This window comes from Triticum urartu, chromosome 3 (genome assembly GCF_003073215.2).
Source record: "Triticum urartu cultivar G1812 chromosome 3, Tu2.1, whole genome shotgun sequence".
Taxonomy (NCBI): domain Eukaryota; kingdom Viridiplantae; phylum Streptophyta; class Magnoliopsida; order Poales; family Poaceae; genus Triticum; species Triticum urartu.
Window position 1 is genome coordinate 573,248,632 of NC_053024.1, and position 144,179 is coordinate 573,392,810.

Here is a 144,179-nt window from a genome sequence, read left to right on the forward strand (position 1 = left end):
TGCGATAGCTTCACAGGCATTCGCCTTCTTCACAGGCTCCGGGCCTTTTCCAAAACGCGATAGCTTCACAGGCATTCGCCTTCTTCACAGGCTCCGGGCCTTTTCCAAAACGCGATAGCTTCACAGGCATTCGCCTTGCTTCACAGGCTCTGGGCCTTTTCCAAAAGGGATAATCTTCACAGGCATTCGCCTTGCTTCACAGGCTCTGGGCCTTTTTAGGGGTAGAACCTCCGGAGGTGCTGGATGTTCCATGCATTCTGGACCGGCACTCCCTCCTGAGTCTCCAAGCACGCGGAGTCGGGCCTAGAAACATGAACAACCTTGAATGGGCCCTCCCACATGGGAGAGAGCTTGTGCAGTCCCTCCCTGGAGAGAACCCGCCTGAGCACGAGGTCTCCTACCTCAAGAGTCCTGGGGCGGATGTTGCGGCAGTGATATCGCCGCAGCGCTTGTTGGTACCTCGCCGCTCGCAGCGCGTCTTCTCGGCGATGTTCCTCCCCCAGCACGAGGTCCATCCCCCGCATGGCATCCTGCTGCGCCTCGTCGAACGCCAGGACCCGCGGGGAGCGACATCTGACCTCGTGAGGGAGGACCGCTTCCGCTCTGTAGACCAGGAAGAACGGGGTCTCTCCAGTCGGCTTGGTCGCGGTGGTGCGGATGGACCACAGCACGGACTGAAGCTCGTCGTACCAACCTCTGCCGCAGGCCTCCAGCTTCTTCTTGAATGTCTTGGTGTTGAGGCCCCTCAGGACCTCCGCGTTGGCTCGCTCAGCCTGGCCGTTGCTTCGGGGGTGCGCCACTGAAGCGTAGCATATCTGCGATCCAAGGTTAGCACAGTATGTTTTGAAGAGGTTACTGGTGAACTGCGAACCGTTGTCCATGATGATGCGATTCGGCACCCCGAACCGGCTCACGATGCCCTTGATGAACTTGACCGCGGAACCCACGGGAATGGTGCGGACAGCCTCTAACAGCCCACTTGGTGAACTTGTCCACGGCAACATAAAGGTAGCGGTAGCCCCCTGGTGCCCGAGGAAACGGGCCCAAGATGTCCAGCCCCCAGACTGCGAATGGCCACGAAAGGGGGATAGTCTGCGAGCCTCCTGCTGGCTGATGGATCTGCTTGGCGTGGAACTGGCAGGCTTCACAAGCTTTCACTAGTTCCACGGCGTCATTGAGCGCAGTGGGCCAATAAAACCCACTGCGGAACGCCTTGCCGACGAGGGTCCGTGATGATGAATGATGTCCGCAGTCTCCGCCGTGTATATCTTCCAGTAGTTCCTTCCCTTTCTCCCTAGAGATGCAGCGCAGGGATACATCGTTTGGTCGCTTCCGGTAAAGCTCTCCGTCTTTGATGCAGTATGCCGTGGCCTGGCGTGCTACTTGCTCCGCTTCCTAATCCTTCTCCGGCAGGGTCCCTTGCGTTAAGTAGCTCCGGAGCTCCGCGATCCAACATCCCTCCTGAGGTTCCATCGTCAGGAGCAGGCGTGCTCCTGAGGCCGGGCCACAGGTCGGAGCTCCTGAGGCAGGTGGCTGGGGGAGCTCCTCCCGGGGCTGAGCCGTGTTTGATAATGACGACAGGGCTGAGGGCTTGAAGAGCCGCTCCTCGAAAACGCCAGGCTCCTGAGGTAACCGCCTGGACGCACGTTTGGCGATGTCGTCGGCCTCCTAGTTGGTGCCACGGGGCACATGCTGCAACTCCAACCCCCAGAATTGCTTCTCCATCCTGTGGACTTCCGCAAGGTAGGCTTCCATGTGCTCATCCTTCGGCTCGTACACCTTGTTGGAGAAATTGACAAGGAGCTGCGAATCGCCCTTGATGGTGAGGCGTTTCACCCCCAGGGCAGCTGCGGCCTTCAAGCCCGCTATTAAACCTTCATACTCCGCTATGTTGTTGGAGACCTTTTCACCTTGCTGGAAACAGAGCTGCACAGCGTAATAGAGCTTGTCCTGAGTGGGCGATATAAGCACCGCCCCAGCCCCGGCGCCATTCCTGGAGAACGCCCCATCGAAGTGCATGACCGAGCCTTCCGGCACCTCGCTTCCCGGGGATAGGGGCCGATCCTCGTCAGCCTTGAGGCCTGGCGCCTCCGTCCATTCTGCCACAAAATCCGCCAACGCTGCTCCCTTGGTGACTCTGGTCGTGCTGAATTCGAGCTGAAATGCTTACAGTTCTATGTTCCACTCAGCGACCCTTCCAGCTGAATTGGGGCTCCTGAGCACTCTCTCCAGGGGGTATGACGAGACGACCTTGATGGGGTGACCATGAAAATAGTGCCGCAGCTTGCGCGAGGCCACCAGTAGCGCGAGGAGGAGTTTCTGAGGCATGGGGTACCGCGCCCTTGCATCCCGCAACACTGTGCTGACGAAGTACACCGGGTGCTCAACGAGGTGGAGTGCGTCAGTGCTGGTGGCTCCCTTCGGAGACCATGGTGCCTCTTGAGGCAATGAGGCCTCCTGAGACTGGCCATCCGGGAGAGGGGCCTCTTCCGCCTCCGGTGCGCCGCTCTGCGGCGGCTGATCCTCCTCAGCTATTGTGGCGGTTTCTGTGGGCCTTCCTCGTTCCAGTTCCGCCTTGTCCCGGGCCGCTGCCACGGTTTTGATTCGATGCTCCTCTCTGACTGCCACCAAGGCTGCGCTGGCGGAGTAGGGAGTGGCGGCGAGGTAAAGCACCAGGGGCTCTTGAGGGCGCGGAGCCACCATGATCGGTGGACTGGTCAGGTATCTCTTGAGATCCTGGAACGCCTTGTCGGCCTCTTCAGTCCACTCGAAGCGCCCCTTTTTCTTCATTAGCTGGAAGAAGGGTAGCGCTCGCTCCCCCAACTTGGAGATGAAGCTCCCTAGTGCGGTCACGCGCCCCGTGAGCTTCTGCATTTCTCTGAGGGTCTTTGGCGGGCTCATGTCTTCCACTGCCTTGACCTTCTCCGGGTTAGCCTCGATGCCTCGGTGGGACACGAGGAAACCCAAGAGCTTGCCCGAGGGGACTCTGAACACGCACTTCTCTGGGTTGAGCCGTAGGTTCACTGTGTTGAGGCTCGCAAAGGTTTCCTCCAGGTCTTGTATCAAGGTTCTGGCCTCCCGAGACTTTACCACAATGTCATCGACGTAAGCTTCAACATTCTTCCCGAGCTGCGGGCCCAAGGTGATGTGCATCAGCCGCTGAAAGGTCGCCCCTGTGTTACGCAGCCCGAATGGCATGCATGTGTAGCAGTACACCCCACACGGGGTTAGGAAGGCTGTCTTCTCGACGTCTTCGACCGCCATCTTGATCTGGTGATACCCAGAGAAGGCATCCAGGAAGCATAACAGGTCGCATTCCGCAGTGGAATCAATGATCTGGTCGATGCGGGGGAGCAGGAACGGATCTTGCGGGCACGCTTTGTTGTGGTTGGTGAAGTCGACACACATGCGTTCCTTCCCCCCCCCCTTCTTTGGCACAACGACAGGGTTGGCCAACCAATCTGGGTATCGGACCTCGCGAATGACCCAAGCGGCCTCTAATTTGCGGGTCTCTTGGACGATGAAGGCCTGCTTTTCTATGGACTGCCGCTTGGCCTTCTACTTCACGGGGCGCACGTTGGGGCACACATTGAGGTGATGTTTGATTACACTCCTAGGGATCCCTGCCAACTGGTCTGGCTCCCAAGCGAATACCTTCTTGTTTGCGCGCAGGAACCCGACCAAGGCCTCCTCCTTCTCGGGTTTGAGGTGGGCGCCTATGGTGAAAGTGGCGTTGGTGGACCCGTCCTCATCGACGGGTATCTGCTTGGTTTCTGCCTTGTCTTGGGTGAACAACTGTTTCTTCTTGGCGGGCGCAGCTCCCTTGGGCTCGGGGGCCTCCAAGTCGGCGGGCTGTGCCGACGCCGCTGTCTTGAAGACGAGCTTGAGCACCCGCAGAGCGTCCCCGGTGTCCCCGTGCACGGTGAGGACACCGCTACTCCCGGGCATCTTCATGAGGTTGTACGCCGGGTGCGTCGCGGCCATGAACTGGGCCAGCGCCGGGTAGCCGAGGATGGCGTTGTAGGGGAGGCTGATGGGGGCGATGTCGAAGTCGACCAGCTCAGTGCGGAAGTTGTCGTAAGTGCCGAAGGTTACTGAGAGCCGGATCTGTCCCAAGGAGCTGGACGATCCGCCCCCAATGCCTGAGAAGGGCCGGCTGGGTCGCAGCCGTTCCTAGGGTATGCAGAGGAGATTGAAGGCCTCAACCAAGAGCATGCTGAGGCCTGCGCCGCCATCAATGAGGGTTCTGGTGACGGCCACCTGGCAGATGGTGGGGGTGCACAGCATGGGGAGCGCACTCGAGCAGGCCGAGTTGGATGGGTGGTCCTCCGAGCTGAAGGTCAGGCTGGTCTCGGGCGCCGCCCGATCCAGGGGAGCCCCCTGCCGCGTGGAAGCGGCGCTGACCCGGCGGATGAACGCCTTGACGTGGTGACTTGTGGGCGGCGCCTGCGAGCCGCCCAGGAGGGCCGCGACGACCGGGGGTGTTGGTGTAGCGCGATGGGAGGGGAAGAGGTTGCGGGGCTCTTCCCGAGAGGCCACGTGGGCTGCCGGTGGGTGGAGCAGCCATGTGCGCGGGGCACCGGTGAGGGCCATAGGGAGCCAGTTGGCCGCAACCCTATCGTTACCTCCTGCTTCGAGGAGGGCCTCCTCGCTCGCCGGCGAGAAGGCCAGCGGATCTGTCGCGCCGCCGTAGCGCGGCGGCGTCGTTGGCTTGAGCTTGTCCGGCCACCATACCCGCCGCAGGGCTGGGGCCCGGGCTCGGAGCCCCCTGGCCCTCGTGCTGGCGCCGGCGGCCGGAGTGGGCGACGCGCGCCTCATCGCGGGGCAGGCCATGGCGGTGGCGGAAGAGAAAACTCCGGTGCACCCCCTACCTGGCACGCCAAATGTTGGATTTCGGGTTCCGACAGACCCTTGAGGTTCGAACACTGGGTGCGCATGGAGATTTAGCCTCCTACCTACCTGCACCCCTCCACCATGCTAGGATCTAAACTATGGAAGGAACAACACAAGAGACACAGGGTTTATACTGGTTCGGGCCACCGTTGTGGTGTAATACCCTACTCCAGTGTGTGGTGTGGTGGATTGCCTCTTGGGATGATGATGATGAACAATACAAGGAAGAACAGCCTCACGAGGGTCTGTTCTTGGCTAGGGCGACGAACTGCTGGGAGGAGTTCAGTCACCTTTCTCTCTCTCTCTCTCTCTCTCTGATCGAGACTCTCTCTAACGAACCTCTTCCTTCTAACCCTTGATTCCAACCAACCGACCCCTTTGCTCTGTGGGTGGCTGGTCCTATTTATAGAGGCCCTGGTCCTCTTCCCAAATATCGAGCGGGAAGGGAGCCAACAATGGCGGGCTAATTTGAAAGGGGACAACCGGTACCAGCTATCCTGACAAAAGTAGTCTTCGTCTGCGCAAAGCTCTAGTGATGACGCCGTCTTGGGCTCCACGGTGACCTCCATCTCGTAGTCCTCTTGGTCTTGGTCTCGTTGCACCGAAATGGCAACCTTTCCCTGATGCCTCGGTACTCCGCGACTGCGCTTTCCCCCTTTGCACCAAAGAGGAAAGGAGGACGCTGCGCGGGCTGGCACCCGCCTGGCGCCCTGAGTCGTCATGGCTTGCGTCACGGGCACCTCGTGAGGTACCCCGCCTTGATCTCTCCGCCTTCTCGTGAGCCAGCCTGATGAGGCCGTGCCTGAGGAGGCTCCGCATCGTCCGCCCCGCGAGGCTTGGCCCCTCGCGAGGGTCTTGGGTTTGTGTTGGTGAAGATGGGCCATGCTGGGCCCCCTTTTGAGCCACGCCGCAGGCCGCAGGGAGGCAAGTCTGGGGACCCCCGTTCCCAGAACACCGACACATGCCGCACTCCGACTGTATCTTGCGACGCGTCCACATGCCCCTTTTGAACGCCCTGGAATTGCACTGGAAGAAATGCTTCCTTAGGCCACTCAGTGTGATACCTGCAGTATTGTGGAATACAGGTTTTAGTGTACCTAGTTGGCATTTTCATAACATCTTTGGCATGTTGCAGTCACTTGTTTCACTTTTTATTAACTGTCAATTGTAATTGCTTCACCAGGTCTGCGTCTAAAAAGAAAAATAGAGATATAAACAAAGGAATATGTTTGTGCAAGTAGACGCCGATCGGTGTCTTACCTGGAAGTTTCTCAGGTTGGGTGTAGCATATGCCGTGCTCGCTGTCGATGGTTGGTATGAACAAATCGATGAGACACTGAATCTCGCGCTGTCAGCACTCACTTTGGCCACAAGGTGCTCGATCAGCTCCTGATCTATGGGATCGAACTTGACGCCAACCGGCAGCATCGGCCAATCCTTCTTCGACTTGTGTCGGTAATTCCAGTTATATGGTACTCAATGTATGATCAATCGACTATTTTAAGTGAATGATGAAAGATTTCGACAGATAAGTGGTACTCCAAATCTGAAGTCTAGAATACACGAACACGCCGCCGGGATTCTTGTGTCACCTCACACGTAGCGTGTTGTCATGTCAATTCAATGTGTGGACATGATGAATAATTTGACCGACGTATACTAGTACGGCTACTGTACTAGCTACTAGTCGTATTTAGTGTCACAATTTATACATAGCTTTATATATACGACTTTTGCACAGCATCTCCATCATCATTATCAGTACAGCCTACGCAGGTGAGTTAGGATGCACTTGATCCTAGGAAGGTATCTATCCTTCAAACCAGAGGAGTGCTTCAAACTAACAACAGTACATAATATCCAACAAAAGAGGGTCGTGCTACAGCAGTAGAATACATGGCTCAGTCTAGATATCAGCACGAATCAAGTTGTGCATATTTGCTGTTGGCATGAACCACATCGCCCCATGTCGGGTTTGCAAAAGCCATCCATCGCATGGGAGCTTGATGCCTTTCACACACTGAAGATTATCTGGCAACAAGCTGTGTCGACGAATCTCTGGATATGGTGATTCATGAAACCCATGGTATGATGTGTAAACACAGCCCCCCCTCGCGAATGGAAGTTGCATAGCACAGTAATCATCGTCGGTGATATGATCAATGATTGGTTGGATGATCGATAATTGAGCCCGAGGAACAAGGAGTGGTTGCCGAGGTTGTAAACCCACCTCCAGTTGAATACGCCTGGCCCAACGAAGCTGGGATCTTTCTCGAACACGAAGCAGCCATAGCCATCAATGTCACGAATGCCCCACGCATTGTACTGCATGTGGTTTGATGTAATGGTTTGGCCAATTTGGTATGTGCGAATGAGCATCAAATGACCGCCGTCAGCTGAACGAGCGATAAACCACCACCCATCGGCTGGTATGATTCCAGGTCTTGGAATCATGAAGGCCAGCGCATTTGCATCTGCTGCAACAATTCAAATTGGAGACCAAAAGGACAAAAATAAACAATCATGTTCAGAGTATGTGTGGAATTAAGATTATTATAACAGTGACACATATCATAGATAGAGAATTGCAATGCCGTGGTCATAATCATACCCCAAGTTAAAAAAATAAGCCAATAGCTTTCATATTCTAGCAATATGTCATGGTTCAAACATCATGTAACAATGAGAGGAAAACAGCTATGACAGCGCCTACTCATATTCTACCATAGCACTTACTACTACTGTTCTCATATCAACTCTAAGCAATAACATGTGTTGTTATAAAAATCTTGTAAACGAGAGTAACATATAGCAATCATGATGTTATGCTCATAATATGTATCCTAACAATCATTAGATGCCAATTGTTCTCATATCAACTCTAACAATAACATGTGTGGTCATAAAAATCTAGGAAATGAGAGGAACATATAGCAATGATGTGGTTATAGACATGCTATGCATTCTAAATTTGTAACAATTGAACAGGAAGTCGTATTCATAAGGTAAATATGAGATGAGATAGAACAATTACACGATGATAGGTTCCACTAGTATAGGCAGCCAATCTGTGCGTCGACCGCGTAAACGATGCCATCGTGCACTATAGCATCAGACAGAAATGTTGCCTCAACAGGATTGATGATGAGCCATAACCATGTATGGCGACCGGATTCCAGATAGACTAATCCCATGTTGAACAAGGCAATGAGCTTGCAATCCATTTAGTCTTCTGATGGTGTGGGCACTCCGCAGATTACAACTTTCTGCAAACAGAGGTCGAGCCAAAAGCTTGACGCGTCTCGTGCGTAGTAGGTAGGAGTGTCCGGGGGGCCGCGAGGCTCGATGGCGGCAGTATCCAACGATGGAAGGGTGATCTCTCGCTAGGTGTAGATATCCACGAGACGCCACGGACTACCGGTGTGGTGGATGAGGACGATCCAGTTGGCCTTCATGCCCGCCCAATAGTGGTCGCGCATGAAGGACAGGTGGACGGGTAGTGGTAGCATGTCGAGGGGCACCACGGCAACCTCCGTAGGATCGTCAAGTCGGTGTCTGGGCCACCTGCGAGGATCGGGTATCAGCAAGCAGGGTGTCTTGAAAAGAGTCGGCCAGTTGCAGACGAGTAGACGGTACAAAGACACCGAGCATGCGACCAGACGGACGGTGCTGAGTAGGTCCATACGACTACAGATCTGCTCCAAGAGAACATCGGGGAGGGAATTCCAATCACGGCTTTGCGTGTCAGTTGGTTCTGCCATTGGGGTTTTCGGTGCCTGCGAGCTAGCGGGGAAATGGATTCGGGCGGGTGAGCGAAGAAGCTTCTCCTCGTGTGGTCGAGCAGTGAGCAGGGGGATATGGTACGCGTGAGCTACCAAGGAAGATGGCGCGGGTGGGCGAGCAGTGAGCGGAGGTAAATGGTGTGCGGCCGACGATGGGGAAGAGAGGAGGAAGAAGAAGAGAGGAGGAAGAAGAACATAGGAGGAAGAAGAGTGGAAGACGGGGAAGAAAGGCATTCAATCTCAATTCTACTAGTACTACTACCAGGATATACCATCCTTCGGAGTGTAAATAGTTACACCGATGACATGTGGGTCTACCACAACAGGGCCCATATGTCAGTTAATGGAGGACAGAGGTGCGTAGGCGTATTTGCGGAAGCGTGCTCTACTGGCAAACATGATGGCAATACTGGGTAAGGCTGATTTAGTAACACCAACACGCTGGTTTGGCTTATTAATTACGTGTCCCATCTACTGCAGCGTGTATTGCACTTCACTGCGAAGACTAGTTGAATAGTTCTCTCTGACCGAGATGGGGAATAATGGATCGCAAGGACTTCCTTTCTACAGTATCCCTATGCCTCTACGCTCACTTCACTCATTTTGCTCCGTACCTAGTCACTTGTTGAAATCTGTAAAAAGACAAATACTCTGTATTTGGGAACAGAGGGAGGCTTTTACTCCATACTATTTAGGAACAGAGGGAGTATCACCATATGGAGGGAATAGAGGAAGCTTGAAATATGAACATGTCAATGGGAGGGAGTAAGCCCCATGCATGCATGCATGCATGCAACATGCAACACTCACACGTACACATGGACGCACGCAACACTCACGCACCCATGCGGCACACAGCACACGATGCAACACACACGCTCACGCTCAAGTGCTCAACCTACTCCCTACGTCCGTGAAAGACTGTACATTTAGAGATTTACACATTGACCAGGGCATAATTAACGCCCAAAAGTAGCAGACTTATGTGTGCATGCGACCATTGAGATAAGAAGATTAAATGAAGGCTGTTGCATGCTGTAATTAAGGATAGACATGTAGCCTATACCTATATCACAAGTTTGTGCATTAGTCAATCAATATCGATTTAGATTAAAGGCTAAATGCATTGGAAGTGTAGATGTACATCATGTACTACACTCTTTGTTTTATAGCCGATGTATACTCTTTGCTGGAAGACCGAGGGAGGACACGTGCATGCACTCACATACACAGCCAGGGCGGTTCGCGCGCAAGGGTTGGACTCGTGTCGCGCCTGCGTAAAGCTTTGTTTAACTGATTTCTTTGCTCTGCCAACTAACGGGTGGGACCCAGAAACCAGGTGACAATTTAACCAGTCAACAAAGTGCCACGTCGACTATGTGGCCGGTCAGTAGGGCGCAATACGGTGCTCTATGATGACCTAGTGATCGTATAATCGCCGCAAAACTATATATAGTGACCGTAAAGAGCGTATTATTACATACGTTGACCGCCAGTGTATTTTTCTCGTTTCAAATTAAGCCATATTAATCGGAAAGGACGGAGTATGGACTACTACTACTAGTACTAGTACTGCTTTGATGTGTCCCATCAACTCGCCGAACGAGGAGAAGCTTGCTTACTACGCCTCTCCCTCGCCCACATGTGCGGTGGTTCGCAGGACGAGGAGAGGGTTTTGACTACATCGCCCTCTTCCTCTCCCTCGCCCTTTTCCTCGCCCTCGCGGTGGACGTGCAGCAGTTCAATTGAAAGGATCGAGAAGAGGTGTCTAGAGGGGGGGTGATTAGACACTAAGTGCCAAAAGTTGCAGTTTTTAATATTCTTAAGTTTAAGTGGAGTTTAAGCACAAGTTTAACAAATACAATACATATCAAGCAAGCATGTAATGAGTATATGAGCAGTGGAAAGTAAAGCATGCAACTTGCAAGAATGTAAAGAGAAGGGTTTGGAGTATTCAAACGCAATTGGAGACACGGATGTTTTTGTCGTGGTTCCGATAGGTGGTGCTATCGTACATCCACGTTGATGGAGATTTCAACCCACGGAGGGTAACGGTCGCGCGAGTCCACGGAGGGCTCCACCCACGAAGGGTCCACGAAGAAGCAACCTTGTCTATTCCATCACGGTCGTCGCCCACGAAGGACTTGCCTCACTAGCGGTAGATCTTCACGAAGTAGGCGATCTCCTTGCCCTTACAAACTCCTTGGTTCAACTCCACAATCTTGTCGGAGGCTCCCAAGTGACACCTAGCCAATCTAGGAGACACCACTCTCCAAGAAGTAACAAATGGTGTGTTGATGATGAACTCCTTGCTCTTGTGCTTCAAATGATAGTCTCCCCAACACTCAACTCCCTCTCACAGGATTTGGATTTGGTGGAAAGAATATTTGAGTGGAAAGCAACTTGGGGAAGGCTAGAGATCAAGATTCATATGGTTGGAATGGAATATCTTGACCTCAACACAAGTGTAGGTGGTTCTCTCTCAGAAAATGTGTATTGGAAGTGTAGGTATGTTCTGATGGCTCTCTCCACGAATGAAGAGTGGGTGGAGGGGTATATATAGCCTCCACACAAAATCTAACCGTTACACACAATTTGCCAAACTCGGTGGGACCGAATGGTTAAACTCGGTCGGACCGATTCAGCAAACCTAGTGACCATTAGGATTTTTGGTGGGACTGAGATGCAACTCGGTAGGACCGATATGGTTAGGGTTAGGGCATAACGTAATCTCGATGTGACCGAGATTACACAAACTCGGTGGGACCGATTTTGGTAATAAGCTAACAGAGAGTTGGTCAGGCAAACTCGGTGAGACCGATTACACAAACTCGGTGGGACCGATTTTGGTAATAAGCTAACCGAGAGTTTGCATTGTAATCTCGGTAGTACCGGTTTCTCAAACTTGGTGAGACCGATCTTGGTAATGGACATACACACAGAGATTACAATCCCATCTCGGTGAGACCGAGATCCCTATCGGTGAAACCAATTTGCTAGGATTTGTGGCAGTGGCTATGACATCTGAAACTCGGTCGCGCCGGATAGATAGAATCGGTGGGGCCGAGTTTGACTTTTGGTTTAGGTCATATGTGGATGTGAGAAGGTAGTTGAGGGTTTTGGAGCATATCACTAAGCACTTTGACCAAGCAAGCCATTAAGCAACACCTCATCCCCTCTTGATAGTATTGGCTTTTCCTATAGACTCAATGTGATCTTGGATCACTAAAATAGAAAATGTAGGAGTCTTGATCTTGAAGCTTGAGCCAATCCTTTGTCCTTAGCATCTTGAAGGGGTTCCACATCCTCTAGTCCATGCCACTCCATTATTGAACTTATCTGAAACATACTAGGTAAAAGTGTTAGTCCAACAAGAGATATGTTGACATTAATTACCAAAACCACCCAGGGAGCACTTGTGCTTTCATCAATCGGTGTCAGATTGCCAGAAGCATATTGTACTGTAGTATCATCATTGTTGGACCTTCCGAAGGGGCGAAGAGCCAAGTGCAAGGTTCACACGAGTACGAACTGTTGAACCTCCCGAAGAGGCAAAGAGCCAAGCACAAGGTTTTATAGGAGTTGTCGTCCTAGTAGGAGTGTACTACAACTATAGCGAACGATGCTACTGTATGATGCCGCCATGTCACGTATATCCAAAGTTGTGCCACATTTTTTTCTCAAAGAGCGTGTTGGAGCCCGTGCAACAACCACACAAGTTGCACGTACACATAACACATTTACTAGTAATAAATTCTAAAGGACAAATGCCAGTATGCCACACAAGTTCATCTCCAATTCATGTGATAAATTTCTGCACGACTAGTCTACATATATTCACAGCGCTACTGTTCACAATTACCGTACTCCACTTACACGTTATAGATGGGCTACATGTCCTCCTCCAGGTTCCAGTCCTAGGTGTTCTTCATGGATGGAACGATCCATAGCGGTGGGCAACGGGAATCATTATCGCAGCTTTCTAGTCCGGTTCCACACGATGGAGACTCATCCAAGCTGAAGCGGCATAAATCAGGGATAGTGTGTCCCAGCATGTCGTTCATCCGGCGGTGCGCACTGAAGACACAACCATGCTTCATGAACGGCAGGCCTTCCCTGTCGTGCATGGAAGGTGGCATCCGCTTCACAATGGGGTAGCTGTTCCCGATGAAAAGCGAGTACTCTCCAAGAGTGTTCCTCGGCACCCACGTAGCATCACGGGGGTCGAACTCGGCGCCGTTCATCTGGTACACGCGGCATCCCAGATCTGGACACATGGTGACGTACATAGTCAAGGTCCATGCATAATAATGTTGTGCTCAAATATTGCGGTCAGTAATACTATCCAGCAAATAGTACTACTCCGGTATAGAGGAAGTAAAATAACCGGCTTATTATATATAGCCACTCTTGGCTACATGGATGAGATAGTAAGACATGGAAAAACAAAAATGGTGGCAGCTAGTGGGTTCAAGTCTTCAAGGGCCTAGCTAGCTATACGTGTCCTCCAAGCCAAAAAGTACTCTTACTAGTACTACAAAGTATACTACTAGTACAACAATGAAAGAGAAGGCGAGAGGGTTAAAAAATGGAATACCTGGGTAGATGGTGACGGTCCGATCATGGTAGATTGTGTGACCATGTTGCACATCAGTGGTACCATGGCAATCCTTATGTCGAGCACCGCGATGAGATAGTAATCGTCGTAGTCATGTCGCTTTGTCGGCGGGTCCGCAATTGCTATCTTCTTCAATCTCATGTAGGCATCATCATACGTATTCAAACCCAGCCAGTCCGGAAGGCCATTCCCAATGGTGGAGAAGGGGTCTACCGGAATGGCGCACTGTTGTGGATGTTGTGCAAAATGATGGTGGTATCCGGTCGGAGGTATGCAAGCCAATCTTCATTGGCACCGACCCAGACCTATATATAAGACGGTGGGCAGCGGAGAAATTACGGGACGTGTCGGTGTACAAAAAGAGGCGTACACTTTTTGTACCCCTATAACTGTGCACGGGCAGTCTGAGCCACGGGCACCACCAGACTGAGCAAGGCAAGGGAGGTGAGCCAAGGTAAGGCCGAAGCTCAGGAGAAGCGGAACGATGCCAAGACCAAGACCACAAAGAGCAAAGGGGACGAAACGGACCCCCCCGGCAAGATCCTTGCTGGGAGGCGGTTTTAGCAAACCCGGCAAGACCCTTGACGTGGCAGCTCGCCCCACACCTATGGAGTGAGTCACCCTTGAGTCCACTGCCCCCATGGGGCAAGGATTCGGGAGACATCCCCGTGGTGGCATGCAGATCTTTGTGAAGAAATTCAAGATCAGATACACCATTTAGAAGATGATGATCCTTGGTGGGATCCCAGCCAAGGAGGAACACAAGGCCCCCGGCAAGATCCTTGCCGAGGATGACAGTAGGCGCCACGGCAAGACCCTTGCCAAGAACACCCGTAGGGCCACCATCAGGCCCACGCCAGTCAAACCTCCACCGTCGTTCGCATGCAGCTGCCGACCCAACCAGCTGGGCAGGCACCTGCGTGGCGGCATGCGGATCTTCGTGGAGACCCACCACTGCGCCACCTCAGCTGTCTGCCTGCCTACATGGCACCGCAGGCGCCGCTGGCCAAGGCGCATGTCGAAACAAGAGGGAGCGGCGACGGACGAGACAGGGCTCTCCCCCGTCCCCGATAAAGCAAGGACACCTGGGCAAGACGCATTAAATGCGCCTTGTCATGTAATGCGAGGGATAACCTCACATCATTGTACCCTTTCCACCTCCTGTGTGCCACTGTGGCAACCCCTTTCCTATAAAAGGAGGCCCGAGGCGACCAGGAGGAGGATTCGGCTTTTTGGAGCTCCTCACGCCCCATAGCTAGCTCAAGGACACAGATATACAATCCACCAAAGTAGGAGTAGGGTTTTACGCATCCCCGCGGCCCGAACCTGGATAAACGAACCGTGTGCTATCTCTTTGATCCGCTCTTCTCACGACCCCGCGCCCCGCAACCGTAGTAGGGATTCTTGTGATCCCATAGGTGTCGTTCCCACCGACATCTTTGGCGCGCCAGGTAGGGGGGTCAGTTGTGAGAATCGTCTTTAGCAGTTAGTTCGACGCTTCTTCATCGTCATGGCGTCCAAGAAGAAGACGACGGTGGCGGTTGGCCCGTCGGAAGCCAGACATCCCGTCCCGACGCGGGCGAGCAGCGGACCGGTTGCAGAAAGGACCCGGGGCGCCGTTCACGAACACCAACACCGTCCCAGCAGCCGGAGTTTGGGAGGCGGCGATGTTTGTGCGCCTGGTAACGGGCCGCACGCTGCCAAATCCAAAGACGGAGCCAGGCCCTCCGCGGGTGGCGCAGGGCCTTCCAAGATCGCTACCACCCCGCCCGAAGGCGATGCGAGGGCCTCCAAGACTCCCACGCCGGCGCCGACGGCCCGCTCCTCTCAAGCGGCGCGCGATGAACGGCGCAATCACGCCGAAGACCCCAGGCGTCACCGCGGGAAGAGCCCCGAGCGCCACTCCCGGGAGGTAGAAGACCTGCCCGCTCGCCGAGGCGCTGGTGAAGATGGCATGCGACCACTGGGTCGTGATAGAGCTCCTTCTGACATGGTCAGAAGTCGAAGCGCGTCGCGATCCGTGCAGGTTTCGCTGCCACCAACGCCAGCAGAAGCCCTGGCGCGCACGCAGTTGCTCCTCGATTTTCCTCCCACTACGGGGAAACTCGACGAATGGAGAGCCACTATCCGAAGCCTTGTTGCGGTGGCCAACAAAGACGAACCAAGTCCGGTGGAGCCCCCGGGTCGACGCTCCGACGGAGTCCCACGCACCAGTGGCAGGAAAGCCGGCGGCGCCGCGACCACGGTGCACTCGCCTCCTCCTCGCCCGGTACCGCGGACGCCAGCCCGTCGCGACGTTGTGGGTGACGAAATCTCCATAGCGTCGTCCGACCCGCGGACCCACTGTGACCAGCGCCAAGTTCTTCGGGAACGAGAACATGAAGACGCTCGAACCACTATCGAGCGCCGGCACGGAACGCGCCACCAGTCAGACAGGCGAGCAGGGCCTGCTGTGAACCACCCGGCACCGGAGAACCCTGGAGACCTACCTTACGAGGTAGGATGTCCGGCTTTTACCCGTGAGTTGCGGCAGTTCTAGTGGCCCACTCACCGCACCTTCAAACCTGACGTGGGCGAAAAGTACAGCTGCAAGACCCACCCGTCTGAGTTCCTCAGCATCTACACCATTGCGATGCAAGCTGCCGGAACTCGCGACGATAAGGTGCTTGCGAATTACTTTCCGTCGGCTCTTAAACCCAACGCCATGTCATGGTTGATGCACTTGCCGGTATAATCTATTTCCTCCTGGTCGGATTTGTGCCATGAGTTTGTGGGCGCCTTTACTGGAGGCCACCAAGCCCATGGCCAAGCGAGCGACCTGCACATCATTCCCCAGAAGGGAGGCGAGAGTCTCTGCAAGTATATACAGAGGTTCAGCCGGATACAGTACAATATCCCTAATGTTCACCCTGCCGCCATCATCAGCGCGTTCCATCAGAACGTGCGTAACCGCAAGATGCGTGAAGAGCTGGCAATGAACAAGGTGAAAGATGTAGCAGAACTCTATGTTCTTGCTGACAGATGTGCCCGGGCTGAAGAGGGAAGGAAGTACCCCGGCGAAGACGCCGGCGTGGAAACCGACTCCTCAGATGAAGATACTGCCGCCCCGGCGAAGAAGGACCGACGCCGCAACAGGAAGCGCAAAGGTAAAGCAGTGCTTGCCGTCGAGGGATCTGATGACACCGGCTCCACCAAGAAAACCAAGGCAGATGGCCCCGGCAAGGAAATTGCCGGATGTGTCGCCTGCCGGGCCTTGGCGGTTGCCGAGAAGCCAGGAAACTCCGACAAGTGATACTGCAAGATCCATCGCACCAAAGGCCATGCTCTCCAAGACTGCCGACAGGTTGAGCTCCTCGCTGAGAAGCAGAGGGCTAAATATGAGAGGCGGGACAAGGAGAAGGGCCAAGATGGTGCAAGGGGGTCCGGCGAGAAGCGTGACGGCCAGGCGGGCCGTCGCGGTAAAGATAAACAACAGGAGAGGCCTGCCCGGGGCCGTGACAAAAAGCCAGAAGACGACGATCACGAAGAGGACGACGAATCTGGTGACCAAGATTTCATAAAGCTACAGAGGCCATGTGCATCAATGGCGGCGCCTCGCTGCATACTTCTCACCGCCAGCTTAAACAGTGGGCGCGAGAGATTACATCGGCAGAGCCGTCGTTTGATGCCCAAAGGCCGCTGAAGTGGTCTAGCACACCTATCATTTTTGACACTGAGGATCACCCTGATCACACTACTGCGGTCGGGTGCTTGCCATTGTTGGTTTCACCAACAATACGCAACCTCAAGGTGACAAAGATGCTAGTCGATGGCGGGGCCGGTCTGAACTTGATCTCGCCTACCGTGATTGAGAAACTGCAGATTCCCGATGGAGACCTCGAAGAGACGGGCACGTTTCAGGGGGTCAACCCGGGAAGAAGCCAACCTAAGGGAAAGGTCACACTGCCCGTGACTTTTGGAAGCGATCTAAACTACATGACGGAGAGGATCATGTTTGATGTTGCCAAGATCCCCTTTCCCTACAACGGGATCCTCGGCCGCCCAACGCTGGCCAAGTTCATGGCGGCGTCACACTACGCCTACAACACCCTGAAGATGCCAGGACCTGTGACGATCATCACCATCCCCTCCGATAAGAAAGATGCACTGATTTGGGCTGATCAACTATACCAGCAAGCAGTTGCAGCAGCTGCCGCCACTAGGGCACTTGCTCCTGCCGCTGGGACCCCGGGAGGGAAGAAGAAGAAGAAGACCGGTGAGACCTCGGAAACCCACTCCGGCAAGTGCACCTCTTCGGAGTGTAGCGCTCCCGTCGAGGACGTGCCAGAGAGCTCCACCAGTGGAAACAAGAAGCCCAGGGCCATACCGCCGGGAACCAAGAAGGTTTCTGTCAATGAGGATGGCACGGGAGGGGCTTTCACCATAAGCTCCACCCTTGACGACAAATAGGAAGACGCGCTCGTCACCTTCCTGCGGGCGAATGTCGATGTGTTTGCATGGCAAGCTTCCGACATCCCCGGCGTTCCTAGGGAGGTGATTGAGCACCACCTTGCTGTCTGTCCTCATGCGCGGCCTATCAAGCAGAAGGTCAGAAAGCAAGCTTTGGAACGACAAGAGTTCATCACAGAGGAAATCCGGAAACTGGAAGCAGCGGGTTTGGTAAGAGGAGTGCTCCATCCAACGTGGTTGGCCAATCCGGTCGTAGTGCGCAAGGCTAATGGGAAGTGGAGGTTGTGTATTGATTACACAGATATCAATAAGGCTTGTCCTAAGGACCCCTTCCCGTTGCCGCGCATCGACCAGATTGTTGACTCCACAGCTGGGTGTGATCTGTTGTCATTCCTCGATGCCTACTCCGGCTACCACCAGATCTTCATGACAAGAGAAAGAAATCAAGACCCGGCAAGTACTTTCCCGCCGAGCTCCCCGGAGCCGCCGGCAAGGATGTCGCCGGGGACACTGAGCCCGCCACGGGACGACTAGCTCCGGCGAAGCGTCAAGCTCTTTCCATCGAGACAGCCGCTCCTATAGCGGAGGAAATGCCTTTAGTCCTTGCCGTCGAGCACCAGGCTCCAGCATGGGCACAACATACCATCTGATTCCTCCAAACAGGGGAACTTCCTGAAGAGCAGGAAGAAGCAGAAAAGGTAGCCTGTCGCTCTACCATGTACCAGTTCGTCGATGACGTCCTGTACAGAAAGAGGCCAAACGGTGTGAAATTAAAGTGTATCCCTCGGGAGGAAGGAGTGGAGCTGTTGACAGAGACACACGGAGGCATATGTGGATCCCACATCGGGTCAAGGGCCCTTGCCGGCAAGGCATTTCGGCAAGGTTTCTTCTGGCCCACCGCCCTCCAGGATGCGACGACACTAGTCACCAGGTGTGAAGCGTGTCAGTTCCATTCAAAGAAGCTTCATCAGCCAGCTCAAGCCCTTCAAACCATTCCTCTCTCCTGGCCCTTCTCGGTCTGGGGGCTCGACATACTAGGCCCTTTCCCCCGCGCTGTCGGGGGCTTTGAGTACTTGTACGTTGCAATCGACAAGTTCACAAAGTGGCCGGAGGAGGAGGCAGTGAGGAAGGTCACAGCTCAGTCAGCCCTCAAGTTCTTCAAGGGACTAGTGTGCCGTTTTGGTGTACCCAACAGGGTCATCACCGACAACGGCACACAGTTCACAAGCCGCACCTTCATGCAATATATCCAAGACCTCGGCAGCAAAGTCTGTTTCGCTTCTGTTGCTCACCCACGAAGCAATGGTCAAGCTGAGAGGGCAAACGCTGAAGTACTGCGAGGCTTAAGGACCAAGACCTTTGACAGGCTGCACAAGAGTGGAAGGCGCTGGATTGATGAGTTGCCGACGGTTCTTTGGTCGATCAGGACGACGCCAAATCGAGCCACCGGCCAGACACCCTTTGCCCTGGTATACGGGGCAGAAGCAGTTCTCCCCACTAAACTCATATACGGGTCACCTCGAGTGCTCTCTTATGATGAGCTTGAGCAAGAGCAACTGCGGAAAAATGATGCAATGCTCCTTGAGGAAGATCGTCTTCGGGCGGCCGTGAGAGCAGCACGCTACCAGCAAGCCTTGCGCCGCTACCATAGCCGCAAGGTTCATGCCCGAAGCCTTGAGGAAGGCGACCTTGTCCTTCGGCGCATTCAATCGGCCAAGAATTCCAACAAGTTGATGCCAAAGTGGGAAGGCCCTTATCGGGTAATACGAGTCACCAGGCCTGGCGCAGTCCGCCTGGAGACCGAAGATGCTGTTCCGGTGAGTAACTCCTAGAACATTGAGCATCTTCGCAAGTTTTACCCGTGAGGCGCGGCTTGCCGGCCCCCCCGGCAAGCCACCTTTTGTACAAGCATTGTCGATGATGCATGTAACCCTTTGTACAAAGCCAGGCGCAGACCCTGAGCATAAATAAATGAAGCGCTGGCACCCTAAGTTATAGAATGCATGCTAGGTCGAGTCTCGTCCTTGGTTAGGGTTGATAGTGCTTAGCGGCGACTAACCACTAGCTTAGAGGTCGAGTGTGCGTCTCTTTGCCGTTCTTTCGTCTTCTTTGGTTCGCAGGACTCACAGGTATCCTTGCCGGATCACTTGAGGACGAAAAAGAGAAGAGGGACAGACCGGCATCTAGACCCCGGCAAGCCAGTATTGCCGGGGGCTGCAAGAGCAAAGATTCACCCATGGCAAATCAGAGTTGCCGGGGGCTACAGCTTCAGATAAGTTCTTCATCCCTTATCATGCATTCCCTTATGGACTGAGGTATGTGAAACCTCGTTTTTTCCTAAAGCTACCGTGCTCCCCTAACTCTAGGCCCTAGGGCTCGTTCCTGGGGCCAGGTTTGGTCGTAGTCGCGGCAGCGAGAGGATGAAACAAGGAGCCTGAACCCACCTCATCCCTGCCTCCGCCAAAGGTGTGAGAAAGGTCGAGCGAAGTGGGGAGACGGCAAGGCCTGTTGCCGGGCAAGGAAATGTTTATCTTAAAGATATCAAGGATTTACTCCTTGTGGTGGGTTCTACCCACAAACAAATGACCCGGCAAGCATCCCTTTTTCATTAAAAACATTCCACTCAGGTACGGTCCATAGGGAAAGAAAAACATGAATGATGGGATTACAAGTTTTAAGTTCAGCTAAGGCCCGAAGGCTTACAAACTAAAAAGAGATAAGATGCCCGTAATCCCTTTCTTGCCCCTCTCCTCAGGAGGCAGGTCAAGGAGGCGAAAAGGGCAAAAGGGGCGCCTAGGAAAGCTATGGGTGGAAGAAGACACCAAGAGAACATCTCGGTGGCCGTCCGAAGGCTGGATGGTGATGGCAGCGCCGGAAGCAAAGCTCGAAGACGAGGCAGCAGGACGTCAGCACACGTCGAAGGCATCGGTGCCCGCATACTCTGATTTGACGGCCTTGCCGCCTGCCCTCTTCCTCTTGCGCAGCCTCCCAACGCCAGCCGCCCAAGGAGACACCCCGAGAAGTTCAGGGAGCCGGCGACACGGATGATGGGGTCGCCGGTGCTGCACGGAGCGGCGCCCGACACCTAATCGGACCCATCATCCTGCCGCCTACTACCCTCGTCGTCGCTGCCGCTGTCCTCCTCGTCACTCTCGCCCGAGGAGGAGTCTTCGCTATCAGAAGAGCTCTCCACGCAGCACCTTGCACGGGTCCCAAAGCACCCGAAGACCTTGACGGAGAGAAGGCCACCCTCCATCAGCTTGAAAGAATGCGGGACCAGGATTCCCTCTTTCCATGGCGGATGGAAGGGGGAGCAGAAGCTGAAGGAAGGAGGAGATGAAAGAATGCGGGACGCCATCCACCCCCTCCCGCTCTTTATAAAGGAACGGGGTGGGGGCTCGGCCGCCCCGCTCAGCCAATCAAGACGCGGAAGGCGTAGGGAACTGGGTCCGACCCGCCGCCCCAGCCCGCGGCGGCCCGGTTTCCCGCCTCCACCGTTCACCACCCTAAGCGCATGAGAGCCACGTGGCAGGCGTGCAGGACCGAGGCGACAGGTGAGGCGACCTCTCCCCACCCCGTGATCGTGGGGAGTGGACGCCTTGAAGACCACGCCTCGGCCCCGTTCAGTAAATGGGCCGCGCCTCCACGCCTCCCTCCGTTTATGGGGAAGATGCGAACCGCCCCCTTTACTACGACGTGGCGCATGCATGCAGAGCTCAGCCCCACGCATGCCGCCCACATCACACACGCGGGAAGCATGGGAAACTTACCGCGGTAAAAACCGCCCCGCCTGCCCGCGCACCGTTTTTGGGCCTAGCCCAACGACGCGATTGCGCTTACATGTGGCCCAGGCCCGGGGGCTCCTGTCGGTGTACAAAAACAGGGGTACACTTTTTGTACCCCTATAACTGTGCACGGGCAGTCTAAGCCACGGGCACCACCAAACTGAGCAAGGCAGGGGAGGTGAGCCAAGGTAAGGCCGAAGCTCAGGAGAAGCAGAACGATGCCAAGACCAAGACCACAAAGAGCAAAGGGGACGAAACGGACCCCCCGGCAAGATCCTTGCCGGGAGGCGGTTTTAGCAAACCCGGCAAGACCCTTGCTGTGGCAGCTCGCCCCACACCTATGGAGTGAGTCACCCTTGAGTCCACTGCCCCCATGGGGCAAGGATTCGGGAGACATCCCCGTGGTGGCATGCAGATCTTTGTGAAGACATTCAAGATCAGATACACACTTTAGAAGATGATGATCCTTGGCGGGATCCCAGCCAAGGAGGACCACAAGGCCCCCGGCAAGAGCCTTGCCGGGGATGACAGCAGGCGCCACGGCAAGACCCTTGCCGGGGCCCCGGCAAGGCCCTTGCCAAGAACACCCGTAGGGCCACCATCAGGCACACGCCAGTCAAACCTCCACCACCGTTCGCATGCAGCTGCCGACCCAACCAGCTGGGCAGGCACCTGCGTGGCGGCATGCGGATCTTCATGGAGACCCACCATTGCGCCACCTCAGCTGCCTGCCTGCCTACATGGCACCACGGGCGCCACTGGCCAGGACGCGTGTCGGCACGAGAGGGAGCGGCGATGGACGAGACAGGGCTCACCCCCGTCCCTGATAAAGCAAGGACACCTAGGCAAGACGCATTAAATGCGCCTTGTCATGTAATGTGAGGGATAACCTCACATCACTGTACCCTTTCCACCTCCTGTGTGCCACTGTGGCAACCCCTTTCCTATAAAATGAGGCCCGAGGCGACCAGGAGGAGGATTCGGCTTTTTGGAGCTCCTCACGCCCCATAGCTAGCTCAAGGACACAGATATACAATCCACCAAAGCAGGAGTAGTGTTTTACGCATCCCCGCGGCCCGAACCTAGATAAACAAACCATGTGCTATCTGTTTGATCCGCTCTGCACACGACCCCGCGCCCCGCAACCGTAATAGGGATTCTTGTGATCCCATAGGTGTCGTTCCCACCGACAGGATGGAAATGGAATAACTAAGTACTACATGATCAAACTCCATTACTGACCTGCTCATCGGACAAAATCCGACTACCTCTCAACATCGGCAACTCTAGCGGAGTCAACGTGCAACCATGGCCAGGGAGCGGTGGACTGTTTGAAGGATTGTCCCATAGAAGAACCTTCTCCTCAAGGACGCATGGAAGACCAACAAGCATGGCCTTTTCCCAAGCCTGTTTAAGCAGCGTCTTGAAAAAGTTGGTGCAGGAAGCACCAAGTCTTGCGGCGGTGAGGACATCGAAGCGGCGTGCGATTTCTCCCAGAGGATCGTCGTCCAATTTCTCCAAGCCCCGACGAGGAGGAGAACCGCCTGGCGAATCCATGGGAGCAGCGACGAACTGCCTTCTCTTCGGTGTGAGGGGAACTGGCGAGGAGGAGATAAGAGCGTAGTAACCGCAGGGCCTCGTCCCTTCCAACTGTAGATCGTCCATCAGCGAAGGGGTGAGGCTATTATTTACTACTAGTACTAGCATTATGGAATGTTATGGGATTGCGTTATACTGTAAATAATAGAACTCGTGTGAAATCCCTTCTTCGTCAAGAAAGGTGCCCACATTTGTGTTCTTGAACTCCGTTCCGTTGTCACTCCGAACCTTCTTGATCTTCACGTCAAACTGATTTTGGGCCTTCCTAGCGAAGTTTTTTAAGATCTTCTGGACCTGCGACTTGTCATTAAGAAAGAAAACCCACTTAAATCTTGAAAAATCATCAACTATAACTAGACCAAAAGAATTTCCACCGAGACTCTTGTAGGCGTTGGGACCAAAGAGATCCATATGAAGTAGCTCGAGTGGCCTCCTTGTGGTCATGATGTTCTTCACGGGATGCCTTCCTCCAACCTGTTTACCTGGTTGACAAGCACTGCAAAGTCTATCCTTATCGAATATGACATCGTTAACTCCAAGGATATGATTTCCTTTGATAAGCTTGTCAAGGTTTCTCATGCCAACGTGACCTAGTCGTCTGTGCCACAACCAACCTTTTGAGGATTTAGCAATAAAGCAAGTTTTAGGTTGTGCCTTTTTAGAGAAATTGACAATGTAAAGATCACCTCTACGTGTACCGGTAAAGACCATTTTATGATTGTCTCGACGAAACACTTGGCAATCTACCTCAGTAAATAGGACATTCAAACCGAAATCAGCAAGTCTAGATACTGAAAGTAAGTTGTAGCCGAGAGATTCAACGAGCATGACATTTTGAATGGAACTATCATGTGAGATGGCCACCTTACCAAGGCCAACCACTTTACCCTTTGAATTATCACCAAAGGTGACATATTTTTGAGGGCCGTCATTTTCAGCAAGCTCACGGAACATCTCTTCATCTCCGGTCATATGATCAGTACATCCACTATCAAGAACCCATTCCTTTCCTCCTGACACATATCCCCGAAGATTTGTCGTAAGACCAAAATGTCTCATTGCATCATCAAGATCGAAGTCACTATCATCATCATCATCATAGTATCCATGTTCACCATGATCTTGTGACTCATCATTTCCTAGAGAGGGTAACTCATTAGATAAATGATCATCAAAGTGGTCACCTTTATGAATTCTTATAGATTCGGATATAATGATTCCAACATCTCCTTTAGCACGCTTGAGATTGGTAAGCTCAAATAGACAATCACCAAAACTAGGATCACTAGAGTTCATCTTACTCAAGGCAATAGATTTATGGAGAATTTCATCCAAATTTTTTAAGGAATAATCGGGAAATCGTTCCTCAAGAAATTTCCATATAGTATAGGCACAATTAAGAGTAGGCAAACTAGCAATCAAATTTTTGGGCAATCCTCTAATGATGAGCTCAACAGTTCTAAGATTGCGAATTATGTCAATATCTTCATCTAGGGTAGGATGCAAAGGATCAATATGAGGTGCACAAGGGCTAGCAATATACTTGTTCAAATGATATTGGTTGAAAATTACAAGCATCTCATTTTTCAATTCATGAAAATACTCTCCATCAAGAATAGGCACTCTATGTCTAAGACTCCCTAAAGTAGACACATCCATCTTCCTCTAATGGTGATTAAACCAAGGCAATGGAGACCAAAGCTCTGATACCACTTGTAGGACCTTGAAGTAGATGTGTCTAGAGGGGGGTGATTAGACACTTAATGCTAAAGTTGCAATTTTTAAGCTTTTTCAGTTTAAGTGGAGTTTAGGCACAATTTCAACATTCACAATACATATCAAGCAAGCATGCAAAGAGTATATAGGCAGCGGAAAGTAAAGCATGCAACTTGCAAGAATGTAAAGGGAAGGGTTTGGAGAATTCAAACGCAATTGGAGACACGGATGTTTTTCTCGTGGTTCGGATAGGTGGTGCTATCCTACATCCACGTTGATGGAGACTTCAACCCACGAAGGGTAACGGTTGCGCGAGTCCACGGAGGTCTCCACCCACAAAGGGTCCACGAAGAAGCAACCTTGTCTATCCCACCATGGCCATCGCCCACGAAGGACTTGCCTCACTAGCGGTAGATCTTCACGAAGTAGGCGATCTCCTTGCCCTTACAAACTCCTTGGTTCAACTCCACAATCTTGTCGGAGGCTCCCAAGTGACACCTAGCCAATCTAGGAGACACCACTCTCCAAGAAGTAACAAATGGTGTGTTGATGATGAATTCCTTGCTCTTGTGCTTCAAATGATAGTCTCCCCAACACTCAACTCTCTCTCTCACAGGATTTGGATTTGGTGGAAAGAAGATTTGAGTGGAAAGCAACTTGGGGAAGGCTAGAGATCAAGATTCATATGGTAGGAATGGAATATCTTGGCCTTGACACATGAGTAGGTGGTTCTCTCTCAGAACATATGAGTTGGAAGTGTAGATGGGTTCTGATGGCTCTCTCCACAGATGAAGAGTGGGTGGAGGGGTATATATAGCCTCCACACAAAATCTAACCGTTACACACAATTTACCAATCTCGGTGGGACCGAATCACAAACTCGGTCAGACCGAAATAGTAAACCTAGTGACCGTTAGAGATTTTCGGTGGGACCGACTGGATCAACTCGGTGGGACCGATGTGCTAGGGTTAGGGTAAATCCAAAACTCAGTTTGACCGATTACTCAAACTCGGTGGGACCAATTTGGGTAATAAGTGAAACAGAGAGTTGACCAAGCAAACTCGGTGGGGCCGATTGCATATCTCGGTGGGACCGAAAGTATTGCAATAGGTAACAGAGAGTTTGCAAGCCCATCTCGGTGAGACCGAGATCCCATCGGTGAGACCGAATTGATTAGGGTTTTGGCAGTGGCTATGACATCTGAACTCGGTGGTGCCGAATAGAAGAAATCGGTGGGGTCGAGTTGGATTTTTGGTTTAGGTCATATGTGGAAGTGAGAAAGTGGTTGAGGGCTTTGGAGCATATCACTAAGCACTTTGAGCAAGCAAGCCATTAAGCAACACCTCATCCCTCCTTGATAGTATTGGCTTTTCCTATGGACTCAATGTGATCTTGGATCACTAAAAAGTAAAATGAAGAGTCTTGAGCTTTAAGCTTTAGCCAATCCTTTGTCCTTAGCATCTTGGAGAATTTCCCACAACCTTTAGTCCATGCCACTCCATTGTTTAACTTATCTGAAACATACTAGATAGAAATGTTAGTCCAACAAGAGATATGTTGTCATTAATTACCAAAACCACCTAGGGAGCACTTGTGCTTTCACACGGCCAAGCCTTTATCCAAATCGTTTCATTATCCCACCTCAGCGCGTTATGCGAGGCGGTTTCCTTGGCACGTCTTGTCAAAGTAGAGATCGTGTCCCCTCATTTCGGGATTCTCATCAATACGGGCGTGGGTAACCCAACCGCTTCTAGGACTCCTAGATCATAGGCAAGTCCAAACGGACACGGGGAGGACGCTTGATATCCACCCTCTTTATAAATGGGCAAAACTTTTACTTCCCCCCCCCCCCCCCCCCCACCCCCCCCCCCCCCCCAAGCTCAAATGCCCAAAGCTCAGGTCAGGTGCTCCGAACCTTCAGTCATGTCCGGATCCAGCCTTCAAGGGCCGATGGATGCCGTCCTCCGTCATGGAAGAAGACATCAAAAAGTTGAGGGAGGCCAGGTATCTAACCGCCGAAATATCGCATCGGCTGCCTCTCCAGGGGCAGGTCGTCCCCTCTCCCAAACCCAACGAGAGCGTTGTGTTCGTCCCCCACTTCCTCCGGGGTCTAGGTTTTGCACTGGATCCTTTCGTCAGGGGCTTGATGTTTTATTACGGGCTAGATTTCCATGATCTAGCTCCGGACTCCTTCCTGCATATCACGACTTTTGTTGTCGTATGCGAGGCCTTCCTCCGGGTTACCCCCCACTTTGGCTTATGGCTCAAGACCTTTGAAGTAAAGGCGACGGTGATCTAAGGGCAACATACAGAGTGTGGAGGCGCCTCAATACGCAAGATGACGGGAGCTCCGTGGCCCAAAGGTTCCATCCCAGAGGTGTCGGCATTGTGGCAACAGGAGTGGTTCTACATCATGACTCCTAGAAGTGCCAAGTGGGCGGCCGCCCTCGTTTTTCGCTCGGGCCCTCCACCACGACTGATGTCATGGATCAGCGGAGGACTGAGCTGGGGTCCAGCCAAGGATGTGCCTTTACTGCAAAGCCGTATTCGAGATCTCTTCAACGGAGATCTCAGTTTGGTCGCGGTAATACAAGTTATGCTTGTTCGTCAAGTCCAGCCTTGCAAACGTCGGCCCCTTCGCTTGTGGGAGTTCAATCCCGAGGGTCCGCGTGCCATTCAAAATTTTCTCGGCCTGACGCACGAGGATATGTATAAGTCATTCTTCAGACATCAAGTAGAGTGTCCGGAAATCACCGAGGACGTGGGCCTGAGCAGTAACCGTGCCGCCGAATAGGTAAAGAATCTTCTGGCCAAACATATTATCTTTCCTTCGTTACGAAGTTATTGAGGGTTTGCTTTTTCGACAAGGACTGGCTAACAAAGGCGAAGTTGATTCGGTGTTCGGCCCCCCTCCCTGAGGGTTTCGAGAATCCGGTATTGGAAAAGATGCTCCAGACCGCACCTTGCCCGGATCCCTTGAAGGAAGATACTGTGGAGGGTAATGCGGGCGGACGCGGGCCCCCAACGCTGCCTATTCTAACCGAGGGAGCTAGCGTCTCCACGAAGGAAGACGACCGGAAAAGGAAAAGGACTGCACCCGGGAATTCGGAAGCCGAAGCTTCCAAACGGGAGAAGAAATCTTCTACCGAGGGCCCTACCTTGGGGGCGGTGCTGCCGCACAAAGTCCGCGGGGGGATCAATTCTCCCGGGGGTCGTAAGTGACCCGAAAACTTTAATAGTACAGATATGCCATCTTTTTCTTCTGAGAAAATAATCACCGCATATATTTGTCCAGTTCGGGCCTTAGCCCCTCTCAAATGAGCTCGTCTTCGGGGGATCTTCTTCCAGAGATGATGGAGAGCGAGACGCCTCCTCCGGACTCCTCCGCTCCGGAAGCGGGCGACCCTGAAGTGTCGTCGCGGAGGGCCTCTCCGAGTGCGGAGAGGCCAGAAGGTGATCCAATTGATCCTTGAGGCTTCCAGTGTCCGGCTCTCGAAGAGGGTAGACAAAAGAGTTCGGCGCCGTCTAGTGTGCGATCGGACGTTCTGAGGGAGTTGGTGGGGCGAGCGGCCATCTCAGATGATCACCATGTGCTAATGAATATGGTGATGGAGAGGATATCGTCCGCCGAAAGCGGATTGCATGAAGCTTTTATGAGTCTACTGACAGGCTTTGAGGTACGTGAAAAGGAATGTGTAATAGTCCTGCACATGCTAGGTGTGCCCTGTGTAGATAGTAGCCCCTGAGACTCTGGTTGTCATCGGAAACGATGACGAATGGAGGATCATATTCCCAGGTAATAACCATACTGCCTTTATGTGCAGGAGATGGAAGCTCCGGTGGCCAGCCGGACTAGCCTGTTTAAAACGGCGGTTGGATGCGGCAGATGTTGACATCGAGCTTGTTAACAGAAGGCTTGACGAGGCGCAGGGTAAGTATCCTTGTCTGGTAAACGCCAAATATGAAGAGTATGATGCCAGTGTTTTTAACATGTTATGACTACAGATGGAGCTGCCACTATTGAAGCCTTGCGGGCGGAACTTGCCCGAGCCAAGGAACAAGCAAGATTGGGTAATGCGGCTGCTTTGAAGGCGGCCGAAGAGTTGCGAACCGAGAAGGACGCACATGGCGAGAGCCGGAAGAAGATGGCCAATATGGTCGTAGAATTAAAAGCCGCCGTAGACCGTTGCCTGGCTTTTGAAAAGGAAAACTAGACGAAGGCATCGGACCTTGAGAAGGCTGCTGTAACGGGAAAAGACCTCCGCTCTGCAATGAGGGCAAAGAAGGAGGAGCTGCGGGAAGCTGGGGATATTGTAGCCGGGAAGTCCTTTATGCTGCAGAGGAAGTACGGAGATCCACGGTATGCCCCTCTGGATCGGCTGTGGAGTTCGGAGGATGCGTATATGGATTTGGCGGCGAGCGCTGCCGATGCGGCCAAGTACTTCCAGAGTCAGATGGACCGTGAAGTAGACCAGCTGTTTTGGAAGCAATTCCTTTCTCCCGAGCGTCCGCTTTCGTTGACGGACCAATTAGCCGAATGGTCCGAACTAAATAGGTTCTCCGGACTCTCCATGAGGTCTATTGTGGATCAACTATGGCCCGGAAGGTCAAAACCGAGCAGCTATTTTAGCTTGGTGCAGCAGGTCCTCGATGTGGTGCCGCGCATAAATGCGATGAAGAGGTCGGCGTGCATAGAAGGCGCACGGATGGCCTTTTCCCGTGCTAAAGCATACTGGGCAGAGATGGATGCTACCACTGTTGCAGCGCAGGATTCGGGCATAGGTCGAAGGGCTGTTGAGCACTACTTTGAGGAAGTTCTTGAGGGTGCTCGTTTGATAGAGACCCAGTGCTCAAAAAATATTATGTTTGATTGACATGTAATCTCATTGTAAGCGAAATGCTTTGTAAATTTTTATGAGGCTACTTTTATACTTTTGCCTGAAAGTAATGTGATGCCTCCTGGGCGGCCGTTTATGTATACATGTGTATAACCTGAAAGATTGCAGTCGTCGGCTTCAACCCCCACGCATATAATGCGGAGGTGTTCGCAGAAACACGCGTTCACACTTAACCCAACGCCTTGGTCCTATTAAGGAGGTGATAGCGGAGCGAGCGAGGCAACCGAACTATAATGCTTTAACACTTTCACTTAGCCATAGGAGTTTGACAGTGGGGCTACTAGATAGCCCCTGGTGGCTCCGCACTCTCCCGATCCCGGGGTGCATATATGCCTGGTCGGAAAGCAGCCCTTCGTTAAGGCGGAGGAATTCTAACATTCCCATGGGTCATCGAGTGGTTGAACAGTCTCACGCTAGATCATGACAGTCAGTTTTCGGCTTTCTCTACTGAGGCGCTCGTCCGGATGAACCAGGGCACGATCGCAGTAGTTCTCCTGGTGCTACCTTAGCCGGTAAAGCGGAACGTAAGGCACCAAAACACAGGAGCCGGGCAAACCCAACATTTGACCAAAGACAATGATTCGGAGCTGATGCATATAGGGCCAAACTCGCGATGCCGAACACTCCCTAAGGTATTCGGTCTTTGTGGTATAAACCGGGCCTGAAGAATGGCCTTTGTAAGAAGCCCCTTGTGTCCAGGTACGTGCATTGTTCTGGCGTGGCCACATGCCAAGACGTCAGCATCCTTCTCAACGGTGGATATGTATCAACAAGAGACAGTAAAAAAGGTTTACGCAGGGTCTTAATATAAAAAGAATCCTTGGGTCGGGTCCCTGTTGCACGCCTGCGCCTGTGTCTCCGTTGTGCCGTATCCTGGACGGGTGTAGCACGATGATCATCTGTAAAAGAGAGGAATTTAGGTAAAAAGGTTGCCGTGCAAGAGGATAGTTTTCTAGAGAAACCATGTATAATTCAAGATAAGAAGAAATCGCCACTCGTCTGCGTGCGTTGAGCCCCTTGTACTTTTGAAAGATAGGGGTGTGACAGTTTATTTGATATGAGCAGCGGCGCCGGATTTGGTTAGTTGTGTCTGAGGTCTTGACGACCTATTGGATGCTTTTGCTGGTCCAGGCGCCTTTAGTGTGCGGCTGCCAAGGCAGCCTCACTCTCTTCGGTGCGCAGAGATCGCTTGATACTTCCGTGCATTGAAATGATGCCACGTGGACTGGGCATCTTGAGTGTTAGGGAGGCGTAGTGTGGTATTGCATTAAAGCGAGCGAAAGCTTCGCGTCCGAGTAGTGCTTGATAGCCACTTTTAAACGGAGCGATGTGAAAAGTTAAATTCTCACGACGGATGTTGTCGGGGGAGCCGAATATAACTTGTAGTAGGAGGGAGCCCATACAACGAGCCCCTGGGCCTGGCGTTACTCCTTTAAAGGTAGTATTGCTATGGCGAATTTGTGTTGGGTCTAACCCCATCCCGCGGATTGTATCCTAATATATTAGGTTTAGGCTACTGCCGCCATCCATCAGGACTCGTGTGAAGTGGTATCTGCCAATTACTGGGTCTAATACCAGTGCAACCCATCCTGCGTGCCGGATACTTGATGTGTAATCACGATGGTCAAAGGTGATCGGTTGAGACGACCAGTGGCGGGACTTCGCGGTGATGGGCACTTGGGTATATTTTTCAGGGAGTGCTGCATTGTTTTTTCTCTTGATCACGTGTAACATGTTTACTGTTTTGACGTCGGGTGGAAATTTCTTTTGTTCCCCCTTGTCTTGATTGGGAGGCTCATCCCCGTCTTCACTTGGTGTATCTTCCCCTTTGTGTATGGCGTTAAGCTTGCCGGACTGCTTGAAGACCCAACATTCTCTGTGGGTATGATTAGCAGGTTTGCTAGGGGTACTATGGATCTGACATACCTGGTCCAGAATTTTGTTGAGGCTGGACAGTTCATCTTTGGTGCCTTTGGAGGGCGGCTTTTGGTTTGGCCGAGGGACTTTGAATCCGGCATTTACTGTCGTGCCCTTCGTGTTGTCTTTTTTATTCCAGCATTTGTTATTGTTGTTGCGCCGCGATTTCCCATTTCCATCTCTAACTTCAGATGTACTGGGGTCGCTGGTGCTGCATCTGGCTAGCCAGTTGTCCTCACCCGCGCAGAAGCGGGTCATGAGGTTTGTTAATGCGGCCATCGTTCTTGGCTTATTTTGTCCAGGTGTCTGGCCAGCCATTTGTCGCGGACACTGTGCTTGAAAGCCACTAAGGCTTCGGCGTTCGGACAATCGACAATCTGGTTCTTTTTAGTAAGAAACCTATTCCAAAGCTTTCGGGCTGACTCTCCAGGCTGTTGAGTTATGTGACTCAGTTCGTCCGCATCCAGAGGTCGGACATAAGTCCCTTGAAAGTTTGCCCGAAAGGCGTCTTCGAGCTCTTCCCAACTTCCAATGGAGCTTTCAAGGAGGCCTTTGAGCCAGTGACGAGCTGGCCCTTTGAGTTTGAGAGGTAAGTACTTGATGGCATGGAGATCATCCCCTCGAGCCATATGTATATGAAGGATATAGTCCTCAATCCAGACCCCAGGGTCTGTTGTTCCGTCGTATGCCTCTATGTTTACGGGCTTGAATCCCTCTGGGAATTCGTGGTCCAGCACCTCATCGGTGAAACATAGGGGGTGTGCAGCACCCCTGTAGCTGGGTGTGCCGCGTTGTTCGGATGCTTGTTGTGTTGCATTGTATGCTGGGGCGCCCTTGCGTGGTGCATAGATCGATCTTGTTGCACTGTCCTTTGGGTGCGAGCCCTCGCATGGGTCGCGTGTTGTATTGTGAGCGGCGTTGAATGTCGTTCTGTGGTGGTAGAGGGGTCGTCTATCCGACGAGGTGGCTACTTTGATATTTGGTTGTGGGGGGCTCTGAGGCCTCCTCATCGAATTCGGGTAGCAGCTTCCACTTTGGGTAGCTCTTGGAGGGGCGATTGTCGCCGTACCTTGCTGCAGTGTTGAGTATTTTGCTCCATCTGAACTGGAGCGTGTTTTGCGCGGCCGTGAGCCTCCGCTTCTGCTTTTTGAGGCTCCTTGCGGTGGCGACGAGCCTTTTACGGGCATTCTGCTACTCCGAGTGCCTGTCCGGCGTTGTGTCGTCCGAACCATTATCATTGATAGGGTTTGTTTGTTCGGTTTGATTATCCGGATTGCTGTTGTCTAGCAGCGGTTCGCCCTGCTCCGGCGCTGGATCAGTGTGATCGCTATTTCTGTCGAGGCGGGATTTGGGGCGGTGCTTGTGTCGCCGCTTTGACTGCTTTTCGAGGGAACAATCCTTCGGTGCGTCCTTCCGTTCCTCGCCGTCATCTTTGGGTGCGTCCACCATGTATACGTCATATGACGAGGTGGCGTTCCAGGGCTCGATAGGCGCTGATTCTTCATCGTCTCCTTCATCGGCGTCCATACCATCAATGTCGACGGAGTTGAAGTCGAGCATGTCGGTTAAATCGTCGACAGTGGCTACCAAGTGGGTGGTGGGTGGGTTTTGAATTTCTTCATCATCCGAATCCCAACCTTGCTGACCGTAGTCTGGCCAGGGTTCTCCTGATAAAGAGAGAGACTTCAGTGATTTCAGGATATCGTCGAAAGGCGAGTGCTGAAAGACGTCCGTGGCCATGAACTCCATGATCGGCGCCCAATCGGATTCACTTGGCAGGGGCGCGAAGAGTTCGGAGTCCGGAGAAGAATCCGGCTCCATGGAGTCACGAGTCTTGCAGAGTACGGGGCTGGTGTTCGGCTCCACCGCCGTTGGGATCGCAGCCCCCGAGGTGGCATCCAATCGCCCATCCTCGATCGACGCGGCCGGCTCCGAACTAGGGGTCGGAGCCGATGTGCGTGCGGCCTCCAGGGCTCTGTTCGGCGGCAGAGCTAGATCATCCTCATCGTGACGGAGTGGCGTGCTCGGCAGTGGTTCGAATCCGTCGAAGATCAAGTCCCCGCGGATGTCGGCCGTGTAGTTTAAACTTCCGAATCTGACCTGACGGCCAGGGGCGTAGCTTTCGATCTGCTCTACATGGCCAAGTGAATCGGCCCGCAGTGCAAAGCCGCCAAAGATGAAGATCTGTCCGGGGAGGAAGGTCTCACCCTGGACCGCATCGCCATTGATGATCGTAGGAGCCATCGGGCCTGACGGCGATGGCACAGAGGAACTCTCAATGAAAGCACCAATGTCGGTGTCAAAACCGGCGGATCTCGGGTAGGGGGTCCCGAACTGTGCGTCTAGGCCGGATGGTAACAGGAGGCCGGGGACACGAAGTTTTACCCAGGTTCGGGCCCTCTCGGTGGAGGTAAAACCCTACGTCCTGCTTGATTAATATGTATGGTATGGGTATTACAAGAGTCGATCTACCACGAGATCAGAGAGGCTAAACCCTAGAAGCTAGCCTATGGTATGATTGTTTATGTGTATGTTGTCCTATGGACTAAAACCCTCTGGTTTATATAGACACCAGATAGGGTTAGGGTTACATAGAGTCGGTTACAATAGTAGGAGATCTGATCATCCGTATCGCCAAGCTTGCCTTCCACGCCAAGGAAAATCCCTTCCGAACACGGGACGGAGTCTTCAATCTTGTATTTTCATAGTCCAGGAGCCCGGCTGAAGGTATAGTTCGGCTATCCGAACACCCCCTAATCCAGGACTCCCTCAACCGCCATCATGGTCCACCGCACCAGATGTGCTTAACCGGCGCCCTCGTCCACCACGGCGTAGGCCCTTCACCGACTCCCTCGTCCACCCCTTCGCTGGCCCTTCATACAAGCCCTCGTCCGCCGCAACAGATCCGCCTCACCGAAAGCACTGTACAACGCGCCCGCCAAAGCCTTCGTCCACTGCACCGGACCCGGTCCACGGACGCCATATTCAACTCCACCGGACCTGCTTTATCGACATGGCAGCCTCATCAGGTTATTTCGATTTGTACTCCTTCGATTTTTCTCTTTATTGTGCAACTGTTCACTTACCACAGATGAGCTTTCTTGTATGTCGACAGGCGCCGCAACCGTAGCACCGGAGCTGCTTCAGCGACGGCGACAGCCGGCCCAAACTCAACCGCAAAACGAGCACCATCGACGATCCTTAGCTATCAAGTATGACAACGATACCCATACGCCGCCGAGAATCAGGTACTATTATCCAACGGCCGGCGCCTATGTTCACTTTCCTAGCATAAGCACCGCACCTTTGAATTTCTTCAGGGCATCATTCAGTTTTTCATGAGACGCGTTATTCTGCTTGCACCTGTAGGGCAATACTTCTGGCAGTGAACATGTTACAAGTGCTAAATTACATGCCAGTGCACATATAGTTAATATGCTTTAGTTTTGTTCTGATGCCACCTGTTGGTTCCATCAGACTGCTTAATGTTCTGTATGCTTAATTACACATCAGCAAACTAGCATGTGGTTCCGCTGCTTTTTGTTCATTTTACCCTACATTTTCTGATGCTAGCTATTACATCACTGCTCCGAGCCTCTGTTCATTACATGTTTGTGTGTTCTTGATCTTCCCAAGTTGCATGACTAATTTGATGCTTCTATTAATTATGGAGCTGCCAACCCCATCAAGCAAAATATTTGTTCTTTTGGGGCTGGCACCTCGAACAAGCATAAAAATAGAGGGAAGCAGATATATTGTCGTGTATGCACACACCCTTCTTTCATTAGTTTAGATGAACCATTGATGATCAATTCGGACCAATGCATGCGATTAAAATTAATTTTACCTAAACAGATGGTGCAGAATAAACTACAACAACTAGATTTGCAACCACAGGATGCTGACAATATCTTCAAAGAACATTGCAACAGCATCTAGGCTTCACAGCAATATATGGTAAGCCAGTGTGTTTTAGTACATATGAAATGTAATGCGAGTGGGCTGTTTTCTTGGCTTGTGCCCTCAACGTGTAATCCTACCGAATTACAAATAGTTCAGTTGTCTGCTTTGCTGTATTGCTTGATTCGAATGCTTATTTCTTGTTACGCTATACCTGAGTTGGCCAATATGTCAGCAGTGCATGATGTACTATTGTAAAGAAATGCATGCCTATTCCATTTGAGTCCTTAACTTTTCCTCTCAACTTCATAACAAGACTGTCTTCATAGTTTATATGAGGCCACATTGTTAAGTGCTTTCTCAGATTATTTCAACTGCTTAGATGCCTTGGCAACTTAAATATAGCGGTTGTACACTCCCTTTCAACTAGGGATGTCAACTGGGTCCCATTTAATCCCGATTAAAGTCCACTAGTGGTATGATAGTTCAAAAGAGTTTTTGTTTTTTGAGGAAAATGAACTAGGGAGGTAGCAAAAACTAACTAGATGGGACTGGCGGATGTTGTTTATTTGCCACTTACATCCCTAGTTTCATCTTACCATTTTAATTTCTTTTCGGCTGATGCTGCTTCGAACCATTTAAATATAGTTTGCCATGCTCGGCAATAATTCGTTCGTCGTTTACCATGTAAGCTTACTGCCTCGATCATACGATAACTATCTCTTACTGATGTCCAGTGGAAACCTTTCAGGATGCCGTTCACACTACGACACAATGTACAACCCCAGAATCTATTTGTGGAAGCAGTGTGCCATCCATGTTACCAGATGGTAGCAGTTCAGAGGCAAAACACATTTGATTCAAGCTCGTCCGAAAGACATGTGTCTCTTCCTCCATTTCCCCATTCATACACGGTGGGCGGCAAAACAAACTCTCCTCGTCCGAAATCGATGTAGGCTAATATTTTAAATAGGGGCAGATGTGTAACTTCCATCAGACGTGACACAACCGCCCTACCTGTCAGCCCCGTTCATACACTGTGGGCGCCAACCGTGGGCGGCAAAACACCCTCTCCTCGCCCGAAATAGTTACCGGCAAATATTTGTGAGATGCGAGATTAGCGTCCTATCCCTAACCGACACAATGTCCAAAATTTTAAACGGGGGATACGTTCGTAACTTTCCCCCATTTCAGAGAAGCGCGCCCCAAAGTTTGAGATCCCCCCTCCCCTCCATTTCCCCATTCATACACCATCGGCTGCACGACAACCTCCGCACTACGGCCAGCCTCCTCCGTCCGCCACCCCATCCTCCACCTTGCCGGAGCCCCTACCCCTACCCCATCGTCCACTGCAAGAGATGGGCGTCTCTCATCCACGGCGCTGGACCAGGATCCTTTCATCGCCTCCTCTCGCTTCATCGGCGCCGTCGTCCACCTTGCCGTTGCCGCTCCTACGACCGCCTCATCCACGGCTTCAGGATACATCCCCTGACCCGGTCGTCTGCCGTCTAAAGTCTTCTTCCCCGCCGCCGACAGCCATCGCACCCGCAGCACCCTCAACGTATTAGCATAGGCCTACACGGCGTCGCAAGAGAGGTGGTACTCTTCCATATGTGCTTAAGTTATTGATCTCACCCGGAAAATAGATCGTAATTTGTTTACTGTACTTTTCTTGTCCGTACCAAATCATAGTGGCTAGTTGAAAGCAAACATTGGTTGCGAAGTAGCTTTGTCCGGTTTGCACCTTCAGATCCGCCATGGCACGGGCACTATACTCGTAAAGCTTATGGTTTCCCCCCTTTATATTCACTACCATCATCGTAGGTGCTTCGTGTCGTGCTAGCACTGCTCCTCAAGACCTCAACCCAAAGCTTACATGTTGAAATACGAATCTGATATGATGCTCATATCACTAAAACAAAGAACGTTTAATTAGTCACCTAATGTTCCTATATTCGTTTCGAAAAGCATGTGCGCCACCCAGTGGTCCAGCTAGTTCCACTTTCCTGATTTTTCTCTTCATGCTTAGGTTTTTCCCCTTTTATCTACTCTACTATGATCTGCGTAGGTGCTTTCTATCGTACTAGCATTACTCCACCCTTGAAGCTAAACAACACAACACTCAGAATTCGAAAGCTTAGTTGTTCAAATATGATTGTGATATGATACTGATATTAGTTAACCGACACATTTAATTGGTTAGCTAAAGGTCCCACTTGAGTTTCCAAATGCATGTCACGACATATAGAGAGACAGCATAATTGCATTTCTTTGTCACTTGTTGACCGTACTTTCTTGTCCATACCAAATCTTAGTTGTTATTTCAAAGAAAGCACCGGTTGCTAACTACCCTTTGCGTGGTTTGCAGCTTCAGATCTGCCATCCCACTGCCATGGTCAACACTGTACTCATCATGCTTATGTTTTCCCCATTTTATGATGACCACAATCAGCCTACGTGGTTCGTGTTGTAATAGCACTGCTCCACCCATCGAGCTAAACAAGCTTAGTTGTACAAATTCATATCTGATATTATTGCTGATATTAGTAAAACTGAGAGATGTTTGATTGGTTAGCTAAATGTTCCTACTTTAGTTTCGAAATGCATGTGAGCCACATATGGAGAGACCGGAAAGAATAGTATTTCTCTGTGCGCTCTGGTTCATCATGGATGGCCAACCGACATTGTATTGAAAGACTTGTAATATCTTCAATCTGCTTGCTCTTCTTCTCTTGTTTAAGATGATACTCTTCTCTTGCGGTCGACTGGTCAGGTCGAGTTGTTCTTCCTTAGTATATTTTGAATCTGTTAGGTCAGGTCGACTTGTTCTTCTTTACTATATGTTGAAGCTATCATCTGCGAAGTGTCATCACTTCTGGAGCTCTCATATTTTGAGTAGTAGGCCACATTATATTAATGCACACAACGAATTATAGCATGCATGGCATCTTTTAAAAGAATTGCAGAGATAGCACAAAGGGGTTTACAGGGAGGCAATATTGGATTAGAATCACTTTTGTGTTACAAAGAAAATCTCACTTGTTTTTATGTTTTCATGCATGTCAGATATTGAACATTATCAAAATGAATATGAGAATGGGCGCATGAGAGGAATATTGCGGAACGATCCACTGGCTAACAAACTTGGCTTGGTGGAGGATGGCCTATCTTATTCACCCATCAAGGTGCTTGCTCTAACTTTGCAAAGTTGTATTGGTCGCACATATTTTGCATCTGATCTCTTGCATTACTTCTAATCTGTTACACCATCTTCTTAGTTTAAGCATCATATATGAGTATATGCCATACCTATCCATTTTCTGTACCTATTCCATGTGTCGTCACACTATGTTTTTCCAGTCAAATGTTGTTCTTTTGTAATAGATGTCCAAAAGGAAGAGGGTGAGTGTAGATCCTCAAGGAGTACAAACTAGGTATTTGGAAAAGGTAGTGATACCTGTTAAATCAGATAGATCAGCAGCCATAGAAAACACAGGCCCAACTGTACCACACTTTACCCCTACTCCAGTGGCCAAACCCCTATTAGAACTGGTGGGAGCCCGGCGTTAGGTATTGTCTATGATATCAATTCAAAATTTGAACTCCTAAATTTCTGCTTGTGCCTTACCTTCTCTCTTGTATGAAAACTAATTTCAGATGAATCTCCTTGCTCAAAGGATCATACGATCTCAAAACAATAATGGGCTCTGCATTGCTCTTGTCAGTACCTCTCTCCCTTTTGCCTTGTAACGTTGTACTTAATTAATTGCTATTTGATTATGTATCATCAGTCTGCACCTGAGCTTCATTATCCTCTGTTTCTTCCAATATTATTTGATCTATATTTACTCTTTGCAAAATGTAGAATAATGGCAACGCTTATAAAGAATTTTCTTTGGGGAATTTATTGAATTATCCTTCCATCAACATGGAGAAGGGCTTTGTCCAGGCTGTGTAAACATGTAATGTAAGTTCATCCTTCTCAAGCCTTCAAACTCTGTTCTAGTATAGATTTGGATAGGCATCATTTCCTCCACTGCTATATGCTTTGCTGTTTACGTCTGATTGGATGTTTGCAACAACTACCAGTTTCAAATTGTAGTTGTAAAAACATGTTCCTTATGCAGAACAGATCCATTTATTTGCTTATATAATTGTGAAACCTGTTACGTGTCTCCTTGTTTCTCTTTCAGACTCGTATCTCTTATGCCAGGAAGAACTTTAGGGAAGATAGTGAGCCAAACCACCTTGAGGACAGCGAGATGACCCCAAGGTCCTGTCTTGATGAAGATAGTGAGTTGAAGCTACTCACCAGCAGGTGTGAGACAACCTCTGTGCAGTCATTGCCTCAATCAATTCGACTTCTTCAGTCTCAACTTAAAGCGGAAAGGCTTGCTTCAGCTCAGCTCCGACTTGAAGTCAAAGATGCAATGAAGATACCAGAGGACTGCCGTGCGCACTATCATGCCTTAAATCTAGTGTTGATGCATCTATCGTTGACACAACTGAGGTATACTCAGCTTCTTCAGCTGTTTGGGAGGGCCGACCTGGCCAGGCCTAGTGCCTTCTGAAGTGCTCTCAGTTTTGTATATTCTTTTGTCAGCACGTTTATTTGCACTGGTGGCGAACTTTGATGCCCAATGGATGTAATATGTGTGATAGCCATGATAACCTAGCGTAAGTTGCTTGCTTATTTATTTCCTTGTTGTCTTGTTTATTTGTTTGCTTTTAGTCATTGCAGTTCTTTTTCCGCGGTTTGCTAGTGGCTGCAATAACCTATTTTTTAAAACTAGGCCACAATAACCATGGGATAATATTTACTGTAGTGACACTGGGCCTCCTACAAGCCGTAGAAACAGTGGGCCTTCTACGGGTCGTATCATCAATGGGCCCTATACGGGCAGTATGATCGATTGGCCAAACATGGTCCAATAACAGGCTGCATTATGGCCGTAAACGGGCTAGAGTTGGAATCGTCCGTTCATGAGCCGACCATAACGGGCCATCGTTAATAGGCCGTATTTGATGACACTATGAAAACGGCCCAACGTATTAACGGACCACAAACGGGCCGACTGTAACCACAGGCTGAATTTGGCCCACAAGCAAAAAATGACAGTAAAGGGTCATAAGTAAACGAATGCTGGAAATGAGCCCAAGAATAAATGGGGTCTGAGAAGGCCGAAAGATAACATGGGCTGGAAACGGCCCAACGGAATAACAGGTCGTTAATGGGTATAAAGTGATACACTGTTCATTACGGGCCAGTTTCACCATGGGCCGTTAATGGGTGTAAAGTGATACACTGTTCATTACGGGCCAGTTTCACCACGGGCCGTTAATAGGCCAAGAGTTACATAGGGCTTCATATGGACCGAAAGACGTCATGGACCATACATGGGCCAGAAGTGAAAACGGGCTGGAATCATATTGGGTGGCCCAGATGACGCTACTGGGCCTAATTCGGATAGGGCGTAACGGGCCTTGGGTTAGCGGGCTGTAAATGGGCTATATGTGAACAGGCCGTTAACAGGCTTTACATGGGCCAGCCCGCCACCTTTTGACCAAGTCAAACAGGCTGGCCTTTTCACAGGAATGGGCCTCTGTTGGGCCGTGCCACATGTCGACGTATCATAGGCGCCTTCTGTCCAATGAGTGGATGGCATTTGTCCCAACGATGAGCCGACACGTGTTTCCTCCAGCCAATGATGATTTTACACGTGGAAAATCCCCATTGGTCGGGGCTGTTAACGGGTTATCGGATCCAAAACCCGACCCGATAGCTTAACGGCGTTCCGTTACGGTGGATGCCACGTGTCGGTCACCCTTGACAAAAGCACTTCTGTGACAGGATTTATCGTCATGGAAGTGGACACTTCCGTGATGATAATTTTGGTAATGTCATGGAACACTTCTACGACAGCACAGGTATGAATATCTTGATTCTGTAATAAAATCGTCATGGATGTACATGCATGACAGAAAAGGCGACCTACTGTGACAAACACGTATCATCACGGAAGTGTATTTTTTGTAGTGCTCGGGTTCAAAACCCAGGAATAGAACACCTACTAACTAAATGGCATCACGGGATGCTTTCGAGAATGGCGGCCAGAATCATCACACTGGGAACAAAAGGCGTTGCTAGATTACTGGGTGATTTTCTAGGATGCCTAGGGTCAAATACTAGCTCCATCTTATATGTCGAGGCGGTAGAGTACCTCACCATACCGTTTAGTGTGCTTAATCTGGCCCAAAAGGACATCAGGAACGGGAGGAAGGAATTTGCAAATGCATCAGACTGTTTAGAAACCTGGGATGAGTTGGACAGCATAACGGCTGTAAATGCTCAGAAAAAGATTTGAGGCATTCACAAGGATTGTCATAGTCACTTAACATCATCATATCAAGGTTCTGGTTCAACTAACAACATACTAAAAGTAGTAGAAACTGAACTGAGGCCTAGAACCAACAATCTTAAGATTCTACGGATTAGTAACACGTGAACCTAATAGAGAGATGAGATCCTAGTCCTTAAGCCACGTAGGAAAGAAGAGGATGACTTAGATCAGAAGGGCATAAGGTAAAGGAGTAAAAAGAGCCTTACGTTCCCTTCCACAATCAATTCCCTTACATAACTAAAGAATTTCTAGACTCAACTTCGACCAGTTTGTCTTGGTAATCCTACACGCAGTTAGACTCTGATACCAAAGCAGTCAGGACCCCGATCCTAAGCCACATTGATCTAGCATGTAACACATCATATCACTTTGCGGCCTCACGCACGGTATCCCCACGAGTGCCACCTTACCTGGACCGGGACCATTTGCGCCTTTTGGCTCACGTATATGATAGTGTCGCTGGCATCAATATGACAGAGAACCTGGGCCGACATGACTAGTCATGAACCCAAAGTGGCACTAACTTACAAGGACATGCATACATGACCCAGCAACGAACGTGCCGGTCATCAGCGAGTGAATTTGGTATGTAGCAACTGGGCTAGCAGGACTCCGAGAATCCAGGCTATAGCAGGCTAACAGGACTCCGAAAGACACCGCGTGACATTTCCCCGAAGGGACAGACACAGGATCAAAGAAGGACACATGCCGGCCAGTCTAAGTGTTCCGAAGCAGTAGCAACTAGGCTAACAGGACTCCGCTAAACCGGGCTGTAGCAGACTACCATGGCTCAGTGGAAGCACTAGACTACATTTCCCCATAAGAGAGGCTACCAAGGATAGACAACTAGGTTGTCGGATCCCACACATACCAAGCATTTCAATCATACACACAATATGCTCGATGTGTGTAAATACAACATGGCATCACAACAAAACTCTACGACTCAAAGTATTTATTCATTAGGCTCCGAGGAGCCAGATATTACAAACATGGGTCTGATGACCCAGCATTCAAGTCATATAAGCAATAAGCACATGCAGAAGCTTAACTTATCTGAGTACAGACAACTACAAATGAAAAAGGCTGGGAAGCCTGGCTATCTACAAGACCCTGCCGAGGGCACAAGATCGTAGGTGAGGTAACAAGCTAAATGTTGAAGTTCACACGAAACTACTAGTGAGACTGAAGTCTCACTACAAAACATAAATTAAGCAAACGTGAGTACAAATGTACCCAGCAAGACTTACATCAGAGCTAACTATATATGCATCGGTATCAACAAAGGGGGTGGTGGAGTTTAACTGCAGCAAGCCAGCTTTAACTCGGTGACTATCCTAAACCATGACTGCAAGTAACTCTTTTGAGGTGGCGCACACGAGTCCACATATTCACCATATTAATACACCACTATGGATCCGCTCCCATCTCCCTACAAGAACGCCATCCATAGCACTCATGCTTATCTTGCGCATTTTAGAGTATCCACTTTCACTTGTCTATGAACTGTATAGGTAACCCAGAGGTCCTTTACCGCGAACGCGGCTATTCGAATAGATGATGTCAACCCTGCAGGGGTGTACTTCTTCACACACGCTCTCGCCACTTACCACCATGTACACGTCGTGTATCCCGGCAACCTTCAAGCGGAAGCCTGGCGAGGGAGTCGGCCACGACCTGACTAACCACACAAGTCTCTAGTCCATGTTTATCGCCTATTCGGGTTCCATCCGAAAGGAGATCCGGCCGGGGTGTCGCTCACGGCCCCAAACGATGTGTGCAGGGTTCCCGAGACACCAAATGGGTGACTCGGTACACCATGCCACGGTGTATCTACCGTATCATAGCCCACCCTTAGGGTCAGCGCTACGCACGGCCTCCAACACATATCCTATAAACACCAGAGACTAGTTGCAACTCCTGGACAGAGATCAAGGCGATTAATAAGTCGAGAGAGTCAAATAAGGATCCCAATGTGTGGTAGTAGCTATTCATGGATCACAAACACAGAACTCAGTTCCTGAGGACGGTTTCAATGAGACAACCTGCCATGTACTCCTACATGGCCTCTCACCGCTACCTTTACCAAATCATGTTCACACACTTAGCTCTCAACAGTAGGACATGTTCACAACTTTCCAATTCATTCACGATGAATCAGACCTGACTCAACTCTAAGCAGTAGCAGGCATGACAACAAACATGAATGAGTAGGCACATCAAGGCTCAAACAACTCCTACTCATGCTAGTGGTTTCATCTATATATTGTGGCAATGACAGGTCATGCAGAGGAAAGGGGTTCAACTACCGCATCATGTAATAGTTGAGTCGTTGTTGTCCTAATGCAGTAAAAGATAACAAGAGCGAGAGAGTGGGATTATATCAGAATGAACAACGGGGTTTTGCTTGCCTGGCACTTCCGAAGATGATATAGCTCTTCATCGGTGTCATTGATCACATCGTCGAAACCACGTCTATCGAGAGGGGACAACCACCGGCAAACAAGAGGGAACGCAATCTGTCGGGGATATACCCCGCGGCATAACCCGGCTGGACTTGGTGACTCACTAATGACATGCCTTGACTGGATGACTCACTAAGTGACCCGCCCGAGCCTGGCGACTCATGGGTGACCCGGCGAGCGGGTCAGCGGAACGACAAGACTTGGCGGCCCAGAAGGCGGTTCATGGAAGGCCGGCTCATGTTATGGTGGGCCGGTTTATGAGGAAAGCAGAAGGAATATTCTCCTACAAAGGAAGCAAGACTAGGACTCCACTTGTAATAGAGTAATCATAATCCAACTATGACTAGTCATGTAAACCGCCCCTTCAATATATATAAGGAGGGGCAGGGCTCCCCAAAGAAGGGATAAGAAACAATCTCTAGGGCTAGACACAAAGGGGGAGCCGGCTTACGCGCCTACTCTCTCATGAGTATAATGAGATCTAGCCACAAACAACATGTAGGGCTATTACCGGATGATGTTTCCCGAGGCCCAAAGCTGTCTAAATCCTTGTCTTTTGTTGCATCTGTCGATTCCGCTCAACCCCTCTCAAGCTACTACAAAGATGTGTTGGCCTCACGACTAAGTCCTCACACTAGGACATCTTCCATGACAATTCCACGACAGTTGGCACCCACCGTGGGGCTCGCGCACAGTGGTGTTGAGTTCTTGAAGGGATCTCTTTTAGGGATCAAGGAGTTCACATTTTTTTTCGGATGAAGCAAGAGTCGGCGTGAAGAGGATCTACGCCATGAACGAGCAGTCGAATCGGCATGTACGATATTGAGATTGTTTTAGGGTTGCATATTGTACGGCCGCCAAACGCAGCATGGTGATCCGCCGAGTCCGAGACAGACTTAGAGTATTCCGCTGTTCAATTGTTGTTCTCTACTACGAGAGTCAGTGTACGTGAAGCAGACTACATCCATGGTAGGCAACGTAAGCGGATTTGTTCAAGTCCCGAGGATTGTCTGATTGATGGAAGTCGCAGCTGGTGCACGCGATCTCTGCGTCAAATCCATCTTAAAGAAAAAAGAAAAAGTAATATGCCAGGCATCGCCACGTACTATTTTACGAATCCTTATTAAAGCAAAGTCCGTGCATAAGGAGGTGTTTTGTCAGTAAAACCCAGTGGTTGATACGTCTCCAACATATCTATAATTTTTTATTGCTCCATGCTATATTATCTACTGTTTTGGACATTATTGGGCTTTATTATCTACTTCTATATTATTTTTGGAACTAACCTACTAACCAGAGGCCCAGCCCAGAATTGCTATTTTTTGCCTATTTTAGGGTTTCGAAGAAAAGGAATATCAAATGGAGTCCAAACGGAATGAAACCTTCGGGAACGTGATTTTTGGAACGAACAAGATCCAGGAGACTTGGACCCTACGTCAAGCAACCAACAGGGAGGCCACGAGGTAGGGGGCGTGCCTACCCCCCCCCAGGCGCGCCCTCCACCCTCGTGGGCCCCCTGTTGCTCCACCGACGTACTTCTTCCTCCTATATATACCTACGTACCCCCAAACGATCAGATACGGATCCAAAACCCTAATTCCACCGCCGTAACTTTCTGTATCCATGAGATCCCATCTTGGGGCCTGTTCCGGAGCTCCGCCGGAGGAGGCATCGATCACGGAGGGCTTCTACGTCAACACCATAGCCTCTCCGATGAAGTGTGAGTAGTTTACCTCAGACCTACGGGTCCATAGTTATTATCTAGATGGCTTCTTCTCTCTTTTTGGATCTCAATACAAAGTTCTCCCCCTCTCTTGTGGAGATCTATTCGATGTAATCTTCTTTTTGCGGTGTGTTTGTTGAGACCAATGAATTGTGGGTTTATGATCAAGTTTATCTATGAACAATATTTGAATCTTCTCTGAATTCTTTTATGTATGATTGGTTATCTTTGCAAGTCTCTTCGAATTATCAGTTTGGTTTGGCCTACTAGATTGATCTTTCTTGCAATGGGAGAAGTGCTTAGCTTTCGGTTCAATCTTGCAGTGTCCTTTCCCAGTGACAGTAGGGGCAGCAAGGCACATATTGTATTGTTGCCATCAAGGATAACAAGATGGGTTTTATTTATCATATTGCATGAATTTATCCCTCTACATCATGTCATCTTGCTTAAGGCGTTACTCTGTTCTTATGAACTTAATACTCTAGATGCATGCTGGATAGCGGTCGATGTGTGGAGTAATAGTAGTAGATGCAGGCAGGAGTCGATCTACTTGTCTCGGGCATGATGCCTATATACATGATCATACCTACATATTCCCATAACTATGCTCAATTCTGTCAATTGCTCAACAGTAATTTGTTAACCCACCGTAAAATACCTATGCTCTTGAGAGAAGCCACTAGTGAAACCTATGGCCCCCGGGTCTATCTTCATCATATTAATCTTCCAATACTTAGTTATTTTCATTGCCTTTTATTTTACTTTGCATCTTTATCATAAAAATACCAAAAATATTATCTTATCATATCTATCAGATCTCACTCTCATAAGTGACCGTGTAGGGATTGACAACCCCTTATCGCGTTGGTTGCGAGGATTTATTTGTTTTGTGCAGGTGCGAGGGACTCGCGCATAGCCTCCTACTGGATTGATACCTTGGTTTTCAAAAACTGAGGGAAATACTTACGCTACTTTGCTGCATCACCATTTCCTCTTCAAGGGAAAACCAACGCAGTGCTCAAGAGGTAGCAAGAAGGATTTCTGGCTCCGTTGCCGGGGAGGTTCGTGCAAGTCAAGGTTTGACTCCCGACAATGAGCCATTTCTGGCGCCGTTGCCAGGGAGGTCTACGCAAAAGTCAAACATACCAAGTACCCATCACAAACCCTTATCTCCCGCATTACTTTATTTGCCATTTGCCTCTCGTTTTCCTCTCCCCCACTTCACCCTTGCCATTTTATTCGCTCTCTCTCTCTCTCTCACTATCATCCCTCTCTTTCCCGTTTGCCTCTTTTTGCCCGTTTCTTGTTTGCTTGTGTGTTGGATTGCTTGCTTGTCACGATGGCTCTTCCTCGATTCGGTGATCTTCACCTTAAAAGGTTAGAAGATATCGAAAGCAACGTTGGGAGTTTTATGGTCTTGCAATTTGAGCATAATAGTTTCTTTAGAAACGAGCTTTAGGAACAAAAAAGCTTTATGAGTTATATGAATAAATAGCTCGATGGTATGTCTAAGGAATTTGATGGTTTGAGATCCCAAATTGCTTGTCTTGAGAAGTTAATAGCTGAAGTTTCGGATAAGCAGGCTACCTTAGTTAATAAGATGGACGCTAAGCCGGAAGACCATGATAATAAAGATGAAGATCTAACAGTTATTGATGTGTCCATTAAATCTTTATTTTGCAATATGAATCTTGATAATGATGGGACTGAATATGATCCACCTTTACCTAGAAGGCGTTCCAAAAATTCGGAGTGTTTAGATCTTGATGCTAAATTTGATAAAAGTGGGATTGAAGAGATCAAAACTCTAGATGTTAATGAACCCACTATTTTGGATTTCAAGGAATTTAATTATGATAATTGCTCTTTGATAGATTGTATTTCCTTGTTGCAATCTGTGCTAAATTCTCCTCATGCTTATAGTCAAAATAAAGCTTATACCAAACATATCGTTGATGCTTTGATGCAATCTTATGAAGAAAAACTTGAGTTGGAAGTTTCTACCCCTAGAAAACTTTATGATGAGTGGGAACCTACTATTAAAATTAAAATTAAAGATCATGAATGCTATGCTTTGTGTGATTTGGGTGCTAGTGTTTCCACGATTCCAAAGACTTTGTGTGATTTGTTAGGTTTCCGTGATTTTGATGATTGCTCTCTAAACTTGCACCTTGTGGATTCCACTATTAAGAAACCTATGGGAAGAATTAATGATGTTCTTATTGTTGCAAATAGGAATTATGTGCCCGTAGATTTTATCGTTCTTGACATAGATTGCAATCCTTCATGTCCTATTATTCTTGGTAGACCTTTCCTTAGAACGATTGGTGCAATTATTGATATGAAGGAAGGAAATATTAGATTCCAGTTTCCGTTATGGAAAGGCATGGAACACTTTCCCAGAAAGAAAATTAAATTACCTTATGAATCTATTATGATAGCCACTTATGGATTGCCTACCAAAGATGGCAATACCTAGATCTATCCTTGTTTTTATGCCTAGCTAGAGGCATTAAACGATAGCACTTCTTGGGAGGCAACCCAATTTTATTTTTATTCCTTGCTTTTTGCTCCTGTTTAGTAATAAATAATTTATCTAGACTCTGTTTTGGTTGTGTTTTTTGTGTTTAATTAGTGTTTGTGCCAAGTAGAACCGTTGGGAAGACTTGGGGAAAGTCTTGTTAATCTTGCTGTAAAAAAACAGAAACTTTAGTGCTCACGAGAACTGCTGCCATTTTTATTTGGAAAGTGATATTTAGTTACCTATTTTTGCCGACGATTAATAGATAAATTACTCACGTCCAGCAATTTATTTTAGAATTTTGGGGGTTCCAGATCTTGCGCTAGCTACAGATTACTACAGACTGTTCTGTTTTTGACAGATTCTGTTTTTCATGTGTTCTTTACTTATTTTGATGAATCTATGGCTAGTAAAATAGTTTATAAACCATAGAAAAGTTGGAATACAGTAGGTTTAACACCAATATAAATAAATAATGAGTTCATTACAGTACCTTGAAGTGGTCTTTTTTTTCTTTCGCTAACGGAGCTCACGAGATTTTCTACTTTAAGTTTTGTGTTGTGAAGTTTCAAGTTTTGGGTAAAGATTTGATGGATTATGGAACAAGGAGTGGCAAGATCCTAAGCTTGGGTATGCCCATGGCACTCCCAAGATAATCTAAGGAAACCTAAGATCCAAAGCTTGGGGATGCCCCGGAAGGCATCCCCTCTTTCGTCTACTTCTATCAGTAACTTTACTTGGAGCTATATTTTTATTCACCACATGATATGTGTTTTGCTTGGAGCGTCTTGTATGATTTGAGTCTTTGCTTTTTAGTTTAACACAATCATATTTGCTGTACACACCTTTTGAGAGAAACACACATGATTCGGAAATTATTAGAATACTCTATCTGCTTCACTTATATCTTTTGAGTTATATAGTTTTGCTCTAGTACTTCACTTATATCTTTTAGAGCACGGTGGTGGATTTTTTTTATAGAAACTATTGATATCTCATGCTTCACTTAGATTATTTGGAGAGTCTTAAATAGCATGGTAATTTGCTTAAATAATCCTAATATGCTAGGTATACAAGATTAATAATAAAATTCTCTTATGAGTGTGTTGAATACTAAGAGAAGTTTGATGCTTGATGATTGTTTTGAGATATGGAGGTAGTGATATTAAAGTTGTGCTAGTTGAGTAGTTGTGAAATTGAGAAATACTTGTTTTGAAGTTTGCAAGTCCCGTAGCATGCATGTATGGTAAACGTTATGTAACAAATTTGAAACATGGGGTGTTCTTTGATTGTCCTCCTTATGAGTGGCGGTCGGGGACGAGCGATTGTCTTTTCCTACCAATCTATCGCCCTAGGAGCATGCGCGTAGTGCTTGGTTTTTGATGACTTGTAGATTTTTGCAATAAGTATGTGAGTTCTTTATGACTAATGTTGAGTCCATGTATTATACTCACTCTCACCCTTCCATCATTGCTAGCATCTTCGGCATCGTGCATTGCCCTTTCTCACATTGAGAGTTGGTGCAAACTTCACCGGTGCATCCAAACCCCGTGATATGATACGCTCTTTCACACATAAACCTCCTTATATCTTCCTCAAAACAGCCACCATACCTACCTATTATGGCATTTCCATAGCCATTCCGAGATATATTGCCATGCAACTTTCCACCATCCCGTTTATCATGACACGTTCATCATTGTCATATTGCTTTGCATGATCATGTAGTTGACATCGTATTTGTGGCAAAGCCACCATTCATAATTTTTCATACATGTCACACTTGATTCATTGCATATCCCGGTACACCGCCGGAGGCATTCATATAGGGTCATACCTTGTTCTAGTATCGAGTTGTAATCATTGAGTTGTAAATAAATAGAAGTGTGATGATCATCATTTAACAGAGCATTGTCCCCCAAAAAAAGAGAAAGGCCAAATAAAAAATGAAGGCCCAAAAAAAGGGACAATGCTACTATCCTTTTTCCACACTTGTGCTTCAAAGTAGCACCTTGATCTTCATGATAGAGAGTCTCTTGTTTTGTCACTTTCATATACTAGTGGGAATTTTTCATTATAGAACTTGGCTTGTATATTCCAACAATGGGCCTCCTCAAGTGCCCTAGGTCTTCGTGAGCAAGCAAGTTGGATGCACACCCACTAGTTTCTTTTGTTGAGCTTTCATACATTTATAGCTCAAGTGCATCCATTGCATGGCAATCCCTACTCCTTGCATTAACATCAATAGATGAGCATCTCCATAGCTCATTTATTAGCCTCATTGATGTGAGACTTTCTCCTTTTTGTCTTCTCCACATAACCCCCATCATTCTACTCTATTCCACCCATAGTGCTATATCCATGGCTCACGCTCATGTATTGCGTGAAGGTTTATAAAGTTTGAGATTACTAAAGTATGAAACAATTGCTTGGCTTCTCATCGGGGTTGTGCATGATGAGAACATTCTTGTGTGACGAAAATGGAGCATGACTAAACTATATGATTTTGTAGGGATGAACTTTCTTTGGCCATGTTATTTTGAGAAGACATAATTGCTTAGTTAGTATGCTTGAAGTATTATTATTTCTATGTCAATATTAAACTTTTATCTTGAATCTTTCGGATCTGAATATTCATGCCACAATTAAGAAGAATTACATTGAAATTATGCCTAGTAGCATTCCACATCAAAAATTCTGTTTTTATCATTTACCTACTCGAGGACGAGCAGGAATTAAGCTTGGGGATGCTTGATACATCTCCAACGTATCTATAATTTTTGATTGCTCCATGCTATATTATCTACTGTTTTGAACATTATTGGGCTTTATTATCCACTTTTATATTATTTTTGGGACTAACCTACTAACCGGAGGCCCAGCCCAGGATTGTTGTTTTTTTGCCTATTTTAGGGTTTCGAAGAAAAAGAATATCAAACGGAGTCCAACCGGAATGAAACCTTCGGGAATGTGATTTTTGGAATGAACAAGATCCAGGAGACTTGGACCCTACGTCAAGCAACCAACAGGGAGGCCATGAGGTAGGGGGCACGCCCCCCCCCCCCCCCCAGGCGCGCCCTCCACCCTCGTGGGCCCCCTGTTGCTCCACCGACGTACTTCTTCCTCCTATATATACCTACGTACCCCCAAACAATCAGATACGGAGCCAAAACCCTAATTCCACCGCCGTAACTTTCTATATCCACAAGATCCCATCTTGGGGCCTGTTCCGGAGCTCTGTCGGAGGGGGCATCGATCACGGAGGGCTTCTACATCAACACCATAGCCTCTTCGATGAAGTGTGAGTAGTTTACCTCTGACCTACGGGTCCATAGTTATTAGCTAGATGGCTTCTTCTCTCTTTTTGGATCTCAATACAAAGTTCTCCCCCTCTCTTGTGGATATCTATTCGATGTAATCTTCTTTTGCGGTGTGTTTGTTGAGACCGATGAATTGTGCGTTTATGATCAAGTTTATCTATGAACAATATTTGAATCTTCTCTAAATTATTTTATGTATGATTGGTTATCTTTGCAAGTCTCTTCGAATTATCAGTTTGGTTTGGCCTACTAGATTGATCTTTCTTGCAATGGGAGAAGTGCTTAGCCTTGGATTCAATATTGCGGTGTCCTTTCCCAGTGACAGTAGGGGCAGCAAGGCATGTATTGTATTGTTGCCATCGAGGATAACAAGATGGGGGTTTTATCATATTGCATGAATTTATCCCTCTACATCATGTCATCTTGCTTAAGGCGTTACTCTGTTCTTATGAACTTAAGGTCAGTTTGGATCGTGTCCTCACTAGTTTGCCTGGGCAAAACAGTTGCCTGGTAGTGGCCGGGAGATCTCAGCGGAATTGCCTGGCCAGGCTAGCCTGGGCCGATAGCGTTTGGATTCTATCCGGGCATGTAGTTGTGTCTGTAGGTTTTAAAAAGTATTAAAACAATGGGCCATGATACCTTTGTCTCCCGATTAGGCGTCAGGCAACTGCCAGGCGTGAGCATATGGACGCCTGGACCAGGCTGAGTACGCTGCCTGGGCTAACTACTTAATATTATATTATTTTATTTAACTGGGCCAGGCTAATCATGTTGTGGAAAGGGCTAGGCCAGGCAATAAATTTTTCCTTCGAGGACACCAACCAAACGGTTCCCAGGAAGGATCCAGGGACATGCCAGGCCAGGCATGTTGTGATGTGGACACGATCAAAACTGACCCTTAATACTCTAGATGCATGCTGGATAGCGGTCGATGTCTCAACAGTAATTTGTTCACCCACCGTAAAATACCTATGCTCTTGAGAGAAGCCACTAGTGAAACCTATGCCCCTGGGTCTATCTTCATCATATTAATCTTCCAATACTTAGTTATTTTCATTGCCTTTTATTTTACTTTGCATCTTTATCATAAAAATACCAAAAATATTATCTTATCATATCTATCAGATCTCACTCTCGTAAGTGACCGTGTAGGGATTGACAACCCCTTAGCACGTTGGTTGCGAGGATTTATTTGCTTTGTGCAGGTGCGAGGGAGTCGCGCGTAGCCTCCTACTGGATTGATACCTTCGTTCTCAAAAACTGAGGGAAGTACTTATGCTACTTTGCTGCATCACCCTTTCCTCTTCAAGGGAAAACCAACACAGTGCTCAAGAGGTAGCAGTGGTCAAAGTCAACTGACGTTGTTTACATCCGGCCGCAATTGATGCAAAAACAGATTACTGAACCAGTTATTATTGTACTAGTACGGGCTATACAAGGAACAGGGCGTTTTGGTGCTTTCTACTCGTTGCATGTTTGATTGGGAGTAGAGAAACTAGCAATAATGTGACAGGGCTGAAGCGTGGAAGGTTCACGCATTGAGCATATACAAGGATGAACAGGATACGGAGTTGAAAAGGACAAAAAGAAAAGACAAAGCAGCACGACCCGGAAAGGACGTGGAGGGAGGTTGGATTCGGACTCTGCCGCTTGCGGACTCGTCGGATCGCCCCGTCACCGCATTTCCGTTGATCGGCTATCGCCTCATCGACCTGTCACCCATAGCCAACGAGCTGCCGATCCTATGGTCGTCTGAGTCGCCACCCCTGCCGACCATGGCTCTGGCTCTGTCGAGCCGCCCGGATCCTTCTGCTGCAGATTTTTTCCTCGTCAGTGTCGACCCCGTGCAGACTAAACTGTGTCCGCAGCTCAATAGTAACCTGCGGCTGCTCCCGCCTTAAGCCGCCCGGATTGGGCCCTGCTATGACCCGCCTCGCCTGTTGTGAGCCGTCTCGGCCACCTCGAGCCACCTGCGAGCCAAATCAGATTCAAGTCAAGCTGAAAGCTGCAAATCAAGTAGTAGACCGTCGCCATCGTAAAACTACCTCTGCAACCAGAGAGCCTCCCCCTGTTGATCCGCCGCCAGTGAGCCGCCGTCACACAATGAGCCGACGCCGGTCTCCGGGTCGACTCGCGTCCGTTTCAAGCTGTTCAAGTCCCCGCCTTCGCCATCTCAAACGTGCTGCCGCTACAGTTTCTGAGCCGCCGCCATGGTGATGCCTCAGTTCCGCTGCTGTGTTGAGCCGCCTCTGCCGCGTTGAGCCCTTCTGCCGTTGATCCGCCCCGGTCACGATTTTGTTTCTACAGTCTCGTGGTGAGCCGCTGAGCCGCCATTGCTGCTTTGACAGGCTACGCCTCCACTGATCTCGTGAATTGCGACGAGCTGCCCGGCCAAAGCCTCTGCTTCACCGGGAGTTTTTCACGGCCGTGCTACAACCACTACTTCGCCGCGCCCTGCTGCACCATGCCAACCCGCCGGCACGTCCTTCGCTTCCTTCTGAGCCGCCATGGTAATACTGAGTCACCCCTGCAGGGTGTTAAGCCGCCGGGGCCTCATGGAGGCGTGCCTGTCGCCTGTTCAGCTGCCCCGGTGGCTCGCCTCCACTAAGACGCTCGCCTCCATTGAGACGTTGGCCTGTACTAATAATCCCACAGGAAGGGTACCAGGCTACCAGACAAAATTACCAAGGCCTGTGTTTGACGAAAGGTGATGGATGTTGCAAGTACTAGTGCATTTTCACCAAGTGCATTATAACAAGGATCATATATCGTCCGAATATATCAGGTGACATCCATCCAGTTTACTTTTTATCAGTACCTGTAAATTTTTTGTGAAACAACCACTTTGCCCTATAGTGCTGTTATACGCGGGTATATTATTCATTACACAAGTGTTGATATACCGCGGATATGGAGCATGCGCCAACATCATTTTTATTGGTGTTCGTTTATGTCGCGCAACTTCATGGACACACGTGTAAGCCGCTGCCCCTACGGTCCGGTCTATATTAATGCACTAGCCGACTCGTCCGTCCGCGCCGCCTTTACAATGCCATGGACGATTTGCTCGTCCGCCCTCGCGGCCGGCTCACACATTTGCGCCGACTTATAATGTGACGGACAATTTGCCCATCCATGCGGCTTACCGCACCTGCGATTGACTCGCCCGACTGCGGTGGCTTACAACGCCTCGGCCGACTCATCTGTCTGCTCCCAACGGATGACTCGGCCGTGATTGATTTCATCTTCACCAAGATGATCATCAACTCCGCAGTGGATAATTTCTAGTTTAACATATCAGGTAAAATATATCCATTATATTTTTATATTATATATTGCTTTTCTTTAAAAGAGCAATTACTCTGGCTTGCAAGTTCTCCAAATGCAGGACAAGTTATATCACTGAGCTATTGACTAACTCATACCGGTTTATATCACGGTCAAATATGGAGAATCTCAAGACAACTCCTCGAGTCGCCTTGAGACTCGGGGGCTACGATGACATGACTCAGTAAATGATTGCCAATTTAAAGCAGATTCAAGAACTCCGGATCATTGGAGGGAAAAATAACCCGGCCCCGAAGGCTACTGCCTTATTGGCGAATATTTAAAGGCCGTTAGAAAATTTCCGGCTTAAAAAGAAGGATTCGGTTCAAAATTCGGTTCAAGAGAAATCTGTCTCCTACAAAGCGTTGAAGCTCTCAATATCTGGTTTAAAATCCGGCTCAAGGTAAACCTGTCTCCCACAAAGCTTTGAAGCTATCAATATGCGGTTCAAAATCCCGGTTCAAGAAGAATTTATCTCTCGCAATGCTCGAGTTTCTCAGGAAAAATTAAAGGGACCAAAGAGAGTCTGTTGCAAGGCGCAACTCAAACATAGGTACCCTGCTTCAAAAGACCATTGGGGGCTGATTGTATTTGAATCTAGTTTAACCCCTTTTGAGTCCGACTTTGATCGTATTTGAATCAGAGTCATTAAAAAACTATCAAGGTCATTTGGGGGCTTCCTGTTCAAACATAGGTCGTATTCAAACCAAAGAGAACATAGCTGTCGGTACCCTCTTGATCGGCGCAATGCCAAACCCACTAGGGGGCTTCTTGATCGTATTCAAATCATAGCTTAACCCCTTTTGGGTACAACTTTGATCGTATTTAAATCAGAGTCGTTAAAAAACTCTCAAGGTCATTTGGGGGCTTCCTGTTCAAACATAGGTCGTATTCGAACCAAAGAGAACATAGTTGTCGGTGCCCTCTTGATCGGCGCAACGCCAAAGCCACTGGGGGCTACATGATCGTATTCGAATCCTAGCTTAACCCCTTTGGTACGGTTTACTGATCATATTCGAATTAGAAGCCTCAAATTTTTCTCTCTTTTTGACTTAAGTTTTTGAAAACAGTCTTTTGGTTTTATCTTGAGACTTTTTGCTCATATCTGAAGCATATATATGTGGTTTCGGTTAACCCGGCTTGACTTTGGATGATAAGTCGCCATCATATGACAATCATAAACATTTGGAAGTTTTGGCTTCTAAAGATTGGGTTATCACCCTTACTGCACAGGTATCCTAAACCGGCAGTACGATTCAATATCACAGGAACTGGTTTTCCAAACCGGATTATATTATTCAAATCTTTACTAGCCAACATGGCTGGATTTTTATTATGGTTATCAATATCCAATATTATGATGGAGGTCTTCAAAGTCGCTTCAGCGCAATGGTTATTATTTTATTAATGGACATGATTTATTTTTACAATGGAGGGAATAGTCCCGAGTCGCTGCAGGCTTACGACCTAGTACTTGGGGGCTACATTATTCAAATTGAGATTACATCAAATATGCAAGTCCCATGTCACTGCCAGCATGCACCATGGCACTTGGGGGCTAATGTAAAGTCATTTTTAATCAACTTATTGAAGACCCGACTCATCCCATTGTAATGAGTCGGCCCCTGGGGGTGTAAGTGCATCTAGTGCCCCTTAGTGATTTTGGTGTATTGAAGACTTATAGGTTAAGGGACTAATGTGTTTATGAGTGTACACATGTCTATAAGTCTATGAGGAGTTTGATATTTACATAGAAAGTTGACCCCTAAAAATGAAGTTCTTCGACTGAAGACTTTGGATTTCTGAAGACTTTCTAAAGACTTTGAAAGTGAAGAAATTGGTGCAATCCTGAAGACTTGGTATTCATTTGAGGAACATGAAGCATGAAGACTTCTGTTTTCATAGTTTCATTTTCTCTTTCTTGAGTCATAGGAAACATCGTACTGTTAAAGGGGGTCGAGGAAATACTAAGAAAAAATTTCCATGTGATGCTCAACTCAAATCCTACACCTACCAATCCCTTCGAGTGAAGCCATTGGAAATCTCATACAGCTCAGTCAATTTCTTCAGTGACAGAGACGAAGTTCTTCTGGTCTCTAAGGAATTTCTTCTGACTGAGGAGTTAGGAATTCGCCAGTGCGGATTGCCTACACAGTGAGGAACATGATAGCCCTGAGGATTTTGATACTCAAAATTATGACCATTGCTGTGCTATGCGCCAGCTGTCCCAAAATATCTACCCACCTAACGGTCATGTCATTGAAGGGCATTTATGTCTTATCATGTCGGGCTGCTCCCTAGGCTATAAATAGCTGCTCCCTACAACCATTAGCTGGTTGGCTGCTCCGAGAGAAACTGACACTTGTCATTTGAGAGCATCCCATCCTCCGAGGACTTTGAGTGAAAATCATCAAGTGAGGAAAACTCAAACCCAAACACCTACAAACCCAAAGTGATTGAGCATCACTGAAGAGATTGATCCTGCGTGGATCCGACGCTTGTTACCTTTGAAGACTGTGCATCTTCCAGACGGTTAGGCATCATGGTCTAGAGCATCCAAGAGGAAATTGTGGATCGCCGAGTGACCAAGTCTGTGAAGGTTTGTAAGTCACCTGAAGACTTACCACGAGTGATTAGGTGAGGTCTGTGTGACCTTAGCTCAAGGGGAATACAGTGAGGACTAAGTGTCCTGAGCTGCGTGTTCAGGACTGGGTGTCTGGGACTGTGTGTCCTCAGGTTTAAATACCTAGCCGCCCTAACCAGACGTACAACTGTCATAGCAGTTGGAACTGGTCTACCAAATCATTGTCTTCACCAAGCTACCTGGTTCCATTTCCTCAACTCATTCATTTCCTCTTTTATGTGTTGAGTGCTTGTTCATATCTATTTGAAGACTTTGACTAAAGACTTCCCCTATTTCCTCAGTTCAATTTCTTCAGTCTGTTTGTCTTATCTTATGTTATCCTGTGTTTACGCTTTCTGTACTCTGTACTTGTTTTCATTTCATCATGGAGACCATGCTCATGCACTGCTATGTTTACTTCTGATTACTTATTCCGCTGCAAGTAGTTCTTCACTCAGGAATTTCCTCACCCGCAAATTCCTCAGTGAAGAATTCATAAAAATCGCCTATTCACCCCCCCTCTAGTCGATATAACGCACTTTCAATTGGTATCAGAGCAAGGTACTCCCTTGTTCTGTGAGATTTTGGTTTAACCACCTGGAGTTTTAGTTATGTCGACCACAGGAGTGAAGACTGTGACTTGCCCCATCTTTGACGGTCATGATTATCCCAAGTGGAAGGCCATGATGAAGAAGCGCCTCATGGCGATGAACAGCAAACTCTGGACCGTCATCGAGATTGGTCTTACTGACCTATGCAAGATGGCGGAGGCTGATGATATTCGAAAATACACACTTCTCAACCTCACGGCGAAGGACATCATTTGCTCTAGCTTGTCACAAAATCTATTCAGGAACATTATGTATCTCAGCCATGTGAAACTCATCTGGGACCGACTCTCTGAGGTCTATGAAGGTCATTGATCTCACCATGAACCCTGGTTCGAAGAATTCATGGAATCGCGCAAGGCTATGACCTTCGATCCAGAATCATCATCCTCTGCACCATGTCTTATGGCAAAATGTGCCAAGGTAACTGAATGCTACTTATCTAAGTCCAGTGATGAATCTGGTGATGAATTTGGACCCAGTTATGTCAAACTTTCTTCCCTAGCCACTAAAAAACAAAGAGCTTTGGAAAAAGTTCAATACATGCTGGATAAAAGCAATGATACGTTGGGTGAAGAAATGGATCGGTTGAAAGCTTTGGCTGATAGTCTTCGGAGACTTCAATATAAGTTTGACACCCTTCAAAGTCATCATAACACTCTCTTATCTGATCATGAGAAGCTTTCTTACGAATTCCTTCAAAGAAAGCAAGATCTTGAGAAGCTAAGAGTGAGTTATGAAGATCTTCAGAAGGAGCGTGATTCATTACTTGCTCAACAGATCAGCGCTACTCAGGATGAATTTGTTCCTCCATGTTTGAAGTGCATTGAATGTGAAACTGCTAATTCTTCACCTGAATGCTCAAATACTTTCATTGCTGCAAATTCTTCAACAGCCTCTGCTATCACTAATTCCTCATCTGAGGACATTGCTAGTATCACTGATGATGCAGGGCTGAAGGAATTGTATATGACAGGCATGTACAAAAGCCTCAAAGGGCATCGGGCTCTTTGTGATGTGCTTAAAAAGCAGATCCTCAACATGACCCTAGGAAAGAGGGTATTGCCTTTGAGAGGAAACTCAATGCTGATGGGACCTACTGGAAACCTGAGCAGTATCCCAAAACCTCATGGGTTGCTGCAAAGAGACCTTCAGTGGATCCATCTACTTTATATGGCTTTACATGTGAATCTTCATATTCTTTTGATGAGTCCATTGACTCTAACTATAAACTATTCAAAAATCAGAATGGTGAAGTATTTTGCTAGATATGTTGGCACTAACTGTAGGAACGGTCCTCCTATGAAGAAAATCTGGGTTCCCAAAAGGTGCCTTGAAAATCTTCAGGTGAATGTCATCATGACACCACCTGTGAAGAATAGGAACCCCAGACCAAATTCTTCATATGGACCCAAGTCCTCATTCGGACCAAACTCCTCTCATGGATCAAATTCCTCAAAAGGATCAAAGTCCTCATATGAACATCATCGTGCTAACCCGTCTATTTCGCAGGGAAGATCTAAGGATTATAGATATGTGCATTATTCTTCAAATCATTATGTCCATAAGTCCTCGAAGAATTTCTCTGCTTACTCTTATGCTTATCCTAACCCCTCTTATGTGAAACAAAGCGGATTGGCGTCTATGCCACCTTTCTCTTATGGAGCTCGCAGAATGATGAACTCTTTGCCACCCCTTCAGATGTGGGTGGTGAAGAAAAAGAACTAATCTCTTATGCAGGGTCGGGTCTCCAGACAAACTTAATCGTCTGGAGAATTTGCTGGAGACCTAAATATGCTTGAAAGGACGCAAGCTAATCATGAAGAAATGAATTTTCATTTCTCATGTCCTCATATTGTTTTATCTGTTCTATTGTCTGATGAAATTGATACCATATTATTCATTGGTGAAGTATATGAGTTCGTAAGTTGCACTAATTCATCTGCAGGATGATCAACCCAAAGCCACTGAGTGGGTCCTCGATAGTGGATGTACAAATCACATGACTGGTGACAGGAGCTTATTGATGGACTCTGCTTTATCTCCATCACATCTGAAGCATATCACCTACGCTGACAAAGGCAAAAGCAAGGTATTGGGTCTAGATAAGGTTGCAATCTCAAAGGATCGACACATGGACAAAGTCATGCTTGTTGAGTCCTTAGGGTTCAACCTCATGTCTGTCTCAATGCTTTGTGATCTTGATATGGTGATTGTCTTTGGCAAGTAACGTTGTGTTGTGATCATGGAAACTGACAATTCCAAAGTCTTCGAAGGCTTTAGGAGAGGAGATTTGTATATTGTTGATTTCTCTACAGGACCACAACCTACTACATGTCTTCTTGCAAAAGCTTCAGAAGGCTGGCTATGGCATCGATGACTTGGTCATGCTGGCATGAGGAATCTGCACACGCTCGCGAAGAAGCATGTCATTGGCATTGAAAATGTCAAATTCCTCAAGGATCACTTATGCGGAGCCTGTGAAGCTGGAAAGATGACCAAGGCCAAGCATCCAGCAAAGACTATCATGACTACTACTCGACCATTTGAATTGCTTCACATGGATCTCTTTGGCCCTACTCACTATGCCACATTTACCAATGCTGCATCTCTATATGGTTTTGTCACTGTTGATGACTACTCTCGATATACATGGGTCCATATTATCACTTACAAAACTGAAGTGTAGGAAGTCTTCAAACGATTTTCCTCGAGGGCTTCAACTAACTTTGGTGTGAAGATCAAGCACATCAGGAGTGATAATGGAACTGAGTTCAAGAACACTGGCCTTGATGACTATCTTCATGAACTTGGTATTATTCATGAGTTATCTGCTCCTTATACTCCTCAGCAAAATGGCGTCATGGAGCGCAAGAACAGGACTCTTGTTGAGATGGCCCGCACTATGCTTGATGAGTACAAGACGCCTCCTCGCTTCTGGCCTGAGGCAATTGATACTGCATGCCACATTATCAACAGGGTATATCTTCACAAATTCTTCAAGAAGACAGCATATGAACTTCTCACTGATAAGAAACCCAATGTCAGTTATTTCAAAGTCTTCGGTGCTAAATGTTGGATTAGAGATCCTCATCGCAGTTCTAAATTTGCACCGAAAGCACATGAAGGTTTTATGCTCGGTTATGGTAAGGACTCGCACACCTACAGAGTCTTCAACACCTGTCATCACAAGGTTGTTGAAACCCTAGATGATCGGTTCGATGAGACTAATGGCTCATAAAGATAGCACCTACCTCCTGTGACAGATGAAATACCTCCTGAGGAATCTATTAAGATCAAGGCTACAGAGGATGTCATTCCTACTGAAGAATCAGCTGAAGAAGTTATTCCAGAGCATGAAGAACATCATGCTAATGCACCTGAGGAAAATGGTGCTGAAGAAAATGCTGATCAAATCCCTCAATGTCAACCTGCTCATCCTCATGTCGCAAATGAAGTGCAAATTGAGAAATCATCAGTGATATCAACATTCCAGGTCCTCTCACACGCTCAAGAGCTTCACATTTATCTAACTTTTGTGGGCACTTTGCTTTCGTCTCTATCACAGAGCCCACTAAGGTAGATGAAGCATTTCTGGAGCTTGAGTGGATTCAAGCTATGCAAGAGGAATTACATCAATTCGAGCTCAACAATGTTTGGGAATTGTTCAAACATCCAGATCCTCACAAGCACAATATCATCGGCACAAAGTGGATCTACCGCAACAAGCAAGATGAAAATGGCATTGTGGTGAAGAATAAGGCACGGCTTGTAGCTCAAGGCTACACACAGGTTGAAGGAATTGATTTCGATAAAACTTTTGCACCTGTTGCTAGAGTTGAAGCTATTCGCATATTACTTGATTATGCTAACCATCATGATATCACTTTATATCAAATGGATGTGAAAAGTGCATTCCTCAACGGTAAGCTTGAGGAAGAAGTATATGTTGCTCAACCCCTAGGTTTTGAAGATCCAAAGCATCCTGACAAAGTCTTCAGACTCAATAAGGCCCTCTATGGCCTCAAGTAGGCCCCACGGGCGTGGTATGATACTTTGAAGGAATTCCTCATGAAGAAAGGCTTCAAACCCGGTTCACTTGATCCAACTCTTTTCACTAAATCTTATGATGGTGAATTGTTTGTGTGCCAAATATATGTTGATGATATTATCTTTGGCTGTACTGACCAACATTATACTGATGAATTTGCCTATATGATGAGTGAAGAATATCAAATGTCTATGATGGGAGAATTGAAATTCTTCTTAGGTCTTCAGATTCGTCAACAGCGCAATGGCATATTCATATCTCAGGAGAAATATCTCAAGGATGTACTGAGGAAATTCGGCATCGGAGTCAAAATCCCTATGCCCACAAATGGCCATCTCACTTATGAAAATGGTATTGACTTCGATCAAAAGGTATACCGCTCCATGATTGGTTCTTTATTGTACCTATGTGCATCTAGGCTAGATATTATGCTTAGTGTTTGCATGTGTTCCTGATTCAAGCTACACCGAAGGAATCACACCATAAAGCTGTGAAGCATATTCTTCGATATCTAGCTCACACACCAACACTTGGATTATGGTACCCCAAGGGCTTGGCTTTTGATCTCATTGGATTTTCATACTCTGACTATGCTGGTGATCATGTGGATCACAAGTCAACATCTGGCACATGCCATTTCCTCGGACGATCTTTGGTCTGTTGGTCCTCGAAGAAACAGAATTGTGTATCACTGTCTACTGCTGAAGCTGAGTACATTGCTGCTAGTTCTTGTTGTGCTCAACTGCTATGGATGAAGCAAACCCACAAGGACTACAGCGTCAACATGAAGAATGTGCCACTCTACTGTGACAATGAGAGTGCCATCAAGATTGCTCGTAACCCAGTTCAGCACTCTAAGACAAAGCACATTCAGATTCGTCATCATTTTCTTCGTGATCATGTGTTGAAGGGCGACATCTCTATTGAGCATGTGAAGACTGAAGAACAGCTAGCCGATATCTTCACTAAGCCCTTGGATGAGAAGAGATTTAGCAAGTTGCGGTGTGAGCTAAATATCCTAGAATCTTCGAATGTTCTTTGAAAAAGACACCCATCCTAACACTTATGCAAAATTGATGACTTAGATGTGCAACACATGAAGAAACGTTTTTCTTCAATCAATGAAGACTAACACTCTAAGCGTGAAAAAATTAACGACGAATTTGATTCTCAGAACCCTACGACAATTGTATGCGGTGTCTGAAATCATCATTCTTATACGGTGGGTCACGCCACCACAAAATGTTGAAAATCTTCAATTGAGTTTTTTCCTCGGTTCTTTGAAATTCTTCAGTTGTTTTTCAATTTGCATTGTCTTCAACATTTCCGTCCTTTTTCTTCATTGGCTATATATATGTGAGTTTATGTCCTCTACAGCATTCACTTATTGCTATTTCTTCAAGTTGCTTGTTCCGCTAAGTGAATGTGATCGGACCCTTCCCCCTCTATGCTAAACTCAACCCAGTCTATTCACAAATTCTTCATGTGCGTTCTATTTGAAACTCGTTCAAAATCTTCACTGTTTCCTTGTCAGCTGAAGAAATTGCAAACTGAACTTTAAAACCTATCTTATCTAAATTTTCGGCTTTGCCGCTCAAACCGTTCCACATCCCATGACAACACATATCCATTCACCCACGATCTCACACGATCTCCACTTCTCAGTACGTGGGTGACACATGTCAAGCGAATGAGAAGGGTCAGGGGCACATTCATCCAATTTCTTCGGGCGAACAGTTTTTTCACCGTGGCTATAAATACCCCTTCCCTTCCTCACTTCACTTTTACTCTGCTCGTTCTCACTCCAGCTCGAGCTTCTAAAACCCTAGCACCGCCGCTACTTCATTGTTGTCGGTGAGGAACAGCTTCACTGCCTCAACCTCGTCGCCGTCGTACTCGCGCCGGCTGCGGATTTCTTCAGTCTGCCGCCGCCGTAGCTGTCTTCCTCTGCCAAGTAGGGCATGGAAGATCTGAACTGACGAACTTCACATCTACACCTCTCAGTTCGTCGTGTTCTTCGTCTAGGGTAATTAAAAGTTACTTTTACTGCCCTCTTTGATTCAAATGATAAGTACAAAATCTTCAAAGGTGTTTATACTTCAATTTCATCACACACTGAACACCTCACATGTCATATGTTCTTGATTCATTTATCTAAGCTATATTTTTCTTCAAGATTCCTCAAATGTGTGGATTTTCGATCTATACATCTCTGGAACCTAAGACAAAGAACGCTTACTGAAATTCTTCAAGACTCATCTGGTCAAATTCCTCAAACTTGCTCCTTTTTGAAAAACCTCTAAGAACGCATATGACCTCTCCATATTCCTCGCAACTGTACTCTGTTCACAGGTACTCATGTCTGCTGCTGAATCACTAGGTTCTCATCAACTTAACTCATTTGCAGCATTCCTCGAAGAAAAGTTGCATACATCTTCAGAGAATTCCATTGTTCAAATTCCTCATCTAAAGAATTCCATTGTTCAAATTCCATTGGCCAAGAAGCAGATCCCACCAGCCTCAAGCGTGGTGAGGAATATCCTAATGAACGGGCCAAGCGCCAGGCCAAGTTGGCCAGACAAGCAAGAGAAGTAGTGAGGAAATTCAATGAAGACTCTGCTGCTGCTGCTGCCACTGCTGAGGCCTCTGCAAGCAAGCCAAAGAAGGCCATGCCAAAGAAGCCTGCTCATAAGCCAAGTACTTCAACCCCAATGCCCTCACGGCCAAGTTTCTCAGCAATGCCCTCACGGCCAGATTCCTCAAAGCCCTCACGGCAAATTCCTCACGGCCATGCCAAAGAAGCCTGCTCACAAGCCAAGTGCTTCACCAGCAATGTCCTCATGGCCAAGTTCCTCAGCAATGCCCTCACGGCCAGATTCTTCAAAGCCCTCACGGCCAACTCCTCAAATTGCTCCCACTTAAAAATCCTCAGCTCCTCCGCCAAAGTCCTCAGCTGTTCCGACCAAATCCTCAGCACCTGCACATTTCGCCTCGTGCCAAAGGACGACGGACATCTCTATTGCCTCAGGAGCATCTGCTAGTTCCTCAGCACCACTGCATTCTTCAACTAGTCCCACTCTGTTGAAGAGCAAGGCAACTGCTGGACGAGGCTCTCGACCAAGTCCTCAAAAGAAGCAAGTCATTTTTCAAGTGTCGTCAGATGAAGACGAAGCTGATGATGATGAACTTATAGAAATCATCAGAGACAGGCAGGTCAAGGCCGCTAGAGCCAAGGGCACAAGTGTGCCTCTGCTTTTGGATCCAAAGTTGATCCTTGAGTACATTAACCTATGACACAAGGACCCAAATACTCCTATGCCTGATTTCAAGCTGACTCCTGGCCAAAGTCATATGTTGACTCGCTTCATACAAGAAGAAAAATGGAAGTTTGAGAAGGCCAAGCAGATTAAGAAAGCGTAGTACAAAAAGGAGCGCTACTTGAAGAAAAATGTTATCTCTATGACAACTGAAGAACTCGTCAATATACAGTCTGAGATCAAGAAACTCAGTGATGAATTTGACGCATACCATGCTGATTGGCTGGGAGCCAAGGTTCGTTTTGTGAGACTCGCTGACAACTTCACTTCAAATGTTGCATCCCCAACGCAACAGGAAATTCCTCAGGCTGAAGCATCTGCTCAGCCTACCAAAGAAAATGCCAGCACCACTGATGACAATCAGGCTGTTGAAGAAAATGTTGATTCTAAGGCTGATGACTGCATTCCAGCCGCTAAAGAAATTGCCAGGGCAACCACTAGTGTTGTGCCTGAAGAAAGTAAAGACGTCAGGGAAACTGCATCAGTTGCGCCTGAAGAAATTCAACCAAATTCCTCTGCTCCCTCTGCGCCTACACCAACTATGATCCTTCCATCTGCATCAGATGTGAAGAAGACCAAGGCTGCAGAGCATGCAGATGTGAAGAAAAGGAAGGCATCAACTTCATCAGATTCTTCAGCCCTGAAGAAGATGAAGCCATTGACCAGCTCATTTGCCAACCCAATTGATGTTGTTCCTATCTCAATCATGCCATCAAAGGACCTTGTTCCTTTTGATGAAGAATATGTGATTACAAGTGAATCCGATGAAGAGAATCCCTCTGCTGCTTCGTCAGATCAGTTGGATGAAGAAATTGAAGTGGATGCAATCCCTTCAACATCAATTATCTCATCGCACATGCCTCAGTTCACTGCTGAAGAGGCCGGCGTTGAAGAAATGGATGAAGAAGACGATGTGGACATTGGAAGCACTACTCTAGTGATGAAAGATGACTTTTGGGAAACTCAGCACCCCAACCCTCCTCTGTTCACACCTCTTTAACAAATTCCTCAGTCCCCAATAACTACTGAAGCCCAAATGAGATTTCAAAAACCTCGTGCAACTCCATCCATCCATGAAAAAATTCCAGCCACTAGTGCTGATGAACATGTAAATGAAGAACTGAAGTCCCAGGCTGCCACTGAAGAAGTACCTGAAATTCCTGAGCCTGTGGAACCAGAGATTGAGATCCCTGAGGTTGTGATGCAATTGACTGACACTCCTCACCCCAAGCCAAAGGATCCCTTCTCAAAGAAACAAAAATTCAAGGCTGATCACTTCTTTGGTGAGTGAGGGAGTCCTGGATTAGGGGGTCTCCGGACAGCCGGACTATATCCTTTCGCCGGACTGTTGAACTGTGAAGATACAAGATTGAAGACTTCGTCCCGTGTCCATATGGGACTCTACTTGGTTGTGACGCCCCGAGACCGATGTGCCAGGTGTCCTCCAGTTATTCGCTGTTGTTTCCTTGTCATTCTCTTGCGTGTTGCATTTTATCATGTCATCATGTGCATTGCATCATCATGTTTTCAAAACTTGCATCCGTCCCGGTCTCCTAGTTCCTTCCGTTGTCCGTTCTGAGCCCAGACACACTTGCACGCGCCCGCGGCATGTCCGAAATAGTATTTTATAAGTGGCGGAAAATGTTCTCGGAATGGGATGAAAGTTGGCATGTGGTGTTGTTATGTTGTTAGTAGGTCGCCTGCCAAGTTTCATCGCATTCGGAGCTCGTTTGATAGCCCAACCGTTAAACTATAGCGGCAATATAGCCGGTATTTTCGTCGGGCGTTTTCGGTCTCCGGAAACAGTCGCCGGGCCTCTCTCTTCTCTTCTCTCAGCCTGAGGACTTCCGCACAGCCCACTACCTACCGCCAGGTCCAACCTAACCTCTCTCGTCAGCCCGCGGCCCTCCTCGCGCGCGCGTCCAAAAATTTGTCCCGGACCCGACCCGAACAGTCGGTACTGTTGTGTCCGGATCATCCCCAAACATCTACAAAACGTCACCGTTTTCTTATTTGGCCTCCCTAGCTATTTTATTCGCGACCGTCCGATTACGATCGGAGGGGTCTGATAGGCCCTAACTATTTCCACCTACTATATATAGCCGATGTAATTCTAGACCAATCCCCACTTTCTAGGGATCCTCCCCTATCCACTCGTCGCTGCCGTCGCTCCACCAAATCCACATCGATCCATCCCGCATCCACCTCGTCTTCAGCCACCCACCAACCAGATCAGCGCTCGTCCTTCCCCTCGATCCATCCCTCTGCCCGAAGCTCCTCCTCTTGCGCCTCTACGCTCGATCCCCTTCGCCTCGTGCCACGCCACCGCCGGCAAGCTTCGCCGAAGATGAGCGCCGACGCCCCTTCTTCATCTTCCCGTGCTCTCTCCCGTTTCTCTCTCTCATCTCCCTGCCTATCTTTTTTTTCTGTCAGCAGGGAGCCCACCATGGACGCCAGGGACGCCGTGTCCCCAAGCAGCAACAGCAGTTCTGAGCCCTGCTGCATCCCCTCGACCGAAACTTGCCGACGACCCGTAGGAGCCATGCTAGGGAACTCAAAGTCCGTGGCCGCCGGTTTGCCTCCACCCCGCCGGAGCTGCCTCTTCTCACGCGCCGGTCAAGGATCCGGACGTCCCCGGCCTTCCCCGCCATCCCTCGCCGACGCTAAGCCATGGCGGACCCCCAAGACCCGTTGCTCTGCCTCGTGTCTCACCCGGACGTCCCCGCGTCGTCTGCGCAACCACCTGCATCAAGCCCCTCCGCCTCGGATCCAGCCGGCCTCCTCTCCAGCTTCGCGCCAAGTCCCACCTCGCCGGAGTCTTCTCCTCGCTGCTGCGTCCGTCAAGTCCGCTGCTGCCGTTGTTTCTCTGTCGAACGGGCAAGCTCGAACCCCAGCGCCAAGTCCAGCCTGCTCGATCCCCTGCTTCAGGACCGAGTCGTCGAACGATGCCGCCGCGCGTTGACCGTCCAGCTTGCCGAGGCCCAGCGCCAGATCGCTACATGGCCCAGATCTGCCAGCTCCCTGTTGGCCCAATGTGAGCAGCCCAGATCCACCTAATTCGGCCTCTGTTCCAGATCCGGCCCGTGTAGTTTTTTCAGGTTCTGTGTTTTAGCTATTTTTTCTAGAGGAGAGCAGTTTTTGCAGAGAACCCCTTGCGCTTCATGCATTTTAAAACTCACAAACCGTGCATCATATATAAAAACTTTATATATGAAACTTGACTAGAATTTCATCTAGTTTACTAATATGTCATTTTCATCCATGTTTAAAATATTTAAAATGATGTTTGGTTAATAATTTACTCAATGATTTTAATTCATAACCAAATAACCGTAGCTCGGTTTTAAATAAATTATATATGTAGATGGGGTAGAAAAATGCCTAGTTTAACATGGTGGCATCATTTTGCATGTTTAACAACTCTAAAATATTGTTTAGGGCAGAACAGTACCAAACCTTAAAATATGCACATGAGGAGTTTCCGGACTTGTTGTTTTGTGTTCCGGCCTCATTTAAACTTGCCTAGATTAGATAGTTTCATCATGCTTCACCTTTTGCCATGCTAACAACATTTAATATTGTTGGGTACATAAACAAGATCGAACTAAATAACTTGTCGTGGTGTTTCGTCAATATGCACCGTTGCATATTGAGCTCCACTTAATTTGTAGGATTGTTTGTGCACTTTGCCATGCCATGCTTCATTAAACCGGACATGCATCATACTTGATTGTGCATCATGCCATGTTATGTGGTGGTTGTTTACCATGTTGTTTGCTTCTTTCCGGTGTTGCTTCTTCGGGTTGGTTCCGATAACGTCGCGTTTGTGAGGATCCGTTCAACTTACGTCCGTTTGTCTTCTTCATGGACTCGTTCTTCTTCCTTGCGGGATCTCAGGCAAGATGATCATACCCTCGAAATCACTACTATCTTTGCTATGCTAGTTTGCTCGCTCTTTTGCTATGCCAATGCTACGATGCCTACCATTTGCTTGTCAGCCTCCCAAATTGCCATGTCAAACCTCTAACCCACCATGTCCTAGCAAACCGTTGATTGGCTATGTTACCGCTTTGCTCAGCCCCTCTTATAGCGTTGCTAGTTGCAGGTGAAGATTGGAGACCGCTCCTTGTTGGAACATTATTTAATTGTTGGGATATCATTATATTGTCATGTTATCTTAGTGCATCTATATACTTGGTAAAGGGTGGAAGGCTCGGCCTTATGCCTGGTGTTTTGTTCCACTCTTGCCGCCCTAGTTTCCGTCATATCGGTGTTATGTTCCCGGATTTTGCGTACCTTATGCGGTTGGGCTATTATGGGAACCACTTGACAGTTCGCCTTAAGTAAAGCTCTTCTAGCAATGCCCAACATTGGTTTTACCATTCGCCACCTAGCCTCTTTTCCCTTGGGAGTCACTCTCTCGAGGGTCATCTTTATTTTAACCCCCCCCCCCGGGCCAGTGCTTGTCTAAGTGTTGGTCCGAAATGGGCAGCCTGTGGGGCCACCTCAGGGAAACTTGAGGGCTGGTTTTACTCGTAGCTTGACCTATCCGGTGTTGCCCTGAGAACGAGATATGTGCAGCTCCCATCAGGATGTCGGCGCATCTGGGCGGTGTTGCCTGGTTTAGTTTTACCCTGTTAATGTCTTGTTTGTACCAGGATACCGAGTCTGATCGAAATGTCTCGGGTGGAGGTCTATTCCTTCGTTGACCGTGAGAGCTTGTGATGGGCTAAGTTGGACACCCCTGCAGGGATGAACTTTCGAAAGCCGTGCCCACGGTTATGGGCAGATGGGAATTTGTTAACGTCCGGTTGTAGAAAACCTGAAGTTGACCTTAATTAAAATGAATCAACCGCGTGTGTAACCGTGATGGTCTCTTTCCAGCGGAGTTCGGGAAGTGAACACGGTTGTTGGAGTTATGCTTGACGTAGGTTGTTTTAGGGTCACTTCTTGATCATACTTTATCGACCGTGCTTTGCCTTCTCTTCTCGCTCTCTTTTGCGTATGTTAGCCACCATATATGCTAGTCGCTTGCTGCAGCTCCACCTCATACCTTTACCTTACCCATAAGCTTAAATAGTCTTGATCGCGAGGGTGCGAGATTGCTGAGTCCCCGTGGCTCACAGATACTTCCAAAACCAGCTTGCAGGTGCCGATGAGTCCGTGCAGATGACGCAACCAAGCTCAGGAGGAGCTCGATGAAGATCTTGTCCTTTGTGTTGTTTCGTTCTAGTTGATCAGTAGTGGAGCCCAGTTGGGGTCGATCGGGGACCTTTGTCGCATTTGGGGTTCTTCTTTTATTTTGGTTCCGTAGTCGGACCTTGTATTTGTTGATGTAATGCTTTATTCATGTAATTGTGTGAAGTGGCGATTGTAAGCCAACTATGTATCTCTTTCCCTTATGTATTACATGGGTTGTGTGAAGATTACCTCACTTGCGACATATGCCTTCAATGCGATTATGTCTCTAAGTCGTGCCTCGACACGTGGGAGCTATAGTCGCATCGAGGGCTGTTACAAGTTGGTAATCAGAGCCTTCCCCGACCTTAGGAGCCCCATTTGCTTGATCGTTTTTAGCGGGCCGAAGTTGTGTCTAGAAAAATGTTTTGAGTCATTTAGGAATTATATATCGGAGAGCTTAGGAATTCTTTTTACTTCCCAGTCTCCTCATTGCTCTGGTAAGGCATCCTGACGTAGAGTTTTGACTCTTCTCTTGTCAAATTTCACTAAAAAAATTTAGGATCACGCGGGTATATTGGAATCGTTCCGATGGTTTTATGACGAGAACATTGTCTTGGTGCCTCCTGTCAGGGGTTTTATGGAAGTGTCCCGGGGAGTTGAGCTCCAAGGTGTTGTCGTCATAATTTTATCGTTGCAGTTCTGGAATACCTGAGTTTAGTACGCCGACATCGAAAATCTCTTTTATGCAGTTCGTTGGTGAGATAACCTCGACGCCACCTAGTACTGGGGCGGGAGTTCGGGAGTATGGCCATAACTTGTATAACGGATACTTTTCAAAGGTTGAGGTAAATGATTTCCGAAGGTTTCTTGGTTATGTGTTGAAGGATGGATACAGCTGGATGTAGGATTTGCTAGATTTGGGTGAGATATTATGCTTCCCCTGTATCCCCAACACCTGATTGCATAACCGGAAAAATTCGGGAGTTTCATAGGTGGGAATTCAAGTAGCTCTTAGGATATCTGTCCGACGGATGTACGATATGAAATTGGGGTTCGACGTCTAGTGGTCCACCTATTCACGGTCGGTTTTACAGTGGTCTCGTTGTGTCTTAAAGAGTCCTTGGCTATGCCGACTCGGGGACGCTTCGTATGTCATGTGCACTTCCTTGTACATGATGGTGTTGTACGATCGAGCCCGTGTAGGCCCCACCACGAAAACTTCGGACGAAATCTCTATCATATGTTTGTTCCGGCTTATTCTGCAAGCCAATCCTTTGTTTTGTTTTGAGTTGTGGTATTCGAGTTGCTTCAAAGTCAAGAGTTGATTCCATACCTTTCCTAAATGATGTTCTCATACTCCGATGTGGATACTAATCCTTCTCAATAATCGAGATTGTTATGCCAATCTTGTTCTACCGGGGTGTCTCTCTTCAAGTGGATCCGATCACTTCAACATTCGCAAGATCAATTATTACTTCTTCTCAACGGTGTTTGTTTCATCCGTCTCCAAGTTGCCTTTATTTTCCCACCCTCCCACCCTTGTTTTTCTCCAAGGATTCATATCTCTTAATCGAGTATCCTTCTTATTGATGTGAGGTCTCTCCATTCTTTTCTATCAATATTCTTATCCAGTGATTCTCATAAAGATACTAACGGAGCGTCTAGTTTATCATTCTTTGTTCTTTTATCTTCCCCCGGTGTTCTCAATGCAATCTTTCGTTGGTGATCACATCCTTTTCCTTGTTTCAAATGTGTTCTCATGCCGGTGCTCATCATATTCATTCACTTCTCGCTATTCAATTGTTCCGGAGTGCCGAAGCTATCTCAGAAGATTCGTTTCCATTCTCAGTCCGTTCAAGTTATTTTGAGGATGTTATCTCTTTCAAGTCATTTAATTCAACCGGTGCATTCTCCTTCTCAAGTAATCGTTCTACGGTGTTTCTTTTGAATGGGCCCTAACCCACAGGTATTTTCCCAGGATCTTACCTGACTCTTCTTATTTTCCCGAAGCTATCCAAATTTCTTTTCGAAGTGTGACGTAAGAATGATTCATCATCAGTCATATGTATTTCTCCAAGATCTTTCAAATTCTTTTCATCGTTGGCTCAACCTCTTTGTTTGATTCTTCCGGAGTGTCTAAATAATTCTTGGTGATGTTTCTCATCGTCATTCTCGGATTTGAAGACCGAAGAAGATTTTCTCTCAATCTTGCTCCACTCTCCTCAAGATTCATGGTGCTAGCTTGTTGTCATCCTCTCATAATTTTTTTCGATTATCAGAATTCTTTTTCACCCACCCGGAGCAATTCAAGATTCTTTTCAGTTTATTTCTCCGAAGCCCATTATCTCAGAATTTATTCATTCTCAGCTTTCGGCTATGGTTCTCCAAATCTTACTGGTGCTTCGTTCAAGTGATCTCTAATCAGTTCGTGATCCCTTCGTTCTCATGTATCTAGATTCTCTCGAGCATCTTCGTTCATTTGCAAATTCTTCCCAGTGATTCGTTATCTTTTATTTGTTCTTTTTCAATTCTTACGGTGGTTCGTTCAAGAGTTCTCTTCCTTGGTTATTATATCAATGCATTCGTGCTTTCCAAATGCTAACGGTGGTTCGCTGAAGTCTTTTCTCAAGTTTATGTTATATCTCTCTTAATCTTTTCTACGAGAATAAGTAATGTGCCAAATCCATTGATTGTCATCAATTTAATTGGTGAAGGATACGCATAACGTAATTCTTATTCTTGCTTCATCCAAGTGATTAATTCTTTATTCCGGAGGCTCATCAAATTCTCAGTTTCACTTGATTCATTTTTCTTTCCCAGAGTCCCAAGCTCTCACAAGTATATCACCACGGAGATTTATCTAAATCTTTACAAGGTTCAAACTTGTGTTCTCACCTACCCTTTCTTTCTATTTGATAATTCTTTTGAATAACGGAGTTCTTCATGAAGGTTCTACATGATGTTTCATAAAGGAATTAATTCCTTCTCGAAGGGTTCATTTAGATTCTTTTCAAAGGTGCTCAAGCATTCTCCATCTTGCAATCCGGAGTGCAATTCTTTCGTCCGTATCATTGGAGGTGGTATTATGACATTCTTGAAAAATTTGAGTTCATGTTTCATGATTCACAAGTTATCAAGAATGAGGTAGTTTAAATCCATCAATCTCGTCATTGGAGTTATCTTGGGTTATATTTCACCTAAAGCTTTCCTTTAAGGATTGTCGCTCTCATGGTGTTTATCAATGATCCAATTTCTTCATTTATCCTTTCCGGTGCGATATACTTTCTCGTCTCTTTGTTCATATCAATACAATTCTTTTCCCGTGAGTGGCAGGTTGTCACCTCATAATTTGAGATGTACTCCACAAGACCATATCAAGCTTATCCTTTCGTTGTTGGTTTTCCAACAACTCCGCTCGACCCGTTTCCTAAGGATGCCTTCTCAAGCTCTTTTGTGGCATAAGATGGAATTTTCTTCTCCTTTCTTTTCCAATTATCTATATTCTATTCTTTCGTTCCGGAGGCATTGTGATGTTGCTCTTTTCAACCATCATCTCGTTTGTCAAAGATCATGTTCTTTTCGTGCTTATCCTTTAACCGGATTGTGTGCCATTCTGCTCAAGTTCTTTTCGCCTTATCAAGCCTTGCATCTCTTTCAACCGGAGTGCTATCTGAGATCTTTCTTGCCACTCGTTCCATTCATTTAATAGTTCCGGAGGCAGTGTTTTTTAATGTCATCAAGTATCTTCTCATCTTATCAAGTTCTTATTCAATTTCTTTTCTTTTCAATCGGAGTGCTGCCCGAAGTTGCTCTTCCTTGTTTCTCTTTTCTGACGGAGACTGTTAACTTCATTCATCTCCATTGTATTCTTTTCTCAAATTGGCTTAACTTTTTCGAGGTTCTTGGGTTTCACTCATTTGTCAAAGAAGCAACTTAGTTTTACCTCTTCTCTTTCTCTTCCGTTTTTCCCTCCGGTGCCATTCTAGATCTCGGGACGAGATCCTCTCGTAGTGGTGGAGTGTTGTGACGCCCCGAGACCGATGTGCCAGGTGTCCTCCAGTTATTCGCTGTTGTTTCCTTGTCATTCTCTTGCGTGTTGAATTTTATCATGTCATCATGTGCATTGCATCATCATGTTTTCAAAACTTGCATCCGTCCCGGTCTCCCAGTTCCTTCCGTTGTCCGTTCTGAGCCTAGACACACTTGCACGCGCCCGCGGCATGTCTGAAATAGTATTTTATAAGTGGCGGAAAATGTTCTCGGAATGGGATGAAAGTTGGCATGTGGTGTTGTTATGTTGTTAGTAGGTCGCCTGCCAAGTTTCATCGCATTCGGAGCTCGTTTGATAGCCCAACCGTTAAACTATAGCGGCAATATAGCCGGTATTTTCGTCGGACGTTTTCGGTCTCCGGAAATAGTCGTCGGGCCTCTCTCTTCTCTTCTCTCAGCCTGAGGACTTCCGCACAGCCCACTACCTACCGCCAGGTCCAACCTAACCTCTCTCGTCAGCCCGCGGCCCACCTCGCGCGCACGTCCGAAAATTGTCCCGGACCCGACCCGAACAGTCGGTACCGTTGTGTCCGGATCATCCCCAAACATCTACAAAACGTCACCGTTTTCTTATTTGGCCTCCCTAGCTATTTTATTCGCGACCGTCCGATTACGATCGGAGGGGTCCGATAGCCCCTAACTATTTCCACCTACTATATATAGCCGATGTAATTCTAGACCAAACCCTACTTTCTAGGGATCCTCCCCTATCCACTCGTCGCCGCTGCCGCTCCACCAAATCCACATCGATCCATCCCGCATCCACCTTGTCTTCAGCCACCCACCAACCAGATCAGCGCTCGTCCTTCCCCTCGATCCATCCCTCTGCCCGAAGCTCCTCCTCTTGCGCCTCCGCGCTCGATCCCCTTCGCCTCGTGCCATGCCACCGCCGGCAAGCTTCGCCGAAGATGAGCGCCGACGCCCCTTCTTCATCTTCCCGTGCTCTCTCCCATTTCTCTCTCTCATCTCCCTACCTATCTTTTTTTCTGTCAGCAGGGAGCCCGCCATGGACGCCAGGGACGCCGTGTCCCCAAGCAGCAACAGCAGTTCCGAGCCCTGCTGCATCCCCTCGACCGAAACTTGCCGACGACCCGCAGGAGCCACGCTAGGGAACTCAAAGTCCGTGGCCGCCGGTTTGCCTCCACCCCGCCGGAGCTGCCTCTTCTCGCGCGCCGGTCAAGGATCCGGACGTCCCCAGCCTTCCCCGCCATCCCTCGCCAACGCTAAGCCATGGCAGACCCCCAAGACCCGTTGCTCTGCCTCATGTCTCACCCGGACGTCCCCGCGTCGTCTGCGCAACCACCTGCATCAAGCCCCTCCGCCCCGGATCCAGTCGGCCTCCTCTCCAGCTTCGCGCCAAGTCCCACCTCGCCGGAGTCTTCTCCTCGCCGCTGCGTCCGTCAAGTCCGCTGCTGCCGTTGTTTCTCTGTCGAACGAGCAAGCTCGAACCCCAGCGCCAAGTCCAGCCTGCTCGATCCCCTGCTTCAGCACCGAGTCGTCGAACGATGCCGCCGCGCGTTGACCGTCCAGCTTGCCGAGGCCCAGCGCCAGATCGCTACATGGCCCAGATCTGCCAGCTCCCTGTTGGCCCAATGTGAGCAGCCCAGATCCACCTAATTCGGCCTCTGTTCCAGATCCGGCCCGTGTAGTTTTTTTAGGTTCTGTGTTTTAGCTATTTTTTCTAGAGGAGAGCAGTTTTTGCAGAGAACCCCTTGCGCTTCATGCATTTTAAAACTCACAAACCGTGCATCATATATAAAAACTTTATATATGAAACTTGACTAGAATTTCATCTAGTTTACTAATATGTCATTTTCATCCATGTTTAAAATATTTAAAATGATGTTTGGTTAAATTTACTCCTATGCCATGTTAAAATGATTTAATTCATAACTAAATAACCGTAGCTCGGTTTTAAATAAATTATATATGTAGATGGGGTAGAAAAATGCCTAGTTTAACATGGTGGCATCATTTTGCATGTTTAACAACTCTAAAATATTGTTTAGGGCAGAACAGTACCAAACCTTAAAATATGCACATGAGGAGTTTCCGGACTTGTTGTTTTGTGTTCCGGCCTCATTTAAACTTGCCTAGATTAGATAGTTTCATCATGCTTCACCTTTTGCCATGCTAACAACATTTAATATTGTTGGGTACATAAACAAGATCGAACTAAATAACTTGTCGTGGTGTTTCGTCAATATGCACCGTTGCATATTGAGCTCCACTTAATTTGTAGGATTGTTTGTGCACTTTGCCATGCCATGCTTCATTAAACCGGACATGCATCATACCTGATTGTGCATCATGCCATGTTTATGTGGTGGTTGTTTACCATGATTGTTTGCTTCTTTCCGGTGTTGATTCTTCGGGTTGGTTCCAATAACGTCGCGTTTGTGAGGATCCGTTCAACTTCGTCTGTTTGTCTTCTTCATGGACTCGTTCTTCTTCCTTGCGGGATCTCAGGCAAGATGATCATACCCTCGAAATCACTACTATCTTTGCTATGCTAGTTTGCTCGCTCTTTTGCTATGCCAATGCTACGATGCCTACCATTTGCTTGTCAGCCTCCCAAATTGCCATGTCAAACCCCTAACCCACCATGTCCTAGCAAACCGTTGATTGGCTATGTTACCGCTTTGCTCAGCCCCTCTTATAGCGTTGCTAGTTGCAGGTGAAGATTGGAGGCCGTTCCTTGTTGGAATATTTATTTACTTGTTGGGATATCACAATATATCTTATTTAATTAATGCATCTATATACTTGGTAAAGGGTGGAAGGCTCAGCCTTATGCCTGGTGTTTTGTTCCACTCTTGCCGCCCTAGTTTCCGTCATATCGGTGTTATGTTCCCGAATTTTGCGTTCCTTACGCGGTTGGGTAATAATGGGAACCCCTTGACAGTTCGCCTTAAGTAAAGCTCCTCCAGCAATGCCCAACCTTGGTTTTACCATTTGCCTCACCACCACCTACTTTTCCCTTGGGAGTCGCTCTCTCGAGGGTCATCTTTATTTTAACCCCCCCGGGCCAGTGCTTGTCTAAGTGTTGGTCCGAAATGGGCAGCCTGCGGGGCCACCTCGGGGAAACATGAGGGCTGGTTTTACTCGTAGCTTTACCTATCCGGTGTTGCCCTGAGAACGAGATATGTGCAGTGCAGCTCCTATCAGGATGTCGGCGCATCGGGCGGTGTTGCTGGTGTTTACCATTGTCGAAATGTCTTGTAACCGGGATACCGAGTCTGATCGGAATGTCTCGGGAGGGTCTATTCCTTCGTTGACCGTGAGAGCTTGTGATGGGCTAAGTTGGGACACCCCTGCAGGGATTTGAACTTTCGAAAGCCGTGCCCGCGGTTATGGGCAGATGGGAATTTGTTAATGTCCGGTTGTAGAAAACCTGAAGTTGACCTTAATTAAAATGAATCAACCGCGTGTGTAACCGTGATGGTCTCTTTCCGGCGGAGTCCGGGAAGTGAACACGGTGTTGGAGTTATGCTTGACGTAGGTTGTTTTAGGATCACTTCTTGATCATACTTTTATCGACCGTGCTTTGCTTTCTTCTCTTCTCGCTCTCATTTGCGTATGTTAGCCACCATATATGCTAGTCGCTTGCTGCAGCTCCACCTCATACCTTTACCTTACCCATAAGCTTAAATAGTCTTGATCGCGAGGGTGCGAGATTGCTGAGTCCCTGTGGCTCACAGATACTTCCAAAACCAGCTTTGCAGGTGCCGATGAGTCCGTGCAGATGACGCAACCAAGCTCAGGAGGAGCTCGATGAAGATCTTGTCCTTTGTCTTGCTTCGTTCTAGTTGATCAGTAGTGGAGCCCAGTTGGGGTCGATCGGGGACCTTTGTCGCATTTGGGGTTCTTCTTTTATTTTGGTTCCGTAGTCGGACCTTGATTGTATTTGATGATGTAATGCTTTATTCATGTAATTGTGTGAAGTGGCGATTGTAAGCCAACTATGTATCTCTTTCCCTTATGTATTACATGGGTTGTGTGAAGATTACCTCACTTGCGACATATGCCTTCAATGCGATTATGTCTCTAAGTCGTGCCTCGACACGTGGGACTATAGTCGCATCGATGCATCGAGGGTGTTACATTGGCGTGGAAGGCAAGCTAGGAAATACGGATATGTATATCTCCTCCTTTGTAACCGACCTTGTGTAACCCTAGCCCCCTCCGGTGCCTATATAAACTAGAGGGTTTTAGTCCGTAGGACAACATACAATCATACCATAGGCTAGATTCTAGGGTTTAGCCTCTCCGATCTCGTGGTAGATCAACTCTTGTACTACTCATATTATCAAGAATAATCAAGCAGGACGTAGGGTTTTACCTCCATCAAGAGGGCCCGAACCTGGGTAAAACATCGTGTCCCCTGCCTCCTGTTACCATCCGCCTTAGACGCACAGTTCGGGACCCCCTACCCGAGATCCGCCGGTTTTGACACCGACATTGGTGCTTTCATTGAGAGTTCCTCTGTGTCGTCGCCATTAGGCTTGATGGCTCCTTCAATCATCGATGGTGATGCAGTCCAGGGTGAGACTTTTCTCCCCGGACAGATCTTTGTATTCGGCGGCTTCGCAGTGCGGGCCAACTCGCTTGGCCATTTGGAGCAGATCGAAAGTTATGCCCCTGGCCACCAGGTCAGGTTTGGAAGCTTAAACTACATGGCCGATGTCCGCGGATACTTGATCTTCGATGGATTCGAGCCCCTGCCGAGTGCGCCACACGGTCTCGATGAGCATGATTTAGCTCTACCATCGGACAGTGTTCAGGAGATCGCATCGGCAACTGCTCTGACCCTCAATTCGAAGCCAATCGCGCCATCCATGGACGGGTGGATAGACCCCGCCCAGAAGGTCGTACTCTCAGCGGCGATCGAGCCGAGGATCAACCTTACCCTTCATGGGAGCCGTGATGCCGAACTACCGGATTCTTCCCCGGCCACGGACTCTGAACCGCCTGCGACTGTGCCTATCGAATCCGATTGGGTGCCGACCATGGATTTTACCTCTGTGGATATCTTTCAGCACTCGCCCTTCAGCGACATACTGAACTCATTAAGGTCTCTCTCCTTGTCAGGAGAGTCCTGGACGAACTATGTCCGGCAAGATTGGGATGCGGATGACGAAGAAATTCGCCGCCCACCCACCACCCACTTAGTAGCCACTGTCGACGATTTAACCGACATGCTCGACTTCGACTCCGAAGACATCGACGGCATGGACGACGATGCAGGAGGCGAACAAGAACAACTGCTCACAGGGCACTGGACAGCCACCTCATCATATGATATATATATATATATATGGTGGACACACCCAAAGAAGGCAATGGCGATGGGACAACGGAGGATGACCCCTCCAAGAAGCAGCCCAAGCGCCGACGTCAGCGGCGCCGCTCTAAGTCCCGCCAAGGCAAAAGTGGTGATACCGGCATAGGAGATAATAGCACTCCGGACAGTGCCGAAGACGGCAACAATCCCCTCCAGCAAGATTTAGGGCAGGAGGATGGAGAAGCCAGCCCTCCCGAGAGAGCGGCAGATGGAGAGGCGGAGGATGGTAATTACATGCCTCCCTCCGAAGACGAGGCAAGCCTCGACGATGACGAATTCGTCGTGCCTGAGGATCCCGTCGAACAAGAGCACTTCAAGCGCCGGCTTATAGCCACGGCAAATAGCCTTAAGAAAAAGCAACAACAGCTTCAAGCTGATCAAGATTTGCTAGCCGACAGATGGACTGAAGTCCTTGCGGCCGAGAAATATAAAATCGAACGTCCCTCCAAGGGTTACCCAAAGTGCAGACTGCTACCCCACCTAGAGGACGAAGCACCAAAACCTACATCTCCAGCGTATGACGTGGCTGATCGGCCACCTCGTGGCCGTGACAGTGAGGCATTCCAGCCAAAAGCTCAGCCCGCACCCCAACGCCATTCAAATAAAAATATCAAGGCATGGGGAAATAGGCCAGACGTGCGAGACGTATTGGAGGACAAAGCAAAACACGCAAGATCAATCTACGGATCACGAGGGAGCGCCACTATGCGAGACGATAACCGTCACGCAGGATACAGTAAAAGTAAATCCGGCTGGGCCGAACACAGCGGACAAGACTCATTTGAGCTGCGTCGCGATATAGCCCAGTACAGAGGCGCCGCACACCCCCTATGCTTCACAGACGAAGTAATGGATCACCAAATCCCCGAGGGTTTCAAACCCGTAAATATCAAATCATATGACGGCACAACAGATCCTGCGGTATGGATCGAGGACTTCCTCTTGCACATCCACATGGCCCGCGGTGATGATCTACACGCCATCAAATACCTCCCACTCAAGCTCAAAGGACCAGCTCGGCATTGGCTCAACAGCCTGCCAGCAGAATCCATCGGCTGTTGGGAAGATCTAGAAGCTGCGTTCCTCGACAACTTCCAGGGCACTTATGTGCGACCACCAGATGCCGATGACTTGAGCCACATAATTCAGCAGCCAAAGGAATCGGCCAGGCAATTCTGGACATGGTTCCTAACAAAGAAAAATCAAATCGTCTACTGTTCGGATGCGGAGGCCCAAGCAGCTTTCAAACACAACATCCGCGACGAATGGCTCGCCCGGCACCTTGGCCAGGAAAAGCCGAAATCTATGGCAGCCCTCACGACACTCATGACCCGCTTTTGTGCGGGAGAGGACAGCTGGCTGGCTCGCAGCAATAACATATCAAAGAACCATGGTACTTCGGATACCAAGGACGGCAATGGCAGGTCATGTCGCAACAAACATAAGCGCCGCATTAACAACGACAATACCGAGGATACGGCAATCAATGCCAGATTCAAAGGCTCTAAACCCGGTCAGCGGAAAAAGCCATTCAAAAGAAGCACTCCGGGCCCATCCAGTTTGGACCGTATACTCGATCGCTCGTGTCAAATACACGGCACCCCCGACAAGCCAGCCAACCACACCAACAGGGATTGTTGGGTGTTCAAGCAGGCCGGCAAGTTAAATGCCGAAAACAAATATAAGGGGTCACATAGCGATGACGAGGAGGAGCCCCGGCAACCGAACACCGGAGGACAGAAGAGGTTCCCCCCACAAGTGCGGACGGTGAACATGATATACACAACCCACATCCCTAAGAGGGAACGGAAGCATGCGCTCAGGGACATATATGCGTTGGAGCCAGTCGCCCCAAAGTTCAACCCATGGTCCTCCTGTCCGATCACCTTCGATCACAGGGACCACCCCACTAGTATCCGTCATGGCGGATTCGCCGCACTGGTCCTAGACCCAATCATTGACGGATTTCACCTCACTCGAGTCCTTATGGATGGCGGCAGCAGCCTGAACCTGCTTTATCAGGACATAGTGCGCAAAATGGGCATAGATCCCTCAAGGATCAAACCCACAAAAATGACCTTCAAAGGCGTCATACCAGGTGTAGAGGCCCATTGCACAGGCTCAGTCACACTGGAAGTGGTCTTCGGATCCCCGGATAACTTCCGAAGCGAGGAGTTAATCTTTGATATAGTCCCGTTCCGCAGTGGCTACCATGCACTGCTCGGGCGAACCGCATTTGCGAGATTCAATGCGGTACCGCACTATGCATATCTCAAGCTCAAGATGCCAGGACCTCAGGGGGTCATCACAGTCAATGGAAACACAGAGCGCTCTCTCCGCACGGAGGAGCACACTGCGGCCCTCGCAGCAGAAGCGCAAAGCAGCCTCTTAAGGCAATCCACCAGTTCGGCGATTCAAGACCCGGACACCTTCAAGCGCGCCCGGAGTAATCGGCAACAAGACCGCCTGGCACGTTCCGAGCTCGCATAGCAATGCGGCCCCCACCCCAGTCCCAGCCAAACAGCTAAATCCATGCCCCGTGTACATAATTACGCATTGAAAATACCATGGGCACAGGTGGGGAGGGGCACGACTACGGCATGCCCCAAGACACGGCTCAACCGCACTAGGGGCTTCCCGCCTTATTATTTTTCTCTCTTTCAGGACTTTACTCTCTGGAAACACCGTCCGGCAGTATGTTTGCCGGACACACGATACAACAATCAAGGAGGCAGAAAGCTATGTCGCATCATGGAATTCCCAAGTGGTCTATGATAATGAGTGAAATACCTGCTTTCAATACCATTCCTCAGCTTGCCCTTGGAGGGGACATGTCAGATGGTCCCACTTTTTGATTATCGCACTACTTGTATCATGTTGCTTTAACGCACCTTTTGGAATAAACAATGCATAGCACTAGACTATTATCGCATTCTCTATTCTTCTTTTTATATATACATATATGTTCATTCATGACATTCAGCACCCGTACACTCTGGTACAGCCAATACGCCAGGGGCTTAAGCGTACCCCATAATATGGCGTTAGAAGCTCAAACACTTTCGATAGTGCGGCACCCCAAACTTATAGCATTATATGCATCAGCTCCGAATCATGTCTTGGGTCAATAGTTGGGTTTGCCCGGCTCCCATGTTTTGGTACCTTACGTTCCGCTATATCAGCTAAGGTAGCACTAGGGGAACTACCACGATTGTGCCCCGGTTCAGCTAGGCTAAGCACCTCAGTAGAGAAAGCTAAAACTGGCTGTCATGATAAGGCGAGAGACTGGTCGTTGTTCGAGAGGTTTCGAGTCCCTAAAGACTTATGCCGCTTAGAGCGAGGAGTCGCCTTTGTCCGGCTTAAGGCATGTATAGCGCCCCGAATTTGGCCTTCCGAATACTAGGGGCTTCGCCAAAATTTAAAATTATAGAATTCTATGGCTAAGTGAGAGCGATAAAGCATTATAGTCCGATTGCCTTGTTCGTTGTGCTGAGCACCTCCCTCGAAGGACCCAAAAATAGGAGAAAGAGTGCTCATGTTTATCTCGAACACCCCAGCACTCGTGGCATGGGGGCAGAAGCCGACAACTAGCCATCTCTCAAATTTGATAAACAGCCAAACAGAAGGTAATATTTTAAATTCAAACAAGCGTTGCATAGCGCATATGAACAAGTTTTCATAATACAGGATCACACGAGCAAGTTTATTAAAATATTACATTTTTCACACACTCGTCCGCTACAAGACGGGCACCTTTCAGGACACCCTCATAATACATCTCGGGGTGGCGATGCTCCTTGCCCTGCGGTGGCCCCTACTTCACCAGCTTCTCAGCGTCCATCTTGGCCCAGTGCACCTTTGCACGGGCGAAAGCCCGGCGGGCACCTTCGATACAGACGGACCGCTTGATGACTTCTAGCCATGGGCAGGCATCTACAAGCCGCCGCACCAGGCTGACGTAGCTGTTGGGGAGGGAGTCGCCAGGCCACATCCGGACTATAAAGCCCTTCATGGCCTGTTCAGCCGCCTTGTGTAGCTCGACCAGTTGCTTCAGCTGGTCGCTCATAGGCATCAGGTGTTCGGTCCCAGTATACTGGGACCAGAACAACTTCTCCGTCGAGCTTCCCTCCTCGGCCTGGTAAAATTCCGCGGCATCCGACATGCTGTGGGGCAAATCTGCGATGCTCCTGGAGAGCTCCGGACTCGGGTAAGTAACAAGTAATTTACTTTCACATGCTTACTTTGCATATTGAATGCCTTACCCGCCGCTATCTTCCTCATCGCCCCAATCTCCTGGAGGGCCTTTTGGGCTTCGGCCTTGGCATTCTTTGCGCTCTCGAGGGCCGCGGCAAGCTCGGACTCTCGCGTCTTCGAGTCAAGCTCCAAAGCCTCGTGCTTCGTCACAAGAGCCTGGAGCTCTTGCTGCACCTCGCCCACCCGTGCCTCTTGTTTTTCCCGCTCGGTGCGCTCCTTGGCCGCTTTGTTTTCGGCCTCGGACAGTGCTTGCTTCAGGGTCGCCACTTCGGTCGTGGCCCCTAGCAAATTCATGATGATCCTGTCATTTCGAAATCGCATCTTTTTGTGTGTGTGTGTGTGTGTATATATATCTATAGACAAGGTATTACTTACCTTTGTTCTCCTCGAGCTGCCTCTTGGCAAGGCCGAGCTCCTTCTCGGACCCTTTGAGGTCCTGCTTCAGTGCAGCAACCTCCGCAGTTACTGCGGCAGAGGCCAGCAGCGAAGCCTGCATACGCATATAGACATACTTATATTAGACTCCTGGAGTTATTATTTGATCCTCTATTCGGCTTTTCTTTGTGAACACCAAATAGAGCATCAGGGGCTACTGTCTATGCGGTAATATTTTTCCTATGTTTTAAATACTTACCTCAAAGCCTATTAGAAGGCTGGCACAGGCTTCGGTCAGTCCGCTCTTGGCGGACTGAACCTTCTTGATCACTGCACTCATAATAGTGCGGTGCTCTTCGTCGATAGAAGCACCGCGAAGCGCTCCCACCAGGTTGTCCGGCGCCTCTGGATAGACAGAGGTCACCGGCACGGGCGTCTTACCCCTTTTGGAAGGGGGCCGCCTGCCCGAGTCTGGAACCATTGGAGGTTCCGGCGTGGTGTTCGGCTGAGAGCCGAACTTGGAGCCCCCGGGAGCCTGGCTCCCTTTGCTCCTGGAGTCCGGAAGGTCGCCTTGAGGCGCCTCCGGGACTGTCTCCCCCCGGCTCGGCGCCCCTTGAGACAATACCTCGGCATTGTCCGTAGGGCAAGGGGAGGAGGCGATCGGAAGTGGATCGCTGTCCATATCCGACGAGTCCAAGGAGCCGTCCGACGAGGATACGTTGATACGGGCTTGGGGCGGTCTGCATAATCATATTCCGCGTTAGGAGAAGCAGTGCGACAAAGGTATGCTATGAGTTACTCTGGTATCCGAATACTTATGACTTCGCCAGGGGCTTGGCCCTGAGCAGCCACTCATCTTCGCCATCGGCGGCGGTGGTGGAGCAGTCCGGAAGGAGAGTCCTTCCCTTCTTGGACCCTTCGGCCTCCCCGGTTGGGGAGCCTTCCTTTCTTGTCTCCCCCGGCTGGAGGGGGAGCATCTTCATCTTCCTCCTCCTCATTGTCATGGGAGGAGTGCGTCGCGGAGTTATCGGACGATGAGTCCGATACCACCTGGCGCCGAGAACTCTTACGGGTTCCCTTGGCCTTCTTCTTGGTCTTCTCCGGCACCTTATAAGGAGCCGGAGTTAGCATCTCCGTCAGGAGAGCATCCGCAGTGTCTTCGGGCAGAGGGGCCGGACAGTTAATCTGCTCCGATGTCTCCACCTAGTCCTGTCAAAGGCATGGGAGCTCAGACCCCGCACGTGGTTAAACTATGAGAAACAAATATCCTACCAGATGTGTAGAACTCACCGAATTTGCAGGGCGCTTCGTGCTTAGCCCGCGGTCCTCGGTAAGAGAAGGAGGGACCTCGGCGCCCTTGAACAGCACCCTCCAGACGTCCTTGTGCGTCGTGTCGAAGAGCTCGCTTAGAGTCTGGTGCTGGGCCGGGTCAAACTCCCATAAGTTGAAATCCCGTTGTTGACACGGGAGGATCCGGCGGAAGAGCATGACCTGGACTACGTTGATAAGCTTAAGCTTCTTGCTTATCATATTCCGGATACATTTCTGGAGTCCGTCGAGCTCCACCGATGAAACCCAGGATAGGCCCTTCTCTTTCCAGGAAGTGAGCCGCGTGGGGAATCCGTATCGAAACTCGGGGGCCGCCGCCCAGTTGGTGTCGCGCGGCTCGGTGATGTAGAACCACCCCGATTGCCACCCCTTTACGGTCCCCATGAAGGAGCCCTCGAGCCATATAACGTTGGGCATTTTGCCCACCATGGCTCCGCCGCATTCCGCTTGTTGGCCGCCCACCACCTTTGGCTTGATATTGAAGGTCTTCAGCCATAGGCCGAAGTGGGGCCGGATGCGGAGGAAAGCCTCACACACGACGATGAACACCGAGATGTTGAGGATGAAATTTGGGGCCAGATCATGAAAGTCCAGCCCATAATAGAACATGAGGCCGCAAACGAATGGATGGAGGGGAAACCCCAGTCCGCGGACGAAGTGGGGGAGAAAACCACCCTTTCGTGAGGTTTCAGGGTAGGGATGACCTGCCCCGCGGCTGGTAGCCGGTGCGTGATATCTGTGGCTAAGTATCCGGCTCCGCGTAGCTTTTTTATGTGTCCCTCTGTAACGGAGGAATCCATCCACTTGCCTCCCGCTCCGGACATGTTTGGAGAAAGTTGAGGAGAAGGATGTGGACTTGGGCGTTGGAGCTCGAGTGCGCAAGAATGGATGAGCAAGGAGGAAGAAGGCGTGGGTAGAAAAAGGTGAGACCTTATCCCTTTATAAGGGCGGATGAAACTATGTGCCCCCTCACTAGCCTGGTAAAACTCGCTTATCCCCCAAGCGCCGTAATTGGTGGCGCGGTTGGGTTACCCATGTCCGTATTGATGAGAATCCCGTAATAAGGGGAACACGATCTCTACTTTGACAAGAGGTGTCAAGAAACCGCCTCGCATTATGTGCGGGGCTGGTTAAAGAAAAACGGTTCAAATAATTACCGGGCCATGACGTGATGTCGTGCTGCCGAAACGTGTCAGCAGATTAGATTTGTGGAAATATTATTCTCTCTACGGTAGTATGTGGAACTTATTTTGCAGGGTCGGACACTATCCTTGTATTTAAATTCTTCCGTGGTGTATTCGGAGGAGGAACCCACCTTGCAATGCTGAAGACAACACTGCGCGTCGGACTCATCGTCATTGAAGCCTGGTTCATGGGCTACTGAGGGAGTCCTGGATTAGGGGGTCTCCGGACAGCCGGACTATATCCCTTGGCCGGACTGTTGGACTGTGAAGATACAAGATTGAAGACTTCGTCCCGTGTCCGGATGGGACTCTACTTGGCGTGGAAGGCAAGCTAGGCAATACGGATATGTATATCTCCTCCTTTATAACCGACCTTGTGTAACCCTAGCCCCCTCCGGTGCCTATATAAACCGGAGGGTTTTAGTCCGTAGGACAACATACAATCATACCATAGGCTAGCTTCTAGGGTTTAGCCTCTCCGATCTCGTGGTAGATCAACTCTTGTACTACTCATATTATCAAGAATAATCAAGCAGGACGTAGAGTTTTACCTCCATCAAGAGGGCCCGAACCTGGGTAAAACATCGTGTCCCCTGCCTCCTGTTACCATCCGCCTTAGACGCACAGTTCGGGACCCCCTACCCGAGATCCGCCGGTTTTGACACCGACAGCGAGCATGTATTCTTCACTGACTATAATCCTTACGACTCTACTCATCTTAGGAGGAAGCGCTTCTGGACTGCCAGCCAGGCCAATTTCTATTCTTTGTTGCTTTTCAACAAGGACAAAATCTTCTACCATGAGCATATTCCTCATGTGGACATGGAATCATTGCCTTGTTTCACTCCTGTACTCAGTGTGCTTCATGACGCATGCCTCCTCAACTTTTGCTCTGACATTGTTGATTGGAATGAAGAGCTTATTCTTCAGTTCTACGCTACACTGCATATCACAGGTGATCCTGAAGATATCAACTCCTGGGTCTTGTACTGGATGACCGATAATACTCATTATAAGGCACCGGCCTCTGAATTGCTTCACGCCATGCCCATCAGTCCACCCAGTGAAGGAGCTCGCTGCCTGTACCAAGAACCTGAACTCACTGCTCATTACATGCAAGTGTTAATGAAGCCTCTGAAGCCCGGTCAAGCCCCAAGGATCAAATTCCTCGTAAAGGACTTACTCTATGTGCCCAGAACAGTCTATCGCATTCTGACGAGGACAATGAGTCCCATCAAAGGCCACGACTCATCTGATGAGGAAATTGTTGGCATCATGAAGAATCTTCTATTCAACATCAGTCATAGCATTCCAACCAACTATTATGATTTCTTCATGAGGAATCTGGCAAATGTTGCACTCTCTCCGTTTGAGTTGAAGCCTTATGCTCCTTGGATTATGAGATTCCTCAGAACAAGGTCTTCACTCAACTACAAGGCTGATTTTCAGAATCACCTCAGCTACTTGCCCCCGATTGAAGTCCTCAAGCAGACTTTTACTTCAACTAATGAAAAGAGCAAGACACCTCTTGTCATTGATGAAGGCATTCGTCCATTGGATGGTCAGTTTCGCAAAGCCGCATCTTACTCCACCAATGATGACTCTGCCACTCATGATTTTGTTGCCAATGCACCCAAGTCTACTCCTCAAGCCACAGCTCCATGTGTGATGACTGACCGTGAGCTGCTTCTTAGTCTTCACCAGAAGGTGGATCGAAACCATAAATGGGTTAAGCGTCAGTTTGGTTCTCTTCTTCACAACATGACTGCTACACATAATGTAGTGAAGAAAAACCATTACTACCTCCATGAAGTTTTCGGTCGCACCTAGGCTATCTTATCACATCTATATGGTGAAGAAGATCTGAAGAAAATGGGTCTCAGGGAAGATTTTGACTGGTCTGCACCTCCTCCGAAGAAATTCAAGAAGGTCAAGGTTCCTTCCTTGGTGGCTAGTTCATATTCTTCATCCCGCGACACCGATGAGTATGAAGACTTGGACGACACTGCGGCAGGCCCTACAACGACAAACGACCCCACCAACAATGGCGCTCCTCCATCAACTTGATATTCTTCAGGGGCGTTAGTCCTCATTATCAACCCTTTTGGTCATTCGATGACAAAGGGGGAGAAATTTGAGTTAGTCTTCAAGCGGGTCTACTTATATGGGTGTTTTTTTCTCTAAGTTACAACTCCCGTTCTTCTGAGACTTTATTCGATCGAGTTGTAAACTTAAACTCTATGGTGGCCTGATACTTTTGCTGTGCTTTCCTCCATGCTTATTACTCATTAATGTTAATGCATCCATGCTGAATTACATCAGTCACCATATTTCATCATGCATTTCAAATTCTTCATATTATATGTAAATGCGTGTATGAATTACAAGATATAGGGGGAGATCTCCATGATTCTACTCTTCAAGTGTGCTTCGCTTCAAAAGCAAATTCCTCACTATGCACATCTTCAGGGGGAGTTCTTCTATATCTTGCAATCAAATTCCTCAATTCCAGTATTTACACTTCATATGTTTATCCCCGCTGAAAACTTAACCTATATTGTCATCAATCACCAAAAAGGGGGAGATTGTAAGTGCATCTAGTGCCCCTTAGTGACTTTGGTGTATTGAAGACTTATAGGTTAAGGGACTAATGTGTTTATGAGTGTACACAGGTCTATAAGTCTATGAGGAGTTTGATATTTACAGAGAAAGTCGACCCCTAAAAATGAAGTTCTTCGACTGAAGACTTTGGATTTCTGAAGACTTTCTGAAGACTTTGAAAGTGAAGAAATTGGTGCAATCCTGAAGACTTGGTATTCATTCGAGGAACATGAAGCATGAAGACTTTTTTTTGTAGTTTCATTTTCTATTTCTTGAGTCATAGAAAACACCGTACTGTTAAAGGGGGTCGAGGAAATACTAAGGAAAAATTTCCATGTGATGCTCAACTCAAATCCTACACCTACCAATCCCTTCGAGTGAAGCCATTGGAAATCTCATACAGCTCAGTCAATTTCTTCAGTGACAGAGACAAAGTTCTTCTGGTCTCTGAGGAATTTGTTCTGACTGAGGAGTTAGGAATTTGCCAGTGCGGATTGCCTACACAGTGAGGAACATGATAGCCCTGAGGATTTTGATACTCAAAATTACGACCGTTGATGTGCTATGCGCCAGCTGTCCCAAACTATCTACCCACCTAATGGTCATGTCATTGAAGGGCATTTATGTCTTATCATGTTGGGCTGCTCCCTAGGCTATAAATAGTCGCCCCCTACAACCACTAGTTGGTTGGCTGCTCCGAGAGAAACTAACACTTGTCATTTGAGAGCATCCCATCCTCCGAGGACTTTGAGTGAAAATCATCAAGTGAGGAAAACCCAAACCCAAACACCTACAAACCTAAAGTGATTGAGCATCACTGAAGAGATTGATCCTGCATGGATCCGACGCTTGTTACCTTTGAAGATTGTGCATCTTCCAGGCAGTTAGACGTCATGGTCTAGAGCATCCAAGAGGAAATTGTGGATCGCTGAGTGACCAAGTCTGTCAAGGTTTGGAAGTCACCTAAAGACTTACCATGAGTGATTGGGCGAGGTATGTGTGACCTTAGCTCAAGGGGAATATGGTGAGGACTAAGTGTCATGAGCTGCGTGTTCAGGACTGGGTGTCCGGGACTGTGTGTCCTCAGGTTTAAATACCTAGCCGCCCTAACCAGACGTACAACTGCCACAGCAGTTGGAACTGGTCTACCAAAACATTGTCTTCACCAAGCTACCTAGTTCCATTTCCTCAACTCATTCATTTCCTATTTTATGTGTTGAGTGCTTGTTCATATCTGTTTGAAGACTTTGACTAAAGACTTCCTCTATTTCCTCAGTTCAATTTCTTCAGTCTGTTTGTCTTATCCTGTGTTATCCTGTGTTTACGCTTTCTGTACTTTGTGCTTGTTTTCGTTTCATCATGGAGACCATGCTAATGCACTGCTATGTTTACTTCTGAGTACTTATTCCGCTGCAAGTAATTCTTCACTCAGGAATTTCCTCACCCGCAAATTCCTCAGTGAAGAATTCATAAAAATCGCCTATTCACCCCCCCCTCTAGTCGATATAACGCATTTTCAGGGGGCTACCAATTGCTCCTGTCAAAAATTCAAGGTACACAAGCCTCGGTCCATTATATTGAAGGATCCACTACTCGGTTGATAAAGCACAAGGCTCTTAACCTTGTGGACGTGGGTTCAAGCCCCATGATGGGGGTTACATCATATGATATTATTGTCAATGAAGTATATATAAAGTCCCAGCTCAGTATTATCTTACTAAGCCGGCCCTTGGGGGCTGCACGTTGCTGCTCAAAATCTACATGATCATATCTACAAAGTCCCTGCTCATTATTGCATAATGACCCGGCCCTTGGGGGCTACACTGGTTGAAATTTTTTATGAGCATCAGGCAATTACAAGTCCCAGCTTGCTGCAAGCATGAAAACCCGGCACTTGGGGGCTACATATATGGAGTATTCAGTGTTTACTAGTGACTGAGATGAACAACATGGATTTCTTCAAAGTGGCAGTATTTATATTGAAGCAAGTCTTAAAGCCATCACTTTGTTCTACTCAAGACTTAGGGGCTACAGGTAATATGGATATAAGGGAGAAAAAATCTTCAAATTCTCATTTTTGAGTAAACAATCATGACCCGGCGTCACCAACAATCATGACCCGGCGTCACCAATAATTATGACCCGGCATTGGAAACAATCATAACCCGAAATTATCAGTTTTTATAACCCGGCGATTTTGGAAGTCATAGCTCAGCAAGATCTACAAGCCGGCTGAATATCAGTTGAATATTTCAGAACCAATATTTTTGTCAAGTCAGAGCATTGAAGGCCGATTCAAATGGATTCTTTATTTACAATATTTCTTCTGCAAGCAAGTTGATTATGAAGCTGGTCTATTGACCCGGATTTTCTAGAAGAAGGAACTGACAAGGACTTAAGGATATTCAGGTGCCGGTTTACAGGAATTCTTAACCCGGAGCACAACCTGTCAAATTTTTTCCTATGTTTATTTTGCAGCATAAGTTTACCATGGATAAATCCAAGCTAAACTTGGGGGCTAATGTCGGGGATATACCCCACGGCATAACCCGGCCAGACTTGGCGACTCACTAATGACCTGCCTTGACTGGACGACTCACTAAGTGACCCGCCCGAGCTTGGCGACTCATGGGTGACCCGGTGAGAGGGTCAGAGGAACGACAAGACCCGGCGGCCCAGAAGGCGGTTCATGGAAGGCCGGCTCAGGTTATGGTGGGCCGGTTTATGAGGAAAGCACAAGGAATATTCTCCTACAAAGGAAGCAAGACTAGGACTCCACTTGTAATAGAGTAATCATAATCCAACTAGGACTAGTCATGTAAACCGTCCCTTCAACATATATAAGGAGGGGCAGGGCTCCCCAAAGAAGGGACAAGAAACAATCTCTAGGGCTAGACACAAAGGGGGAGCCGGCTTATGCGCCGACTCTCTCATGAGTATAATGAGATCTAGCCACAAACAGCATGTAGGGCTATTACCGGATGATGTTTCCCGGGACTTGGAGCTGTCTAAATCCTTGTCTTTTGTTGCGTCTCTCGATTCCGCTCAAGCCCTCTCAAGCTACTACAAAGATGCGTTGGCCTCACGACTAAGTCCTCACACTAGGACATCTGCCATGACAATTCCACGACACAATCAATGCAATGCAACAATATAATGCATGATCATGACATGGAAATATGCTGTGATTTGAGCTAATGCAACTAGCAACAGGTTAAATGAAGTTGGTTTGAATCCAAGATTCAATTTCAAACTCCATATGTGGATATTCAAATGCCATTTATATGATTTGTCCTAACAGCAGCTATAAGTTATTCTATCATGCATGAAAAAGGTACAGATGGATATATTGGATTTTTCTGATCATTTTTCATATATATAATTTATCTTATTTGGGGTTATAGATAATTTTGTATGAATTTTAGAAGTTTTGGGCATTTTCTGAATTTCCTGAACAAGAATAAGTCCAGAAAAACATATTACTGTGTCAGCATTGCGTCATGCTGACCTCAGCAGGTCAACATGCATCGACCAGGTCAAACCTGACCAGTGGGGCCCACTGGTCAGTGACACAACTAACTAACAGAGTTAGTTAGTGTTAGGTTAAGCACTCATCTCGGTTAATTAGCACTAAACTAAACCTAACGAATATTTAACAAGGGCGGGCCCACGCGTCAGTGACCCTGGGAGGGGTCAAACCCGGGTCAACTCGCCGGAGTTGACCCACAGCTCGTCGCCGGCGAGGCCAGAGACGGCAGAGGGGCTCGGGATTCCTCCTTCGGCAACCAAATGGCCGGAGGAGGGCATCTACGGGACGCGGGCACTCGTCCGCGTCGAGTGGTGGCAGTGGTTGGGCCTGGGATGGCCGGAGTCGTCACCGGCGTCGACCTTGGCGGTCGCCGGAGCTCGGGGTCGATGCTCCGGTGGGCGGGGTGGCTCGTGCGGGGCACCTATGTGCTCTACACGGCGCGGGGAGGGAGCTGAGCACGACGGTCGGACCGTTGGGTGGCCGGAGACATGTCGGCGGCGAGCACAGGCGACGGTGCATGCGGGCGAGCAAGGTGCGGTGGCTATGGTGCACGATGGCGAGAACGGGGAGGGGGAAAGGGTCAGTGGCTCACGACGAGTCCAGGGGAGCGAACGGTGAGCTCGGGGAGGCACGGACGACGATGGGGCATCTCCGGTGATCTGGGGGCAGAAGGTTGAAGACGACAACGTCGGCGGCGTTCGGGAGCTTCCGACGTTGCTTGACTCAGCGGAGAGGGTGTGGGTGACGAGGCGATGGTCGTGGACACGTCGGCGAGGTGAGGGGGAGGCGGTGGCTACGGCAGCAGCGAGCGGTGGCGACGGCTGCGCTCGGTGGAGAGAACAGAGAAGGGGGAAGCGTTCGGAGGAGAGAGGAGTCCAAGGCGGTGAGGTGTGGTCTTCGTGGCGTCGCGCTGGCCTCGGTAGAGGCAGGCAGGCAGGTGGCGTGGCGGCACGGCCGTGCGCGCACGTCGGCCACACGCCCGCGTCCTCCTGGCGCGGTGGAGAAGATGACTGGCACTGTGGGCTAGTGGGCTGCACAGTGTTGGGCGGCTGGGCGCCAGGTAAGTCCAGGTGAGGTTTCTCTCCTCTCTGCCTTTTCTGTTTTTGTTTTTGTTTTCTATTTCTGCTGTTGTTTTTGATTTAGCATAAATGCCAAACCATTTTATAAAATGCTGAAAATATTTATGGGAACCTCTAAAATTAATTCCAACAGCCCAAAAATACTTTCAAGATTATTTGAACATTTAAAAATATTTATAGCATTTAAATATCCAAATGCAAATACTTTATGATTTAATTCAAAGATCCAAAGTGTCCTAGAAAAGTGAGCACCATTTTTGGCAGAGGTTGTGGACCAAGGCAAATATTATGAGCATTTTAGAAGGGCATTTCAGGTTCATTGAAAAGATTTAATTTTGACCCTAGTTGAATTCATTTACTGCTAGGGTTTAACAGTCCCCATTTCAAATTCATTTGAAATTAAACATGATGACATAAATGCTTTCATGCAATTAGCTACAAACAATTCTAGGGTTGTGACAACCCCACTCGCCCCACTCCTCTCTCCCCCTCCCCATTCTGGATCAGGGGGACAACCGCCCCGACGCCGCTCGACCCCGTCGCCGCCGCCCGGATCGCCACCTCGTCGAACTACCTCCCCGTCATCCTCTATGTCGTCGCCTCCTCCCCTGCGCCGGCCGTCCCCGTCAACCTCCCTGTGCCCCGCTGCCCCGTGCCCTACCTCCCCCTCGTGAGTGCCCCTCCTCTCTCCCGCGCGCCCGCACGCGCACTCGCCACCACCCGCTCCGCCTTGGACCGCACCCGCGTGTGCACCGCGGCGTTCCGCCACTGCTCACGCCGCGCCATCGCGCCCCCGCGCGGCTGATGCTACTAGCACAGCTGCTAGCCCCTGCCGCCTACTCGCTAGTGCCGGCCGCCGCTCCCGCGCATCCTGCTTGGCCACCGCAGCCAAAGCCGCGCCCTGCTTCCCCCGGCGTATTGTGCGTGCGCCGCACCTCCCCCTCGCCGCTGGTGCTACAGCCTCGGCCAGCCGCCGCTCGGCCACCGCCCACTGCGGGCCGCTGCTTGCATGTCGTCGCCGCCGCCGCCCGCGCGCCCCGCGCCTGTTCGCTCCTGCCGCCACTGCCACGGCTCCGCCGCTCGCCGCTGCGCTGCTCCACTACCGCCTAGTCCGCTCCCCGCGTCCCGCTCCGGCCAGCGCCCCATGGCCTCGTGCCTCGCCACGCCTTGCCTCCGCCCTCTCCTCCTCCCGCCCACGCGCCACTAGTCGCGCCGGCGCCACCCCTCGCCTCCACCCACCGTGGCCTCGGCTAGCCGCGCCGGCTTGCCCCACCGTCGGTGCCCCGGCGTCCTCGTCCTGCCCTGCGGGCGAGTGCCCTCTCGGGTGCGCCCGCACCCGGCACCCGCACTCGGTAGCCCGCCCTACTAGTGCCCCCTGGCCCTATGACAGTGGGGCCCCACCCCTCCCAGAACGATTAAAAAAGAATTTAAAATAATAATTAATTAATTAATTAAAGAATTAATTAACTTAATTAATCATGTTTAATTAACCTAATTAGCTAATTAACTTAATTAACTTTTGTTAATTAACTAAGCAGTCTATGACCAGTGGGACCCACATGTCAGTTTGACCCAGTCGACACCTCTGTTGACTGCTGACATCATGATGACATCGGCAAACACTATTCTGGATAATGTTGATTTAAAATAATTAAATAAATCCTAAAAATGATTTAAATCTTTTAAAATTAATATAAAATAAACCGTAGCTTGGATGGAAAAACTTTGTATATGAAAGTTGCTTAGAACGACGAGACGAATCCGGATACGCAGCCCGTTCATCCGCCACACATCCCTAGCATAGCGAACATGCAACTTTCCTCCTCCGGTTCATATGTCCGAAAACGCGAAACACCGGGGATACTTTCCCGGATGTTTCGCCCTTCACCAGTATCACCTCCTACTGCGTTAGGGCACACCTAGCACCGCTAATTGTCATGTCATGCATCGATATGCATCTGTTTGCATTGTATTCATTGTTTCTTCCCCCTCTACTCTCTGGTAGACTACGAGACTCACGCCGCTGCTGGTGCCCCGATCGACTACGTTGTTGACGACCCCTACTTGCCGGAGCAACCAGGCAAGCCCCCCCCCCTTGATCACCAGATATTGCCTATTCTTCTCTCTACTGCTTGCATTAGAGTAGTGTACCATGTTACTGCTTTCCGTTAATCCTATTCTGATGCATAGCCTATCCTTGCTACTACTGTTGTTACCTTACCTGCAATCCTAAATGCTTAGTGTAGGATGCTAGTTTATCATCAGTGACCCTACATTCTTGTCCGTCTGCCATGCTATACTATTGGGTCGTGATCACTTGGGAGGTGATCACGGGTTTATACTTATATACATAATACATGATATATGTGGTGACTAAAGTCGGGTCGGCTCGTAGAGTACCCGCGAGTGATTCACGGATTGGGTCCGAAAGGACATTTGTCCTGACGGCCCTCTGAGTGAACCTTTGTGGCCAAGCGACAGGGTAGGTTGAGACCACCTAGGAGAGAGGTGGGTCTGGCCCTGGTCGGTGACGAGATCTTGGTATTTGATCTGAGTCTGGCCATTCGCCTATACACACTAACCAACTACGCGGGAACAGTTATGGGCACTCGATGTCGTGGTATCAGTCGAAGCCTTCGTGACATCAGCGACTGAGCGGCACGCGCCGGATTGGACTAGAACGCCTGCTCTTGTATTAGGAAGGCTAGGTCTGCTTTCGGCCGCCCACGCAACGTGCAGGTGTGCAATGGGCGATGGGCCCAGACCCCTGCGCTATATGATTTAGACCGGCGTGCTGACCTCTCTATTGTGCTTAGGTGGGGCTGCGACGTGTTGATCTTTCGAGGCCGGGCATGACCCAGGAAAGTGTGTCCGGCCAAAGGGGATTGAGCGTGTTGGGTTATGTGGTGCACCCCTGCAGGGAAGTTTATCTATTCGAATAGCCGTGTCCCTCGGTAAAAGGATGACCCGGAGTTGTACCTTGACCTTATGACAACTAGAACCGGATACTTAATAAAATACACCCTTCCAAGTGCCAGATACAACCCGGTGATCGCTCTCTCATAGGGCGACGAGGGGAGGATCATCGGGTAGGATTATGCTATGGGATGATACTTGGTGAACTTACCATCTACTCTCTTCTACATGCTGCAAGATGGAGGCGGCCAGAAGCATAGTCTTCGATAGGACTAGCTATCCCCCTCTTATTCCGGCATTCTGCAGTTCAGTCCACCTATACTACCCCTTTCATTGATACCAATGCATATGTAGTGTAGCTTCTTGCTTGTGAGTACTTTGGATGAGTACTCACGGTTGCTTTGCTCCCCCTTTTCTATACCCAGTTGTTGCGACCAGACGTTGGAGTCCAGGAGCCAGACATCACCGTCAACGACGACTCCTACTACTCTGGAGGTGCCTACTACTACGTGCAGGCCGCTGACGACGACCAGGAGTAGTTTAGGAGGATCCCGGGTAGGAGGCCTGCGGCTCTTTCGATATGTATCCCAGTTTGTGCTAGCCATCTTATGGCAACTTGTTTAACTTATGTCTGTACTCAGATATTGTTGCTTCTGCTGACTCGTCTATGATCGAGCTCTTGTATTCGAGCCCTCGAGGCCCCTGACTTGTAATATGATGCTTTTATGACTTATTTTATTTGTAGAGTTGTGTTGTGATATCTTCCCATGAGTCCCTGATCTTGATTGTACACGTTTGCGTGTATGATTAGTGTATGATTGAATCGGGGGCATCACAAACTGTGTCTTCAAGCAAAAGCTAGCTAGGGTCGCAGTTATACTTGAAGCAGTGAGGCAAAGCATGGATCAGTGGAGGTTAGCAGGAGCTAAAGGCATAGAGAACCCGTTCGGGGATTTTCCTGCAAGAGAGTAGCTTCCATTGATATGTTTTTCCTTTTTCTTTTTTCTGCTGGGCTCAAGTTGGCTTGAACCCAGTTCAGACCATTTGGTCCCAAACTCTGTTTTCCTTTATGCTCTCTGCCTAAATCTAATGAAGTCAGCGATGCTGGATCTTCAAAAAACTGTATAAGCACAAGCTACAAACATCAAAATCTCAATCATTAGTGCACTCAGACTATAAGATGAGGTGGATTCTTGAGGGAAATTAATCCACCGGAGGAAGATCCAATCATAGCTCGCACCACATGACAAGATGGTGTCACGGTGCCATCCACACCGCAAAAGACCACTATCTTCTCGCCCTATATCAAGGAGCACCCCCCACCCCACCCCACCCCATCCGCGTGAGCCCGAGAGGTAGTCAGTCATTGCCACACATCATGGAGGACGACCACCTCACCACATAAAGAGCCCAAGGGCAAATGTCGATTGATGTCCACAACGCAGAACACATAATGGACGTAGCAATAGAACGAGATCGATAGACGGAGTCACCCTGGATTTCGTCAGGGCTGTCACCTCTCATCACCCCCGCCACATTGCATTTGCCAGAGAGTGGACCCCAATTCCCTCCCGCCCAGTCTCGAAGGCGCAATTTCACCAGACAATATGGACCACATGAGGGAGAGAGCACAATGACCCGAGGAAGAATCAAACCCTCTCCGGAGCTACGTGACTGTTGCAAATAATCGAGTCGCCACTTGGAACCAACCGAGCTCGCTGCTGCACAGACTCCAACCCATCGCCCAATAAGACACCTCCAAGGAGGAGACGACGTCGTAGTGTTGCCACCGCCAAATCACAGGGATTTGAGAGTTTCACCTAAGCACAGGGGCAGTTGTACCTCAATGTCACCTCCAAGAGGGAAACCGGCGCCTGAAGCATTGTCGGTGTCGTGGCTGCCATCGCTCGCTAAGGGTTCCCCTCGGACAGGGGCCCACACCAGCATCCACCAAGACAGCCGCCAGATCCCTCCAAAGAAAAGGCATCAGAGATCAAGACAGGATGGCAGGGCGAGAATTGCGCGAGGTTGGAGCCGACTTTAGATTTTGTGAAGAGGAATAATGGCGAGGACCTTCTGTCTCCGCCCACCGAAAACCCTAGGTCGCCCCCAATCTATAGTTCCCACCACGATGCATCCCCCCTCGTTGTCGTCGGAGGCAGCCGCTGGGATCCCAGTGCGGTCTCTAGGGAAGGTGGTGGCGAGGCCTTCGGCTGCTCCCGAACCACCGAGGAATTAGGCTCAACCCCGAGGAAGAATCCAAAAGACGATTTGATCCTTAGTTTTTTGTCGTCGCCTTCTTCTGGCTAGGACCGACGACTTCCAGACCGCTGGCCAACAACTTTATCTTGGCTCCAAGGTTATTCCGAGGTCAATATGCGGCATCGAGTTTTGCTCATGCCGCGTCATCGGCCAAGAGGAAGATGTCATTGATATACTCCATGAATTGCGTTTCCCCTACTTTTGTAAGAGCATCTCCAACAGAAGCGCTAGATATGCCGCGCGCAGGAAATAACAACTATATAGCGCGCGTGTGACCGAAACTAGCGCTCCAGCAATCACGCTAAAACCCCGCACGCGGTAAACTAGGTTTAGCATGCTGAGGAATACGACATCGTGCACTATGTATTTGGGTCGCGAGCGAGCAATCGCCGCCCTGACCTTTCCGGCCGCCCCGCCCCGTGCCGCTACTGGCGAATTTTCACCGATGGATGGCCGCGCCGACATCCCCCCAACCCCTTCCTACACCCGTGACCCCTCCGTCGCTGCTGCAAACCTTAGCACCGGTTTGACCTTCGGCTTCGCCACCGGCGCCGCACCGGCTCCAAGCATCGGTCTCGCACGAGGCCTCTTCGTGGCGCCCTAGACGAATTCGTAGGGTGGCTTCACGCCGCCGCCCATCGTGAAGCCACGGAGCTCTGGATCCAACCGACCGATGGCGACGGTGGCGATGGTGGCCCAAAAGAAGAGGAAGGTGGACGACGCTTCTAGGCGCGTGAAGAAGATTCCAGTAGTGCGTCCGGTCGCGCCTCCGCTGCCTGAAGCGCCGGAAAGCTCGCAATATGACACATCTAACCTTGATGATAGGCAAAAGGAGTATATCAACCTTTGTCGTGATCAATTCTTGGTTCGAAAAAGATTTATGGGCATGGGATGTATGGGAGCTACCATGGGAGGCTTGGGAGGTACCATGGGAGGCATGGGGGCTACCATGGGAGGCTTGGAGGCATGGAAGGTACCATGCGAGGCATGGGAATGGGAGCCATGTGCGGCATGGGAGCACCTACGGGAGACATGGATGGCTTCGGGGCTCCCATGGGAGGCATGAGTTTTGGGTCTTTCATAGGAGGCATGGGAGCACCTTCGCGTAACATGGGTGGACGCATGGCTTTCGGTTTGCCTCACATGCCTTCGCTTGATGCCTTTAGAGATAGTGCGAACACCGTTCGAGTTTCCAATGACGAAGAGGAGGAAGAAGATGGGGCATGATTGTTCATGTTTCATTCTTTTGTGTGAACTTGTTTGTCATGAACTTGCTTGTGGTTTCGTGAAAAACTATGCCATGAATTTGAATTATGCTATGTTACTTAACTCATGATTTTGCATATTTTTCAAGAGAATACTAACACCCACACATGTGGCAATCTTGCAACTCGTTCACATGCGTGGATCATCGTCCAGTTAGGTTTGCACGAATCTTGACACACTGAGGCAGTTTTCGCATGCCATGTAGGACGGGGCTAGTGTGTGGGCATTGGAGAGTTCGCCCGCACGCCCACATGCCCTGCAGCATGCAGTTTGCCAGCTGCACTGTGTGGGCGACCTAGTTTCTGCCGACACAGCCACCACCTAGTCCACACGCGTATGGGTGAACTAATTTTCGCCCACACGACACTCGTACGTTGTTGGATGGCAACTGCAGTTACGCGTATGTCGCAACTAGGTAAACACACATGGCAACTATGATTCGGTGTGCTATTTTGCTGCGCCTGATTCATCTCTATAGATCTTGATGCTCAATGTGTAAGAAGCTTCATCGAGGTCTTTCTTTGAAAAACTCTTTTCAAACACTCCTTTATGCTTTCCAGAAAATTCTACATTATTTCCGATCAATAATATGTCATTCACATATACTTATCAGAAATGTTGTAGTGCTCCCACTCACTTTCTTGTAAATACATGCTTCACCGCAAGTCTGTATAAAACCATATGCTTTGAACACTTTATCAAAGCATATATTCCAACTTCCGAGATGCTTGCACCAGTCCATAGATGGATCGCTGGAGCTTGCTCACTTTGTTAGCACCTTTAGGATCGACAAAACCTTCTGGTTGCATCATATACAACTCTTCTTTTAAGAAATCCATGAAGGAATACAATTTTTACATCCATTTGCCAGATTTCATAAAATTCGGCAACTGCTAACATGATTGGACAGACTTTTAAGCATCGATATGAGTGAGAAAATCTCATCATAGTCAACACCTTGAACTTGTCAAAAACATTTTGCGACAATTCGAGCTTTGTAGATAGTAACACTACTATCAGCGTCCGTCTTCCTCTTGAAGATCCATTTATTCTCAATTACTCACCGATCATCGAGCAAGTCAATCAAAGTCCATACTTTGTTCTCATACATGGATCCCATCTCAGATTTCATGGCCTCAAGCCATTTTGCAGAATCTGGGCTCATCATCGCTTCCTCATAGTTCGTAGGTTCGTCATGGTCAAGTAACATGACTTCCAGAACAGGATTACCGTACCACTCTGGTGCGGATCTTACTCTGGTTGACCTACGAGGTTTGGTAGTAACTTGATCAGAAGTTTCATGATCATCATCATTAGCTTCCTCACTTACTGGTGTAGGAATCACTTGAACTGATTTCAGTGATGAACTATTTTCCAACAAGGGAGCAGGTACAGTTACCTCATCAAGTTCTACTTTCCTCCCACTCACTCCTTTCGAGAGGAACTCCTTCTCTAGAAAGGATCCATTCTTACCAACGAATATCTTGCCTTCGGATCTATGATAGAAGGTGTACCCAACAGTTACTTTTCGGTATCCTATGAAGACACACTTCTCTGATTTGGGTTTGAGCTTATCAGGATGAAACTTTTTCATATAAGCATTGCAACCCCAAACTTTAAGAAACGACAACTTAGGTTTCTAGTCAAACCATAGTTCATACGGTGTCGTCTCAACAGATTAGACGGTGCCCTATTTAATGTGAATGTAGCTGTCTCTAATGCATAACCCCAAAACGATAGCGGTAAATCAGTAGGAGACATCATAGATCGCACCATATCTAGTAAAGTACGATTACAACGTTCGGACACACCACTACGATGTGGTGTTCCGGGTGGCGTGAGTTGCGAAACTATTCCGCATTGTTTCAAATGAAGACCAAACTCGTAACTCAAATATTCTCCTCCACGATCAGATCGTAGAAACTTTATTTTCTTGTTACGATGATTTTCCACTTCACTCTGAAATTATTTGAACTTTTCAAATACTTCAGATTTATGTTTCATCAAGAAGATATACCCATATCTGCTCAAATCATCTTTGAAGGTCAGAAAATAACGATACCCGCCGCGAGCCTCAACACTCATCGGACTACATACATCAGTATGTATTATTTCCAACAAGTTTGTTGCTCGCTCCATTGTTCTGGAGAACGGAGTCTTAGTCATCTTGCCCATGAGGCATGGTTCGCAAGCATCAACTGATTCATAATCAAGTGATTCCAAAAGCCCATCAACATGGATTTTCTTCATGCGCTTTACACCAATATGACCTAAACGGCAGTGCCACAAATAAGTTGCACTATCATTATTAACTTTGCATCTTTTGGCTTCAATATTATGAATATTTGTATCACTACGATCAAGATTCAATAAACCATTCACCTTGGGTGTACGACCATTGAAGGTTTTATTCATGTAACAGAACAACAATTATTCTCTGACTTTAAATGAATAAATGTATTGCAATAAACATGATCAAATCATATTCATGCTTAACGCAAACACCAAATAACATTTATTTAGGTTCAACACTAATCCCGAAAGTATAGGGAGTGTGCGATGATGATCATATCAATCTTGGAACCACTTCCAACACACATCATCACTTCACCCTTAACCAGTCTCTGTTCATTCTGCAACTCTAGTTTCGAGTTACTAATCTTAGCAACTAAACTAGTATCAAATACTGAGGGGTTGCTATAAACACTAGTAAAGTACACGTCAATAACATGTATATCAAATATACCTTTGTTCACTTTGCCATCCTTCTTATCCGCCAAATACTTGGGGCGGTTCTGCTTCCAGTGACCAGTCCTTTGCAGTAGAAACACTTAGTCTCAGGCTTAGGTCCAGACTTGGGCTTCTTCACTTGAGCAGCAACTTGCTTTCCGTTCTTCTTGAAGTTCCCCTTCTTCCCTTTGCCCTTTTCTTGAAACTAGTGGTCTTGTCAACTATCAACACTTGACGTTTTTCTTGATTTCTACCTTCATCGATTTCAGCATCACGAAGAGCTTGGGAATCGTTTCCGTTATCCCTTGCATATTATAGTTCATCACGAAGTTCTAGTAACCTTGTGATAGTGACTAGAGAACTCTGTCAATCACTATCTTATCTGGAAGATTAACTCCCACTTGATTCAAGTGATTGTAGTACTCAGACATTCTGAGCACATGCTCACTAGCTGAGCTATTCTCCTCCATCTTGTAGGCAAAGTTCTTGTCAAAGGTCTCATACCTTTCGACATGGGCATGAGTCTGAAATACTAATTTCAACTCTTAGAACATCTTATTATATGCTCTATGGCGTTCAAAACATTTTTGAAATCCCGGTTTTAAGCCGTAAAGCATGGTGCACTAAACTATCAAGTAGTCATCATACCGAGCTTTACCAAACGTTCATAACGTCTGTATCTGCTCCTGCAATAGGTCCGTCACCTAGCAATGCATCAAGGACATAATTCTTTTGTGCAGCAATGAGGATAATCCTCAGATCACGGATCTAGTCTGCATCATTGCTACTAACATCTTTCAACATAGTTTTCTCTAGGAACATATCATAAATAAAACGAGGAGCTACATCGCGAGCTATTGATCTACAACATAGTTATGCAAATACTATCAGGACTAAGTTCATGATAAATTAAAGTCCAATTAATCATATTACTTAAGAACTCCCACTTAGATAGACATCCCTCTAGTCATCTAAATGATCACGTGACCCAAATTAACTAAACCATGTCCGATCATCACGTGAGATGGAGTAGTTTTCAATGGTGAACATCACTATGTTGATCATATCTACTATATGATTCACGCTTGACCTTTCGGTCTCAAGTGTTCCGAGGCCATATCTGCATATGCTAGGCTCATCAAGTTTAACCCGAGTATTCTGCGTGTGCAAAACTGGCTTGCACCCATTGTATGTGAACGTAGAGCTTATCACACCCGATCATCACGTGGTGTCTTGGCACGACGAACTTTCGCAACGGTGCATACTCAGGGAGAACACTTATACCTTGAAATTTAGTGAGAGATCATCTTATAATGCTACCGTTGATCTAAGCAAAATAAGATGTATAAAAGATAAACATCACATGCAATCAATATAAGTGATATGATATGGCCATCATCATCTTGTGCCTGTGATCTCCATCTCCAAAGCACCGTCATGATCACCATCGTCATTGGCTTGACACCTTGATCTGCATCGAAGCATCGTTGTCGTCACGCCAACTATTGCCTCCACGACTATCGCTACCGCTTAGTGATAAAGTAAAGCAATTACATGGCGATTGCATTTCATATAATAAAGCGACAACCATATGGCTCCTGCCAGTTGCCGATAACTGTGTTACAAAACATGATCATCTCATACAATAAAATTTAGCATCATGTCTTGATCATATCACATCACAACATGCCCTGCAAAAACAAGTTAGACGTCCTCTACTTTGTTGTTGCAAGTTTTACGTGGCTGCTACGGGCTGAGCAAGAACCGTTCTTACCTATGCATCAAAAACCACAACGCGGTATAGTGATTATTTTCTGATCTTCAGAAAGAACCCTGTTCATTGGATCCGATTCAACTAAAGCAGGAGAAACAGACACCCACTAGCCACCTGTGTGCGAAGCACGTCGGTAGAACCAGTCTCGCGTAAGCGTACGCGTAATGTCGGTCTGGGCCGCTTCATCCAACAATGCCGCTGAATCAAGAATCAACTACTAATGGCAAGCAATATGTATATACCCACGCCCACAACTCCTTTGTGTTCTACTTGTACAAATAACATCTACGCATAAACCTGACTCGGATGCCACTGTTGGGGAACGTAGTAATTTCAAAAAAATTCCTACGCACACGCAAGATCATGGTGATGTATAGCAACGAGAGGGGAGAGTGTCGTCCACGTACCCTCATAGACCGTAAGCGGAAGCATTATGAGAACGCGGTTGATGTAGTCGTACGTCTTCACAATCCGACCGTTTCAAGTACCGAACACACGGCACCTCCGAGTTCAGCACACGTTCAGCTCGGTGACGTACCACGAACTCACGATCCAACAGAGCTTCGCGGGAGAGTTCCGTCAGCACGACGGCGTGATGACGATGATGATGATGCTACCGACACAGGGCTTCGCCTAAGCACCGCTACGATATGACCGAGGTGGATTATGGTGGAGGAGGGCACCGCACACGGCTAAAAGATCAACTGATCAACTTGTGTGTTCATGGGGTGCCCCCCTCCCCCGTATATAAAGGAGTGGAGGAGGGGGAGGGACGACCCTCTACTATGGCGCGCCCTGGGAATCCTACTCCCATCGGGAGTAGGATGCCCCCCTTCCATGTAGGAGTAGGAGAGAAGGAAAGGGAAAAGATAAGAGAAGGAATCGAAGGAGGGGGCGTCGCCCCTCCCCCTAGTCCAATTCGGACTAGGCCTTGGGGGGGGCGCAGCCTCCCCTCTCTCTTTCCCCTAAAGCCCAATAAGGCCCATATACTCCCTGGCGAATTCCCGTAACTCTCCGGTACTCCGATAAATACCCGAACCACTCAGAACCTTTTCGATGTCCGAATATAGCCTTACAATATATCGATCTTTATGTCCCGAACATTTCGAGACTCCTCGTCATGTCCATGATCTCATCCGGGACTCCAAACAACCTTCGGTACATCAATACACATAAACTCATAATACCGATCGTTGCCGAACGTTAAGCGTGCGGACCCTACGGGTTCGAGAACAATGTAGACATGACCGAGACTTATCTCCGGTCAATAACCAATAGCGGAACCTGGATGCTCATATTGGCTCCTACATATTCTACGAAGATCTTTATCGGTCAAACCACATAACGGTATACGTTGTTCCCTTTGTCATTGGTATGTTACTTGCCCGAGATTCGATCGTCGGTATCTCAATACCTAGTTCAATCTCGTTACCGGCAAGTCTCTTTACTCGTTCCGTAATGTATCATCCCACAACTAACTCATTAGTCACATTGCTTGCAAGGCTTATAGTGATGTGCGTTACCGAGAGGGCCCAGAGATACCTCTTCGACAATCGGAGTGACAAATCCTAATCTTGATCCATGCCAACTCAACAAATACTATCGGAGACACCTGTAGAGCACATTTATAATCACCCGGTTATGTTGTGACGTTTGGTAGCACACAAACCGGTATTCAGGAGTTGCATGATCTCATAGTCATAGGAACATGTATAGTTATGGAGAAAGGAATAGCAACAAACTAAACGATCATCGTGCTAAGCTAACGGATGGGTCAAGTCGATCACATCATTCTCTAATGATGTGATCTCGTTAATCAAATGACAACTCATGTCTATGGTTAGGAAACGTAACCATTATTGATTCAACGAGCTAGTCAAGTAGAGGCAAACTAGTGACACTCTGTTTGTCTATGTATTCAGTATTCACACATGTACTAAGTTTACGGTTAATACAATTCTAGCATGAATAATAAACATTGATCATGATATAGGGAAATAAATAATAACTTTATTATTGCCTCTAGGGCATATTTCCTTCAGTCTACCCCAGCTTCAGCTACCAGCATGACTACGATCAAGTCATGCAACATTGACTGCAATGGGATCCACGCGGTTATGGGTGGCATCGGCTTGGGGTCAAGCCGAATTCAAGAAGGGATGTAGGAGCCTCTACTAGGTGGGTTGTGGGCTTGTCCCTCGACCGATACATGGGCCTGGCCCATCGGGAAACCACTGAAGTTGTAGACTACAAGTACCAGCAAGTAGACATCGTTCTGGTTATCCAGTGGGTCAATGAACCCGGCGGCGGCGGCTATCTTCTTCCCCTTCTTCATTCTTCCCCAATTCTTGTATCCTGTGATTGTAATCCCTAAATTGCTACACGAATTCGTGAGAAGAGTAATAAATTGAGAGGATTATCATTAGGTTGCTAACATGCTCCGCCAACAGAAGATGATATAAGCATCAAAAGGGTAAATCATGGTAAACAGAGATGGATGATGAAACTAATACAAGGATGAATCCACTATGGTTTTTCTATGACGAAGAGACCAAAAGGGAATGATGTGGTGAAGATGGTTGATGTCGCGGAGCCCTTCTATCGATTCCGCCTCCGATCCCCTTTTCAGACGCTAGGGTTCTCGAGTCTGGCGGAGTTTATGATCTTTCCGTGGCCTTTTTTTTCCCAATCTGAAGAGACATGGGCTTAATATAGTTGACCAGGAGGCGGGGGCGGTGGCAGCTGGTTGAGCGCCCACGCTCGTGCCGGACACCATCTTCTCCTCTGAACCCCTGGCGTGGCTGTATTTCGCCCCATTTGACTTGAGCTTTTTATGGCAAGTTCCTATATCACGTAAATCAACAATCTGTAGGTGCAGCCGTACAGGTCCCTTGCCGCTAAAGAAGTGGCCTTTAGAATCCCTCGCAACAGCAGCGGTTTGCACCCGCCCCCACATCGGCGTGGAAGGATGCATCCACGTTCACTTTCACCGTCTTGGTTGATTTGTACCTTGTGCGCGCGGCACGTGTCTGGCCGTGTGAATTTAGCAAGAAACGGGCGACGCCATGACAAGGTCGAGATATGAACTCGGCTCGAGCATGCCAGTGCAAGCGTATATCGATTATACCGCTCGTGGTTTGCCCCTCCCGTCTATATATATGGTCCATGGAGCTGATGGCCACGGGACACATTCCTGAGAGACAGGCAAAGCGGCCCGTTCTCGCACGACCACCTGTCAGCCAGAAACAAAAGCAAAACACGTGTCAGTTAGGCTCTCTGAATCCCGCTAGAAAAGACCCACATGCATGCATGAAGGCGACCAATCAACCAGGGGCTTGATCAGGACTGGGAGCCGGTCTCCATTATCACATGCGAAAAAAGCACCTGGTCGTCACGACGACACATGCTAATTAACATGCAGCAGCCGGGCGGAGCCCTGAATTCCTTCTAACCACGTGCATTCAAGATGATCGTCATTACGCTGACAACACAAATTAACAAGGTATTGTCTCTGGGAAAAAATGGGGAGGCGGCTGCGTGGTCCATATCAACGAAAGGAGTGCATAGAAAGCCAAAGTAAAATATAATAAGAGGCAAGTCGATGAAGCAACAAAATTAGATGGATTTCCTTCAAACCAAATTCCAAACTAGCACAACAACAACAACAACAACAACAACAACAGGTTCAAAACTCGCATAATTTCAAAAGGAGCATCCGTTCTTATACCGACACAGCTTGGTCATTCTGAGCTTTGATCGTGGAAGCTGTCTTCCTTTTTGTCTTCTAATTGTAGCTTTTTACAGCTCTTAATCTAGCACGAGGGACTGGTTCAAACAAAGATCGATCAACGTGCATGCGTTAAAGGACCGGGCTGCAGGTAGGACGGACAGCACGACGTAGTTTCTCGCAGAGATTGTTAAAATGTAACTCTGTGGCAAGTTGCATCCTCTCTTATTTTTAGCTAGATCAATGCAACCATGCAAGTAGCATTTCTTTAAAAGGAAGGCTCCCTACTAATGAACAAAACTTCCGTTTTCTTTACATCGTCGTTAAATAATCATGCGCCGATTGAAGGTATTTGGTTTCCTCTGCTATATAAGCGCTCAAGTTATTCTATAGCTCATACGATGTTCGGTGCTTCCAAATATTGCAAGAACCCAAGAGAGAACAATGGTGATCAGCTCCCATTGCTCGGCAATTAGTATGAAACCGACATGGAGCTTGGCGCTGCTGCTCATCCTGGTCATGATGATGATTCGAGTCCATGGCCAGTCTTCTACCTCCGGTAAGACAAGATTTTCCCCTTGAAGTTCCTGCACTCTCCAATCCCTGCTCCATCTGTATGCACTGTTAGTTTACTTTGGCGTACCCTCTTGACTGGAATCTTAACAATAAACGTATTGCTTGCTACTGAATATCTAATCACACCAGCCATTATCTTGGCGTAGATCTTAAACTTGAAACACATGAAACTGATACAAATTCTCCACGTGCAGGGTTCATAAGCATCGATTGCGGAAACAGTGGCACCTACAACGACAGCATAACAGGAATACAGTACCATTCTGATGATGGATTTGTCGAGGGTGGATTGAGCCACAAAATTTCAACAGAGTTCATGGCTGATGCGGCTAGTGAGCAAGCAAAAACCTTGAGAAGCTTCCCTGACGGCTCACGGAATTGCTATACGCTGCCATCCATCATCGGCAAGAAGTATCTGTTGAGGGCCTTGTTTAGTTACGGCGACTACGATGGGTTGAACAGGACTCTGGACGGGTCGCCATTTCTGTTTGGGCTCCATATTGGCGTCAATTTCTGGGATACGGTGAACTTGACATATTGGAATCCATCAATCACTGCATGGAAGGAAGTGCTCACCGTTGCTCCAGGCAACTCCATGTCGGTCTGTCTGATAAACTTCGGTACAGGGACTCCATTCGTGTCTGTGTTGGAGCTGAGGCCACTGCTAGATGCGATGTACCCTTTTGTGAATACTTCCGTATCAGTTGGCTACTTTAGACGCATCAGATTTGGTGAAGTCGCTGATTTTATCACAAGGTGAGACTGACATCCATCATAGTTTTGGATTAGAACTGAATTATGCCTGCCAATGGTTTTAAAATATGTTGGCTTGCTCAGCACATTTGGAGTGTGTGCTCTTATGCTTCCTGAATCTCAAACAGAAAATAAATATTACTCCCTCCGATCTAAAATAAGTGTCGCAGTTTTGCACTAAGGTTAGTTTAGTCAAAGCTGCGACACTTATTACGGGTCGGAGGGAGTACATCTCAACTTGCCAAGAATTTGAGATTCCCAGCTCCAATTGAACAAAAAAGGGAGTGTTTACATGATTTACCTTGTCTTTTGTGTGCAATGCAGATATCCAGTGGATCCTTACGACCGGTTCTGGGAGGGCTGGTCTTCGTACCACAACACCTACCCCTGGATCAACCTGAACACTAGCAGTCAAGTGGAGATTCTCCCGGGTGACGACTACTTCAATGTGCCGATGGCCATCTTCCAGAAGGCCACGACCCTAGACGCAAACTACTCCTCCATGTGGATCGGCATTGAAAAGGACAATGTGGACTCTAAGAGCGTCCGCCTTCTCCCGATCTTCCATTTTGCTGAAATCAATGGTAGCAACCCAAACAGAAGGTTCGACATCTATAACGCCGGCGATTTGCTGCACCGAGGCTTCTTCCCGTCGCTTTTACAGGCCAACAGCTTGTATGACAGCGGGCAATTCTTGTATAACGGCGATGCGTTCTACACCCTGAATATGACGCGTGGCTCGATCCTGCCCCCGCTCATCAACGCGTTCGAGGTGTACTCGCTCATTCGGATGGAAAACTTTACCGCTGACTCCCAGGATGGTAAGATCGACCATCGACATAGATATTGCACGCATATGACGAATATATCATGCGTGTGGCAAGATTCGCACCATCATCATGCAGCTTATTCAGTTGATGAACAGCACCTCCAGCTCCCTGCACTTAAAACAGATCTTAATGACAAAAATCTCATTGTATACTTGTGTAGACCCCTGAAGATTCTCAACTCCATTAGACATTGCCAGTATCCTCATTAAAGTAATAGAAACAAGTTTATCAACCAGCTGATTCAGTCCTACACTAAACTCCTTAGTAAGACAATAACCAGCTGATTCAGTCCTACACTAAACTCCTTAGTAAGCCATGTTCTAAAGTTCAACGGCCCACAAACCATGGCCAAGACCGTTGTAGAGGAATGGATTGATACAATTTATTTTCTTCTATTAAAATAACTTTGCAACTAGTTAAGTACTTAAGTTAATGTCTACATTCTTTTAAATACATATGAACGCCCATACCCAACACATACAGCTTTTTTCATTCCATTTATATTTGTTTCCATTGTCTTTTGGCTGTTGTAGTCAGTTACATGAAAGAAGTCAAGAAACACTACAATTTGACACGAATAAACTGGAATGGAGATCCGTGCTCCCCAAGAGAATATTCCTGGGAAGGTTTGACTTGCGACTACTCTAAGAGCAACCAGAATCCGAGGATTGTTGGAGTGTAAGAACCTAACAGGGACTTGTACCATATACATTTCGGAATCTGAACATCACAATTCAATATTTTTTAACTTTTGAAGCACATTCTGTTATATAAATAATTTACTGTAAACCTGAACCACAAAAAGATACTAGAATAATCTCAAGGAAACATGTTAGCTCAATGATATCACAAAATGAAGACATTTGTATTGAATGATTTTTTTTTTGCAGAAATCTGTCTACCAGCGGACTGAAAGGTGGATTAACCATAGCATTCATGAACATGGTATCACTGGAAAACCTGTAAGTGGTGCCTACCACAAAATATTAATGGGATAAATGAGGTTATGTTAACATCTTTGTGATCCTAAGCATAAAACATATGCAGGGATTTGTCACACAACAATTTGACAGGAGGTATTCCAGACTACCAAATAAAGTCAATAAAAGTTCTGTAAGTCTCTGCTGATTATAATGTTTGGGTGATGATATAATTTTAGAGAATGGTTTTAACTATTATTTTACAGAGATTTGTCATATAACCAACTCGATGGACCAATCCCTCATTCTATTCTTCAAAGATATCAGGCCGGTCTGCTTGACTTAAGGTTTGCATGCTCTGTTGCACAATCCTTTCGTCTTGACTGAATGTTTCACAATTTCTTACAACAGAAGAAAAAAATAGATCAAACTAAACAACTACACCGAAAAGAAACAGGGTTAAGCCTCATAGAGAAAAAATCAAGGTTTAGCAAAAATCTTCGCACATTTCACAAAACAAGAGTTATACAAGTTTGACTTTCTGTGGCAACAGTTTGGTTGGTGTTACATTTTGTGGCATGCCACATTTTTCCAGCACCAAGCCGCAGCAGCCTCATTGTCGTATATGTGAACACTTACCAAATTTGACGAAGTTGTGATGGCCAATTCGGGTGCCACAAGAAGTGTGTGCAGCAACACTTGCGCAGAGCATTGCATTGATCTAAACATTCCATCAGTTACGTGTACTAGTATAACTATAAGGCTTTATCATCTATCGGCATTCAATATGAGAAATAGATAAGGACATTTAGTAACTGCACATGATTTACAAACCATGAAGTTTCTTCTTTTAGATTGCATAGATGAGAAACCATGAAGTTTATTCGTTCAGAGTGCATACATGTTTAGCATGTTAGTCGTGTTAGAAAATGGAGGCATCTTCTAATCATAATTTTGTAGAGCTGTTGTAGCTAACATCTTATGTGTTCATTTTTTTTCTATATGTTCTGTAATGGTGCCACTAGGTTAGAAGGCAATCCCGTATGCTCAAAAGTCAAAGATACGTACTGTTCAAATAAGAAGAGCACCAAATCTACCATGGTCATCGCAGTGATAGTTCCTGTAGTACTTGTATCCCTCCTAGTAGTGATGTGCATACTCTGGAAATTGTGCTGGAAAGGTAAAACAATACATTTCGCTCTTAAATTCCCTTCCATCAATGGAATAGGTGGTAGAAATTAAACAGCAGCTTCACACCAAAACTTTCATGTAACACACTACTTTTTGACTCTGCGGGGATGTCAGGAGACACTGAGGATTATGCTATGTATGAAGAGGAGACGCCCCTACATATTGACATCAGACGGTTCACCTACATAGAGCTAAAGCACATAACAAACGACTTCAATTCAATAGTTGGAAAGGGAGGTTTTGGTACTGTTTATCATGGCACAATGGAAAATGCTGATGAAGTGGCGGTAAAGGTGCTTATGGAGACATCAATAGCGGAGTCAACGGATTTCCTCCCTGAGGTATACCATAAGACCAACTAGGTCAAATTAATGATTCTTCAACAGAAAGTAAACTATAAGTGTGCAAGATATCAATCCTTTCCAGAGTCCATATCCAATGAAATGATGCAACTGGCTTCAGCTCTAGGATGATTGGTAACTATATCTGTTGCTGCAGGTGCAAACCTTGTCCAAAGTTCATCACAAGAATCTCGTAACTCTACAAGGATATTGCCAGAACAAGAAGTGCCTAGCCCTCATTTATGACTTCATGCCCAAAGGAAATCTTCAACAGCTTTTAAGAGAAGGTTTTTCTCTCCACTATTTCAAAAGCACACACCAACAGCTTTCATTAACTACTTGGAAACCACCTACGTGCTACTCCCTCCGTTCACAAATATAAGATGTTTTGTATATTTCAATATGGACTACATAGAGACTGAAATGAGTGAACAAACACACTAAAACTTGTCTATATACATCCGATTCAGAAAAAATTTAAAACATCTTATATTTGTGAACGGAGGGAGTAAATTTTATATTGCGCTTCGCAGCATAATAAAAAATTGATAGGACCTAGCATAAGTTTTTTTAAAATCAAATCAAATAAATCTGGCATTGACACCCTAGACCCTACTGTAAACAAGGAGTTTTTTAAATAAAATCTGATTTCCTTGTTAAAGGTGTAGTTGGTTGCATAGACTGTTATTGCTGCTGCTAATCATACACTTGAGTTGGTGGACCTAGTTCTTTTTAGAGCTTTTCTTTTTTAGAAAATTCTACTTAGAATTGTCCATTGTCAAATTCATAACCATAGCATGGTCATAGATACTTGGCTAACAAATTTGGGTACAACAGTTACATATCTCTGCTCAGTCATAGTTATGACTTGATAGTTGCATATTTAAAATCAGTAAGAAACAAAGCAATGACGGAGGTACATATTCAAAGAATACTTCAATAGCTTGGTTCCATTGTTAAAAGAAAAATCTTTGTTAAAGAGAAGGAAAAACAGTGATCTCTTGAAGATCAAAGAGCTTATTTATGCCAGCTTCAGACCATAATAGACCCATTGATACCAAGGTTAATCATTGTGTGTTGTTTTAACATCATTTTCTGAAGTTAAATGTGCAAAATTACAAAGCTAGTATGTATGCTACCATGCATGTATCTTGTGGCACTTAAATTAAATTTGGTACATCTTGATGCAGGAGAAGACTACAGTTTGAATTGGGAACAGCGACTTCATATTGCACTTGATTCTGCACAAGGTTGGAATTTCATTTACATGCTTCCTTTAGGCGATCTATGTATGTATCCATATGTTGACAAAGTAAACTACAGGACTGGAATATCTACACGAGTCATGCACCCCATCAATAGTTCACAGAGATGTCAAGACCGCTAACATCCTTCTGGACAAGAACCTGGTGGGGATCATAGCTGATTTTGGGCTTTCACGGGCTTTTAACGATGCGCACACACACATATCCACTGTTGCTGCTGGCACTCTTGGCTACCTTGACCCCGAGTACCATGCAACTTTCCAGCTCACCACCAAGACAGATGTTTACAGCTTCGGCATCGTGCTCTTGGAGATCATCACTGGCAAGCCCCCGGTGTTGATGGACCCTCAAACCTACCACCTACCAAATTGGGTACGCCAAAAGATTGCCAAAGGCAGTATCCAAGATATCGTGGACAAGAAGCTGTTGGATCAGTATGACACCAGTTCCCTGCAGAGTGTGGTGGACCTTGCCATGAACTGCGTCGAAAGCGCAGCCATGGACCGTCCTACCATGACCGAAGTTGTTTCAAGGCTAAAAGTGTTGCTGCCAACGGTTCCAAGTGAAAAGCAGTATGCTTCTGCGTCCTCTCGATGTACGAACTCCATGGATGCTGAAATGCGAAGGCAGTTCCAGTTGCTGATTTCTGAAGAAAGGAACGAGGAGAGCTCCTTCCAGTCTGGTTATACCGGTGGGATGCCAGAATTAAACCCTCTATCTGGACGTTGAAGGGAAAATACCAGCTGAGTTGTTGCATCTGCTTAGTTAAAGTTTGGTAATTTGCTATTGTGTTGTCATTGGTTGTTTATAAACTACAATTCATTCATTTTATTTCCAGTTCCCAGTCTTGCTTGCTGTTTGGATGAGGAGTACTTTTTTGCGCGACACTGGGGTTTAGTTCAAGTAATTTTGAAAAAGGAAGCATCTTCTTCCATGCGATGAGAACTCGGTGATCTATTAACCGGTGCTCGAACATTAGGGTCTAAACCAAATCGAAAACAAGTAGTCAGCTTAAACACTGCTACTTTAGAATTCCAAGTTTTATCCCCAATCCCTCTTGCATGCTGTTGAATTAGATTAAAAATGCGTGCTCACTGTACCAAATCCTCTGAGCAATTGTCGAGTTCATCGACCATCCCAAAAATATGTTTTTTTTTAGAAAAGGAGGACGACCCCCGGCCTCTGCATCTGGACGATGCATACGGCCATATTATTGATTATTGACACAAGACCTTACAGAGTCATACAACAATAAGCCTAAAGCCACCAAACTAAGCACCATCTGTCGCTATCTCTATCCAGTTGATGTAGGGGCGCTGAAAGTCTGGGCCTAATACCAAACAGACCACGCAGCCAAACCAAACATCTAAGACTTGGGGTCCCAACCAGGTCGCCTGCCGGGTATGGGCACCCACCAGTCCGGCGTGCTTCTCAACCAGGACGCCTGCCGGGTATGAGGCCGCCGCAGCCACCTGCCACGAATCCATCTTCAGAGCTGTACTGTTGCATCAACCTTGCCAGGTCTAACTGCCGCCGACGCCAGGCAGCGTCACCCTCCTGCGCGAGTCCATCTCCGCTCATGAGGCGCCGAGTCTCCACTGCGCCACGCCGCCGAGATCCGCCGTCATCAATGGAGCAGATGAAACGCCACTCCTCCTCTTGTCCCCTCCAACCACCACTTGCTCCAAAATGATGCCCCCATGAGGGAGAACGATACCGAAGGCACCGTCATCATCCGATCCGGTAGACCCAGATCTAGGGTTTCCCCTGGAACTTCCCGATCAGGTTGATGTGACCTGCAACGACGATGCCTCCAGAAGGGAACGACGTCTGAGACGCCGCCATCGTCCGCCAAGACTGCAGTCAGGCGCGATTTTCACCGGAAGCCACGTCTTCCCGACCTCGCGGCTGGCTGGAACCGAGCAGAACCTCGCCACGAAGACGTATGTCGCCGTCGGTACTCCGGCGGAGATCCGGCATCTCCTCACCGGTCCCTCCACGCGCCGCCAGTCGGCGGAAAGCCTCCCCGCGACGGATCCAAACGGGACGTTGGATCCGCAGTGACCACCGTCACCATCATGGCGAGGACAGCCCACCCCGCCGGATGGGGCGCTGCCACCGCCGCCGTCCATGCAGGGCCGCCGCTCCACCGGCGATGGTGCTCCGGCCCCCGCCGCACAGCCCGGATTCGCCGTCCCAGCCGCCGCCGTTAGATCGCAAGAGAGGAGCCGCCCCCGCCGCCTCAGATGGGATCCGCCGCATCCACCCGCCCAGAAACCTTCGGCACCGGGCCCGCCGCCACCGCAGCCCACGCCGGCGGCAGCGGCGGCAGGAGGGGGCGGCAAGAAGGTGCTGGCGGCGCTAGGGTTTCGGGGCCCCTGGCGCCGCCTGGGGGGAGGCGACGCGAGGGGTTACCTTAAAATTGGGCTATTTGCCAGTAAGTAGGGCACTCAACCATCCCAAAAATATATGTGATGGGGTACTATATGAATCAATGAGCGAGTTAGCACCTATATAAGCTACCAAGAGGCTGATGCTTATGAAGGGGCAGAAATGGAACCACATGACATACCTAACCCTCGTCCGCCGTCGGCCCTCGCCCGCAGACAGCTCCTCGACTCGGCCGCTTACTGCAGCGCCTTCTTCGCCTCCAGGCCGAGACCCGGGCTGTTGTGGCGGTGGTCTTGGGGAGAGGGGCGGGGCGAACCCGCGCCGTGCGAAAACCCATGGCCGCCATCCCCGACGGCGACGGCAGAGGGCCGTGCCTGCTATGCGTTCTGCAATCTGGTCTGGTCCAGTGAACCCAAACGACCGCACGCGCGGAGCCGAGTCGCGCGTGTAGGCCCTACTGCCCTAAGGCCCCCGCAACAGCTGAATCACTCGTGCTTCTGGAGTTCTGGGTTGAGAGAAAGTCCACCCACCTTATCCCCCGTTTATTTTATACTACTGGATTACATTTCTTTTGTCGATAAGGCCAAGCCCATATACGTACAGCATTGCAAAGACCATCCTTACAGCATCTCCAACGGGCATGCGGCAGCGCGGCACGCTAATAACGGTAGCCCTCCCATTAACTACTTCATTTTCATTTATAAATTTAATAATAATAGAAATCCATGTTCTACCGAGACAGAATTTAGAACTTGCTATCCTCTTGCCTCCTAATAGGCAAAGGTTGATCTATGTAGAAAGACCGATTCATTCGGATCGATATGAGGACCAAACTCTATTGCATTGCCAGAATCCATGTTCCATATTTGAAGCGGGAGCGTTTTAGCGCGTGGGGATGATGGTTGCTTTTTCAGGCACAGCAAAATAGCACACCGATGTAGCGTTTCATCAGGCTAAAAGATCAAACGATCAATTGTTGTGTCTATGGGGTGCCCCCCTGCCCCCGTATATAAAGGGGCAAGGGGGATGCGGTCGGCCAGGGAGGAGGCGCGCCAGGAGGAGTCCTGGAGTAGGACTCCCCCCCCCCCTCCCCTTTCCTAGTTGGATTAGGACTTGGGAGGGGGAAAGAGTGGAGGAGAAGAAGGAAGGGGGGGCGCCGCCCCCCTCTCCTTGTCCTATTCGGACTGGGGGGAGGGGCGCGCGGCCCAGCCCTAGCCGCCTCTCCTCTCTTCCACCTAGGCCCACTAAGGCCCATTAAGTCCCCGGGGGGTTCCAGTAACCTCCCGGTACTCCGGTAAAATCCCGATTTCACCCGGAACACTTCTGATATCCAAACATAAGCTTCCAATATATCAATCTTCATGTCTCAACCATTTTGAGACTCCTCGTCATGTCCGAGATCACATCCGGGACTCCGAACAACCTTCGGTACATCAAAACATATAAACTCATAATATAACCGACATCGAAACTTTAAGCGTGCGGACCCTACGGGTTCGAGAACTATGTAGACATGACCGAGACATGTCTCCGGTCAATAACCAATAGAAGAACCTGGATGTTCATATTGGCTCCCACATATTCTATGAAGATCTTTATCGGTCAGACCGCATAACAACATACGCTGTTCCCTTTGTCATCGGTATGTTACTTGCCCGAGATTCGATCGTCGGTATCTCAATACCTAGTTCAATCTCGTTACCGGCAAGTCTCTTTACTCGTTATGTAATACATTATCCCGCAACTAACTCATTAGTAGCAATGCTTGCAAGGCTTAAGTGATGTGCATTACCGAGAGGGCCCAGAGATACCTCTCCGATATTCGGAGTGACAAATCCTAATCTCGAAATATGCCAACCCAACAAGTACCTTCGGAGACACCTGTAGAGCACCTTTATAATCACCTAGTTACGTTGTGACGTTTGGTAGCACACAAAGTGTTCCTCCGGTAAACGGGAGTTGCATAATCTCATAGTCATAGGAACATGTATAAGTTATGAAGAAAGCAATAGTAACATACTAAACGATCAGGTGCTAAGCTAATGGAATGGGTCATGTTAATCACATCGTTCTCCTAATGATGTGACCCCGTTAATCAAATGACAACTCATGTCTATGGTTAGGAAACATAACCATCTTTGATCAAAGAGCTAGTCAAGTAGAGGCATACTAGTGACAATCTGTTTGTCTATGTATTCACACATGTATTATGTTTCTGGTTAATACAATTCTAGCATGAATAATAAACATTTATCATGATATAAGGAAATAAATAATAACTTTATTATTGCCTCTAGGGCATATTTTCTTCAATTATTAAAATTGATAATATTGATGAAAGTGATGATGAAGACTCCCGCCTAGATATGAATTGCCTGTTGTTCCTGAGGGTTATGTTATGGATGAGGAAACTGCTAGAGACTTTCTTGCTTGCAACGATAGGAGTGATCTTAAGAAATTATTAGCTAAGCTGAAACAAAAAACTCTGAATGCTAGAATGAAATATGATCCTGCTTATGCTACTTCACCTATCTTTGTTACTGATAAGGATTATGAATTCTCTATCGATCCTGAGTTAATTACTTTAGTTGAATCTGATCCTTTCTATGGATATGAATCTAAAACTGTTGTGGCACATCTTACTAAATTAAATGATATAGCCACCCTGTTCACTAAACTCGCTACTATTATATCCTTAAATTATTTCCGTTCTCATTAAAGGGTGATGCTAAGATATGGTTTAATTCTCTTGATCCTGGTTGTGTGCGTAGTCCCCAGGATATGATTTATTGCTTCTCTGCTAAATATTTCCCCGCTCATAAGAAACAAGCTGCTTTAAGGGAAATATATAATTTTGTGCAAATTGAAGAAGAGAGTCTCCCACAAGCTTGGGGGAGGCTTCTCCAATTACTTAATGCTTTACCTGATCGTCCTCTTAAGAAAAATGAAATACTTGATATCTTTTATAATGGACTAACCGATGCTTCCAGAGACCACCTGGATAGTTGTGCTAGTTGTGTTTTCAGGGAAAGAACACCAGATGAAGCTGAAATTCTATTGAATAATATGTTGACTAATGAAAATAATTGGACACTTCCTGATCCAATTCCTGAACCAACTCCTAAGCCAACTCCGAAGAAAAGGGGTATTCTATTTCTCAGTCTTGAAGATATGCAAGAGGCAAAGAAATCTATGAAAGAAAAAGGTATTAAAGCTGAAGATGTTAAGAATTTACCTCCTTTTGAAGAAATGCATGGTCTTAATTTACCGCCTGTTGAAGAAATACATGGTTTTAATCCATCACCTATTGAAGAAACACATGGTCTTGATAACCCGACACATGTAGTGAAGGTAAATTCTCTCTATAGATATGATAAAGCTGAAATCCCATTTACTAAGTTTGCTAGCCCATGCTTGGATGAGTTTGATGACTTTATGGTTAAGCAAGAAAACTTCAATGCTTATTTTGGTAGAGAATTAAAACGCAATGCTGATATGCTTGAACACTTGGGTGATTATATGGCTAATGTTAAAGGTGAACTTAAACTTATTAGTAAACATGCTTCTATGGTTACCACTCAAGTAGAACAAGTACTTAAAGCTCAGATTTGCTCAATGAATTAAATAGTAAGAAAAATGATAATGTTGTCAGAGTTGTCGTGGTTTTGTCACGACAGATGTCCTTGTTAAAGGACTTAGTCGTGGAGCCATCGCTACGGGTTAGCTTAAAGGGGTTAAAGCGGACAAGGGACGCGAGAGTTTTATACTGGTTCGGCCCCTTACGATGAAGGTAAAAGCCTACTCCAGTTGTGATGGAATTGCTAGGGTTTCGATGACCAGGGAGCGAATTCGCTTTGCCTAGCTTCGAGTTGTTGTGTGTTGTTCCTAAACCGCCGTCGGGTCGTCCCTTTATATACATAGGTCGACGCCCGTCGGTTTACAGAGTCCCGAGGCCGGATCGTCAACGTGTCCAACTCGGTCTCTATTCCTCCTATCTTATAATACAAGTTACATGATAATGTCGGTTTACATCTACAGGCCTTAACCCGCCTTTGGGCCTTGGGCCTTCAAAAAGCGCCACCATCCTTTGTCTTCCTGGGCTTCTAATCCTCATAGAGTTAACCCGGCCACTCCTGGCCGGTTTATGTTCAGTAGTAATATCCCCAACATTAGGCCCCAGATTCAGTTGAACTTGTTCATGCCAATCTTCAACACTTAGAAAAATTCCTGCTCTTGCACCTTCGCATAGATCTTGTAAACTGCCCTGACGTCATCCTCCGGATTTGTAGTAAACCGCCGTGACATCACCTGTTTATTTAAAGCCGAAGATACCCCTTTTATTAATGAGAATCCGACAATCGAGGCAACAATCTCGTTATCTATCCATTTTTGGGGCTCCTCAATTCCTGCGCCTGTCGCTTATCTCTTTGTCCTTATAAGTAGGGCGGAGGACCCTTCATTTCCCTTCCGTTTCCCTCTCCTCTCTTCTTCCTCCTCGTGACGCCTCTGCACCTGAGCGCCGCCGCCGTCGTCGAGCTTCGTCTCTGCCTCATAATTGGCCGCTGCATCGACCTGATCACTCCAGAGAGACGCGGCACACCTCCGCTACTTCAACAGCTTCGGTAAGTCTTCCCCCTTTTCTTCGTAGATCCACTTAGGGTTTCAGTGTTCATCGAAGTTCATCGAAGCTCCGGTGCTGTTCTTCTCTTTCCTTCCCAGTAGCATCAAAGACTAGTTAGATCTGTTAGCTCTTTGTGCGACCGTAGCCATAATCTCACCTTTCCTTATCAGACTGTCCCCTTCATATAGGAAAAACTCATCTGAACCTGATGAACTGGTATCTGAAATTTAGGTCTTGAATATATTCTTGTTTTTTGTCGTACCGCAGATCTCAAATCATCATATAACTCTTGTGAAACTTGTTTTCCTTCACTTCGCTATTTTTTGCTTCAAATCTGTACCTTCTTTACCTGCACAGGCGGTTTATCTCTGTAGAAAATAATCTGTCATATGCCATTAGTTCCCTTGTAAACCGTTCATCGCTTTACCACTTATAAAACACTCTGTCATAGGCGGTTTATAACATCCTCCGGCTTATCAATTTTATATGCTTGAATTCCTCTTTCCTCAACATGTTGCATCGTACGCTTTATCATTAATGAATCATAAACCGGCATTATTTTATTTCCAGCTTCTTCACTTGCAATGGCCAAACAGTTCTATTCCTGTAACTGGGTCCCTTCCTGGGTTACTGAGGAGCAACTGAATGGAATGGTCAAAATTGGTACCTTACCGAAGAAAAATGAAATCTGGTGGCGAGTTCCTAGGCCGGAAAATCCTCCCACCCCTAGAGAGGGTGAAGTAGTGGTGTTTGCTGATCATATAGGTTGTGGTTTTAAACCGCCTGGATCCAAGTTTTTCCGAGATGTACTTGCCAGCTTTCAGATCCACCCTCAAGATATTGGGCCCAACTATGTATCCAATATCTGCAACTTTCAGGTTTTTTGTGAAGCGTATCTACAAGAAGAACCAACTGTCAAGCTGTTTCGGGATTTCTTCCACTTAAACCGTCGCACTGAATTCGTAGACGGGCCCAATACTGAACTTGGTGGTGTCTCCATTCAGAAAAGGAAGGATGTTAGTTTTCCTCACGCCAAACTTCACAGTTACCCAAAGGAGTGGAGTCAAACTTGGTTCTATTGCAAGGACACCTCTCCTGAAGATGAGAACCGTCTGCCGAGTTACCGTGCTCACCGGCTCACCAATATTCATCCGCTTCTGCAACGTCTAAGTGCCAAGGAGTGGTCCTTGTACGCACCACAACTCGCCAAGCTTAGAGCTTTCATGGCCAACGGTTTAATAGGTGTGGACTTCGTCCGTTGCTGGATATCCTGGAGTATCTTGCCGTTAAGTCGCCGCTCCGGTTTAATGTGCGAGTACACCGGTGATGTAGAAGACTCCCAACGTCATATTGACATTTAGTTAACAGATGAGGAAGTTACTGAGTCTATCAAGAAAATGCCGAATGAACCGGAAGCTATCTATAGCAAGACTGGGTTAAGTCCCTTTTACACACAGAACAAACCGCCCGCTGTAAGTATTGTTTTTGCTTCCGCTTTACACCTGATATTTTTGAGCTGTGCAACTTTGAATACCCTCTGCCCATTTTTAAACAGGGTGATGATTCGTTCTGGAAAAAGAAACCTCAGGAGAAAGCAGTGAAGCCTTCTCGACCTAAAATGAAAGCTGTCAAGAAAACCACGAAGAGAAAGGCCACTGAACCCATCGGTTTAGAGCTTGATGACGACCCTGATGAACCGGAAGCAGAGGTAGAACTTGATTCACTTGGTTTACTTTTCATGCACCTCATTGACAATGATATTTATCAGGAGGACGTTGAGGGCAGCCAAGCTGACGATGCAGAGGTAATTATCCTTTCCTCCGGTTCAGATGTTGGAAATATGCCCTAGAGGCAATGATAAAATGGTTATTATTATATTTCCTTGTTCATGATAATTGTCTATTGTTCATGCTATAATTGTGTTATCCGGAAATCGCAATACATGTGTGAATACATAGACCACAACATGTCCCTAGTGAGCCTCTAGTTGACTAGCTCGTTGATCAATAGATGATTACAGATTCCTGACCATGGACATTGGATGTCATTGATAAAGGGATCACATCATTAGGAGAATGATGTGATGGACAAGACCCAATCCTAAGCATAGCGCAAGATCGTGTAGTTCGTATGCTAAAGCTTTTCTAATGTCAAGTATCTTTTCCTTAGACCATGAGATTGTGCAACTCCCGGATACTGTAGGAATACTTTGGGTGTGCCAAACGTCACAACGTAACTGGGTGACTATAAAGGTGCACTACGGGTATCTCCGAAAGTGTCTGTTGGGTTGGCACGAAACGAGACTTGGATTTGTCACTCCGTATGATGGAGAGGTATCTCTGGGCCCACTCGATAAGACATCATCGTAATGAGCTCAATGTGACTAAGGGTTGATCACGGGATGATGTGTTACGGAACGAGTAAAGTGACTTGCCGGTAATGAGATTGAACAAGGTATTGGAATACCGACGATCGAATCTCGGGCAAGTAACATACCGATTGACAAAGGGAATTGTATACGGGATTGCTTGAATCCTCGACATCGTGGTTCATCCGATGAGATCATCGTGGAACATGTGGGAGCCAACATGGGTATCCAGATCACGCTGTTGGTTCTTGGCCGGAGAGTTTTCTCGGTCATGTCTGCATGGTTCCCGAACCCGTAGGGTCTACACACTTAAGGTTCGATGACGCTAGGGTTATTAGGAAGGCTTGTGTGTGATTACCGAATGTGTTGGGAATGTAGTAATTTCAAAAAAATTCCTACGCACATGCAAGATCACGGTGATGCATAGCAACGAGAAGGGAGAGTGTTGTCTACGTACCCACGCAGACCGACTGCGGAAGCGATCACACAACGTAGAGGAAGTAGTCGTACGTCTTCCCGATCTGACCGATCCAAGCACCGTTACTCTGGCACCTCCGAGTTCTTAGCACACGTACAGCTCGATGACGATCCCCGGGCTCCGATCCAGCAAAGCGTCAGGGAAGAGTTCCGTCAGCACGACGGCGTGGTGACGATCTTGATGTTCTACCGTCGCAGGGCTTCGCCTAAGCACTGCTACAATATGATCGAGGTGGAATATGGTGGCAGGGGGCACCGCACACGGCTAAGGAACGATCTCAATGATCAACTTGTGTGTCTAGAGGTGTCCCCTGCCTCCGTATATAAAGGAGCCAAGGGGGAGGGGTGCGGCCAGCCCTATGGAGGCGCAGGAGGAGACCTACTCCTACCGGGAGTAGGACTCCCCCCCCAATCCTAGTTGGACTAGGATTCCCCGAGGGGGAAAGAGAGAGAGGGGGGCCGACCACCTCTCCTAGTCCTAATAGGACTAGGGGAGGGGGAGGCGCGCAGCCCACCTTGGGCTGCCCCCTTCTCCTTTCCACTAAAGCCCACTAAGGCCCATATGGCTCCCAGGGGGTTCCGGTAACCTCCCGGTACTCCGGTAAAATCCTGATTTCACCCGGAACACTTCCGATATCCAAATATAGGCTTCCAATATATCAGTATTTATGTCTCGACCATTTCGAGACTCCTCGTCATGTCTGTGATCTCATCCGGGACTCCGAACTAACTTCGGTACATCAAAATGCATAAACTCATAATAACTGCCATCGTAACGTTAAGCGTGCGGACCCTACGGTTCGAGAACAATGTAGACATGACTGAGACACGTCTTCGGTCAATAACCAATAGCGGGACCTGGATGCCCATATTGGCTCCTACATATTCTACGAAGATCTTTATCGGTCAGACCGCATAACAACATACGTTGTTCCCTTTGTCATCGGTATGTTACTTGCCCGAGATTCGATCGTCGGTATCCAATACCTAGTTCAATCTCGTTACCGGCAAGTCTCTTTACTCGTTCTGTAATACATCATCTCACAACTAACATATTAGTTGTAATGCTTGCAAGGCTTATGTGATGTGCATTACCGAGAGGGCCCAGAGATACCTCTCCGACAATCGGAGTGACAAATCCTAATCTCGAAATACGCCAACCCAACATCTACCTTTGGAGACACCTGTAATGCTCCTTTATAATCACCCAGTTACGTTGTGACGTTTGGTAGCACCCAAAGTGTTCCTCCGGCAAACGGGAGTTGCATAATCTCATAGTCATAGGAACATGTATAAGTCATGAAGAAAGCAATAGCAACATACTAAACGATCGGGTGCTAAGCTAATGGAATGGGTCATGTCAATCAGATCATTCAACTAATGATGTGACCTCGTTAATCAAATAACAACTCTTTGTTATGGTTAGGAAACATAACCATCTTTGATTAACGAGCTAGTCAAGTAGAGGCATACTAGTGACACTCTGTTTGTCTATGTATTCACACATGTATTATGTTTCCGGTTAATACAATTCTAGCATGAATAATAAACATTTATCATGATATAAGGAAATAAATAATAACTTTATTATTCCTCTAGGGCATATTTCCTTCAGTCTCCCACTTGCACTAGAGTCAATAATCTAGATTACACAGTAATGATTCTAACACCCATGGAGTCTGGTGCCGATCATGTTTTGCTCGTGGAAGAGGCTTAGTCAACGGGTCTGCAACATTCAGATCCGTATGTATCTTGCAAATCTCTATGTCTCCCACCTGGACTAGATCCCGGATGGAATTGAAGTGTCTCTTGATGTGCTGTTCTCTTTGTGAAATCTGGATTCCTTTGCCAAGGCAATTGCACCAAGTATTGTCACAAAAGATTTTCATTGGACCCGATGCACTAGGTATGACACCTAGATCGGATATGAACTCCTTCATCCAGACTCCTTCATTTGCTGCTTCCGAAGCAGCTATGTACTCCGCTTCACATGTAGATCCCGCTACGACGCTTTGTTTAGAACTGCACCAACTGAATAGCTCCACCGTTTAATGTAAATACGTATCCGGTTTGCGATTTAGAATCGTCCGGATCAGTGTCAAAGCTTGCATCAACATAACCGTTACGACGAGCTCTTTGTCACCTCCATATACGAGAAACATATCCCTTGGTCCTTTTCAGGTACTTCAGGATGTTCTTGACCGCTGTCCAGTGATCCACTCCTGGGTACTTTGGTACCTCCCTGCTAAACTTATAGCAAGGCACACATCATGTCTAGTACACAGCATTGCATACATGATAGAAGCCTATGGCTGAAGCATAGGGAACATCTTTCAATTTTCTCTCTATCTTCTGCAGTGGTCGGGCTGAGTCTTACTCAATTTCACACCTTGTAACACAGGCAAGAACCCTTTTCCTTTGCTTGATCCATTTTGAACTTCAAAATCTTGTCAAGGTATGTGCTTTGTGAAAGTCCAATTAAGCGTCTTGATCTATCTCTATAGATTTAATGCCTAATATGTAAGCAGGTTCATCGAGGTCTTTCATTGAAAAACTCTATTCAAGTATCCCTTTATGCTATCCAGAAATTCTATATCATTTCCAATCAGTAATATGTCATCTACATATAATATCAGAAATGCTACAGAGCTCCCACTCACTTTCTTGTAAATACAGGCTTCTCCGAAAGTCTGTATAAAACCAAATGCTTTGATCACACTATCAAAGCATTTATTCCAACTCCGAGAGGCTTGCACCAGTCCATAAATGGATCGCTAGAGCTTGCACACTTTGTTAGCTCCCTTTTGATCGAACAAAACCTTCCTGGTTGCATCATATACAACTCTTCTTCCAGAAATCCATTCAGGAATGCAGTTTTGACATCCATCTGCCAAATTTCATAATCATAAAATGCGGCAATCGCTAACATGATTCGGACAGACTTAAGCATCGCTACGGGTGAGAAGGTCTCATCGTAGTCAACCCCTTTGAACTTGTCGAAAACCTTTTGCGACAAGTCGAGCTTTATAGACAGTAACATTACCATCAGCGTCAGTCTTCTTCTTGAAGATCCATTTATTCAATTGCTTGCCGATCATTGGGGCCAAGTGAACCAAAGTCCATACTTTGTTCTCATACATGGATCCCATCTCAGATTTCATGGCTTCAAGCCATTTTGCGGAATCTGGGCTCACCATCGCTTCTTCGTAGTTTGTAGGTTCATCATGATCTAGTAGCATGACTTCCAGAACAGGATTACCGTACCACTCTGGTGCGGATCTCACTCTGGTTGATCTACGAGGTTCAGTAGTATTTTGATCTGAAGTTTCATGATCATTATCATTAGCTTCCTCACTAACTGGTGTAGGTGTCATTGAAACAGTTTTCTATGATGTACTACTGTTGGAAATATGCCCTAGAGGCAATAATAAAAGCATTATTATTATATTTCCTTGTTCATGATAATTGTCTTTATTCATGCTATAATTGTGTTATCCGGAAATCGTAATACATGTGTGAATAACAGACACCAACATGTCCCTAGTAAGCCTCTAGTTGACTAGCTCGTTGATCAACAGATAGTCATGGTTTCCTGACTATGGACATTGGATGTCATTGATAACGAGATCACATCATTAGGAGAATGATGTGATGGACAAGACCCAATCCTAAACATAACACAAGATCGTATAGTTCGTTTGCTAGAGTTTTCCAATGTCAAAGTATCTTTTCCTTAGACCATGAGATCGTGTAACTCCCGGATACCGTAGGAGTGCTTTGGGTATGCCAAGCGTCACAACGTAACTGGGTGACTATAAAGGTAGACTACGGGTATCTCCGAAAGTGTCTGTTGGGTTGACATGGATCAAGACTGGGATTTGTCACTCCGTATGACGGAGAGGTATCGCTAGGCCCACTCGGTAATGCATCATCATAATGAGCTCAAAGTGACCAAGTGTCTGGTCACGGGATCATGCATTACGGTACGAGTAAAGTGACTTGCCGGTAACGAGATTGAATGAGGTATTGGGATACCGACGATCGAATCTCGGGCAAGTAACATATCGATTGACAAAGGGAATTGCATACGGGGTTGATTGAATCCTCGACATCGTGGTTCATCCGATGAAATCATCGTGGAGCATGTGGGAGCCAACATGGGTATCCAGATCCCGCTGTTGGTTATTGACCGGAGAGTCGTCACGGTCATGTCTGCTTGTCTCCCGAACCCGTAGGGTCTACACACTTAAGGTTCGGTGACGCTAGGGTTGTGAAGATATGTATATGCAGTAAACCGAATGTTGTTCGGAGTCCCGGATGAGATCCCGGACGTCACGAGGAGTTCCGGAATGGTCCGGAGGTAAAGAATTATATATAGGAAGTGCTGTTTCGGCCATCGGGACAAGTTTCGGGGTTATCGGTATTGTACCGGGACCACCGGAGGGGTCCCGTGGGCCCACCGGGTGGGGCTACCTGTCCCGGGGGGCCACATGGGCTGTAGGGGGTGCACCTTGGCCTACATGGGCCAAGGGCACCAGCCCTACTAGGCCCATGCGCCTAGGGTTTCCACCAAGGAGGAGTCCAAGTGGTGGAAGGCACCCCGAGGTGCCTTGGGGGGAGGGAAACCCTCCCCTGGCCGCCGCACCTAGGAGATCAGATCTCCTAGGCTGCGCACCAACCCCCCCTGGCACCCCTATATATAGTGGGGGGAGAGGAGGGATTTTACACCAGCCCCTGGCGCCTCCCTCTCTCCCCGTTACGTCTCTCCCTCGTAGTCTTGGCGAAGCCCTGCTTCTGTGACGCCCTGCATCCACCACCACGCCGTCGTGCTGCTGGATCTTCATCAACCTCTCCTTCCCCCTTGCTGGATCAAGAAGGAGGAGACGTCTCCCGTCCCGTACGTGTGTTGAACGGGTGCCGTCCGTTCGGCGCTGGTCATCGGTGATTTGGATCACGTCGAGTACGACTACATCATCACTGTTCTTTTGAATGCTTCCGTGCGCAATCTACAAAGGTATGTAGATGCATTAGATGACTCGTTGCTAGATGAACTCCTAGATGATCTTGGTGAAACGAGTAGGAAATTTTTTGTTTTCTGCAACGTTCCCCAACAGTGGCATCATGAGCTAGGTCTATGCGTAGTTCTTCTTGCGCGAGTAGAACACAATTAGTTGTGGGCGTAGATTTGTCAACTTTCTTGCCGTTACTAGTCTTTTCTTGCTTCAGCGGTATTGTGGGATGAAGCGGCCCAGACCAACCTTACACGTACGCTTACGTGAGACCGGTTCCACCGACTAACATGCACTAGTTGCATAAGGTGGCTGGCGGGTGTCTGTCTCTCCTACTTTAGTTGGAGCGGATTCGATGAACAGGGTCCTTATGAAGGGTAAATAGAAGTTGACAAATCACGTTGTGGCTTTAACGTAGGTAAGAAGACGTTCTTGCTAGAACCCTAATTCAGCCACGTAAAACATGCAACAACAATTAGAGGACGTCTAACTTGTTTTTGCAGCAAGTGGGTTGTGATATGATATGGCCAAAGTTGTGATGAATGATGAATGATCTATATGTGATGTATGAGATGTTCATGCTATTGTAATAGGAATCACGACTTGCATGTCGATGAGTATGACAACCGGCAGGAGCCATAGGAGTTGTCTTTATTCTTTTATATGACCTGCGTGTCATCGAGGAACGCCATGTAAATTACTTTACTTTATTGCTAAACGTGTTAGCCATAGTAGTAGAAGTAATAGTTGGCTAGAAACTTCATGGAGACACGATGATGGAGATCATGATGATGGAGATCATGGTGTCAAGCCGGTGACAAGATGATCATGGAGCCCCAAGATGGAGATCAAAGGAGCTATGTGATATTGGCCATATCATGTCACGTTTATTAATTGATTGCATGAGATGTTTATCATGTTTTGCATCTTGTTTACTTAGAACGACGGTAGTAAATAAGATGATCCCTCATAATAATTTCAAGAAGTGTTCCCCCTAACTGTGCACCGTTGCGACAGTTCGCTGTTTCAAAACACCACGTGATGATCGGGTGTTTTATTCAGACGTTCACATACAACGGGTGTAAGACAGATTTACACATGCAAACACTTAGGTTGACTTGACGAGCCTAGCATGTACAGACATGGCCTCGGAACACAAAAGACCGAAAGGTCGAGCATGAGTCGTATAGAAGATACGATCAACATGAAGATGTTCACCGACGTTGACTAGTCCGTCTCACGTGATGATCGGACACGGTCTAGTTAACTCGGATCATGTAATACTTAGATGACTAGAGGGATGTCTAATCTAAGTGGGAGTTCATTAATAATTTGATTAGATGAACTTAATTATCATGAACTTAGTCTAAAATCTTTGCAATATGTCTTGTAGATCAAATGGCCAACGTAGTCCTCAACTTCAACGCGTTCCTAGAGAAAACCAAGCTGAAAGACGATGGCAGCAACTATACGGACTGGGTCCGGAACCTGAGGATCATCCTCATAGCTGCCAAGAAAGATTATGTCCTACAAGCACCGCTAGGTGAAGCTCCCGTCCCACAGAACCAAGATGTTATGAACGCTTGGCAGACACGTGTTGACGACTACTCCCTCGTTCAGTGCGGCATGCTTTACAGCTTAGAGCCGGGGCTCCAAAAATGTTTTGAGAGACATGGAGCATACGAGATGTTCGAAGAGCTGAAAATGGTTTTTCAAGCTCATGCCCGGATCGAGAGATATGAAGTCTCCGATAAGTTCTTCAGCTGCAAGATGGAGGAAAATAGTTCTGTCAGTGAGCACATACTCACTATGTCTGGGTTACATAACCGCTTGTCTCAGCTGGGAGTTAATCTCCCGGATGATGCGGTCATTGACAGAATCCTCCAGTCGCTTCCACCAAGCTACAAGAGCTTTGTGATGAACTTCAACATGCAGGGGATGCAAAAGACCATTCCTGAGTTGTTCTCAATGCTGAAATCAGCGGAGGTAGAAGTCAAGAAGGAGCATCAAGTGTTGATGGTCAATAAAACCACTAAGTTCAAGAAAGGCAAGGGTAAAAAGAACTTCAAGAAGGACGGCAAGGAGGTTGCCGCGCCCGGCAAGCAAGCTGCCGGGAAGAAGCCAAAGAATGGACCCAAGCCCGAGACTGAGTGCTTTTATTGCAAGGGAAGCGGTCACTGGAAGCGGAACTACCCTAAGTACTTAGCGGATAAGAAGGCCGGCAAAACAAAAGGTATATGTGATATACATGTAATTGATGTGTACCTTACTAGTGCCCGTAGTAGCTCCTGGGTATTTGATACCGGTGCAGTTGCTCACATTTGTAACTCAAAGCAGGGGCTGCGGAATAAGCGGAAACTGGCAAAGGACGAGGTGACGATGCGCGTCGGGAATGGTTCCAAGGTCAATGTGATCGCCGTCGGCACGCTGCCTCTGCATCTCCCTTCGGGATTAGTTTTAAACCTTAATAATTGTTATTTAGTGCCAGCTTTGAGCATGAACATTGTATCAGGATCTCGTTTAATTCGAGATGGCTACTCTTTTAAATCTGAGAATAATGGTTGTTCCATTTTTATGAGAGATATGTTTTATGGTCATGCTCCTATGGTGAATGGTTTATTCTTTATGAATCTCGAATGTGATGCTACACATGTTCATAATGTGAGTACCAAAAGAAGTAAGGTTGATAATGATAGTCCCACATACTTGTGGCACTGCTGCCTTGGTCACATAGGTGTCAAACGCATGAAGAAGCTCCATGATGATGGACTTTTAGAGTCTCTTGATTATGAATCATTTGACACGTGCAAACCATGCCTTATGGGTAAAATGACCAAGACTCCGTTCTCAGGAACAATGGAGCGAGCAACCGACTTATTGGAAATCATACATACTGATGTGTGCGGTCCAATGAGTGTTGAGGCTCGCGGTGGCTATCGTTATGTTCTCACCCTCACTGATGATTTAAGTAGGTATGGGTATATCTACTTAATGAAACACAAGTTTGAAACCTTTGAAAAGTTCAAGGAATTTCAGAGTGAGGTTGAAAATCAACGTGACAGGAAAATCAAGTTTCGACGATCAGATCGTGGAGGAGAATACTTGAGTCACGAATTTGGCACGCACTTAAGAAAATGTGGAATAGTTTCACAACTCACGCCACCTGGAACACCTCAGCGTAACGGTGTGTCCGAATGTCGTAATCGCACTCTATTAGATATGGTGCGATCTATGATGTCTCTTACCGATTTACCGCTATCTTTTTGGGGCTATGCTTTAGAGACTGCCGCATTCACTTTAAATAGGGCTCCGTCGAAATCCATTGAGACGACACCGTATGAATTATGGTTTGGGAAGAAACCTAAGCTGTCGTTTCTAAAAGTTTGGGGATGCGATGCTTATGTCAAGAAACTTCAACCTGAAAAGCTCGAACCCAAGTCAGAAAAATGCGTCTTCATAGGATACCCAAAAGAAACTATTGGGTACACCTTCTACCTCAGATCCGAAGGCAAGATCTTTGTTGCCAAGAATGGGTCCTTTCTAGAGAAAGAGTTTCTCTCGAAAGAAGTAAGTGGGAGGAAAGTAGAGCTTGATGAAGTATTACCTCTTGAACCGGAAAATGGCGCAACTCAAGAAAATGTTCCTGAGGTGCCAACACCGACTAGAGAGGAAGTTAATGATAATGATCAAGATACTTCTGATCAAGCTCCTACTGAAATTCGAAGGTCCACAAGGACATGCTCCGCACCAGAGTGGTACGGCAACCCTGTCTTGGAAATCATGTTGTTAGACAACGGTGAACCTTCGAACTATGAAGAAGCGATGGCGGGCCCGGATTCCGACAAATGGCTAGAAGCCATGAAATCCGAGATAGGATCCATGTATGAAAACAAAGTATGGACTTTGACTGACTTGCCCGTTGAACGGCGAGCCATAGAAAATAAATGGATCTTTAAGAAGAAGACAGACGCGAATGGTAATGTAACCGTCTATAAAGCTCGGCTTGTCGCTAAAGGTTATCGACAAGTTCAAGGGGTTGACTACGATGAGACTTTCTCACCGGTAGCGAAGCTGAAGTCCGTCCGAATCATGTTAGCGATTGCCGCATTCAATGATTATGAGATATGGCAAATGGACGTCAAAACGGCATTCCTTAATGGTTTCCTTAAGGAGGAATTGTATATGATGCAGCCGGAAGGTTTTGTCGATCCTGAGAATGCTGACAAGGTGTGCAAGCTCCAACGCTCGATTTATGGGCTGGTGCAAGCATCTCAGAGTTGGAACATTCGCTTTGATGAGATGATCAAAGCGTTTGGGTTCACGCAGACTTATGGAGAAGCCTGTGTTTACAAGAAAGTGAGTGGGAGCTCTGTAGCATTTCTCATATTATATGTAGATGACATACTTTTGATGGGAAATGATATAGAACTCTTGGACAGCATCAAGGCCTACTTGAATAAAAGTTTTTCAATGAAGGACCTTGGAGAAGCTGCTTATATATTAGGCATCAAAATCTATAGAGATAGATCGAGACGCCTCATAGGTCTTTCACAAAGCACATACCTTGATAAGATATTGAAGAAGTTCAATATGGATCAGTCTAAGAAGGGGTTCTTGCCTATGTTGCAAGGTATGAAATTGAGCTCAGCTCAATGTCCGACCACGGCAGAAGAAATAGAAGAGATGAGTGTCATCCCCTATGCCTCAGCCATAGGTTCTATTATGTATGCCATGCTGTGTACCAGACCTGATGTAAACCTTGCCGTAAGTTTGGTAGGAAGGTACCAAAGTAATCCCGGCAAGGAACACTGGACAGCGGTCAAGAATATCCTGAAGTACCTGAAAAGGACTAAGGAAATGTTTCTCGTTTATGGAGGTGACGAAGAGCTCGTCGTAAAGGGTTACGTCGACGCTAGCTTCGACACAGATCTGGATGACTCTAAGTCACAAACCGGATACGTGTATATTTTGAATGGTGGGGCAGTAAGCTGGTGCAGTTGCAAGCAAAGCGTCGTGGCGGGATCTACATGTGAAGCAGAGTACATGGCAGCCTCGGAGGCAGCACATGAAGCAATATGGGTGAAGGAGTTCATCACCGACCTAGGAGTCATACCCAATGCGTCGGGGCCAATCAAACTCTTCTGTGAGAACACTGGAGCCATCGCTCTTGCCAAGGAGCCCAGGTTTCACAAGAAGACAAGGCACATCAAGCGTCGCTTCAACTCCATTCGTGAAAATGTTCAAGATGGAGACATAGAAATTTGTAAAGTGCACACGGACCTGAATGTAGCAGATCCGTTGACTAAACCTCTCCCTAGAGCAAAACATGATCAACACCAGAATTCCATGGGTGTTCGATTCATCACAATGTAACTAGATTATTGACTCTAGTGCAAGTGGGAGATGTTGGAAATATGCCCTAGAGGCAATAATAAAAGCATTATTATTATATTTCCTTGTTCATGATAATTGTCTTTATTCATGCTATAATTGTGTTATCCGGAAATCGTAATACATGTGTGAATAACAGACACCAACATGTCCCTAGTAAGCCTCTAGTTGACTAGCTCGTTGATCAACAGATAGTCATGGTTTCCTGACTATGGACATTGGATGTCATTGATAACGAGATCACATCATTAGGAGAATGATGTGATGGACAAGACCCAATCCTAAACATAGCACAAGATCGTATAGTTCGTTTGCTAGAGTTTTCCAATGTCAAAGTATCTTTTCCTTAGACCATGAGATCGTGTAACTCCCGGATACCGTAGGAGTGCTTTGGGTATGCCAAACGTCACAACGTAACTGGGTGACTATAAAGGTAGACTACGGGTATCTCCGAAAGTGTCTGTTGGGTTGACATGGATCAAGACTGGGATTTGTCACTCCGTATGACGGAGAGGTATCACTGGGCCCACTCGGTAATGCATCATCATAATGAGCTCAAAGTGACCAAGTGTCTGGTCACGGGATCATGCATTACGGTACGAGTAAAGTGACTTGCCGGTAACGAGATTGAACGAGGTATTGGGATACCGACGATCGAATCTCGGGCAAGTAACATATCGATTGACAAAGGGAATTGCATACGGGGTTGATTGAATCCTCGACATCGTGGTTCATCCGATGAGATCATCGTGGAGCATGTGGGAGCCAACATGGGTATCCAGATCCCGCTGTTGGTTATTGACCGGAGAGTCGTCTCGGTCATGTCTGCTTGTCTCCCGAACCCGTAGGGTCTACACACTTAAGGTTCGGTGACGCTAGGGTTGTGAAGATATGTATATGCAGTAACCCGAATGTTGTTCGGAGTCCCGGATGAGATCCCGGACGTCACGAGGAGTTCCGGAATGGTCCGGAGGTAAAGAATTATATATAGGAAGTGCTGTTTCGGCCATCGGGACAAGTTTCGGGGTTATCGGTATTGTACCGGGACCACCGGAGGGGTCCCGTGGGCCCACCGGGTGGGGCCACCTGTCCCAGGGGGGCCACATGGGCTGTAGGGGGTGCGCCTTGGCCTACATGGGCCAAGGGCACCAGCCCTACTAGGCCCATGCGCCTAGGGTTTCCACCAAGGAGGAGTCCAAGTGGTGGAAGGCACCCCGAGGTGCCTTGGGGGGGAGGGAAACCCTCCCCTGGCCGCCGCACCTAGGAGATCAGATCTCCTAGGCTGCGCACCAACCCCCCTGGCACCCCTATATATAGTGGGGGGAGAGGAGGGATTTTACACCAGCCCCTGGCGCCTCCCTCTCTCCCCGTTACGTCTCTCCCTCGTAGTCTTGGCGAAGCCCTGCTTCTGTGACGCCCTGCATCCACCACCACGCTGGATCTTCATCAACCTCTCCTTCCCCCTTGCTGGATCAAGAAGGAGGAGACGTCTCCCGTCCCATACGTGTGTTGAACGCGGAGGTGCCGTCCGTTCAACGCTGGTCATCGGTGATTTGGATCACGTCGAGTACGACTACATCATCACCGTTCTTTTGAATGCTTCCGTGCGCAATCTACAAAGGTATGTAGATGCATTAGATGACTCGTTGCTAGATGAACTCCTAGATGATCTTGGTGAAACGAGTAGGAAAATTTTTGTTTTCTGCAACGTTCCCCAACACTACTTTCCAGTAAGGGAGCAGGTACAGTTACCTCGTCAAGTTCTACTTTCCTCCCACTCACTTCTTTCGAGAGAAACTCCTTCTCCAGAAAGTTTCCGAATTTAGCAACAAAAGTCTTGCCTTCGGATCTGTGATAGAAGGTGTATCCAATATTTTCCTTTGGATATCCTATGAAGACACATTTCTCCGATTTGGGTTCGAGCTTATCAGGTTGAAGCTTTTTCACATAAGCATCGCAGCCCCAAACTTTCAGAAACGACAACTTTGGTTTCTTGCCAAACCACAGTTCATAAGGCGTCGTCTCAACGGATTTTGATGGTGCCCTATTTAACGTGAATGCGGCCGTCTCTAGAGCGTATCCCCAAAACGATAGCGGTAAATCAGTAAGAGACATCATAGATCGCACCATATCTAGTAAAGTACAATTACGACGTTCAGACACACCATTACGCTGTGGTGTTCCGGGTGGCGTGAGTTGCGAAACTATTCCACAATTTTTCAAATGTACACCAAACTCGTAACTCAAATATTCTCCTCCACGATCAGATCGTAGAAACTTTATTTTCTTGTTACGATGATTTTCCACTTCACTCTGAAATTCTTTGAACTTTTCAAATGTTTCAGACTTATGTTTCATTAAGTAGATATACCCATATCTGCTTAAATCATCTGTGAAGGTGAGAAAATAACGATATCCGCCACGAGCTTCAATATTCATCGGACCACATACATCTGTATGTATGATTTCCAACAAATCTGTTGCTCTCTCCATAGTACCGGAGAACGGTGTTTTAGTCATCTTGCCCATGAGGCACGGTTCGCAAGTACCAAGTGATTCATAATCAAGTGGTTCCAAAAGTCCATTAGTATGGAGTTTCTTCATGCGCTTTATACCGATATGACCTAAACGGTAGTGCCACAAATAAGTTGCACTATCATTATCAACTCTGCATCTTTTGGCTTCAACATTATGAATATGTGTATCACTACTATCGAGATTCAATAAGAATAGACCACTCTTCAAGGGTGCATGACCATAAAAGATATTACACATATAAATAGAACAACCATTATTCTCTGATTTAAATGAATAACCGTCTCGCATTAAACAAGATCCGGATATAATGTTCATGCTCAACGCTGGCACCAAATAACAATTATTTAGGTCTAATACTAATCCCGAAGGTAGATGTAGAGGTAGCGTGCCGACCGTGATCACATCGACTTTGGAACCGTTTCCCACGCGCATCGTCACCTCGTCCTTAACCAATCTTCGCTTAATCCGTAGTCCCTGTTTCGAGTTGCAAATATTAGCAACATAACCAGTATCAAATACCCAAGTGCTACTGCGAGCATTAGTAAGGTACACATCAATAACATGTATATCACATATACCTTTGTTCACCTTGCCATCCTTCTTATCCGCCAAATACTTGGGGCAGTTCCGCTTCCAGTGACCAGTCTGCTTGCAGTAGAAGCACTCAGTTTCAGGCTTAGGTCCAGACTTGGGTTTCTTCTCTTGAGCAGCAACTTGCTTGCCGTTCTTCTTGAAGTTCCCCTTTTTCTCCCCTTTGCCCTTTTTCTTGAAACTAGTGGTCTTGTTAACCATCAACACTTGATGCTCCTTCTTGATTTCTACCTTCCGCAGCTTTCAGCATTGCGAAGAGCTCGGGAATAGTCTTGTTCATCCCTTGCATATTATAGTTCATCACGAAGCTCTTGTAGCTTGGTGGCAGTGATTGGAGAATTCTATCAATGACGCAATCATCTAGAAGATTAACTCCCAATTGAATCAAGTGATTATTATACCCAGACATTTTGAGTATATGCTCACTGACAGAACTGTTCTCCCCCATCTTGCAGCTATAGAACTTATTGGAGACTTCATATCTCTCAATCCGGGCATTTTCTTGAAATATTAACTTCAACTCCTGAAACATCTCATATGCTCCATGACGTTCAAAACGTCGTTGAAGTCCCGATTCTAAGACGTAAAGCATGGCACACTGAACTATCGAGTAGTCATCAGCTTTGCTCTGCCAGACGTTCATAACATCTGGTGTTGCTCCAGCAGCAGGCCTGGCACCCAGCGGTGCTTCCAGGACGTAATTCTTCTATGCAGCAATGAGGATAATCCTCAAGTTACGGACCCAGTCCGTGTAATTGCTACCATCATCTTTCAACTTTGCTTTCTCAAGGAACGCATTAAAATTCAACAGAACAACAGCACGAGCCATCTATCTACAATTAACATAAACAAGCAAGATACTATCAGGTACTAAGTTCATGATAAATTTAAGTTCAATTAATCATATTACTTAAGAACTCCCACTTAGATAGACATCCCTCTAATCCTCTAAGTGATTACGTGATCCAAATCAACTAAACCATGTCCGATCATCACGTGAGATGGAGTAGTTTCATCGGTGAACATTATTATGTTGATCATATCTACTATATGATTCACGCTCGACCTTTCGGTCTCCGTCTTCCGAGGCCATATCTGTATATGCTTGGCTCGTCAAGTATAACCTGAGTATTCCGCGTGTGCAACTGTTTTGCACCCGTTGTATTTGAACGTAGAGCCTATCACACCCGATCATCACGTGGTGTCTCAGCACGAAGAACTTTCGCAACGGTGCATACTCAGGGAGAACACTTCTTGATAATTTAGTGAGAGATCATCTTATAATGCTACCGTCAATCAAAGCAAGATAAGATGCATAAAAGGATAAACATCACATGCAATCAATATAAGTGATATGATATGGCCATCATCATCTTGTGCTTGTGATCTCCATCTCCGAAGCACCGTCGTGATCACCATCGTCACCGGCGCGACACCTTGATCTCCATCGTAGCATCGTTGTCGTCTCGCCAATCTTATGCTTCCACGACTATCACTACCGCTTAGTAATAAAGTAAAGCATTACATCGCGATTGCATTACATACAATAAAGCGACAACCATATGGCTCTTGCCAGTTGCCGATAACTCAGTTACAAAACATGATCATCTCATACAATAAAATTTAGCATCATGCCTTGACCATATCACATCACAACATGCCCTGCAAAAACAAGTTAGACGTCCTCTACTTTGTTGTTGCAAGTTTTACGTGGCTGCTACGGGCTTAAGCGAGAACCAATCTCACCTACGCATCAAAACCACAACGATAGTTTGTCAAATAGACTCCGTTTTAACCTTCGCAAGGACCGGGCGTAGCCACACTTGGTTCAACTAAAGTTGGAGAGACAGTCGCCCGCAAGCCACCTGTGTGCAACGCACATCGGGAGAACCGGTCTCGCGTAAGCGTACGCGTAATGTTGGTCCGGGTCGTCTCGTCCAACAATACCGCCGAACCAAAGTATGACATGCTGGTAGGCAGTATGACTTATATCGCCCACAACTCACTTGTGTTCTACTCGTGCATATAACATCAAACCATAAAACCTAGGCTCTGATACCACTGTTGGGAATGTAGTAATTTCAAAAAAATTCCTACGCACACGCAAGATCATGGTGATGCATAGCAACGAGAAGGGAGAGTGTTGTCTACGTATCCACGCAGACCGACTGCGGAAGCGATCACACAACGTAGAGGAAGTAGTCGTACGTCTTCCCGATCTGACCGATCCATGCACCGTTACTCCGGCACCTCCGAGTTCTTAGCACACGTACAGCTCGATGACGATCCCCGGGCTCCGATCCAGCAAAGCGTCGGGGAAGAGTTCCGTCAGCACGACGACGTGGTGACGATCTTGATGTTCTACCGTCGCAGGGCTTCGCCTAAGCACTGCTACAATATGATCGAGGTGGAATATGGTGGCAGGGGGCACCGCACACGGCTAAGGAACGATCTCAATGATCAACTTGTGTGTCTAGAGGTGTCCCCTGCCTCCGTATATAAAGGAGCCAAGGGGGAGGGGTGCGGCCAGCCCTATGGAGGCGCAGGAGGAGTCCTACTCCTACCGGGAGTAGGACTCCCCCCCAATCCTAGTTGGACTAGGATTCCCCGAGGGGGAAAGAGAGAGAGGGGGGCCGGCCACCTCTCCTAGTCCTAATAGGACTAGGGGAGGGGGAGGTGCGCAGCCCACCTTGGGCTGCCCCTTATCCTTTCCACTAAAGCCCACTAAGGCCCATATGGCTCCCGGGGGGTTCCGGTAACCTCCCGGTACTCCGGTAAAATCCTGATTTCACCCGGAACACTTCCGATATCCAAATATAGGCTTCCAATATATCAGTATTTATGTCTCGACCATTTCGAGACTCCTCGTCATGTCTGTGATCTCATCCGGGACTCCGAACTAACTTCGGTACATCAAAATGCATAAACTCATAATAACTGCCATCGTAACGTTAAGCGTGCGGACCCTACGGTTCGAGAACAATGTAGACATGACTGAGACACGTCTTCGGTCAGTAACCAATAGCGGGACCTGGATGCCCATATTGGCTCCTACATATTCTACGAAGATCTTCATCGGTCAGACCGCATAACAACATACGTTGTTCCCTTTGTCATCGGTATGTTACTTGCCCAAGATTCGATCGTCGGTATCCAATACCTAGTTCAATCTCGTTACCGGCAAGTCTCTTTACTCGTTCCGTAATACATCATCTCACAACTAACATATTAGTTGTAGTGCTTGCAAGGCTTATGTGATGTGCATTACCGAGAGGGCCCAGAGATACCTCTCCGACAATCGGAGTGACAAATCCTAATCTCGAAATACGCCAACCCAACATCTACCTTTGGAGACACCTGTAATGCTCCTTTATAATCACCCAGTTACATTGTGACGTTTGGTAGCACCCAAAGTGTTCCTCCGGCAAACGGGAGTTGCATAATCTCATAGTTATAGGAACATGTATAAGTCATGAAGAAAGCAATAGCAACCTACTAAACGATCGGGTGCTAAGCTAATGGAATGGGTCATGTCAATCAGATCATTCAACTAATGATGTGACCTCGTTAATCAAATAACAACACGTTGTTCATGGTTAGGAAACATAACCATCTTTGATTAACGAGCTAGTCAAGTAGAGGCATACTAGTGACACTCTGTTTGTCTATGTATTCACACATGTATTATGTTTCCGGTTAATACAATTCTAGCATGAATAATAAACATTTATCATGATATAAGGAAATAAATAATAACTTTATTATTGCCTCTAGGGCATATTTCCTTCAGAATGTTGTTCAGAGTCCCGTATGAGATCCCGGACGTCACGAGGAGTTCCGGAATGGTCCATAGGTGAAGATTTATATATAGGAAGTTGTCATATGGTCACCGGAAAGGTTCGGGGGCATATCGGTATTGTACCGGGGCCACCGGAGGGGTTCCGGGGGTCCACCGGGAGGGGCCACCTCTCTCAGAGGGCCTCATGGGCCGTAGAGGAAAGGGAACCAACCCCAAGTGTGCTGGGCGCATCCCCCCTTGGGCCCATGCGCCTAGGGTTGGGGGAAACCCTAGAGGGGGCACCCCCCTTGCTTGGGGGGCAAGCCACCCCCTTGGCCGCCCCCCTCTAGATCTCATCTAGAGGGGGCCGCCCCCTTCCTCCTTCCCCTATAAATAGAGGGGCAAGGGGAGGGCTGCACACCATATCCAAGGCGCAGCCCCTCCCCTCCCCAACACATCTCCTCCTCCGTTAAAGCTTGGCGAAGCCCTGCCGGAGTACTGCTGCTCCACCACCACCACGCCGTCGTGCTGCTGTTGGAGCTCTCTTCCTAAACCTCTCCCTCCTTCTTGCTGGATCAAGGCGCGGGAGATGTCTCTGCTCTGTTCGTGTGTTGAACGCGGAGGTGCCGTCCGTTCGGCGCTAGGATCATCGGTGATTTGGATCACGTCGAGTACGACTCCGTCAACCCCGTTCTCTCGAACGCTTCCGCTCGCGATCTACAAGGGTATGTAGATGCAATCCTCTCCCTCTCATTGCTAGATGACTCCATAGATTGATCTTGGTGATGCATAGAAAATTTTAAATTTCTGCTACGATCCCCAACAGTGGCATCATGAGCTAGGTCTATGCGTAGTTTCTATGCACGAGTAGAACACAAGTTGTTGTGGGCATCGATTTTGTCAATTTACTTGTCGTTACTAGTCTTATCTTGATTCGGCGGGATCGTGGGATGAAGCGGCCCGGACCGACCTTACACGTATGCTTACGTGAGACTGGTTCCATCGACTGACATGCACTAATTGCATAAGGTGGCTAGCGGGTGTCTGTCTCTCCCACTTTAGTCGGATCGGATTCGATGAAAAGGGTCCTTATGACGGGTAAATAGAAATTGGCATATCACCTTGTGGTTTTGGCGTAGGTAAGAAACGTTCTTGCTAGAAACCTATAGCAGCCACGTAAAAACTTGCAACAACAATTAGAGGACGTCTAACTTGTTTTTGCAGCATATGCCATGTGATGTGATATGGCCAAAAGGATGTGATGAATGATATATGTGATGTATGAGATTGATCATGTTCTTGTAATAGGAATCACGACTTGCATGTCGATGAGTATGACAACCGACAGGAGCCATAGGAGTTGTCTTAATTTATTTATGACCTGTGTGTCAACATAAACGTCATGTAATTACTTTACTTTATCGCTAACCGTTAGCCATTGTAGTAGAAGTAATAGTTGGCGAGACAACTTCATGAAGAAACGATGATGGAGATCATGATGATGGCGGTCATGGTGTCATGCCGGTGACGATGATGATCATGGCGCCCCGAAGATGGAGATCAAAAGGAGCAAAATGATATTGGCCATATCATGTCACTATTTGATTGCATGTGATGTTTATCA

General features: G+C 47.6%; 1 protein-coding gene and 1 pseudogene across 1 annotated transcript; both read left to right on the plus strand.

Moving 5' to 3' along the window:
• Positions 1-54,495: 54,495 nt before the first annotated feature.
• Positions 54,496-95,645, plus strand: LOC125546969 (annotated as a pseudogene).
• Positions 95,646-109,938: 14,293 nt separating this feature from the next.
• LOC125545090 (probable LRR receptor-like serine/threonine-protein kinase At1g51810) lies at positions 109,939-116,130 on the plus strand. Its single transcript, XM_048708953.1, has 12 exons — positions 109,939-110,074; positions 110,286-110,847; positions 111,169-111,665; positions 112,208-112,352; positions 112,565-112,636; positions 112,722-112,787; positions 112,861-112,941; positions 113,620-113,774; positions 113,900-114,126; positions 114,284-114,413; positions 115,317-115,376; positions 115,450-116,130. The coding sequence occupies exons 1-12, from the start codon at positions 109,960-109,962 to the stop codon at positions 116,118-116,120; spliced, it is 2,781 nt and encodes a 926-aa protein (XP_048564910.1). The 5' UTR covers positions 109,939-109,959; the 3' UTR covers positions 116,121-116,130.
• The last annotated feature ends 28,049 nt before the right edge of the window (positions 116,131-144,179 follow it).

What these genes read in the sequence shown, in the direction of transcription:
- LOC125545090 (XM_048708953.1), top strand. Translation starts at nt 109,960, where the DNA reads ATGGTGATCAGCTCCCATTGCTCGGCAATTAGTATGAAACCGACATGG. An exon ending in GTCGCTGATTTTATCACAAG is followed by an intron (nt 110,848 to 111,168) that starts GTGAGACTGACA and finishes TGTGCAATGCAG; the next exon opens with ATATCCAGTGGATCCTTACG. An exon ending in ATAAAGTCAATAAAAGTTCT is followed by an intron (nt 112,788 to 112,860) that starts GTAAGTCTCTGC and finishes ATTATTTTACAG; the next exon opens with AGATTTGTCATATAACCAAC.